At 47.2% G+C, this 144,179-nt stretch overlaps 1 protein-coding gene across 4 annotated transcripts; it reads left to right on the top strand.

Moving 5' to 3' along the window:
* The first annotated feature begins 40,635 nt into the window (after positions 1 to 40,635).
* Positions 40,636 to 101,282, top strand: LOC141175855 (uncharacterized). 4 transcript variants are annotated; one of them, XM_073659809.1, is made up of 24 exons: positions 40,640 to 40,931; positions 42,784 to 42,887; positions 56,598 to 56,699; positions 56,783 to 56,960; positions 57,873 to 57,960; positions 58,983 to 59,066; positions 63,580 to 63,657; positions 64,513 to 64,551; positions 65,064 to 65,111; positions 67,406 to 67,438; positions 77,028 to 77,081; positions 77,364 to 77,405; positions 84,380 to 84,433; positions 84,716 to 84,757; positions 88,516 to 88,578; positions 88,728 to 88,781; positions 89,333 to 89,386; positions 91,250 to 91,324; positions 91,743 to 91,814; positions 92,975 to 93,070; positions 93,178 to 93,228; positions 93,365 to 93,445; positions 93,806 to 93,833; positions 100,377 to 101,282. In XM_073659809.1, exons 2-24 carry the CDS (start codon positions 42,878 to 42,880, stop codon positions 100,529 to 100,531), a joined length of 1,581 nt encoding a protein of 526 aa, XP_073515910.1. In that variant the 5' UTR covers positions 40,640 to 40,931; positions 42,784 to 42,877; the 3' UTR covers positions 100,532 to 101,282. The 4 variants fall into 4 exon arrangements, with proteins under 4 accessions (XP_073515912.1, XP_073515909.1, XP_073515910.1 ...); XM_073659810.1 differs by lacking the exon at positions 40,640 to 40,931 and adding an exon at positions 41,933 to 42,080; XM_073659808.1 differs by lacking the exon at positions 42,784 to 42,887 and having other exon boundaries at positions 40,637 to 40,931.
* The last annotated feature ends 42,897 nt before the right edge of the window (positions 101,283 to 144,179 follow it).

Here is a 144,179-nt window from a genome sequence, read left to right as displayed (position 1 = left end):
CTCCACGTCTCTTCCAAGGGGCATTAAGACCGTCTTGTTAAGCTACTGCGACCTCCAACTCTTTTCCCAGGGGCATTGATATTGTCCTTTTATTCCACTGCAACCTCCACGCCTCTTCCAAGGGGCATTAAAACCGTCTTGTTAAGCTACTGCGACCTCCGCGTCTCTTCTTAGGGTTATTAAAACCATCTTGTTAAGCTACTGCGACCTCTACGTCTCTTCCAAGATTCATTAAAACCGTCTTGTTAAGCTACTGCGACCTCCACCACTTTTCCCAGGGGCATTGATATTGTCTTTTTATTCCAATGCGACCTCCACGTCTCCTCCAAGGGGAAGTAAAAGCGTTGTGTTAATCTACTGCGACCTCCACGTCTCTTCCAAGGGGCATTAAAACCGTCTTCTAAGCTACTGCGACCTCCATGTCTCTTCCAAGTGCATTAATACTTTCTTGTTAAGCTACTGCGACCTCCCAGTCTCTTCCAAGGGGCATTAAAACCACCTTGTTAAGCTACTGCGACCTCCACGTCTCTTCCAAGGGGCATTAAAACCATATTGTTATGCTACTGCGACCTCTACGTCTCTTCCAAGGGGCATTAAAACCGTCTTGTTAAGCTACTGCGACCTCCACCACTTTTCCTAGGGGCATTGATATTGTCTTTTTATTCCAATGCGACCTCCACATCTCTTCCAAGGGGGATTAAAACTGTCTTGTTTAGCTACTGCGACCTCCACGTCTCTTTCAAGGGGAATTAAAACCACCTTGTTAAGCTACTGCGACCTCCAAGTCTCTTCCAAGGAGCATTAAAACCGTCTTGTTAAGGTACTGCGACCTCCACGTCTCTTCCAAGGTGCATTAAAACCGTCTTGCTAAGCTACTGCTACCTCCACCAATTTTCCAAGGGGCATTGATATTTCCTTTTTATTCCACTGCAAACTCCACCATTCTTACAAGGGGCATTAAAACCGTCTTGTTAAGCTACTGCGACCTCCGCCACGATTCCAAGAGGCATAGATATTATCTTTTTATTCCACTGCGACCTCCACGTCTCTTCCAAGGGGCATTAAAACCGTCTTGGTAAGCTAATGCGATCTCCACCACTTTTCCAAAGGGCATTAAAACCGTCTTGTTAAGCTACTGCGACCTCCACCACTTTTCCAAGGGGAATTGATATTGTCTTTTTATTCCACTGCGACCTCCACCATTCTTCCAATGGTCATTAAAACTGTCTTATTAAGATACTGCGGCCTCCATCACTTTTCCAAGTGGCATTAAAACAGTCTTGTTAAGCTACTGCGACCTCCACCACTTTTCCAAGGGGCATTAAAACCATCTTGTTAAGCTACTGCGACCTCCACGTCTCTACCAAGGGGCATTAAAACCGTTTTGTTAAGCTACTGCGACCTCCACGTCTCTACTCCGACCTCCACGTCTCTTCCTATTGGCATTAAAACCATCTTGTTAAGTTACTTCGACCTCCACGTCTCTACTGCGACCTCCACGTCTCTTCCTAGTGGCATTAAAACCGTCTTGCTAAGCTACTGCGACCTCCACGTCTCTACCAAGGGGCATTAAAACCATCTTGTTAAGCTACTGCGACGTCCACATCTCTTCCAAGGGGCATTAAAACCGTCTTGTTAAGCTACTGCGACCTCCAAGTCTCTTCCAAGGGGCATTAAAACTGTCTTGTTAAGCTACTGCGACCTCCACGTCTCTTCCAAAATGCATTAAAACCGTCTTTTTAAGCTAATGCGACCTCAACCACTTTTCCAAGGGGCATTGATATTGTCTTTTTATTCCACTGCGACCTCAACCATTCTTCCAAAGGGCATTAAAACCGTCTTGTTAAGCTACTGCGACCTCCACCACTTTTCCAAGGGGCATTAAAACCATCTTGTTAAGTTAATTCGACCTCCACGTCTCTACTGCGACCTCCACGTCTCTTCCTAGTGGCATTAAAACCGTCTTGTAAAGCTACTGCGACCTCCACGTCTCTACCAAGGGGCATTAAAACCGTCTTGTTAAGCTACTGCGACCTCCACATCTCTTCCAAGGTGCATTAAAACCGTCTTGTTAAGCTACTGCGACCTCCAAGTCTCTTCCGAGGGGCATTAAAACTGTCTTGTTAAGCTACTGCGACCTCCACGTCTCTTCCAAAATGCATTAAAACCGTCTTGTTAAGCTACTGCGACCTCAACCACTTTTCCAAGGGGCATTGATATTGTCTTTTTACTCCACTGCGACCTTCACCATTCTTCCAAGGGGCATTAAAACTGTCTTGTTAAGCCACTGCGACCTCCACCACTTTTCCAAGGGGTATTGATATTGTCTTTTCATTCCACTGCGACCTCAATCATTCTTCCACAGGGCATTAAAACCGTCTTGTTAAGCTACTGTGACCTCCACGTCTCTACCAAGGGGCATTAAAACCGTCTTGTTAAGCTACTGCGACCTCCACATCTCTTCCAAGGGGCATTAAAACCGTCTTGTTAAGCTACTGCGACCTCCAAGTCTCTTCCAAGGGGCATTAAAACTGTCTTGTTAAGCTCCTGCGACCTCCACGTTTCTTCCAAAATGCATTAAAACCGTCTTGTTAAGCTACTGCGACCTAAACCACTTTTCCAAGGGGCATTGATATTGTTTTTTGTTAAGCTACTGCGACCTAAACCACTTTTCCAAGGGGCATTGATATTGTCTTTTTACTCCACTGCGACCTTCACCATTCTTCCAAGGGGCATTAAAACTGTCTTGTTAAGCTACTGCGACCTCCACCACTTTTCCAAGGGGTATTGATATTGTCTTTTTATTCCACTGCGACCTCCACCATTCTTCCAAAGGGCATTAAAACCGTCTTGTTAAGCTACTGCGACCTCCACCACTTTTCCAAGGGGCATTGATATTGTCTTTTTATTCCACTGCGACCTCCACGTCTCTTCCAAGGGGCATTAAAACCATCTTGTTAAGATACTGCGACCTCCACCTCTTTCCAAGGGGCATTAAAAGCGTCTTATTAAGCTAGTGTGACCTCCACCACTTTTCCAAGGGGCATTGATATTGTCTTTTTATTCCACTGCGACCTCCACCATTCTTCCAAGGGGCATTAAAACCATCTTGTTAAGCTACTGCAACCTCCCCCACTTTTCCAAGGGGCATTAAAAAAGTCTTGTTAAGCTACTGCGACCTCCAACACTTTTCCAAGGGGCATTGATATTGCCTTTTTAATCCACTGCGACCTCCTCCATTCTTCCGAGGGGCATTAAAACTGTCTTATTAAGTTACTGCGGCCTCCACCACTTTTCCAAGTGGCATTAAAACCATCTTGTTAAGCTACTGCAACCTCCATGTCTCTTCCAAGGGGCATTAAAACTGTCTTGTTAAGCTCCTGCGACCTCCACGTTTCTTCCAAAATGCATTAAAACCGTCTTGTTAAGCTTCTGCGACCTCAACCACTTTTCCAAGGGGCATTGATATTGTCTTTTTACTCCAATGCGACCTTCACCATTCTTCCAAGGGGCATTAAAACTGTCTTGTTAAGCTACTGCGACCTCCACCACTTTTCCAAGGGGTATTGATATTGTCTTTTTATTCCACTGCGACCTCCACCATTCTTCCAAAGGGCATTAAAACCGTCTTGTTAAGCTACTGCGACCTCCACCACTTTTCCAAGGGGCATTGATATTGTCTTTTTATTCCACTGCGACCTCCACGTCTCTTCCAAGGGGCATTAAAACCATCTTGTTAAGCTACTGCGACCTCCACCTCTTTCCAAGGGGCATTAAAAGCGTATTATTAAGCTAGTGTGACCTCCACCACTTTTCCAAGGGGCATTGATATTGTCTTTTTATTCCACTGCGACCTCCACCATTCTTCCAAGGGGCATTAAAACCGTCTTGTTAAGCTACTGCAACCTCCCCCACTTTTCCAAGGGGCATTAAAACCATCTAGTTAAGCTACTGCTACCTCCACCACTTTTCCAAGGGGCATTAAAAACGTCTTGTTAAGCTACTGCGACCACAACGTCTCTTGCAAGGCGCATTAAAACGGTCTTGTTAAGCTAATGCGACCTCCAACACTTTTCCAAGGGGCATTGATATTGCCTTTTTAATCCACTGCGACCTCCTCCATTCTTCCAAGGGGCATTAAAACTGTCTTATTAAGTTACTGCGGCCTCCACCACTTTTCCAAGTGGCATTAAAACCATCTTGTTAAGCTACTGTGACCTCCATGTCTCTTCCAAGGGGCATTAAAACTGTCTTGTTAAGCTACTGCGACCTCCACATCTCTTCCAAGGGGCATTAAAACCGTCTTGTTAAGATACTGCGACCTCCAACTCTTTTCCCAGGGGCATTGATATTGTCCTTTTATTCCACTGCAACCTCCACGTCTCTTCCAAGGGGCATTAAAACCGTCTTGTTAAGCTACTGCGAACTCCACGTCTCTTCCAAGGGACATTAAAACCATTTTGTTAAGCTAATGCGACCTCCACGTCTCTTCCAAGGGACATTAAAACCGTCTTGTTAAGCTACTGCGACCTCCACGTCTCTTCCAAGGGGCACTAAAACTGTCTTTCTAAACTACTGCGACCTCCACCACTTTTTGCCAAGGGGCATTAAAACCGTCTTGTTAAGCTACTGCGACCTCCACCACTACTCCAAGGAGCATTGATATTGTCTTTTTGTTCCACTGGGACCTCCACCATTCTTCCAAGGGGCATTAAGAACGTCTTGATAAGCTACTACGACCTCCACCACTTTTCCAAACGGCATTAAAACTGTCTTGTTAAGCTACTGCGACCTCCACCACTTTTAAAAGGGCCATTAAAACCGTCTTGTTAAGCTACTGCGACCTCCACGTATCTTCCATGGGGCATTAAAACCGTCTTGTTAAGCTACTGAGACCTCGATGTCTCTTCCAAGGGGCATTAAAACCATCTTGTTAAGCTACTGCGACCTCCATGTCTCTTTCAAGGGGCATTAAACGGTCTTGTTAAGCTACTGCGACCTCCATGTCTCTTCCAAGGGGCATTAAGACCGTCTTGTTAAGCTACTGCGACCTCCAACTCTTTTCCCAGGGGCATTGATATTGTCCTTTTATTCCACTGCAACCTCCACGCCTCTTCCAAGGGGCATTAAAACCGTCTTGTTAAGCTACTGCGACCTCCACGTCTCTTCTTAGGGGCATTAAAACCATCTTGTTAAGCTACTGCGACCTCTACATCTCTTCCAGGATTCATTAAAACCGTCTTGTTAATCTACTGCGACCTCCACCACTTTTCCCAGGGGCATTGATATTGTCTTTTTATTCCAATGCGACCTCCACGTCTCCTCCAAGGGGAATTAAAACTGTCTTATTTAGCTACTGCGACCTCCACGTCTCTTCCAAGGGGCATTAAAACCGTCTTCTAAGCTACTGCGACCTCCACGTCTCTTCCAAGTGCATTAGTACCTTCTTGTTAAGCTACTGCGATCTCCACGTCTCTTCCAAGGGGCATTAAAAACACCTTGTTAAGCTACTGCGACCTCCACGTCTCTTCCAAGGGGCATTAAAACCATATTGTTATGCTACTGCGACCTCTACGTCTCTTCCAAGGGGCATTAAAACCGTCTTGTTAAGCTACTGGAACCTCCACCACTTTTCCCAGGGGCATTGATATTGTCTTTTTATTCCAATGCGACCTCCACATCTCCTCCAAGGGGAATTAAAACTGTCTTATTTAGCTACTGCGACCTCCACGTCTCTTTCAAGGGGAATTAAAACCACCTTGTTAAGCTACTGCGACCTCCAAGTCTATTCCAAGGTGCATTAAAACCGTCTTGTTAAGGTACTGCGACCTCCACGTCTCTTCCAAGGTGCATTAAAACCGTCTTGCTAAGCTACTGCTACCTCCACCAATTTTCCAAGGGGCATTGATATTTCCTTTTTATTCCACTGCGAACTCCACCATTCTTCCAAGGGGCATTAAAACCGTCTTGTTAAGCTACTGCGACCTCCGTCACGATTCCAAGAGGCATAGATATTGTCTTTTTATTCCACTGCGACCTCCACGTCTCTTCCAAGGGGCATTAAAACTGTCTTATTAAGATACTGCGGCCTCCACCACTTTTCCAAGTGGCATTAAAACAGTCTTGTTAAGCTACTGCGACCTCCACCACTTTTCCAAGGGGCATTAAAACCATCTTCTTAAGCTACTGCGTCCTCCACGTCTCTACCAAGGGGCATTAAAACCGTCTTGTTAAGCTACTGCGACCTCCACGTCTCTACTGCGAGCTCCACGTCTCTTCCTAGTGGCATTAAAACCATCTTGTTAAGTTACTTCGACCTCCACGTCTCTACTGCGACCTCCACGTCTCTTCCTAGTGGCATTAAAACCGTCTTGTTAAGCTACTGTGACCTCCACGTCTCTACCAAGGGGCATTAAAACCATCTTGTTAAGCTACTGCGACCTCCACATCTCTTCCAAGGGGCATTAAAACCGTCTTGTTAAGCTACTGCGACCTCCAAGTCTCTTCCAAGGGGCATTAAAACTGTCTTGTTAAGATACTGCGACCTCCACGTCTCTTCCAAAACGCATTAAAACCGTCTTTTTAAGCTACTGCGACCTCAACCACTTTTCCAAGGGGCATTGATATTGTCTTTTTATTCCACTGCGACCTCAACCATTCTTCCAAAGGGCATTAAAACCGTCTTGTTAAGCTACTGCGACCTCCACCACTTTTCCAAGGGGCATTAAAACCATCTTGTTAAGTTAATTCGACCTCCACGTCTCTACTGCGACCTCCACGTCTCTTCCTAGTGGCATTAAAAGCTTCTTGTTAAGTTACTGCGACCTCCACGTCTCTACCAAGGGGCATTAAAACCGTCTTGTTAAGCTACTGCGACCTCCACATCTCTTCCAAGGGGCATTAAAACCATCTTCTTAAACTACTGCGACCTCCAAGTCTCTTCCAATGGGCATTAAAACTGTCTTGTTAAGCTACTGCGACCTCCACGTCTCTTCCAAAATGCATTAAAACCGTCTTGTTAAGCTACTGCGACCTCAACCACTTTTCCAAGGGGCATTGATATTGTTTTTTTACTCCACTGCGACCTTCACCATTCTTCCAAGGGGCATTAAAACTGTCTTGTTAAGCTACTGCGACCTCCACCACTTTTCCAACGGGTATTGATATTGTCTTTTTATTTCACTGCGACCACAACAATTCTTCCAAAGGGCATTAAAACCGCCTTGTTAAGCTACTGCGACCTCCACCACTTTTCCAAGGGGCATTGATATTGTCTTTTTATTCCACTGCGACCTCCACGTCTCTTCCAAGGGGCATTAAAACCATCTTGTTAAGCTACTGCGACCTCCACCTCTTTTCCAAGGGGCATTAAAACCGTCTTATTAAGCTAGTGCGACCTCCACCACTTTTCCAAGGGGCATTGATATTGTCTTTTTATTCCACTGCGACCTCCACCATTCTTCCAATGGGGATTAAAACTGTCTTATTAAGTTACTGCGGCCTCCACCACTTTTCCAAGTGGCATTAAAACAGTCTTGTTAAGCTACTGCAACCTCCACCACTTTTCCAAGGGGCATTAAAACCATCTTGTTAAGTTACTTCGACCTCCACGTCTCTACTGCGACCTCCACGTCTCTTCCTAGTGGCATTAAAACCGTCTTGTTAAGCTACTGCGACCTCCACGTCTGTACCAAGGGGCATTAAAACCGTCTTGTTAAGATACTGCGACCTCCACATCTCTTCCAAGGGGCATTAAAACCGTCTTGTTAAGCTACTGCGACCTCTAAGTCTCTTCCAAGGGGCATTAAAACTGTCTTGTTAAGCTCCTGCGACCTCCACGTTTCTTCCAAAATGCATTAAAACCGTCTTGTTAAGCTACTGCGACCTCAACCACTTTTCCAAGGGGCATTGATATTGTCTTTTTACTCCACTGCGACCTCCACCATTCTTCCAAGGGCATTAAAACCGTCTTGTTAAGCTACTGCAACCTCCCCCACTTTTCCAAGGGGCATTAAAACCATCTAGTTAAGCTACTGCGACCTCCACCACTTTTCCAAGGGGCATTAAAAACGTCTTGTTAAGTTACTGCGACCACAACGTCTCTTGCAAGGCGCATTAAAACCGTCTTGTTAAGCTAATGCGACCTCCACCACTTTTCCAAGGGGCATTAAAAAAGTCTTGTTAAGCTACTGCGACCTCCAACACTTTTCCAAGGGGCATTGATATTGCCTTTTTAATCCACTGCGACCTCCACCATTCTCCCAAGAGGCATTAAACCTGTCTTATTAAGTTACTACGGCCTCCACCACTTTTCCAAGTGGCATTAAAACAGTGTTGTTAAGCTACTGCGACCTCCACCACTTTTCCAAAGGGCATTAAAACCATCTTGTTAAGCTACTTTGACCTCCCCGTCTCTACGGAGACCTCCACGTCTCTTCCACGTGGCATTAAAACCATCTTGTTAAGCTACTGCGACCTCCATGTCTCTTCCAAGGGGCATTAAAACCGTCTTGTTAAGCTACTGCGACCTCCACATCTCTTCCAAGGGGCATTAAAACCGTCTTGTTAAGCTACTGCGACCTCCAAGTCTCTTCCAAGGGGCATTAAAACCGTCTTGTTAAGCTACTGCGACCTCCAAGTCTCTTCCAAGGGGCATTAAAACTGTCTTGTTAAGCTACTGCGACATCCACGTCTCTTCCAAAATGCATTAAAACCGTCTTGTTAAGCTACTGCGACCTCAACCACTTTTCCAAGGGGCATTGATATTCTCTTTTTACTCCACTGCGACCTTCACCATTCTTCCAAGGGGCATTAAAACTGTCTTGTTAAGCTACTGCGACCTCCACCACTTTTCCAAGGGGTATTGATATTGTCTTTTAATTCAACTGCGACCTCAGCCATTCTTCCAAAGGGCATAAAAACCGTCTTGTTAAGCTACTGCGACCTCCACCACTTTTCCAAGGGCATTAAAACCGTCTTTTTAAGCTACTGCGACCTCCACCACTTTTCCAAGGGGCATTGATATTGTCTTTTTATTCCACTGCGACCTCCACGTCTCTTCCAAGGGGCATTAAAACCATATTGTTAAGCTACTGCGACCTCCACCTCTTTTCCAAGGGGCATTAAAACCATCTTATTAAGCTAGTGCGACCTCCACCACTTTTCCAAGGGGCATTGATATTGTCTTTTTATTCCACTGCGACCTCCACCATTCTTCCAGTGGGCATTAAAACTGTCTTATTAAGTTACTGCGACCTCCACCACTTTTCCAAGTGGCATTAAAACAGTCTTGTTAAGCTACTGCGACCTCCAACACTTTTCCAAAGGGCATTAAAACCATCTTTCTAAGTTACTTTGACCTCCACGTCTCTACTGCGACCACCACTTCTCTTCCTAGTGGCATTAGAACCATCTTGTTAAGCTACTGCCACCTCCACGTCTCTACCAAGGGGCATTAAAACCGTCTTGTTAAGCTACTGCGACCTCCACATCTCTTCCAAGGGGCATTAAAACCATCTTGTTAAGCTACTGCGACCTCCAAGTCTCTTCCAAGGGGCATTAAAACTGTCTTGTTAAGCTCCTGCGACCTCCACGTTTCTTCCAAAATGCATTAAAACCATCTTGTTAAGCTACTGCGACCTCAACCACTTTTCCAAGGGGCATTGATATTGTCTTTTTACTCCACTGCGACCTCCACCATTCTTCCAAGGGGCATTAAAACCGTCTTGTTAAGATACTGCAACCTCCCCCACTTTTCCAAGGGGCATTAAAACCATCTAGTTAAGCTACTGCGACCTCCACCACTTTTCCAAGGGGCATTAAAAACGTCTTTTTAAGTTACTGCGACCACAACGTCTATTGCAAGGTGCATTAAAACCGTCTTGTTAAGCTAATGCGACCTCCACCACTTTTCCAAGGGGCATTAAAAAAGTCTTGTTAAGCTACTGCGACCTCCAACACTTTTCCAAGGGGCATTGATATTGCCTTTTTAATCCACTGCGACCTCCTCCATTCTCCCAAGAGGCATTAAAACTGTCTTATTAAGTTACTACGGCCTCCACCACTTTTCCAAGTGGCATTAAAACAGTGTTGTTAAGCTACTGCGACCTCCACCACTTTTCCAAAGGGCATTAAAACCATCTTGTTAAGCTACTTTGACCTCCCCGTCTCTACGGAGACCTCCACGTCTCTTCCACGTGGCATTAAAACCATCTTGTTAAGCTACTGCGACCTCCATGTCTCTTCCAAGGGGCATTAAAACCATCTTGTTAAGCTACTGCGACCTCCACATCTCTTCCAAGGGGCATTAAAACCGTCTTGTTAAGCTACTGCGACCTCCAAGTCTCTTCCAAGGGGCATTAAAACTGTCTTGTTAAGCTACTGCGACATCCACGTCTCTTCCAAAATGCATTAAAACCGTCTTGTTAAGCTACTGCGACCTCAACCACTTTTCCAAGGGGCATTGATATTCTCTTTTTACTCCACTGCGACCTTCACCATTCTTCCAAGGGGCATTAAAACTGTCTTGTTAAGCTACTGCGACCTCCACCACTTTTCCAAGGGGTATTGATATTGTCTTTTAATTCAACTGCGACCTCAGCCATTCTTCCAAAGGGCATAAAAACCGTCTTGTTAAGCTACTGCGACCTCCACCACTTTTCCAAGGGGCATTAAAACCGTCTTTTTAAGCTACTGCGACCTCCACCACTTTTCCAAGGGGCATTGATATTGTCTTTTTATTCCACTGCGACCTCCACGTCTCTTCCAAGGGGCATTAAAACCATATTGTTAAGCTACTGCGACCTCCACCTCTTTTCCAAGGGGCATTAAAACCATCTTATTAAGCTAGTGCGACCTCCACCACTTTTCCAAGGGGCATTGATATTGTCTTTTTATTCCACTGCGACCTCCACCATTCTTCCAATGGGCATTAAAACTGTCTTATTAAGTTACTGCGACCTCCACCACTTTTCCAAGTGGTATTAAAACAGTCTTGTTAAGCTACTGCGACCTCCAACACTTTTCCAAAGGGCATTAAAACCATCTTTCTAAGTTACTTCGACCTCCACGTCTCTACTGCGACCTCCACTTCTCTTCCTAGTGGCATTAAAACCATCTTGTTAAGCTACTGCCACCTCCACGTCTCTACCAAGGGGCATTAAAACCGTCTTGTTAAGCTACTGCGACCTCCACATCTCTTCCAAGGGGCATTAAAACCATCTTGTTAAGCTACTGCGACCTCCAAGTCTCTTCCAAGGGGCATTAAAACTGTCTTGTTAAGCTACTGCGACCTCAACGTCTCTTCCAAAATGCATTAAAATTGTCTTGTTAAGCTACTGCGACCTCAACCACTTTTCCAAGGGGCATTGATATTGTCTTTTTACTCCACTGCGACCTTCACCATTCTTCCAAGGGGCATTAAAACTGTCTTGTTAAGCTACTGCGACCTCCACCACTTTTCCAAGGGGTATTGATATTGTCTTTTTATTCCACTGCGACCTCCACCATTCTTCCAAAGGGCATTAAAACCGTCTTGTTAAGCTACTGCGACCTCCACCACTTTTCCAAGGGGCATTGATATTGTCTTTTTATACCACTGCGACCTCCACGTCTCTTCCAAGGGGCATTAAAACCATCTTGTTAAGCTACTGCGACCTCCACCTCTTTTCCAAGGGGCATTAAAACCGTCTTATTAAGCTAGTGCGACCTCCACCACTTTTCCAAGGGGCATTGATATTGTCTTTTTATTCCACTGCGACCTCCACCATTCTTCCAAGGGGCATTAAAACCATCTTGTTAAGCTACTGCAACCTACCTCACTTTTCCAAGGGGCATTAAAACCATCTAGTTAAGCTACTGCGACCTCCACCACTTTTCCAAGGGGCATTAAAAACATCTTGATAAGCTACTGCGACCACAACTTCTCTTGCAAGGGGCATTAAAACCGTCTTGTTAAGCTAATTCGACCTCCAACACTTTTCCAAGGGGCATTGATATTGCATTTTTATTCCACTGCGACCTCCACCATTCTTCCAAGGGGCATTAAAAACGTCTTGTTAAGCTACTGCGACCACAACATCTCTTGCAAGGGGCATTAAAACCGTCTTGTTAAGCTAATGCGACCTCCACCACTTTTCCAAAGGGCATTAAAAACGTCTTGTTAAGCTACTGCGACCTCCACCACTTTTCCAAGGGGCATTGATATTGCCTTTTTATTCCACTGCGACCTCCACCATTCTTCCAAGGGGCATTAAAACTGTCTTGTTAAGCTACTGCGACCTCCACCACTTTTCCAAAGGGCATTAAAACCATCTTGTTAAGCTACTTCGACCTCCCCGTCTCTACTGAGACCTCCACATCTCTTCCAAGTGGCATTAAAACCGTCTTGTTAAGCTACTTCGACCTCCATGTCTCTTCCAAGGGGCATTAAAACCGTCTTGTTAAGCTACTGCGACCTCCACATCTCTTCCAAGGGGAATTAAAATCGTCTTGTTAAACGACTGCGACCTCCAAGTCTCTTCCAAGGGGCATTAAAACTGTCTTGTTAAGCTACTGCGACCTCCACGTTTCTTCCAACGTGCATTAAAACGGTCTTGTTAAGCTACTGCGACCTCAACCACTTGTACAAGGGGCATTGATATTGTCTTGTTATTCCACAGCGACCTCCACCATTCTTCCAAGGGGCATTAAAACCATCTTATTAAGCTACTGCGACCTCCACCACTATTCCAAGGGGCATTAATATTGTCTTTTTATTTCACTGCGACCTCCACGTCTCTTCCAAAGGGCATTAAATCCGTCTTGTTAAGCTACTGCGACCTCCACCACTTTTCCAAGGGGCATTAAAACCGTCTTGTTAAGCTACTGAAACCTCCACATCTCTTCCAAGGGGCATTAAAACCGTCTTCTTAAGCTACTGCGACCTCCACCACTTTTCCAAGGGGCATTAAAACCATCTTATTAAGCTTCTGCGACCTCCACGTCTCTTTCAAGGGGCATTAAAACGGTCTTGTTAAGCTACTGCGACCTCCACGTCTCTTCCAAGGGGCATTAAAACCATCTTGTTAAGCTACTGCGACCTCCACGTCTTTTCCAAGGGGCATTAAAACCGTCTTGTTAAGCTACTGCGACCTCCACCATTATTTCAAGGGGCATTAACATTGTCTTTTTATTGCACTGCGACCTCCACGTCTCTTCCAAGGGGCATTAAAACCAGCTTCTTAAGCTACTGCAAACTCTCCGTCTCTTCCAAGGTTCATTAAAACCGTCTTGTTAAGCTACTGCGACCTCCACCACTTTTCCCAGGAGCATTGATATTGTCTTTTTATTCCAATGCGACCTCCACGTCTCCTCCAAGAGGAAGTAAAAGCGTCTTGTTAATCTACTGCGACCTCCACGTCTCTTCCAAGGGGAACTAATACCGTCTTCTAAGCTACTGCGACCTCCACGTCTCTTCTAAGGGGCATTAAAACCATCTTGTTAAGCTACTGCGACAGCCACGTCTCTGCCAAGGGGAATTAAAACCATCTTCTAAGCTACTGCGACCTCCACGTCTCTTCCAAGGGGCATTAAAACCATCTTGGTAAGCTACTGCGACCTCCACGTCTCTTCCAAGGGGCAATAAAACCATCTTGTTAAGCTACTGCGACCTTTACGTCTCTTCGAAGGGCATTAAAACCGTCTTGTTAAGCTACTGCGACCTCCACCACTTTTCCCAGGGGCATTGATGTTGTCTTTTTATTCCAATGCGACCTTCACATCTCCTCCAAGGGGAATTAAAACCATCTTGTTAAGCTACTGCGACCTCCACTTCTCTTTCAAGGGGCATTAAAACCATCTTGTTAAGCTACTGCGACCTCCACGTCTCTTCTAAGGGGCATTAAAACCGTCTTGTTAAGCTACAGCGACCTCCACGTCTCTTCCAAGGGGCATTAAAACCGTCTTGTTAAGCTTCTGCGACCTCCAACTCTCTTCCAAGGGGCAATAAAAACGTCTTGTTAAGCTACTGCGACCCCCACATCTCTTCCAAGGTGCATTAAAACCATCTTGTTAAGCTACTGCTCCCTCCACCACTTTTCCAAGGGGCATTGATATTGTCTTTTTATTCCACTGCAATCTCCACCATTCTTCCAAGGGGCATTAAAACCTCTTGTTAAGCTACTGCGACGTCCACCACTTTTCCAAGGGGCATTAAAACCGTCTTGTTAAGCTACTGCGACCTCCACCACTTTTCAAAGGGGCATTGATATTGTCTTTTTATTCCACTGCGACCTCCACCATTCATCCAAGGGGCTGTAAAACCGTCTTGTTCAGCTACTGCAACCTCCACCACTTTTCCAAGGGGCATTAAAACCATCTAGTTAAGTTACTGCGACCTCCACCACTTTTCCAAAGGGCATTAAAACTGTCTTGCTAAGCAACTGCGACCACAACATCTCTTCCAAGGGGCATTTAAACCGTCTTGTTAAGCTACTGCGAAATCCACCACTTTTCCAAGGGGCATTAAAACCATCTTGAAAAGATAATGCGACCTCCACCACTTTTCCAAGGTGCATTAAAACAGTCTTGTTGAGCTACTGCAACCTCGACGTCTCTTCCAAGGGGCATTAAAACCGTCTTGTTAAGCTACTGTGACCTCCACCAATTTTCCAAGGTGCATTGATATTGTCTTTTTATTCCACTGCAACCTCCACATCTCTTCCAAGGGGCATTAAAACAGTCTTGTTAAGCCACTGCGACCTCCATCAATTTTCCTAGGGGCATTAAAACCGTCTTGTTAAGCAGCTGCGGCCTCCACCACTTTTCCAAGGGGCATTAAAACCGTCTTGTTAAGCTACTGCGACCTCCATGTCTCTTCGAAGGGGCATTAAAACCGTCTTGTTAAGCTACTGTGACCGCCTCCCCTTATCCACGGGGCTTTAAAACCATCTTGTTAAGCTACTGCGTCCTCCATGTCTCTTCCAAGGGGCATTAAAACCATCTTGTTAAGCTCCTGCGACGTCCACCACTTCTCCAAGGGACATTAAAACCATCTTCTAAGCTACTGCGACCTCCACTTCTCTTCCAAGAGGCATTAAAACCATCTTGTTAAGCTACTGCGACCTCCATGTCTCTTCCAAGGGGCATTAAAACCATCTTGTTAAGCTACTGCGACCTCTATGTCTCTTCCAAAGGGCATTAAAATCGTCTTGTTAAGCTACTGCGACCTCCACCACTTTTCCCAGGGGCATTGATATTGTCTTTTTATTCCAATGCGACCTCAACATCTCCTCCAAGGGGAATTAAAACCATCTTCTTAAGCTACTGCGACCTCCATGTCTCTTTCAAGGGGCATTAAAACCATCTTGTTAAGCTACTGCGACCTGCACGTCTCTTCCAAGGGGCATTAAAACCGTCTTGTTAAGCTACAGCGACCTCAACGTCTCTTCCAAGGGGCATTAAAACCGTCTTGTTAAGCTTTTGCGACCTCCAAGTCTCTTCCAAGGGGCAATAAAACCGTCTTGTTAAGCTACTGCGACCTCCACCACTTTTCGAAAGAGCATTGATATTGCCTTTTTATTCCACTGCGAACTCCACCATTCTTCCAAGGGGCATTAAAACCATCTTGTTAAGCTACTGCGACCTCCACCACGATTCCAAGAGGCATTGATATTGTCTTTTTATTCCACTGCGTCCTCCATGTCTCTTGCAAGGGCCATTAAATCCGTCTTGTTAAGCTCCTGCGACGTCCACCATTGATATTGTCTTTTTATTCCACTGCGACCTCCGCTATTCTTCCAAGGGGCAATAAAACCGTCTTGTTAAGCTAATGCAACCTCCACCATTTTTCCAAGGGGCATTGATATTGTCTTTTTATTCCACTGCGACCTCCATGTTTCCTCCAAAAGGCATTGAAACCGTCTTGTTAAGCTACTGCGACCGCCAAGTCTCTTCCATGGGGCATTAAAACCGTCTTGTTAAGCTACTGCGACCTCCACATCTCTTCCAAGGTGCATTAAAACGGTCTTGTTAAGCTACTGCGACCTCCACCACTTTTCGAAAGAGCATTGATATTGCCTTTTTATTCCACTGCGAACTCTACCATTCTTCCAAGGGGCATTAAAACCATCTTGTTAAGCTACTGCGACCTCCACCACGATTCCAAGAGGCATTGATATTGTCTTTTTATTCCACTGCGATCTCCACGTCTCTTCCAAGGGGCATTAAAACCGTCATGTTAAGCTAATGCGATCTCCACCACTTTTCTAAAGGGCATTGAAACTGTCTTATTAAGTTACTGCGACCTTCACCACTTTTCCAAGTGGCATTAAAACAGTCTTGTTAAGCTACTGCGACCTGCTCCACTTTTCCAAGGGGCATTAAAACCATCTTGTTAAGCTACTTCGACCTCTATGTCTCTACTGCAACCTCCACGTCTCTTCCAAGTGGCATTAAAACCGTCTTGTTAAGCTACTGTGACCTTTACCTCTCTTCCAAGGGGCATAAAAACCATATTGTTAAGCTACTGCGACCTCCACATCTCTTCCAAGGGGCATTAAAACCATCTTGTTAAGCTACTGCGACCTCCAAGTCTCTTCCAAGGGGCATTAAAACTGTCTTGTTAAGCTACTGCGGCCTCCACGTCTCTTCCAAAGTGCACTAAAACCGTCTTGTTTAGCTACTGCGACCTCAACCACTTTTCCAAGGGGCATTGATATTGTCTTTTTATTCCACTGCGACCTCCACCATTCTTCCAAGGGGCATTAAAACCATCTTGTTAAGCTACTGTGACCTCCACCACTATTCCAAGGAGCATTAATATTGTCTTTTTATTCCACTGCGACCTCCACGTCTCTTACAAAGGGCATTAAATCCGTCTTGTTAAGCTAATGCGACCTCCACCACTTTTCCAAGGGGCATTAAAACCATCTTGTTAAGCTGCTGAGACCTCCACATCTCTTCCAACTGGCATTAAAACCGTCTTGTTTAGCTACTGGGACCTCCATGTCTATTCCAAGGGACATTAAAAACGTCTTGTTAAGCTACTGCAACCTTCACGTCTCTTCCAAGGAGTATTTAAACCGTCTTGTTAAGGTACTGGGACCTCTACGTCTCTTCCAAGGGGCATTAAAACCATCTTGCTAAGCTACTGCCACTTCCAAGTCTCTTCCAAGGGGCATTAAAACCGTCTTCTTAAGCTACTGCGACCTCCACGTCTCTTCCAAGGTGTATTAAAAGCATCTTGTTAAGCTACTTCGTCATCCACCTCTTTTCCAAGGGGCATTGATATTGTCTTTTTATTCCACTGCGACCTCCACCATTCTTCCTAGGGGCATTAAAACCGTCTTGTTAAGCTCCTGCGACGTCCACCACTTTTCCAAGGGGCATTGATATTGTCCTTTTATTCCACTGCGACCTCCGCTATTCTTCCAAGGGGCAATAAAACCGTCTTGTTAAGCTACTGCAACCTCCACCACTTTTCCAAGGGGCATTGATATGGTCTTTTTATTCCACTGCGACCTCCATGTTTCTTCCAAGAGGCATTGAAACCGTCTTGTTACGCTACTGCGACCTCCAAGTCTCTTCCAAGGGGCATTAAAACCGTCTTGTTAAACTACTGCGACCTCCACGTCTCTTCCAAGGTGCATTAAAACCGTCTTGTTAAGCTACTGCGACCTCCACCATTTTTCCAAAGGGCATTGATATTGCCTTTTTATTCCACTGCCAACTCCACCATTCTTCCAAAGGGGCATTAAAACCATCTTGTTAAGCTACTGCGACCTCCACCACGATTCCAAGAGGCATTGATATTGTCTTTTTATTCCACTACAATCTCCACGTCTCTTCCAAGGGGCATTAAAACCGTCTTGTTAAGCTAATGCGACCTCAACCACTTTTCCAAAGGGCATTGAAACTGTCATTTTAAGCTACTGCGAACTCCACCACTTTTCCAAGGGGCATTGATATTGTTTTTTACTCCACTGCGACCTCCACCATTCTTCCAAGGGCATTAAAACTGTCTTATTAAGTTACTGCGACCTTCACCACTTTTCCAAGTGGCATTAAAACAGTCTTGTTAAGCTACTGCGACCTGCACCACTTTTCCAAGGGGCATTAAAACCATCTTGTTAAGCTACTTCGACCTCCACGTCTCTACTGCGAACTCCACGTCCCATCCTAGTGGTATTAAAACCATCTTGTTAAGCTACTGCGACCTCCACGTCTCTTCCAAGGGGCATTAAAACTGTCTTGTTAAGCTGCTGCGACCTCCACGTCTCTTCCAAAGTGCATTAAAACAGTCTTATTGAGCTACTGCGACCTCAACCACTTTTCCAAGGGGCATTGATATTGTCTTTTTATTCCACTGCGACCTCAACCATTCTTCCAAGGGGCATTAAAACCGTCTTGTTAAGCTACTGCAACCTCCACCACTTATCCAAGGGGCATTGATATTGTCTTTTTATTCCACTGCGACCTCCACCATTCTTCCAAGGGGCATTAAAACAGTCTTGTTAAGCTACTGCAACCTCCAAGTCTCTACTGCGACCTCCACGTCCCATCCTAGTGGCATTAAAACCGTCTTGTTAAGCTACTGCGACCTCCACGTCTCTTCCAAGGGGCATTAAAACCGTCTTGTTAAGCTACTGCGACCTCCACATCTCTTCCAAGGGGCATTAAAACTGCCTTGTTAAGCTACAGCGACCTCCACCACTTTTCCAAGGGGCATTGATATTATCTTTTTATTCCACTGCGAACTCCACCATTCTTCCAAGGGGCATTAAAACCGTCTTGTTAAGCTACTTCGACCTCCACCACTTTTCCAAGGGGCATTGATATTGTCTTTTTATGCCACTGCAACCTCCACGTCTCTTCCAAGGGGCATTAAAACCATCTTGTTAAGCTACTGCGACTTCCACCACTTTTCCAAGGGGCATTAAAACTGTCTTGATAAGCTACTGCGACCTCCACCACTTTTCCAAGGGGCATTTACAGTGTCTTTTATTCCACTGCGACCTCCACCATTGTTCCAAGGGGCATTAAAACCGTCTTGTTAAGCTACTGCAACCTCCACCACTTTTCCAAGGGGCATTAAAACCATCTAGTTAAGCTACTGCGACCTCCACCACTTTTCCAAGGGGCATTAAAACCGTCTTGTTAAGCTACTACAACCTCCATCACTTTTCCAAGGGGCATTAAAACCGTCTTGTTAAGTTACTGCGACCTCCACCACTTTTCCAAGGGGCATTGACATTGTCTTTTTATTCCACTGCGACCTCCACCATTCTTCCAAGGGGCATTAAATCCGTCTTTTAAGCTACTGCAACCTCCAACACTTTTCCAAGCGGCATTAAAACCGTCTTGTTAAGCTACTGCGACCTCCACCACTTTTCCAAGGGGCATTGATATTGTCTTTTTGTTCCACTGCGACATCCACCATTCTTCCAAGGGGCATTAAAACTGTCTTACTAAGTTACTGCGACCTCCAGCAATTTTCCAAGTGGCATTAAAACAGTCTTGTTAAGCTACTGCGACCTCCACCACTTTTCCAAGTGGCATTAAAACAGTCTTGTTAAGCTACTGCGACCTCCACCACTTTTCCAAGGGGCATTAAAACCATCTTGTTAAGCTACTTCGACCTCTACTTCTCTACTGCGACCTCCACGTCTCTTCCAATTGGCATTAAAAACATCTTCTTAAGCTACTGCGACCTTTACGTCTCTTCCAAGGGGCATAAAAACCATATTGTTAAGATACTGCGACCTCCACATCTCTTCAAAGGGGCATTAAAACCATTTTGTTAAGCTATTGCGACCTCCAAGTCTCTTCCAAGGGGCATTAAAACTGTCTTGTTAAGCTACTGCGACCTCCACGTCTCTTCCAAAGTGCACTAAAACCATCTTGTTTAGCTACTGCGACCTCAACCACTTTTCCAAGGGGCATTGATATTGTCTGTTTATTCCACTGCGACCTCCACCATTCTTCCAAGGGGCATTAAAATCATCTTGTTAAGCTACTGTGACCTCCACCACTTTTCCAAGGGGCATTAAAACCATCTTGTTAAGCTACTGAGACCTCCACATCTCTTCCAAGGGGCATTCAAACCGTATTGTTTAGCTACTGAGACCTCCATGTCTCTTCCAAGGGACATTAAAACCGTCTTCTTAAGCTACTGCAACCTTCACGTCTCTTCCAAGGAGTATTTAAACCGTCTTGTTAAGGTACTGGGACCTCTACGTCTCTTCCAAGGGGCATTAAAACCATCTTGCTAAGCTACTGCCACTTCCAAGTCTCTTCCAAGGGGCATTAAAACCGTCTTCTTAAGCTACTGCGACCTCCACGTCTCTTCCAAGGTGTATTAAAAGCATCTTGTTAAGCTACTTCGTCATCCACCTCTTTTCCAAGGGGCATTGATATTGTCTTTTTATTCCACTGCGACCTCCACCATTCTTCCTAGGGGCATTAAAACCGTCTTGTTAAGCTCCTGCGACGTCCACCACTTTTCCAAGGGGCATTGATATTGTCTTTTTATTCCACTGCGACCTCCGCTATTCTTCCAAGGGGCAATAAAACCGTCTTGTTAAGCTACTGCAACCTCCACCACTTTTCCAAGGGGCATTGATATGGTCTTTTTATTCCACTGCGACCTCCATGTTTCTTCCAAGAGGCATTGAAACCGTCTTGTTAAGCTACTGCGACCTCCAAGTCTCTTCCAAGGGGCATTAAAACCGTCTTGTTAAGCTACTGCGACCTCCACGTCTCTTCCAAGGTGCGTTCAAACCGTCTTGTTAAGCTACTGTGACCTCCACCATTTTTCCAAAGGGCATTGATATTGCCTTTTTATTCCACTGCGAACTCCACCATTCTTCCAAGGGGCATTAAAACCATCTTGTTAAGCTACTGCGACCTCCACCACGATTCCAAGAGGCATTGATATTGTCTTTTTATTCCACTGCGATCTCCACGTCTTTTCCAAGGGGCATTAAAACCGTCTTGTTAAGCTAATGCGACCTCCACCACTTTTCCAAAGGGCATTGAAACTGTCATTTTAAGCTACTGCGACCTCCACCACTTTTCCAAGGTGCATTGATATTGTTTTTTATTCCACTGCGACCTCCACCATTCTTCCAAGGGGCATTAAAACTGTCTTATTAAGTTACTGCGACCTTCACCACTTTTCCAAGTGGCATTAAAACAGTCTTGTTAAGCTACTGCGACCTGCACCACTTTTCCAAGGGGGATTAAAACCATCTTGTTAAGCTACTTCGACCTCCACGTCTCTACTGCCACCTCCACGTCCCATCCTAGTGGTATTAAAACCGTCTTGTTAAGCTACTGCGACCTCCACGTCTCTTCCAAGGGGCATTAAAACCATCTTGTTAAGCTACTGCGACCTCCACATCTCTTCCAAGGGGCATTAAAACCGGCTTGTTAAGCTACTGCGACCTCCAAGTCTCTTCCAAGGGGCATTAAAACTGTCTTGTTAAGCCACTGCGACCTCCACGTCTCTTCCAAGGGGCCTTAAAACCGTCTTGTCAAGCTACTGCAACCTCAACCACTTTTCCAAGGGGCATTGATATTGTCTTTTTATTCCACTGCGACCTCCACCTTTCTTCCAAAGGGCATTAAAACTGTCTTGTTAAGCTACAGCGACCTCCACCACTTTTCCAAGGGGCATTGATATTATCTTTTTATTCCACTGCGAACTCCACCATTCTTCTAAGGGGCATTAAAACCGTCTTGTTAAGCTACTTCGACCTCCACCACTTTTCCAAGGGGCATTGATATTGTCTTTTTATGCCACTGCAACCTCCACATCTCTTCCAAGGGGCATTAAAACCATCTAGTTAAGCTACTGCGACCTCCATAACTTTTCCAAGAGCCATTAAAACCGTCTTGTTAAGCTGCTGCGGCCTCCACCACTTTTCCAAGGGGCATTAAAACCATCTTGTTAAGCTACTGCAACCTCCACCACTTTTCCAAGGGGCATTAAAACCATCTTGTTAAGCTACTGCGACCTCCACCACTTTTCCAAGGGGCATTAAAACAGTCTTGTTAAGCTACTGCGACCACAACGTCTCTTCCAAAGGGCATTAAAACCGTCTTGTTAAGCTAATGCGACCTCCACCACTTTTACAAAGGGCATTAAAACCGTCTTGTTAAGCTACTGCGACCTCCACCACTTTTCCAAGGGGCATTGATATTGTCTTTCTATTCCACTGCGACATCCAACATTCTTCTAAGGGGCATTAAAACTGTCTTATTAAGTTACTGCGACCTCCACCACTTTTCCAACTGGCATTAAAACAGTCTTGTTAAGCTACTGCGACCTCCACCACTTTTCCAAGGGGCATTAAAACCATCTTGTTAAGCTACTTCGACCTCTACGTCTCTACTGCGACCTCCACGTCTCTTCCAAGTGGCATTAAAACCATCTTCTTAAGCTACTGCGACCTTTACGTCTCTTCCAAGGGGCATAAAAACCGTCTTGTTAAGCTACTGCGACCTCCAAGTCTCTTCCAAGGGGCATTAAAACTGTCTTGTTAAGCTACTGCGACCTCCACGTCTCTTCCAAAGTGCACTAAAACCGTCTTGTTTAGCTACTGCGACCTCCACCACTTTTCCAAGGGGCATTGATATTATCCTTTTATTCCACTGCGAATTCCACCATTCTTCTAAGGGGCATTAAAACTATCTTGTTAAGCTACTTCGACCTCCACTACTTTTCCAAGGGGCATTGATATTGTCTTTTTATGCCACTGCAACCTCCACGTCTCTTCCAAGGGGCATTAAAACCATCTTGTTAAGCTAATGCGACCTCCACCACTTTTCCAAGGGGCATTAAAACTGTCTTGATAAGCTTCTGCGACCTCCACCACTTTTCCAAGGGGCATTGACATTGTCTTTTTATTCCACTGCGACCTCCACCATTCTTCCAAGGGGCATTAAAACCGTTTTGTTAAGCTACTGCAAACTCCACCACTTTTCCAAGGGGCATTAAAACCATGTAGTTAAGCTACTGCGACCTCCACCACTTTTCCAAGGGGCATTAAAACCGTCTTGTTAAGCTGCTGCGACCTCCACCACTTTTCCAAGGGGCATTAAAACCGTCTTGTTAAGTTACTGCGACCTCCACCACTTTTCCAAGGGGCATTGACATTGTATTTTTATTCCACTGCGACCTCCACGATTCTTCAAAGGGGCATTAAAACCGTCTTCTTAAGCTACTGCAACCTCCACCACTTTTCCAAGGGGCATTAAAACCATCTTGTTAAGCTACTGCGACCTCCACCACTTTTCCAAGGGGCATTAAAATAGTCTTGTTAAACTACTGCGACCACAACGTCTCTTCCAAAGGGCATTAAAACCGTCTTGTTAAGCTAATGCGACCTCCACCACTTTTACAAAGTGCATTAAAACCGTGTTGTTAAGCTACTGCGACCTCCACCACTTTTCCAAGGGGCATTGATATTGTCTTTTTATTCCACTGCGACATCCACCATTCTTCTAAGAGGCATTAAAACTGTCTTATTAAGTTACTGCGACCTCCACCACTTTTCCAAGTGGCATTAAAACAGTCTTGTTAAGCTACTGCGACCTCCACCACTTTTCCAAGGGGCATTAAAACCATCTTGTTAAGCTACTTCGACCTCTACGTCTCTACTGCGACCTCCACGTCTCTTCCAAGTGGCATTAAAACCATCTTGTTAAGCTACTGCGACCTTTACGTCTCTTCCAAGGGGCATAAAAACCGTCTTGTTAAGCTACTGTGACCTCCAAGTCTCTTCCAAGGGGCATTAAAACTGTCTTGTTAAGCTACTGCGACCTCCACGTCTCTTCCAAAGTGCACTAAAACCGTCATGTTTAGCTACTGCGACCTCAACCACTTTTCCAAGGGGCATAGATATTGTCTTTTTATTCCACTTCGACCTCCACCATTCTTCCAAGGGGCATGAAAACCATCTTGTTAAGCTACTGCGACCTCCACCACTATTCCAAGGGGCATTAATATTGTCTTTTTATTCCACTGCGACCTCCACGTCTCTTCCAAAGGGCATTAAATCCGTCTTGTTAAGCTACTGCGACCTCCACCACTTTTCCAAGGGGCATTAAAACCATTTTGTTAAGCTACTGAGGCCTCCACATCTCTTCCAAGGGGCATTAAAACCGTCTTGATTAGCTACTGAGACCTCCATGTCTCTTCCAAGGGACATTAAAAACGTCTTGTTAAGCTACTGCAACCTTCACGTCTCTTCCAAGGTGTATTTAAACCGTCTTGTTAAGGTACTGCGACCTCTACGTCTCTTCCAAGGGGCATTAAAACCATCTTGCTAAGCTACTGCCACTTCCAAGTCTCTTCCAAGGGGCATTAAAACCGTCTTGTTAAGCTACTGCGACCTCCACGTCTCTTCCAAGGTGTATTAAAACCATCTTGTTAAGCTACTTCGTCATCCACCACTTTTCCAAGGGGCATTGATATTGTCTTTTTATTCCACTGTGACCTCCACCATTCTTCCTAGGGGCATTAAAACCGTCTTGTTAAGCTACTGCGACCTCCACCACTACTCCAAAGGGCATTGATATTGTCTTTTTACTCCACTGCGACCTCCACCATTCTTCCAAGGGGCATTAAAAACCATCTTGTTAAGCTACTGCGAAGTCCACGTCTCTTCCAAGGGGGATTAAAACCATCTTGTTAAGCTACTGCGACCTCCACCACTTTTCCAAAGGGCATTAAAACCGTCTTGTTAAGCTACTGCGACCTCCACTACTTTTCCAAGGGGCATTAAAACCGTCTTTTTAAGCTACTGCGACCTCCACGTATGTTCCAAGGAGCATTAAAACCGTCTTGTTAAGCTACTGCGACCTCGACGTCTCTTCCAAGGGGCATTAAAACCATCTTGTTAATCTACTGCGACCTCCATGTCTCTTCCAAGGGGCATTAAAATCGTCTTGTTAAGCTGCTGCGACCTCCACGTCTCTTCCAGGGGGCATTAAAACCGTCTTGTTAAGCTACTGCGACCTCCACCTCTTTTCCCAGGGGCATTGATATTGTCTTTTTATTCCACTGCAACCACCACCATTCTACCAAGGGGCATTACAACCGTCTTGTTAAGCTACTGCGACCTCCACCACTTTTCCAAGGGGTATTGATATTGTCTTTTTATTCCACTGCGACCTCCACGTCTCTTCCAAGGGGCATTAAAATCATCTTGTTAAGCTACTGTGACCTCCACCACTTTCCCCAGGAACATTAAAACCGTTTTCTTAAGCTAATGCGACCTCCACGTCTCTTCCAAGGGGCATTAAAACCGTCCTGTTAAGCTACTGCGACCTCCACCACTTTTCCAAGGGGCATTGAAATTGTCTTTTTATTCCACTGCGACCTCCACCATTCTTCCAAGGGGCATTACAACCGTCTTGATAAGCTACTGCGACCTCCACCACTTTTCCAAGGGGCATTAAAACCGCCTTGTTAAGCTACTGCGAACTCCAGGTCTCTTCCAAGGGGCATTAAAACCGTCTTGTTAAGTTACTGCGACCTCCACCACTTTTCCAAGGGGCATTAAAACCATCTTATTAAGGTACTGCGACCTCCATGTCTCTTCCAAGGGGCATTAAAACCGTCTTGTTAAGCTACTGCGACCTCCACCACTTTTCCAAGGGGCATTAAAACCATCTTATTAAGGTACTGCGACCTCCATGTCTCTTCCAAGGGGCATTAAAACCGTTTTGTTAAGCTACTGCGACCTCCACGTCTCTTCCAAGGGGCATTAATCCATCTTGTTAAGCTACTGCGACCTCCACGTCTCTTCCAAAGAGCATTAAAACTATCTTGTTAAGCTACTGCGACCTCCACGTCACTTCCAAGGGGCATTAAAACTGCCTTCTAAGCTGCTGCGACCTCCACGTCTCTTCCAAGGGACATTAAAACCATCTTGCTAAGCTACTGCGACCTCCAAGTCTCTTCCAAGGGGCATTAAAACCATCTTGTTAGGCTACTGCGACCTCTACTTCTCTTCCAAGGGGCATTAAAACTGTCTTGTTAAGCTACTGCGACCTCCACCACTTTTCCCAGGGGCGTTGATATTGTATTTTTATTCCAATGCGACCTCCACGTCTCCTCCAAGGGGAATTAAAACCATCTTGTTAAGCTACTGCGACCTCCACGTCTCTTCCAAGGGCCATTAAAACCGTCTTCTAAACTTCTGCGACCTCCACGTCTCTTCCAAGGGGCATTAAAACCATCTTGTTAAGCTACTGCGACCTCCACCACTTTTCCCAGGGGCATTGTTATTGTTTTTTATTCCAATGCGACCTCCTCGTCTCCTCCAAGGGGAATTAAAACCGTCTTGTTAAGCTACTGCGACCTCCACGTCTCTTCCAAGGGGCTTTAGAACCATCTTGTTAAGCTACTGCGACCTCCAAGTCTCTTCCAAGGGGCATTAAAACCAACTTGTTAGGCTACTGCGACCTCTACTTCTCTTCCAAGGGGCATTAAAACCGTCTTGTTAAGCTACTGCGACCTCCACCACTTTTCCCAGGGGAGTTGATATTGTCTTTCTATTCCAATGCGACCTCCACGTCTCCTCCAAGGGGAATTAAAAACGTCTTGTTAAGCTACTGCGACCTCCACGTCTCTTCCAAGGGGCTTTAAAACCATCTTGTTAAGCTACTGCGACCTTCACGTCTCTTCCAAGGGGCATTAAAACCGTCTTGTCTAGCTACCGCGACCTCCACGTCTCTTCCAAGGGGCATTAAAACCGTCTTGTTAAGCTACTGCGACCTCCAAGTCTCTTCCAAGGGGCATTAAAACCATCTTGTTAAGCTACTGCAACCCCCACGTCTTTTCCAAGGTGCATTAAAACCGTCTTATTAAGCTACTGCGCCCTCCACCACTTTTCCAAGGGGCATTGATATTGCATTTTTATTCCACTGCTTCCTCCACCATTCTTCCAAGGGGCATTAAAACCGTCTTGTTCAGCTACTGCGACCTCCACCAGTATTCCAAGGGCCATTGATATTGTCTTTTTATTCCACTGAGACCTCCAGCATTCTTCCAAGGGGCATTAAAACCGTCTTTTTAAGCTACTGCAACCTCCACCACTTTTGCAAGGGGCATTAAAACCATCTAGTTAAGCTACTGCGACCTCCACCACTTTTCTAAGGGGCATTAAAACCGTCTTGTTAAGCTACTGCGACCACAATGTATCTTCCAAGGGGCATTAAAACCGTCTTATTAAGCTACTGCGACCTCTACCAAATTTCCAAGGGGTATTAAAACCTCCTTGTTAAGCTACTGCGACCTCCACGTCTCTTCCAAGGGGCATTAAAACCATCTTGTTAAGCTACTGCGACCTCCAAGTCTCTTCCAAGGGGCATTAAAACCGTCTTTTTAAGCTACTGCAACCTCCACGTCTCTTCCAAGGTGCATTAAAACCATCTTGTTAAGCTACTGCGACATCCACGACTTTTCCAAGGGGCATTGATATTGTCTTTTTATTCCACTGCGACCTCCACCATTCTTCCAATGGACATTAAAACTGTCTTGTTAAGCTACTGCGACCTCCACCACTTTTCCCTGGGGCATTGATATTGTCTTTTTATTCCACTGCGACCGCCACGTCTCCTCCAAGGGGCATTAAAACCGTCTTGCTAAGCTACTGCGAACTCCACGTCTCTTCCAATGGGCATTAAAACCGTCTTTTTAAGCTACTGCGACCTCCACCACTATTCCAAGGGGCATTAATATTGTCTTTTTATTGCACTGTGACCTCCATGTCTCTTCCAAGGGGCATTAAAACCATCTTATTAAGCTACTGCGACCTCCACATCTCTTCCAAGGAGCATTAAAACCATCTTCTAAGCTACTGCGAACTCCACGTCTCTTCCAAGGGGCATTAAAACCATCTTGCTAAGCTACTACGATCTCCACGTCTCTTCCAAGGGGCATTAAAACCATCTTGTTAAGCTACTGCGACTTCTACGTTTCTTCCAAGGGGCATTAAAACCGTCTTGTTAAGTTACTGTTACCTCCACCACTTTTCCCAGGGTCATTGATATTGTCTTTTTATTCCAATGCGACCTCGACATTTCCTCCAAGGGGAATTAAAACCATCTTGTTAAGCTACTGTGACCTCCACGTCTCTTCCAAGGGGCATTAAAACCATCTTTTTAAGCTACTGCGACCTCCACGTCTCTTCCAAGGGGCATTTAAACCGTCTTGTTAAGCTACAGCGACCTCCACATCTCTTCCAAGGGGCATTAAAGCCGTCTTGTTAAGCTACTGCGACCTGCAAGTCTTTTCCAAGGGGCAATAAAACCGTCTTGTTAAGCTACTGTGACCCCCACGTCTCTTCCAAGGTGCATTAAGACCGTCTTGTTAAGATACTGCGCCTTCCACCACTTTTCCAAGGGGCATTGATATTGTCTTTTAATTTCACTGCGACCTCCACCATTCTTCCAAGGGGCATTAAATCCGTCTTGTTAAGCTACTGCGACCTCCACCACTTTTCCAAGGGGCATTGATATTGTCTTTTTATTCCACTGCGACCTCCACGTCTCTTCCAAGGGGCATTAAAACCATCTTGTTAAGCTACTGCAACCTCCACCACTTTTCCAAGGGGCATTATAACCGTCTTGTTAAGCTACTGCGACCTCCACCACTTTTCCAAGGGGCATTGATATTGTCTTTTTATTCCACTGCGACCTCTGCCATTCTTCCAAGGGGCATTAAAACAATCTTGTTAAGCTACTGCAACCTCCACCACTTTTCCAAGGGGCATTAAAACCATCCAGTTAAGCTACTGCGACCTCCACGTCTCTTCCAAGGGGCATTAAAGCCGTCTTGTTAAGCTACTGCGACCTCCACCACTTTTCGAATTGGCATTAAAACTGTCTTGTTGAGCTACTGCAACCTCCACATCTCTTCCAAGGGACATTAAAACCGTCTTGTTAAGGTACTGTGACCTCCACCACTTTTCCAAGGGGCATTGATATTGTGTTTTTATTCCACTGCGACCTCCTCCATTTTTCCAAGGAGCATTGCATTTCCTGCTAATTTTAATCACCTTTCGCATTTCAATGCATAGGCGAACACTAAGGGAGACCCACTCCCCAATAATGGGTAGAAGGTTTTTAGTACGCTGTAATCCACGTCTGTTTCAAGGGGCATTGCAGTTCCTCATAATTTTTCTAAAGCCTTCCATTCACTGCTTAGGCCAACAGTGTACAGGAGACCCAGTTGCTATAAATGGAAAAAATGGTTTAGTTAAGGCCCTCTAACCTCCATGTCACTTCCAAGGGGCATTGGAGTGCCTCGAAATTTTTGATAGGCATTGCACTCACTGTATGCCCTATAACTGTGTAGCCGAACCACTCCTTTTGGTACAGAAACATATCCAACAAGACATGTGTGGTTGACTGGCCTGATATTGATGTGAATGGTCCCTGTTCCTCCTGCTCTTTCTCCTTTGCCACCACCTCATCCATCATTCATCACCTGAAGCTTTGTTTTAACGGGAGTCATAGAACTGGGATAGTAGCAGGAAAACATCCAGCAATCCTCGGAGGAGGTAGGATATGCGCCAAAACGCTGATCACCTCATGCCTAGCCTCTACCACATACATGCCCTTGCATTCCAAGAAAACAAAGCAGACGCTAACTTCTATCGTCATCATCATGCTCCTCACCTTGGCACTCTCCGCTCCCCTGTTGGAGAAGCCAGGGCCCACTGGAGGAGTCTGGTTCTCTGGTGGGCTCGTCCAATGCTGCCCTAAAGCAGGCCAGGCTAAGAAAAGTGTGGGGGAAGTTCCAAGGAGAAATAGGGGCGGCTGGGGACTGTTTATGGACACCCGGCCAGGGGACCGAGCGTGGATACCCGGGGATTGAGTATGGATACCTCGCTGCCGAGGCAGCCATGAGTTAGTGGCCAGCTTCGGCCTCCTCCAAACTAAAAGGCACCATTTCAAGTGCAAGCTAGCAGTATGGTATTGCAGCCTGAGGGTGGGTGGGTGGCAGTTTGCACACTTACGCTTGCATTCCAAGAAAACAAAGCATACGCTAACTTCCATCATCATCATCATGCTCCTCACCTTGGCACTCTCAGCTCCCCTGATGGAGAAGCCAGGGCCCACGGAGGAGTCTGGTTCTCTGGTGGGCTCGTCCAATGCTGCCCTAAAGCAGGCCAGGCTAATAAAAGTGTGGGGGAAGTTCCAAGGAGAAATAGGAGCGCCTGGGGACCGTTTATGGACACCCGGCCGCCCCCAGGCGGCTGGGGACCGTGTGTGGACACCCGGCCGCGGGGCGGCTGGGGACCGAGTATGGACACCCGGCCAGGGGACCGAGCGTGGATACCCGGCCGCCGGGCGGCTGGGGACTGAGTATGGATACCTCGCTGCCGAGGCAGCCATGAGGTAGTGGCCAGCTTCGGCCTTCTCCAAACTAAAAGGCCCCATTTCAAGTGCAAGCTAGCAGTATGGTTTTGCAGCCTGAGGGTGGGTGGCAGTTTGCACACTTACGCTTGCATTCCAAGAAAACAAAGCAGATGCTAACTTCTATCATCATCATCATGCTCCTCACCTTGGCACTCTCAGCTCCCCTGATGGAGAAGCCAGGGCCCACGGAGGAGTCTGGTTCTCTGGTGGGCTCGTCCAATGCTGCCCTAAAGCAGGCCAGGCTAAGAAAAGTGTGGGGGAAGTTCCAAGGAGAAATAGGAGCGCCTGGGGACCGTTTATGGACACCCGGCCGCCCCCAGGCGGCTGGGGACCGTGTGTGGACACCCGGCCGTGGGGCGGCTGGGGACCAAGCGTAGACACCTGGCCGCCGGGCGGCTGAGGACTGAGTATGGATACCAGGTCGCCGACGCAGCCATGACATGGTGGCCGGTATCTGCGTCCACATGCCTAAAAGGCCAAATTTCAAGTGCAGGCAAGCTAGCAGTATGGTATTGCAGCCTGGGGGTGGGTGGGTGGCAGGTTGCACACTTACGCTTGCATTGCAAGGAATGGGGGAGGTACAATTGAACACTGCCCTGGGACAAGGACTTGCACTGGGATAGTTGCAAGTCTGCATCTTCTGATGCGGCAAGGATCACTTCTGATGGGCACACTTTTAGGCAGTGACCTGGGAGTCAGAGATGCTTCCAGGGGTCTTCCCCATGCTGTTCCCATGTCTTTTCAGCACTGTATGCATGTGTCACACAGCACATGGCCAGATAAAGTTGTAAAATGTTAAAATGACATTTCCCGGTGAATGCATTTGTCACGGTTGAAAGCAATACAAAAGTGCAAAAACGCATAAAAAATGCTACTTGTGAACATAGCCCAAGGTGTGGAGGAGTATTTTTGTTTTTGGTTATTTATTTTACCTTATACACAAGTCTTTACCCTGGAAAGGAAGTTCCTTAACATATTTCACAGGAAAACCGTTTCAATTTCGTTTTTGAACGTTTTATTGTGAGCGCGTAAAAGTGGCTTAATACCTCTGAACACGTTGTTGACAGCAGTGACCTGGGGGTCAGAAATGCTTCCTGGGGCGATCCCCATGCTGTCCCCATGTCTTTTGAGCACTGTCAGTATCGTTTTGGGCACTTTTTAGGCTTTCTACAGACTGCTGGGTGTGCCGCCGCAAAAATGCTCGGGTCTCCCATAGACTAACATTGGGCTCGTTGCTCGGGTCGAGCACCCGAGTATCACGGTGAGCTCGGCCCGAGCTTCGAGCACCCGAGCATTTTAGTGCTCGCTCAACACTATTAAGCACGTGACATTTAATGGAGTATTTCTGGTATTCCTGATTATGTCATCTGTCATGTAATTTTCTTGTATAAATACTGTAGATAAAAAGGCATTTAGCAGATTGGCCTTTCCTTCATCCTCTTCCACCATTTCACCCAGAATATTTTTGAGGGGGCCAACACTATCATTTTTGAGTTTCTTACTGTTTATGTAGTTAAAGAATAGTTTTGAATTATTTTTACTTTCTTTGGCAATGAGTCTCTCTGTCTCAATCTTTGCTGCCTTGATTTGCTTCTTACACAATTTATTTTTCTTGAATTATTTAATGCCTCGTCACTTCCCTCTTATATTGTTTCCTCATCACCCTCTTGTCTTATTTTCTCATCACCTCCCTCTTGTATTACTTTCTTGTCACCTCCCTCTTGTATTATTTTCTCATCACCTCCCTCTTGTATTATTTTCTCATCACCTCCCTCTTGTATTATTTTCTCATCACCGCCCTCTTGTATTATTTTCTCATCACCTCGCTCTTGTATTATTTTCTCATCACCTCCCTCTTGTATTATTTTCTCATCACCGCCCTCTTGTATTATTTTCTCATCACCTCGCTCTTGTATTATTTTCTCATCACCTCCCTCTTGTATTACTTTCTTGTCTCCTCCCTCTTGTATTATTTTCTCATCACCTCCCTCTTGTATTATTTTCTCATCACCTCCCTCTTGTATTATTTTCTCATCACCTCCCTCTTGTATTACTTTCTTGTCACCTCCCTCTTGTATTATTTTCTCATCACCTCCCTCTTGTATTATTTTCTCATCACCGCCCTCTTGTATTATTTTCTCATCACCTCGCTCTTGTATTATTTTCTCATCACCTCCCTCTTGTATTACTTTCTTGTCTCCTCCCTCTTGTATTATTTTCTCATCACCTCCCTCTTGTATTATTTTCTCATCACCTCCCTCTTGTATTACTTTCTTGTCACCTCCCTCTTGTATTATTTTCTCATCACCTCCCTCTTGTATTACTTTCTTGTCACCTCCCTCTTGTATTATTTTCTCATCACCTCCCTCTTGTATTACTTTCTTGTCACCTCCCTCTTGTATTATTTTCTTATCACCTCCGTCTTGTATTACTTTCTTGTCACCTCCCTCTTGTATTATTTTCTCATCACCTCCCTCTTGTATTATTTTCTCATCACCTCCCTCTTGTATTACTTACTTGTCACCTCCCTCTTGTATTATTTTCTCATCACCTCCTTCTTGTATTATTTTCTTGTCACTCCCTTTTGCTTTAATTCTCTAAACTCTTTCTTTTCACCATTTATTACGTCTCTTATAGCTCTATTTATCTATATTGGTTTCCTCCTATTTCTCACTTGTTTATTCCCCATAGGGTATATATTGAGCTCAGGTAGTATTCAGGATGCTTATAAAAGTGCTTTATGCATTTTTATTTCTCAGGATGTTGTCCCAGTTTATGGCACTAAGATCATCTCTTAGTCGTTGGAAATTTGCCTTCTCGAAGTTTAGTGTCCTTGTGGCGCTCCTATATATAACTTGCTGAATGATACATGAAATCTTATTATTTTGTGATCACTATTACCCAAGTGACCCCCAACCTGTATAGTTGATATTCTATCAAGCCTATTGGTTAATATTAGGTCTAGGAGTGCCCCCCTCTTGTTGGGTCCTGAACCAGGTGTGAAAGGTAATTATCTTTTATTATGGTCACATCCTGTTTCTGCTGCTGGACCTGGGTATCAGGGTAGTTTAAGTCCCACGTAAGAATGACTTCTCCCTGATTCGCTGCCTCATCTATTTGTTTTATGAGGATATCTTCTGCCTCTTCCATTATATTTGGAGACTTATAACAAATCCCTATCAGTTGTTACGCTCGCGCTCGGACTGATAAGCGTGAGCATAGGTCGTGGTGCCACTAACCAAGGAGAGCCTGGAGGGGTGTGACTAAGTGCCTCCCCAAGACTGACACTGATGGTGCCGCGATCAGAGGAGAGCCCGTGGAGGCATGGCCAGGTGCTACACTAGGACTGACCTTGGTCACACGGCTGCTGAACCTCAAAGGAGTATGCAGGCACTGGCAGGTCTGGCTGGTATACAGACTAGCACTGGCAGGTGCGGGCAGGTCCGGCTGGTATACAGATTAGCACAGGCAGACTGGCATGACTGATAGACAGGCAGGCTGGCACAGCTGATAGTCAGGAAGGTAGGGCCCAGTTCATACTGGATGGACAGGCACAATTCAGGAAGCACTGGGTCACTGGCAGGTATCACAGAAATACAGGAACAGGTAAGGCCCAGTTCAGACTGGACATACATGAACGGCTTCAGGAAGATCTAGGTATTGGTGTGAGAGGTTCTAGTCCACAGGTGCGGCAAAATAAGGAACAGCAGGAGTGGCCAGATAAGAAACCGCAGGAGCGGCCAGACAGGGAACCGCAGGTGCAAACAAGCAAAGAACCGCATGTGCGGACAAGCAGAGAACCGCAGGTGTGGACAAGCAGAGAACCGCAGGTGCGAACAAGTAGGGAACCGCAGGTGCGGACAAGTAGGGAACCGCAGGTGCGGACAAGCAGAGAACTGCAGGTGCGAACAAGCAGGGAACCGCAGGAGCAGCCAGACAGGGAACCGCAGGTGTCGACAAGCAGAGAACTGCAGGTGCGGCCAGAGAGGGAACCGCAGGAGCGGCCAGACAGGGAACAGCAGGTGCGGCCAAGCAGGTAATTGCAGGTGCGAACAAGCATACAACCGCTGGTGCGGACAAGTAGGGAACCGCAGGTACGGACAAGTAGGGAACCGCAGGTGCGGACAAGCAGAGAACTGCAGGTGCGAACAAACAGAGAACCACAGGTGCGGACAAGCAGGGAACCGCAGGTGAGGACAAGCAGGGAACTGCAGGTGTGGACAAATAGAGAGCCGCAGGTGTGGACAAGCAGGGAACCGCAGGTGCTGACAAGCAGAGAACCGCAGGTGCAGGCAAGCAGAGAACCGCAGATGCAGACTAGAAGGGAACCGCAGTTGCGGAAAAGCAGGGAACCACAGGTGCGGCCAGAGAGGGAACCGCAGGTGTGGACAAGCAGGGAACCGCAGGTGCAGAAAAGCAGGGAACCACAGGTGTGGCCAGACAGGGAACTGCAGGTGTGTCCAAGCAGGGAACCGCAGGTGCGGACAAGCAGGGAACCGCATGCGCGGACAAGCAGGGAACCGCAGGTGCGGACAAGCAGGGAACCGAAGGTGCGGACAAGTAGGGAAACGCAGGTGCGGCCAGACAGAGAACCGCAGGTGTGGACAAGCAGGGAACTGCAGGTGCGGACAAGCAGGGAATCGCAGGTGTGGACAAGCAGAGAGCTGCAGGTGTGGACAAGCTGGGAACCACAGGTGCTGAAAAGCAGAAAACCGCATGTGCTGACAAACAGAGAACCGCAGGTGCAGACTAGTAGGGAACCGCAGGTGCGGAAAAGCAGGGAACCGTAGGTGCGGCCAGAGAGGGAACCGCAGGTGCGGACAAGCAAGGAGCCGCAGGTGCGGAAAAGCAGGGAACCGCAGGTGGGGCCAGACAAGGAACTGCAGGTGTGGACAAGCAGGGAACCGCAGGTGCGGACAAATAGGGAACCGCATGTGCGGACAAGCAGGGAACCGCAGGTGCGGACAAGCAGGGAACCGCAGGTGCGGCCAGACAGAGAACCGCAGGTGTGGACAAGCAGGGAACCGCAGGTGCGGACAAGCAGAGAACCACAGGTGTGGACAAGCAGAGAACCGCAGGTGTGGACAAGCAGAGAACCGCAGGTGAGCACAAGTAGGGAACTGCAGGTGCGGACAAGTAGGGAACCGCAGGTGCGGACAAGCAGAGAACCGCAGGTGCGAACAAGCAGGGAACTGCAGGAGCAGCCAGACAGGGAACCGCAGGTGTCGACAAGCAGAGAACTGCAGGTGCGGCCAGAGAGGGAACCGCAGGAGCAGCCAGACAGGGAACAGCAGGTGCGGCCAAGCAGGGAATTGCAGGTGCGAAAAAGCATACAACCGCAGGTGCGGACAACTAGGGAACCGCAGGTACGGAGAAGTAGGGAACCGCAGGTGCGGACAAGCAGAGAACAGCAGGTGCGAACAAGCAGAGAACCACAGGTGCGGACAAGCAGGGAACCGCAGGTGCGGACAAGCAGGTAACTGCAGGTGTGGACAAATAGAGAGCCGCAGGTGTGGACAAGCAGGGAACCGCAGGTGCTGACAAGCAGAGAACCGCAGGTGCAGACAAGCAGAGAACCGCAGATGCAGACTAGTAGGGAACCGCAGTTGCGGAAAAGCAGGGAACCACAGGTGCGGCCAGAGAGGGAACCGCAGGTGTGGACAAGCAGGGAACCGCAGGTGTAGAAAAGCAGGGAACCACAGGTGTGGCCAGACAGGGAACTGCAGGTGTGTACAAGCAGGGAACTGCAGGTGTGTACAAGCAGGGAACCGCAGGTGCGGACAAGCAGGGAACCGCAGGTGCGGACAAGCAGGGAACCGCAGGTGCGGCCAAACAGAGAACCGCAGGTGTGGACAAGCAGGGAACCGCAGGTGCGGACAAGCAGAGAACCGCAGGTGTGGACAAGCAGAGAACCGCAGGTGCGACCAGACAGGGAACCACAGGAGCACCCAGACAGGGAACTGCAGGTGTCGACAAGCAGAGAACCGCAGGTGCGGCCAGACAGGGAACCGCAGGAGCGGCCAGACAGGGAACCGCAGGTGCGGCCAAGCAGGGAATTGCAGGTGCGAAAAAGCATACAACCGCTGATGCGGACAAGTAGGGAACCGCAGGTGCGAACAAGCAGAGAACCGCAGGTGCGGACTAGTAGGGAACCGCAGGTGCAGAAAAGCAGGGAACCACAGGTGCTGCCAGAGAGGGAACCGCAGGTGCGGACAAGCAAGGAACCGCAGGTGCGGAAAAGCAGGGAACCGCAGGTGCGGCCAGGCATTGAACTGCAGGTGTGGACAAGCAGGGAACAGCAGGTGTGGACAAGCAGGGAACCGCAGGTGCGGACAAACAGAGAACCACAGGTGCGACAAGCAGAGAACCGCAGGTGTGGACAAGCAGAGAACCGCAGGTGTGGACAAGCAGAGAACCGCAGGTGCGACTAGACAGAGAAACGCAGGAGCAGCCAGACAGGGAACCGCAGGTGTCGACAACCAGAGAACCACAGGTGCGGCCAGACAGGGAACCGCAGGAGCGGCCACACAGGGAATCGCAGGTGCGGCCAAGCAGGGAATCGCAGGTGCGGCCAAGCAGGGAATTGCAGGTGCGAAAAAGCATACAACTGCTGGTGCGGACAAGTAGTGAACAGCAGGTGCGGACAAGCAGGGAACTGCAGGTGCGAACAAGCAGGGAACTGCAAGTGCGGACAAGCAGGGAACCGCAGGTGCGGACAAGCAGGGAACCGCAGGTGTGGACAAGCAGAGAGCCGCAGGTGCGGACAAGCAGGTAACCGCAGGTGCGGACAAGCAGAGAACCGCAGGTGTGGACAAGCAGAGAACTGCAGGTGCAGACTAGTAGGGAACCGCAGGTGCGTAAAAGCAGGGAACCACAGGTGCGGGCAGAGAGGGAACTGCAGGTGCAGACAAGCAGGGAACCGCAGGTGCGGAAAAGCAGGAAACCACAGGTGCGGCCAGACAGGGAACTGCAGGTGTGGACAAGCAGGGAACCGCAGGTGCGGACAAGCAGGAAATGCTTGTGCAGACAAGCAGGGAACCGCAGGTGCGGCCAGACAGAGAACCGCAGGTGTGGACAAGCAGGGAACCGCATGTGCGGACAAGCAGAGAACGCAGTTGTGGACAAGCAGATAACCGCAGGTGCGGACAAGCAGGGAACAGCAGGTGCAGACAAGCAGGGAACCGCAGGCATGGACAAGCAGAGAACCGCAGGTGCGGACAAGCAGAGAATCGCATGTGCAGACAAATAGGAAACCGCAGGTGCGGACAAGCAGGTAACCACAGCTGCGGCCAGACAGGGAACTGCAGGTGCGGACAAGCAGGGAACCGCAGGTGCGGCTAGACAGGGAACTGCAGGTGTGTACAAGCAGGGAACCGCAGGTGCGGACAAGCAGGGAACCGCATGTGCGGACAAGCAGGGAACCACAGGTGTGGACAAGCAGGGAACCGCAGGTGCGGCCAGACAGAGAACCACAGGTGTGGACAAGCAGGGAACCGCATGTGTGGACAAGCAGAGAACGCAGGTGTGGACAAGCAGATAATCACAGGTGCGGACAAGCAGGGAACCGCAGGTGCAGACAAGCAGGGAACCGCAGGCGTGGACAAGCAGAGAGCCACAGGTGCGGAAAAGCAGGGAACCGCAGGTGCGGACAAGCAGAGAACCGCAGGTGCGGACAAGCAGAGAATCGCATGTGCAGACAAATAGGAAACCGCAGGTGCGGACAAGCAGGTAACCGCAGGTGCGGCCAGACAGGGAACCGCAAGTGCGGACAAGCAGGTAACCGCAGGTGCGGCCAGACAGGGAACTGCAGGTGTGCACAAGCAGGGAACCGCAGGTGCGGACAAGCAAGGAACCGCATGTGCGGACAAGCAGGGAACCGCAGGTGCGGACAAGCAGGGAACCGCAGGTGCGGCCAGACAGAGAACCGCAGGTGTGGACAAGCAGAGAACCGCAGGTGCGGACAAGCAGGGAACCGCAGGTGCAGAAAAGCAGAGAACAGCATGTGCGGCCAGACAGGGAACCACAGGTGCGGACAAGCCGGGAACCTCAGGTGCGGACAAGCAGAGAACCACATGTGCGGCCAGACAGGGAGCTGCAGGTGTGGACAAGCAAGGAACCGCAGGTGCGGCCAAGCAGAGAACCGCAGGTGCGGACAAGCAGAGAACCCCAGGTGCAGATAAGTAGGGAACCGCAGGTGCGGACAAGCAGGGAACCGCAGGTGCGGTCAAACAGGGAACCGAAGGTGCGGACAAGCAGGGGACCGCAGGTGCGGACAAGCAGGGAACCGCAGGTGCGGCTAGACAGGGAACCGCAGGTGCGGCCAGACAGGGAACCACAGGTTCAGCCAGACAGGGAACCGCAGGTGCAGACAAGCAGGGAACCGCAGGTGCAGACAAGCAGTGAACCGCATATGGGGACAAGCAGGGAACCGCAGGTGCGGCCAGACAGTGAACCGCAGGTACGGCCAGACAGGGAACCACAGGTTCGGCCAGACAGGGAACTGCAGGTGTGAACAAGCAGGGAACCGCAGGTGTGGACAAGCAGAGAACCGCTGGTGCGGACAAGCAGAGAACCGCAGGTGTGGACAAGCAGAGAACCGCTGGTGCGACCAGATAGAGATCCGCAGGTGTGGACAAGCAGGGAACCGCAGGTGCGGACAAGCAGAGAACCGCAGGTGTGGACAAGAAGAGAACCGCTGGTGCGACCAGACAGGGAACCGCAGGAGCGGCCAGACAAGGAACCGCAGGTGTGAACAAGCAGGGAACCGCAGGTGCGGACAAGCAGAGAACTGCAGGTGCGGACAAGTAGGGAACCACAGGTGCGGACAAGTAGGGAACCGCAGGTGCGGACAAGTAGAGAACTACTGGTGCGGACAAGCAGAGAACCGCAGGTGCGGACAAGCAGGGAACCGCAGGTGCGGACAAGCAGGGAACCTCAGGTGTGGACAAGCAGGGAACCACAGGTGCGGACAAATAGAGAACCGCTGGTGCGGACAAGCAGAGAACCGCAGGTGTGAACAAGCAGGGAACTGCAGGTACCAACATGACAGACAGGGTCAGGTTCACACGGGGTACTTACTAAGAAGTAGCAAGTGTTCACACAAATCACTAATGTTGCACAGAAACAACAGATTAGGGATAGGGACTGGTTCAGATGTAATACCCTAGAGTGTATTACTAAGTAAAAGAACTGTTAGGCTGTGTGTCCACTGCATTTTTAAGCATTTCCGCAGCGGGAATTCCGCTTGGTAGAAGGTCTGCAATGTTCCCCAATGATAATCCGCATGTGCTGTGCACATGCTGCGGAAATTTCCGCTGCGGATTATCATTGCGTAAAAATCTGCAGCATTACCAATTATTTTGCGGAATCGTGGTGTTTTAGCCGCCATTGACTTGCATTGGAACGCATGGAATCCGCATGACTACACGTGCACATGCGGATATCATGCTTATGGTACCCGGGTCTGGAGAAGAGGAGACTCTCCTCCAGACGTGGGTACCATAGTACCTGTAATTAAAACAGAATTAAAATAATTAAAATTAAAAAAAACCTTATACTCACCTTTCCGGCGCCCCCCGGTCTCTTCTGAGTGGTGCTGCTGTCTCCTTGCCTTCTGGAGGTGGTCTGCAAGGACCTTCCGTGACGTCATTTAGTCATGTGACGGTCACGCGACCGCCGACATCAGCGGTCAGGTGATGGTCGCCTGACCATCACTTGACTAAATTACGTCATGGAAGGTCCTTTTTAGAGCACCGGGAGCCGCCGAAGATACCGGACGCATCGCTGAGGAACGCCGGGGGCCATCTGAAGGTGAGTATAATGTTTTTTTTTTTGTTGTTTTTTACTATTGATGCTGCATTTGAAGCATCGTAACTTGGTCACACTATATAAATCCATGCCGTTTACATGTATTTATATAGTGTGACCAAGTTGTCAAGCACTTTTCCAAGAGATGCTAAAATCGCTTGGAAAAGCGCTTGTTAACCCCCATGCAGAAATGCATGCAAAAACGCTTGACAAACGCTTCTACCTGGCAGGAAAAACACATGTAAAATCCGCATGTGTTTTTTCTGCCAGGGAGAAGCAGAAACGCTCAGGAAAAATCCGGAGCATTTCTGCATCGTGGGCACATAGCCTTAATATACTGTATTGACGTTATTGTGAGTCAGCACTTATTATGCTTGTTGTAAGGAAACAGTTAACATCTTCACCAAGGCAGGTTGCCAAGAGAATAGTTGTTGGGTGGGGTAATAGTGTACAAAAGTAAGACACAATATAGTTTAGTGTGAGTGTATAGTTAGAGAAGTTCTACAGGTGGGACAGAAGGAGTAGCAGCCATGAGGAACATGTGAGGGGATTAATATCCTTTCCCCTAACAGCAGGTCGCTTAGAGATGGACTAAGTGGAGAAAAGCCGTAGGATTTCCTGAGGAGTAGAGCCATCCAGGTCGAGGGAATTCCCTGGTCTTCACAGCACCTTGGCCTACACGTTGTGAATGCAGGAGGAGTACGGACCTGGTGAGTACTGGAGAGAACAGGAATCTTACAACAACATGAAGGTCAGAGGGAGCAGGGATGGAGGGGTCTGCTGGGGCATGCCAACTCAGTGGGATAGAAAGGAACTTCTATCATTTCAGTTTGGAGAACAGGATGGGCTTTGTTCACACTTGCTTAATACCGCGCCTCTCATCTGCCGTTTTCCCTTTATCTGTCGCTAAATGCCTGCCTACAGCACCGTGTCATCTGCACATGATTGCTCTGCACCATCTGTGGCTGTGTAAATCCCTTGTTGGCTGTGTGCAACAAGTAAAGTGATCTTCTGCTTGAAAAGCGCACCTGCCTCGGACTCCTCTATGATCCGCCCTCTCCCCTGTCACCATGGGGAACGTCAACCACACTGCACACCATCAAAGGGGACAGGAACAGCGACGTTTAACCCCTGTGCGTCCCTTTAAATAATGTGACTCTACAGCGCCAGGCATTGAGTACGGGCACCACCGACCTCGTGACCAGGGACCACAGAGAAGTTCCGACCCATGCCCAACATACTGGAGGGTTATTCCATCCATACAAAGCCCTTAGCTCCGGGGATAACACACAGATACTGCAGGTTTTGAGATTGGTACTGGTTAAGATACTTCAGGTTTAAAGATAGACACTAGTTTAGATACGGCAGGTTTTAGAGATAGGTACTGGTGCGGACAAAGGAGTTATAGGGAGAGATTAGACTTAAATACAAACAGGTACAGGGATAGGAGTTAATACAAACAAGAACGGACACAGATACAAACAGGTTCAGGGATAGGTTCTAATAGAGACAAGAACAGGCACAAATACAAACAGAGTCAGCGTTCAGGCCTGGGTATTCAGCCCCCATGGTGGCAGGAACAGGACAGGACCTGGCAACTCAGAAGTTGCACAAACACACTGAAAGAGAATGTTGTTCAGGAATCTCCCAAGAGGTGGAGGTGCTTTAAGTACCCAATGCCTCTTAGCAATAGACTGGGCATACATTAGGAATGAGCGCACTGCTTCTTTAAGAATCAGGAAATACAGGCGCGGCCACCCTAAGAACGCAGCCAGGAAAAATGTACAACAAGCAGAGGACTGGGTGCTCACTGCACACAGCAAGCAGAGGACAGGGAACATACTGCACAGCCTAGAGTGGTAAGTCGGTGTCCCTGCATGGTGGGGGGTGGGAAGCCATGCAGGGATGCTGGCAGTGATGTTACAGCAGTATTTTATTATTCTTTCTCCCTCCTCCTGCTTAGTGTATTGACTGTGTCAACACCTCCACCCTTGCAACCCCCGTTAGTCTCTGTTATAGTAATTTTTGTAACAACCATGTCATTTATGTATATATTCAGCATGCTCATTAATAAGAGATTGAATCCTTATAGAAAATATAGGTTTACTGAAAGGTCATAGCATGACTGAAAAGTAGAAAGATGTTATCTTTGTGGTCAGAAACAGCTGACATTCTGAGATATATAGAGACAGTAATCATATATTTTGAAAACCAGGATCTGAGAATATTATCTATAGTCTTCAGCAAGAATTAATTGTAACTGACTCTATTATCTGATTGTCTATATTTCGCACTGCCTATATAGGCTTGATCAAAATATATTAGCGTCAGACAGCCTGCTGAGAATCTCACCTGGTGTAACAAGTAAAGAGACTGAGATTTACTTCTGGAATTCAGGTGTTGACTTGACTCACTTGGTAAAAGGTGAAATTCTCCTGTTAGTTTCCTCCTTACTGATGTTTATCTTTAGTCATAGTTCTTCACATCTAGTATATAACATGACAAATTCAGTGACTGGCGATATATAAACCTTCACAACTGTGCACTCACATTCCCTTTCAGTACTTTGGATCTAATCTGCAGACTATAAGAGAAGGAGCCGGCTGACATATAGGTGTCTGGAAGAGATTTATACCATTTATGTGACATCACAGCCATGGACTCTGGTAAGCTACTACACTATTCATAGGATATACTGATTATATAGGTGGCCACTGTATGGAATATATCGGGGCTGTAATTGCCATAAATGCAGGGCACAAAGTTACTGTTGTTTTTTGGAAAACTTGTCATAATATCACTAAAAAATCTTTATGAGGTTTAATTTGAAGATCCTGAGCCCCAATGACAAATTTATAACAACCCCCCACCTTACATGAATTATATTATTGGTCCCCTTATATGGGTTAGAAAGACCTTTAATAGTACAGCTCACACCTGACTCCAAAAGAGTTCTCATTTTAAGCAACTGATATGTACCCTTTCTTCAACTTTTAGGGTGCTCATAGCCCTTAGATAGAGGTCAGTCGACTTCTTTCTCTATCAACCACCCACATAGGTGCACACTCGGTTGAGCTGAGCATATGTTTTCAATATGGTTTCATTTTGTTTCTTTGTTAGGTTTTGTCTGTTAAATGACCACAGTGTGAACATGCTCTTATATGTTGCATGTATACCAACTTATGCTGTGGCTAATTTTTTGGGTTTTGCTGTAGTTTCTTGTACTTTGTACAAACACAGGTGTGGCTCCCTTGTTTGAGCTAGGCATTTCATTTATATAGATTCCCATGGCCAGTCGGACCCCTGTCATGTTCCTCCCCTATATACTTTGAGGTTGTCTGATACAAGGTGAGGTTTTAATAGTACAGGATAGGACTGTCCCGATTGGGTACACCTTGTCGCGGTGGGATGTTTTTAATTTTTTTTTATAAAAAAAAAGTCCTAAATACCCTAATTTATTTACAGTATATGTACTATTACTATTTACTTAGTAACGTATTCAAGACATCCTGAGGGATCTTGCTCCATTCCATTTGCAAATCTGCAAACAATCCATCTTTATTGCTCTGGATACAGGCCCCAGCTCGTCGCCCTTACTCATCCCAAAGGTGCTCTATAGGGTTTACATCAGGTGATTGGCTTGGCCATTGCAACAAGCGAACATTTTTCTTTACTAACCAATTTTTGACTAAATTGGATGTGTGCTTTGGATCATTGTCTTGCTGGAATTTCCACCCCCTACCTATTTAGATTTACCGTGTGACAGCATTACATTCTCCAGTATATCCTTGTACATGGTAGCATTTAATATTTCCATCAATTCTATGCAGAGGGCCAATGGCAGATGCAGAAAAACAGCTGTGACGATACAGTTTAATAATCTTAATAAGCCAGACGATTAGATTAGTTAAGCCAAGAGTAATACACTATTGTGTTCATGTTGACTTGTAAATGTATGTGTTTTTCTGTGGCTGATCAAGAAGGACATACGATTATTTGTATAACCCTGATTGTTGTCTCCTCTTGGGTCTGTGAACAATGAATGTTTACTAAATATGTTGATTAAGCTTTGTGTGGACCCTGTGGCTTGTGGCTTGTTGACTCACAAGACAGGAGGACAAACTATGCAAATTTATCAAATGCTCAAACAATGAGATCTGAGCCCTGCCCTTTCCCCTCAACCTATGACTGATGACCTTACACAGTTGTAAATATAAACAGGGGTGTCTGTACTGTGAAAGCTGAATCAAGGAGAGACACTGCTCCACTGACCATCAGAGAGACCATGGATACATTTGGGGAGACCAGGTTGGGACAATGAAGTCACCTGTCCCCATGGATATGTTGTTTGGGGTTGCCAGGTGGGACCCACCGGTCGCCTGCAACCCATGGAGACATTTGGAGAAGCCAGATTGGGACCAGCTGGTCATCTGGCCCCATGAAAACTCTCAGGGAGGCCAGGGTGGGACACTCCTGGGGTCTCCTGGCCTTGTACCTCGATGGACTGCTAGCTTCCTAAGGTTGCCGCTACCGTCTCTCTGTGGTGGCACGCCAGAAGCGGGGGGCCACTGGTTGAGGTAGTTGGCCATGAAAGTCCCAAAGTCACAGCTGTTCTATCCCAGGCAGGTGGAGCGGAAGGGTGAGACTGTGTAATGTTGTACCTTGGGTATATGCTGGGACTGTTCTATGTGTTTATTGTCCACTTTGTGATTCAAAAAAGTATTGCCACGCTATTTTACCCTCACCCTGTGTTGTCTAGTAGTGGTTATAGTAGTAGTTGTCGAGTAGTGTTATGCCTACGGAAGACCAACTGCATGGGCTCCTCAGAGGACTCAGACCAGGATTCCCTTGGTCTTAAACCTCACACAAATTGGGGTGTCAATGAGCGCTTTCCAGAGTCCAGTATATATAGGAGAGGGGAGTGGCTAACAGTGAACAGCTGAGAGCATCACTTTGTGAAGCTTCCAAAAGCTCTCAGTAGTAGATTAACCCCTGCACTGCTAAAAGAAATCATTTCATATGCAAGTGACAGGCTTCTAATGAGTGCAAAACTGGGAGGAATCAGACGCAGTAGTCTTCTGGCGCCTTTCTGTCACGGTAAACCTGTAACAGCTATGCCACGTCTCCTCACCAGCGTGTGGCCCACCCACCACCTCACCCTTCGTGATCTGGCGACGTCCTCTATTGTTCCTCCTGGCAGGCACCCCGACAGGTGCATCGCCAGGTGTGCCCACTGCTTTTATCTCTGCGACTGCAGATCCAGGAGAAGCAGGCTGCGCCACCGGAACAGGCCGTGGCCTGCTCGCTCCCGCCGCAGCAGGGCGGCTGGGAGGATTCCTGCTGAGCCTTCAGGGTCCCTGGTGGGGCTCCTAAGTCTGCGTCTGCGGCAAGGGGTCACGTTGGGAATTAAAAGGGTTGTCCAGTACTTTTAAAAATATGTCAATGTGTTTTAATGATAAATAGAAGCTTCTATCTAATTACCTCCTGGTGCTGTTGACTCGCCCCCTGGGCCATGGGGCGCTCAGGACCGGGCTTCAGGGCAATGCTGGGAGTAGTAGTGGCAACCTGGTCCCGTGGTTCAGGGTGGTCAGACCAGTGGCAGTCTTTTATATGTTTTAGGTAATGTCCGACTACGCCACCCGTGGATTGCGGTCAGGGAGGACCGCCGCTGCAAGGCAGACCGCTGAGGCTGGTGTTGGGGATGCAGCAGGGAATAGTACAACTCCCCACGGGAGGAGTGTAGCCTCAGGGCTTGTAATAGGATGCTGGGGGTGATGGTGCAGGCGCAGCAGTAACCATACAGAGTCCAATAATGCAGTCCAGGGTCTTTTACTGCAGATCTTATCACAGACCCACCAGGAGTAAAGGGTAGGAATGGACCTGGGTGTCTGAGGGCATTCGGGCGAGCTCCGCTGGTCAGGGTGAGTGGGTAGGCCTACCGTTCTCTCTCTGCCCTTGCTGACAATCTCCCCCTTTAGTGGTATGATAGCCCACGTCCCTGAGCTTGCCGTGTACTATGCCTGTATGGCTTGCGACTCGGGCCTTAGGTACCTGTAGCTTCTCCGTGCTGTATCGGTCCCTCTGTGTGGCGGAGCCTCCAAGCTTCTTAGGCCAAGGGACCTGAAATCCCTTGCGGGTTGGTTATCTGCTGCAGGACCTGCAACCCTGACAGCCTCGGACCCCAGTGTCCGGTTGTGTAGTCTCTCTCTGCCAGGACCGGCTCTCGTCGCCTCTGTCCCTGGCTTTCTGTTCCTCCTTTGCCTCCTGGACTCCTCAGCTGCGGCTGACCTGTCCCTCTCTTCTGGGAACCCTTCTGGATGCTTCAGAAGTGGGTCCTGGTCTCCCTAACCCTGCCCTCAGTTCCAGCTTTTATAGGGGCAGCCTGCTTCCCCTACTGGCCTGGGACAGGAGGTGCTGCATGCAAATGGTCCATGACCAGTGAACCTCCCTCCTGCTCTCAAACACAGCCTTACAAGTTTGTGGCATCCAGGCCTGGGGTGACACATTCCCCCCTAGGAAAGCTTAGTACTCCGGGACTAAACAAGAAACACGATACAGGGTAAAAATTATAACATAAACACAACAGAGAAAGAAATAACAAACAACACCACATATTGAGTTCTTTAGGTCACAGTATGGCCTGTGACCGGGTGTCCATTTCACCCAATAAGGCGAAGCCTCAACCGGTGCGGGGACCTGTCCAAAGCAAACCCCAAACGTTGGCCCTGGGCGTGGCTGCAAGGCGAAGCAAACTACTTTGGACCACTCGGGACCACGCCAGACTGGTTTTTCTTCCATGGCCGTCTTCGCAAGAGGCACCAAGTGCAACTATTTACAAGGCAGTTCCGGTTATCCAAAGTTCATAACCTGTCAGTCCATATATCTAGACAAACTATATCCTCCAGCGAGCTGGTGTATGACCCCTAGTGCTCCTGGTTGACCTCCTTAAACCATTGTCTGGTGGTGGACCAACCTGGCTTTCCCCACTATCATTGAGGGTACAGCTACTAGCTGGGTGTACAGGCAGGGCAGGCAGCTGTCTGCGGGTCCTTTGGCTTACCGCAGGCATGGCAGGCTCACTGTCAGCAGAGGGTTGACTCTCCTGGGCTGCTGGCGTGGGTTCTTCCGCCTCTGGGGCCGCTTGCTCTTCTTGTTCTTCCTGTCCTCCTGTAGGCTCCTGCTGGGTAGGCTGAAGGAAGTGTAGGACGGGTACCACTATTGCGCCATTTATCTGAGTCCAGGTCCGGGGGAACTCTCCGAGAACTGTGCTGATCATCTCTTCCTTGTCCTCTGCGGGTTCAAGGTCATCTTGATCTTCACTTGGACTCTGTAGTTGCTCGGGGCACCGTTTTAGGTGGTCTCTGGAGACGGTGCTAGTGGTTTCTCCTCCATCCTTGGTAATCACACATACTTTCGGGTTGTCGTGGTCGGACTGCAGTACTGTGTACGGGTCTCTCTCCCACTGGTCATCCAGCTTGTGTAACCTTCTCTTCCGCTTCAGGACCTGCTCACCAGGTTCCAGGGGACCAGCAGGGGTGTGTTGGTTGAAGAGCCTTTCTTGCTTTTCTCTCGCTTGAGCCAGACTCCTCTCCACACTCTCCTGTACCTTCTTGTACTGTAGCCGCCGTTCCGTATCCGAGTCCGCGTCTGGGGAGGTGTCCTCAGGTGTCAGGACTCCCATTTCCAGGTCGATCGGCAGCTTACCTGGTCTTGCTCGCATCAGGTAAGCCGGGGTGCAATTTGTAGCATTCACCGGGATATGGTTGTACAAGTCAATCAGGTCTGGCAGCTTCTCTGGCCACAGGCTGCGTTCTTCCAGGGGTAACGTCTTGAGGAGATCAATGACGATATTGTTCATCTTCTCACACAGCCCGTTGGTTTGCGGGTGGTAAGGCGTTGTCCGAATCTTCCTACAGCCGTAGAGGTTGCAGAACTCCTGGAATACTTCAGCCTCAAACACTGGACCTTGATCTGTCAAGACCTGTTCCGGATACCCATGTGGACGGCAGAAGTGTTGCTGGAAGGCTCTGGCCACTGTTTGGGCTGTCAGGTCTTTAACAGGAACCACTACCAGGAACCGGGAGTAATGGTCCAAAATTGTCAGGGCATAGACGTAGCCCGACCGGCTTGGAGCCAATTTCACATGGTCCAGAGCTACCAGCTCAAGAGGCTGCCTGGTGACGATGGGCCTCAAGGGTGTCTGCTGGCTGGTACGGTCCTTCCTTCTGAGGTGACATGGGCCGCAGTCCCTGCTCCACTTCTCGATGGCCCTTCTCCTGCCGACCCAGTAGAACTGCTCTCTCAGTAGGAACTCCAGTTTCTTCCACCCGAAGTGTCCCGCTCTGTCATGGTAGGCCTCCAGGACCATGGCTGCATCTCGCCTTGGGACCACTATCTGCCAGGTCAGCTCGTGCGTCCAGTGGTTGACAAGCCTTCTGCACAGCTTACCCTCGTAGAGGAATAGCCTGCTTTTCTCCTTCCATATCTGCTTGGCTTCCTCTGGAGCGTCCGGGCCAGGGCTAGCGTCTTCCTGGGTTAACATGTCTTGCACCAGGCGTATTGCAGGGTCGCTATCTTGCGTTTCAGCCCAGCCGTGGTGGGATAAGGGATTGAACATGACGGTGGTTAAGTCTTTGTCTCTTACCCGGTGAGAATGCTGAGTGGCCCCATACCGGTGGAACGCAGGGAGCTCTATTTCCTCCAGCTCTTCCGAGTCGTCTTCTCCTTCAGGTAGGTGGGGTATTCTTGATAGGGCGTCTGCGTTGGTGTTGGTTCTGCCCATCCGGTATTTGATTGTGAAGTCATAATTGGATAGCCGGGCCATCCACCGCTGTTCTAGGGCACCTAGTCTTGCATTGTCCAGATGTGTCAACGGGTTGTTGTCCGTGTACACGGTGAACTTTGCGGAGGCCAGGTAATGCTTAAACCGTTCTGTGACGGCCCATACCACTGCCAAGAATTCTAGCTTGAAGGAGCTGTAGTTCTCCGGGTTTCTTTCAGTGGGCCTCAGCTTCCGGCTGGCATACGCGATCACCCTTTCTCTGCCCTGTTGGTTCTGTGACAGTACGGCTCCCAGCCCCACATTACTGGCATCTGTGTGGAGGATAAAAGGCTGGCCATAATCGGGGTAGGCCAGGATCTCATCCCCCGTGAGGACCATCTTCAACTGGCGGAAGGACTCCTCTTCCGGCTTGTCCCACTTGAAGGGTGGCTTGTGACTTCTGGAAGTAGATTGCCCTATCAGGAGGTCCTGCATAGGGGCTGCCATCTTAGTGAACCCGGGGATGAACCTTCGGTAGTAGCCTACCAACCCGAGGAATTGCCTCACTTCCTTGATGTTAGAGGGGCTTGGCCAGCTCTTGATGGCTGTAACTTTGTCGGGGTCGGGGGCTACTCCCTCTGCACTCACCACATGTCCTAGGTATTGGACCTTCGGTTTTAACAGGTGGCACTTTGAAGGCTTCACTTTCAGGCTGTAGCCTGCCAGGGCTTCGAACACCTCGGCCAGGTGCTTTAGATGGTCCTCGTAAGTCTTCGAATAGACGATCACGTCGTCCAGGTAAAGGAGGACCGTCTCGAAGTTTCGGTGCCCTAGACAGCATTCCATCAGCCTCTGGAAGGTCCCTGGTGTGTTGCAGAGCCCGAAGGGCATACAGTTGAACTCGCTCAGTCCCATCGGGGTGGTGAAGGCGGTCTTCTCCTTGTCAGCCTCTGCCACAGGAACCTGCCAGTACCCGCTAGTAAGGTCCAAAGTAGAGAAGAAATTAGCTGATTTTAGAGCTGCTAAAGACTCCTCTATCCTAAGTAACGGGTACGCATCTTTATGGGTGATACGATTGATTTGTCTATAGTCCACGCACATTCTCATGGTACCGTCTTTCTTTTTTACCAGAACTAAGGGGGCTGCCCAGGAGCTACCGCTATCTCTAATGACCCCAGCTTCTTTCATTTCTCTTAGCATGCCCTTTGCGTTCTGATAATGTGCAGGGGGTACAGGTCTGTGTCTCTCTTTTATTGGTGGGTGGCTCCCCGTGGGGATGTGGTGTTCTACCCCTTTCACTCTGCCGAAGTCTAGCGGGTGCTTACTAAAAATTCTCTTGTACTCCTGAACCACCCGGTAGACTCCTTGTTTTTGGTGCAGGGGAGTGGAGTCAGCACCCACATGGAGTTTCTGGCACCAGTCCTCCTTTTGTTTCTGGGAGCCATTACCCTCCGCCTGTGGAGATGGAGGCAACGGTTCCACGGCCCTGATAGCTTTGTGCTCAACAGCAAACAGTTTGGCAAGTGTAGCGTACCTGGGTAGGTGTACCTCCCTCTTCCCAATGTTGAGAATGCGAACGGGCACCCTCCCATGACGGACATCAACCACCCCCCGGGCTGTCAAAATGGTGGGCCTGCTGTCTGAGTACATGGGTTCTACCATGGCTTAGTAGTCTCTGCCTCTCAACCCGATTGCAGTCTGACACCAGATCATCATTTCACTTTTGGCAGGCATGGAAATGGGGAATGGGTCACTCATTCTTATGCTACCGATCTCACCACCAGACAGTTCTACCTGCTGCCGTCTCATCAGGGCTCTTATCTCTTTCTGGAGGACCCTCTGTTGGCTGGAGCTCGCATTCATCGCCACCTGCTGTAAAATCACAATTACTTCTGAAAGACAGTTTTCAATTACATTAGTACCTACAGTTATTTTAGGGTGACTTTCACGATGGTCAATGTCCACAATGATCACCCCCTGTGCCGGCAGTTCCACCTTACCAATCTTGATGGTCATCTCTCTGAACCCCACCTGCGGCATGGGTTGGCCATTGCTGGCAATGATGCTTAAGTCATCGTCTGGGTAGCGGGTTATGTCAGCGTCACTCCAGTACCGCTTGAAAAGTACGTAGGGGATGGTAGTCACTTGAGACCCGGTGTCCAGCAGTGCACTCATGGGGATACCGTCCAGCACTACGGGTAAGACCGGGCGTCCCCCCACGTACTTATCACGCCAATTAGACGGGCCTGATGACCTTATGCCTGGGGGTTGGCCCTCTGCCCCAGGTCGGACCCATTTAAAGTACAGTACCTTGCTATGTGTCCTGGCTGACTGCAACGGCGGCAAATCGGCTGTCCATCCTCAGTGTAGCGGTCGGCGGGCCTCCCTCTGAACGGCGGGATCCTCCTCTGTCAACGCCACGGGACATCCTCTGGACTGGAGGCCAGCTCGATTGGTCTTGACGGTTCCACCTGCAACCACTGTACGGTCCTGCTTAATGCAGCCACACTCTTTGTTAGCTCCTGGACCTGATGGTGCAGGTCTGCAGGCTGGGATGGATTTAGGGCCTGTGCATCAGCCCCCACAAGGTCTGCGGGGTAGGGCACTGCCCCCTGGTGGTAAGTGATGGCAGGGCGCCGGGAAGCTACCGTGCCACCTGCTCCGGGTTCTCTGAGCACCCGGATGACCCGATCCTTGAACTGCGCAAAAGTCAAATTGGGGTTCTGTAGGGCCATGAGGCGCAGCTGGGTTCTGTGGGCGCTGGACAGCAGACCTTCTATGAACTGGTCAGTCAACAGTTTATCAGAGTCCTGCACGCTACCAGGGTCAGCTTGTTTGATAGCTCTCAGGGCTTCTTGCAGGTTCAAGGCATAGTCTCTGATACTATCCTGGGCCCGCTGCTTACAGCCATAGAACCGCATTTTGATTTCTGCTGAGGTACGGGTATAAAAGGTACTCCGCAGCCGGGTCAGAATGTCCTTTTCTGTCCTTTTCTCCTCATCTGACCATGATTTCACTTCCCGCTGGGCTGCACCGGTGAGCTGCCCCGTCAGAATGCTCACTTTCTGTTCTTCTGTCAGGGGATAAACTTTGAATAAACTGTGCAGTCTTTCAATAAAGTCAGTTAAGGTATGGGGGTCCCCTGAGTATTGGGGTAGCCAGGCTGCTCCGGGGATGTAGGGCATAGAGAACGGTATCACCGCTGCTGCAGCCCCGCCGGTTGTAGAGGGCCCCTCCGCGTCCGTCATCTTCCTCCCCCCTAGTTAAGCGTGGCCTACCTTCCGACGATCCTCTTCTGTAGGCCGCGGCTCCGCTGGTGCTGCTCTGTGTTAGGACCTTGCGTCGCGTCCTGGTGACGTCAGCGTCGCTCTCTCTCCCTTCCAGGACCTTGCGCAGCGTCGGTGCATAGGGCGGGGCTTCAAGTCTCGCGCGCTTTGGACGTCCACGCCCCTCTTCTTCCCGCGCGGCGTCCTGAAGATGGTGTCCGATGGCGGGAAAACGGCTGAAGATGGCAGGAAAACGGCTGAAGATGGCGAGAAACTGCTGAAGATGGCGGGAGACGGCTGAAAACGGCAGGAAACTGCTCCCGATGGTGGGAAACTTCTTTTTAAGGTACGTGTACAGTCTTTTTCAGGCACGCAATACCCGTTTATGGCGGGTTGGTCACAATCCTGCCAACTACGCCAAAGCTGCCTCGCCCCCTGGGCCGTGGGGCACTCAGGACCGGGCTTCAAGGCAATGCTGGGAGTAGTAGTGGCGACCCGGTCCCGTGGTTCAGGGTGGTCAGACCAGTGGCAGTCTTTTATATGTTTTAGGTAATGTCCGACTACGCCACCCGTAGATTGCGGTCAGGGAGTACCGCCGCTGCAAGGCAGACCGCTGAAGCTGGTGTTGGGGATGCAGCAGGGAATAGTACAACTCCCCATGGGAGAAGTGTAGCCTCAGGGCTTGTAATAGGATGCTGGGGGTGATGGTGCAGGCGCAGCAGTAACCACACAGAGTCCAATAATGCAGTCCAGGGTCTTTTACTGCAGATCTTATCACAGACCCACCAGGAGTACAGGGTAGGAATGCACCTGGGTGTCTGAGGGCATTCGGGCGAGCTCCGCTGGTCAGGGTGAGTGGGTAGGCCTACCGTTCTCTCTCTGCCCTTGCTGACTATCTCCCCCTTTAGTGGTATGATAGCCCACGTCCCTGAGCTTGCCGTCTACTACGCCTGTATGGCTTGCGACTCGGGCCTTAGGTACCTGTAGCTTCTCCGTGCTGTACCGGTCCCTCTGTGTGGCGGAGCCTCCAGGCTTCTTAGGACAAGGGACCTGAAATCCCTTGCGGGTTGGTTATCTGCTGCAGGACCTGCAACCCTGACAGCCTCGGTCCCCAGTGTCCGGTTGTGTAGTCTCTCTCTGCCAGGACCGGCTCTCGTCGCCTCTGTCCCTGGCTTTCTGTTCCTCCTTTGCCTCCTGGACTCCTCAGCTGCGGCTGACCTGTCCCTCTCTTCTGGGAACCCTTCTGGATGCTTCAGAAGTGGGTCCTGGTCTCCCTAACCCTGCCCTCAATTCCAGCTTTTATAGGTGCAGCCTGCTCTCCCTACTGGCCTGGGACAGGAGGTGCGGCATGCAAATGGTCCATGACCAGAGAACCTCCCTCCTGCTCTCAGACACAGCCTTACAAGTTTGTGGCATCCAGACCTGGGGTGACACACTGTTTCTGCCTGCGAGCGGCGTTATCGGTGGCCACTCACAGGCAGCACGTGACCCTCCACTGACGTCACATCAAGTGAGGCGTGACTCAGCGCTGGGGTCCCCGCGGTGGCTGCTGGGTTGTGGGCGGCGTTATTCCCCGCGTCACACTTAGCATCCGCCGCACGCTTTCCCAATGAATGGGGACAGGGAGAGCGCGCGGTGGATGCCGGGTGTAACATGGGGGGTAACCCCGCCCACAACCCAGCAGCCACCGGTGGAACGCGGAAGAGGGACCCTCGGCTGCACCCTGGACTTGTCGTGACGTCAGCGGATGTCAGAGCCGGCTGCATCCAGGGGTCACGTGCTGCCTGTGAGCGGCCAGCGATGGAGTCGGAGTCGGTATAAAATGGACTGACTCCGACTCCTAAAATATATAATAAATTGGGTACAGTAGTTCAATGCAGTTTGTGGGGAATATTTTTTCATAAGAATTTGGGAAAGTTATGAAATGTCCTATAAATGTCTGTCCTATTCCTGATCTAAGGGTCTAGACTTTTAGCTGAGATGAATCTGTGCTACAGTAAATTTATCACTTAAACCTGAGCTATGTATGAGGGAGTCGTAGTCATGGAGTCGGTGTCATGGAAATTAAGGAATCGGAGTTGGAGGTTTGGCTTACCGACTCCACAGTCCTGGTTATACTCACCTGTCCGCCGTAATTCCATAATAAGGAGGTCCCACGACGATCCACAACTCTGTTATATCTGAATGCTGCTCTGAGATGTGATATGAGAAATGGGACCGCTCAGTTCGGCAGCCAGGACACACTGACATTAGCATGGGAATGCTGCTGCAGTGATGAGCGGTGACGTAATTAAGGTTACTGTTGGTCACAGGCAGCGGTTCTTACGGTAACCTCTGTGTGAGCCTGCCTATGAACTGCGGTAACCTTACTGATATCACCGCTCGCAGCGTAAGACATTTCACATGGATGTCACATACATTCACACGGATAGCACACGGACACAGACCACGGATCTCACCAGTACTGGATTTTCCAGGAGCGGCATCACCAAGATGTGTGAAGGGGGCCTAACCCTGGTTATGCCATATTGAAAGTATTTATGTCATAAACATTACATAGGCACAAGTCTGACCACTCAAGTGTTATAGTGGGATAGTACCAACTAATCCTCAGCCAAAACATGCGAGTCCACCAATTCAAGGATGATCCCCAATCATCAGCAAAGTTCAATTCAAAAGGCAAAGATGACGACAGCATCCAAATAAGATTAATTCCATTTATTCAGTCTTCGTAGATGCAGAAATAGGAAGCAACTTTTTGACCCTAGCATACAAATGGGTCTTTCTCAAGCGGTAGTCCACTCAATCTTAACCAGAGGTGCCAAATCGTAATAAAAAAATAAATCAGATCTCTTGTACCTTTCGTCATAGGGAAGCACATTGTGTCTTCTTCCTTGTGGCTTTTATACATGGTGGTAGGTACCAAAAATGTAATTAGTGGGTTCAGATAGCTACAATCAGCCAGTCGTATAGCCCAGCACATGTATGAATTAAGACTCGTAAAGAGTCACAGCTTTTTTTTTCCTAGCACCCACATACAGGTGCTTCTCACTAAATTAGAATATCATTAAAACGTTAATTTATTTCAGTTCTTCGATACAAAAAGTGAAACTCCTATATTATATAGAGTCATTACACACAGAGTGATCTATTTCAAGTGTTTATTTCTGTTAATGTTGATGATTATGGCTTACAGCCAATGAAAACACAAAAGTCATTATCTCAGTAAATTAGAATACTTTATAACAACAGCTTGAAAAATGATTTTAAAATCCGAAATGTCCTACTGAAATGTATGTTCAGTAAATGCCCTCAATACTTGGTCGGGGCTCCTTGTGCCGCAATTACTGCATCAATGCGGCAATGTGGCATGGAGGCGATCAGCCTGTGGCCCTGCTGAGGTGTTATGGAAGCCCAGGTGGCTTTGATAGCAGCCTTCAGCTCGTCTGCATTGTTGGGTCTGGGGTCTCTCATCTTCCTCTTGACAATACCCCATAGATTCTCTATAATAGATTCTCTATGGGGTTAAGGTCAGACGAGTTTGCTGGTCAATCAAGCACAGTGATACTGTTGTGTGTAAACCAGGTATTGGTACTTTTGGCAGTGTGGACAGGGGCCAAGTCCTGCTGGAGAATGACATTTCCATCTCCCAAAAGCTTGTCGGCAGAGGGAAGCATGAAGGGCTCTACAATGTCCTGGTAGACGGCTGATCTGACTTTGGTCTTGATAAAACACAGTGGACCTGCACCAGCAGATGACATGGCCCCCAAACCATCACTGATTGTGGAGACTTCACACTAGACCTCCAGCAGCTGGGATTGTGGCCTCTCCACTCTTCCTCCAGACTCTGGGACCTTGATTTCCAAATGAAATGCAAAATTTACTTTCATCTCAAAACACCTTGGACCACTGAGTAACAGTCCAGGTCTTCTTCTCCTTGGCCCAGGTAAGACGCTTCTGGTGTTGTCTATTGGTCATGTGTGGCTTGACACAAGGAATGCGACACTTGTAGCCCATGTCCTGGATATGTCTGTGAGTGGTGACTCTTGAAGCAATTAATTTTTTGTTAATTATTCTAATTTACTGAGATAATGACTTTTGTGTTTTCATTGGCTGTAAGCCATAATCATCAACATTTACAGAAATAAACACTTGAAATAGATCACTCTGTAATGACCCTATATAATATATGAGTTTTCCTTTTTATAATGAAGAACGGAAATAAATTAACTTTTTGATGATATTCTAATTTAGTGAAAAGCACTTGTATAAGATCTATTTTGAGCAAGTATCTACAGTGAGTTTAATAAATGCACGCCTTTGTTTTTTGTTGTTTGTTTTTTTTCCAGGGAAAGTTAACACTTTTTTAGGAAAAGGGTATAAATCTGAAAAATTGGTGACTTCCCTTACAAATGTGAAAACTAAACTCGTTCAGGTGCAAACTAATAAGGGTGAGTACTGTCTGTCCATTAAGACATTCATGGAGACGCCTCCGCTTCAGTGTGTCACTTGTATGCTACCTTTGTCCCCACAGGTATGACTGTAAATATGATGAGGAAGGAAATTGCACAATACTTAGCTGATGGAATGGAAGAACGAGCGAGGACAAAGGTGCTGAGTGTAATTCGAGAAGAAAAACTCATCCATGCGATGGATAGCCTGCAATATCATTGTGATGTGGTCATCCAGCATACTGCTCTCCTAGCAAAGAAGTATGTCCAAATTCTTCAAAAGATATAAGACAAAGTTTTCTTGGAAAAGTATTTGTGAGGTCAGACACGGAGGTTGGAGAAAGGGCAAGCTCACAATCTCCATTCTAGTTCACGCCAAAGGTGTTGGATGGTGTTCAGGTCTCAGCTCTGTGCAGCCGGTCATGTTCTTCCACACCAAACTCTCCCAAGCTTGTCTGCATGGACTTTGTGCACTAAGCACAGTCATGGGGAACAGTTTGATTGTCAATGCCAATAGGTCCATTGGATAGAGATCAAGAAAGAAATGTGTGATCCGTCACTCCCCTAAACACATTTCCATTACACCAGAGTCGCAGTGGTTATCAGAGGATTGTTCTGCCACGCTGAATGCACTTAAATAATCAAGATCCACAGTGTCAGCTCCTGCCGATCAATGTCGTCCCAGATGTGCTCGATGGAAGACAAGTCTGGAGATGCTGCAGGCCGTGGCAGCGCACTTTGGAGAAACGTGCTACCATGGCCTGCAGAGTCGCCAGACTTGTCTTCCATGGAGCACATCTTGGATGTCATTGGTTGGCATTTGCAAAATGAGCTGTCAGCAGTGGATCTTGATGATTTGCCCAAGTGCATTCAATGAAGCAGAACATTCCTCAAACAACCATTAATAACCTCATTGATATCAGCCAATGTTGTAAGTGCGGGGATTTCTGCATGTGGCACTCATACTCCATAATAAAGAATCGAGAGGTTTTTAAAATATAGTTTCCATTTTCTCATCAGTTACATATCATTAACATATCTATCCATCCTGTGATTTCCATAATCCCACAGCTTTTCCTTCTTGGTGTTGTAATTTTAATGTTGAGGAGTGTATTTTAGCACCCTTTTTTATTACTTTTCAGTAGTTTTATATAGTTTTTCACTCCTTTGCAGACATCTGGACCCAAACCTGGTTGAGAATGTGTCCACTCTCATTTATGCTGCACCTCGTTTGGAAACTGAAGTAACAGAGTTTAAGATGGTAGGTTTACATGAATGATAGGTTTACACGAATAGTAGTAAAGCCAATGCATTCCACTAGGGAAAGTGTGCGTGTCACAAGCACTGTTCTTCCTTAAGGCCGCTCCTTTTAAATCAGATTTGTAACTAGATTTTACAATGCAAACTGAATTAATTATTGAACAGATCTCATAAACCTGATGAAGCTGGTGTACTTACTATTAGAATTATATCAGAATGGCTGAATATTCGTGACATAAAAATAAGCATTTTATGAGTCCAGGTCCAAAGTGAAGAAGCCTAGGAGCACAGGTGTGTTCAATCTCTACCTAACTAGTCTTTCAATCAGTCCAGGAAGGACGCCAAGGAGCTGCCACTCACGATAGGTGGGTGGAGATTGAATGGATACTTTTAAAAAGGATTATACAGCCATTCTGACCTGGACGATCAAAGTAAGTACACCTGCCTCATCACCTCTAAAATTTATAGTTAATAATATAAGCCGTTTGTGCTGCAAAACTTGATGACATATCTGCTTTAACATTGTAACCAACCTCACAATATGTTAAATCAGAAATCAGCTCTACACCAGGGTTAGTTGCCATTGAACATACAAATGTAGCAAATAAATGATCAGACAATTAATACATGGATGGGCAGAGGGACTCTATTCTGGGAAGTTGATATGCATGGAACCCTCCTCTGATATCCATATGTCTTAACAATACATAAGGAAATGAGTTGTCCTGGTGAGACAACCTCTCTAACACCCTTGGAAATTGTCTGGCAAGTCATTTTGTGATGACAGTACATGCGGTGCTTAAAACGCAGCACCAAATTTATTTTTTCCCACAATGTTTCAGGCCATACCCCCTCCAGATCTCTTTCGTGACGCCTTCATACAAGAAGTGCTACCCAGGAGATCGGCCAACTCTTCCAAGAGTACTGGAGGTCTCCTGTTTCCCCCAAGAGTTCACCTCATGGACGTTCCATAAGAGTTAGCAAGTATACCAAAATGCCAAATTACTTTTTTTTCCCCAATAGGTGTCTGATCAGCTTTATTATAAGTACGGGAAGGAATTTTGCAAAATGTGCATATTAAACCAGACTGGAAATGTCAATCAACTGGTAAGTGCTCAGCGAAGTCTGATCCTGCATTTATATTGCAATACATCCCTCTACTTTTTGCTAAGCTAACAAATGTGTGTTAGTAAAGGACCCCAAATACATTAAACTAAAGTTGGCTGGACCTGCCGATAACGGAACGATCAGCCAACAGTCCAATGTTTAGGATGGGGGGCTCCAAACTATCCCCCGCCAGAGAGAAGAATCAGCACGTAAAAGCATTGTGTTTTTTTCCTTATGAAAGAGTTTGTTCAACTTTGAAACAGGTTTGATCAATAAAACTGCTCTTTGTTCAACCTCATCATCTCCATTGGATCTTCTTGACCAGCAGTGCAGCCCTTAAAAAGTAATTTTCCTCCTATATAGTCCTCCATACAGTATTATGGGGGAACCACATAGTCCTCCATACAGTATTATAGAGCACCATATAGTTCTCCATACAATATTATGGGCACCACACAGTCCTTCATACAGTATTATGGGGGCACCACACAGTCCTTCATACAGTATTATGGGCACTACATAGTCCTCCATTCAGTATTATAGGTACCAGATAGTCCTCCATTCAGTATTATGGGCAAAACATAGTCCTCCATACAGTATTATGGGGGAACCACATAGTCCTCCATACAGTATTATAGAGCACCATATAGTTCTCCATACAGTATTATGGGCACCACACAGTCCTTCATACAGTATTATGGGGGCACCACACAGTCCTTCATACAGTATTATGGGCACTACATAGTCCTCCATTCAGTATTATAGGTACCAGATAGTCCTCCATTCAGTATTATGGGCAAAACATAGTCCTCCATACAGTATTATGGGGGAACCACTTAGTCCTCCATACAGTATTATAGAGCACCATATAGTTCTCCATACAGTATTATGGGCACCACACAGTCCTTCACACAGTATTATGGGGGCACCACACAGTCCTTCATACAGTATTATGGGCACTACATAGTCCTCCATTCAGTATTATAGGTACCAGATAGTCCTCCATTCAGTATTATGGGCAAAACACAGTCCTCCATACAGTATTATGGGGACACCACTTAGTCCTTCATACAGTATTATGGGCACCACACAGTCCTTCACACAGTATTATGGGGGCACCACACAGTCCTTCATACAGTATTATGGGCACTACATAGTCCTCCATTCAGTATTATAGGTACCAGATAGTCCTCCATTCAGTATTATGGGCAAAACATAGTCCTCCATACAGTATTATGGGGGAACCACATAGTCCTCCATACAGTATTATAGAGCACCATATAGTTCTCCATACAGTATTATGGGCACCACACAGTCCTTCACACAGTATTATGGGGGCACCACACAGTCCTTCATACAATATTATGGGCACTACATAGTCCTCCATTCAGTATTATAGGTACCAGATAGTCCTCCATTCAGTATTATGGGCAAAACATAGTCCTCCATACAGTATTATGGGGACACCACTTAGTCCTTCATACAGTATTATAGGGCACCACATAGTCCTCCGTACAGTATTATGGGCACCACATAGTCCTTCATACAGTACTATGGGCACCACATAGTCCTCCTTACAGTATTATGGGCACCACATAGTCCTTCATACAGTATTATAGGGCGCCACATAGTTCTCCATATAGTATTATGAGCCCCACACAGTCCTCCATACAGTATTATGGAGGCACCACCCACATAGTCCTTCATACAGTATTATGGGCACCTCATAGTCCTCCATACAGTATAATGGGCCCCACATAGTCCTCCATACATTATTATGGGCCCCACACAGTCCTCCATACAGAATAATGGGCCCACATAGTCCTCCATTCAGTATTATGGGCACCACATAGTCCTCCATACAGTATTATGGGGGCACCACATAGTCCTTCATACAGTATTATGGGCACCAGATAGTCCTCCATACATTATTATGGGTCCCACATAGTCCTCCATACAGAATAATGGGCCCACATAGTCCTCCATTCAGTATTATGGGCACCACATAGTCCTCCATACAGTATTATGGGGGCACCACATAGTCCTTCATACAGTATTATGGGCACCAGATAGTCCTCCATACAGTATTATGGGCACCACATAGTCCTCCATATAGTATTATGAGCACAGCACAGTCCTCCATACAGTATTATGGGGGCACCACAAAGTCCTTCATACAGTATTATGGGCACCACATAGTCCTCCATACAATATTATGGGCCCCACATACTCCTCCATACAGAATAATGGACCCCACATAGTCCTCCATACAGTATTATGGGTACCACATAGTCCTCCATACAGTATTATAGGCACCACATAGTGCTCCATACAATATTACAGGCACCACAAAGTCCTCCATACAGAATAATGGGCCCCACATAGTCCTCCATACAGTATTATGGGTACCACATAGTCCTCCATACAGTATTATAGGCACCACATAGTCCTCCATACAGTATTATAGGCACCACATAGTCCTCCATACATCATTATGGGGACACCACATAGTCCTCCATACAGTATTATGGGCACCACAGAGTTCTCCATACAGTATTATGGGGACCACATAGTCCTCCATACAGCATTATGGGGACACCACATAGTCCTCCATACAGTATTATGGACACCACAGAGTTCTCCATACAGTATTATGGGGACCACATAGTGCTCCATTCAGTATTATGGCCACCACATAGTCTTTCCATACAGTATTATAGGCACCACATAGTCCTCCATACAGTATTATGGGGACACCACATAGTGCTCCATGCAGTATTATGGGCACCACAGAGTTCTCCATACAGTATTATGGGCACCACAGAGTGCTCCATGCAGTTTTATGGGCTCCATAAATTGCTCAATACAGTATAATGGGCCCCACATAGTGCTGCATTCAGTATAATGGGCCCCACATAGTGCTCCATACACTACAGGGTGGGCCATCAAACAGGTGATATCTACTTCCTGTTTGTGGCACATTAGTATATGGGAGGGGGAAAACTTTTCCAGATGGGTGGTGACCATGGCGGCCATTTTGAAGTCGGCCATTTTGGATCCCACTTTATTTTTTTCAATGGGAAGAGGGTCATTTGACACATCAAACTTATTGAGAAATTCATAAGAAAAACAATGGTGTGCTTGGTTTTAAAGTAACTTTATTCTTTCATGAGTTTTTTTACAAGTTTATGACCACTTATAAAATGTGTTCAAAGTGCTGCCCATTGTGTTGGATTGTCAATGCAACCCTGTTCTCCCACTCTTGACACACTGATAGCAACACAGCAGAAGAAATGCCAGCACAGGCTTCCAGTATCCGTTGTTTCAGATGCTGCACATCTCGTATCTTGATGGTATGGTGTGGTATATGGGGTATAAAGATAGTGGGGCCATTCTTCATCAATGGAAACCTCAATGCCACTGGATACCTGAAATTGCTACATGATGATGTGTTGCCCTCTTTATGCACTGAATATGGCACGTTCCCTGAGTTTTTCCAACAAGATGGTCACCACCACATTATGGGTGTCAGGTGCGAGCATTGCTACATGAACAGTTACCTGGAAAGTGGATTGGTCATCGTGGGCCAGTTGAATGGCCACTAAGGTCTCCTGATCTGACCCCCTTAGACTTTTATCTTTGAGGTCATCTGAAGGCAATTGTCTATGCTGTGAAGATATGAGATGAACAGCATCTGAAACAACGGATACTGGAAGCCTGTGCTAGCATTTCTTCTGCTGTGTTGCTATCAGTGTGTCAAGAGTGGGAGAACAGGGTTGCATTGACAATCCAACACAATGGGCAGCACTTTGAACACATTTTATAAGTGGTCATAAACTTGTAAAAACCTCATGAAAGAATAAAGTTACGTTAAAACCAAGCACACCATTGTTTTTCTTATGAAATTCTCAATAAGTTTGATGTGTCACATCACCCTCTTCCCATTGAAAAAAATAAAGTTGGATCCAAAATGGCCAACTTCAAAATGGCCGCCATGGTCGCCACCCATCTGGAAAAGTTTCCCCCCCTCCCATATACTAATGTGCCATAAACAGGAAGTATATATCACCAACCATTCCCATTTAATTTAGGTGTATCCATATAAATGGCCCACCCTGTATAATGGGCCCCATATATTGCTCCATACATAAAAAAATAAATAATCAAATACTCACCTCTCCTGGTTCTCCCACTGCTCTGATCTCCTCAGCGTCTTCTGACCCTCTGCACTGCTCGGCGGAGAGGGAGCACTGTAGTAACGTCATCGTGCCCTCTGCAGAGGGGGAATGATGGGAGAAGATGCCAAAAGAGAGTACAATGTGGGGGGGCCTGGTGGCGGCCCCTCCGACTCACTGGCCTCATAGCCGCCATGTGATCTGCTGCCATTGGCAATACGCACTGTCCATACTATCTACAATGTTTATTGCCCGGGTGATGCCGTATTGTGCACTTCTTGTCATTTTTTCACTATACAACATGTTTGATATGTAGTTAATATGACTTTTTTCTACAGATTGTTGAAAAACTGAGCACAGATCATCCCGCCAAGGAACAAGTAGACAAATACCTCTCTGACATAGCCAAGAAAATGGTGAGTAAAGCAGGGGAAAAAAAAAACTAGTTTTAGGCAGGTGTGGAAAAAGTGCTGGAAAGTAAAGAATGCTTTCAAACATAGACGTTTTAATAGTTAATTTTCATCAATGAACAAAATGCAAAGTAAATAAACAGAAGAGAAATGTAAATCACATAACTATTTTGTGACCGCCCGTTGCCTTCATGAATTCTTTTTGGTACACTTGTACAGTTTTGAGGGAACTCTGCAGGAGGTTGCTCCAAACATCTTGGAGAACTGACCCCAGATCCTCTGTATGAGGCTTGTGCAAATACTTCTGGCTCCTCAAGTAATCCTAGAGAGACTGGATGATGTGAGATCAGGGCTCTGTGGTGGCCGGATCATCATTTTCAGGACTTCTCGTTCTTCTTTACTCTGAAGATCATTCTTGATGACATTGGCTGGATGTTTGGGGTCGTTCTCCTGCTTCAGAATAAATATGGAACCAATCAGACGCCTCCCTGGTGGGATTACATGATGGATAAGTATCTGCCTGTATTTCTCATCATTGAGGACACCAAGATATGGTCAAATGGACATAAGTCCCGGTGACTGTCTTCCCTGAGTGTGCATACAAAGATAGTTGTCAATGACTAATAGGACCACCCACTGGACCCATACATAGTACTCTCAGCTAAGAATTCAGCCTCACTTATCTTATGATAACCCTCTAATAGGAAATTAATTTCTCTTGATTTATTCTTGCAATGCAGATTCTCACGGATTCAGTAATTTCTAGAAAAAAGTGGAGAAAATGCTTAACATCCATTCACATTGCAAACCCAACAATTTATCACCTTTATATCTAACCAATGGTTTGGTTATTTCTTACAGACAGATGCTGATATTTATTCACCAAATGACCATTATGACGTAAGTAAAAGCAAAAACATTACCTGCATATCAGTCACTATACACACATTAAAGGGACTTTTTGGGCCCCCTAGGCTCCAGGGCCCGGGTGCGATTGCAACTCCTGCACCTATTTTAGCTACACTCCCGTGTGCTCCAGATGTAGCAAGGTGTGCGAAACCGGGAGAAAAACTACAGACACAAAAAAGGATGGTGAGGGGGAGAAAAAGGAAAGACAGAAGAAGGGAGAAGGTGGAGGACGGAGGAAATCTAAATCCAGAGGACATCAGTAGGTGCTGTGAAAATGAGACATTAGCGGAGGGCTTTAAAGCCCTTTAGTTTCTAGAGGTTTTTGGACATTTTGCACTTGTGGTAGCCAGCCCAGTTTTCACACTTTTGACATATGCCAATTAAATATAAAGTACATTATATAAAAAAAATCATTACATCTTTTACATATCTTCTTGCTATAGAAATACAAATCATTGCCAGACATATGTGTATGCTCTTACTAATCAGTTTTGCTTTTATAGATTCCTAAGCCGTACATTTGCATACGACCAAGACCACTAGGACCGTCTGTAAGTCATAAATTGGGGCATTTGACTGCCAGAATTCTTAACAAGTCTGTTTTAATTAATAAAAGTCTCTCAACGGCCAATGGAGCGTTTTTAGACTCTAACTTCCTGTTTTTCAGGAAATTCACACGTACATTAGCCCCAATAAACAGACTCCGACCCTATCATTTGCATTGAAGCATCTAATGAGTGCGTGCAAAGGTCATTGTGAAAGGATAGGTAGCAGGGGGAGCGGTGACATCAACTATTTTTGGTTGGTGGATCTTGTTTTATCAGCTGTGTTCAGACGTATTGCTTCTCATTGTAATACTGCCTCTAATGATAATGAGACTGCTGAAAATTCTTCCTGAAAGGACAGGAAGTATGAGTCTAAAATACTCCCGGTGACCAGTGTGAAAATTGCAAGATTATTAATTTTGTTTTTTTTTTAAATAAAGATCATGATATGAGAAAAATAAATTCCCACTTTTTTTTTTTATAAAACACATGTAACACAAAAACACTTGATTTAGACAATAGGTTATATACTGATGACACCTTTAAATGTGATTTTCCAGTGGGAAAGGTAATAAATGTATGATTGCTGAGGGAGCCAACAGTTGGGATAGAGAGCAAATAATGCCAGCCCTGATCTGACAGCATCCAGGAGCAGTGTGCTGTCATTTTAATGTAAGGAGCAGCAGCACAACCATCTTTGTGAAGGAGTCGCACAGACTCTACAGTAGTAAAATGGTAGGAATTTCTTTCATACATTCTAGTTGTTTATTTTTGCATTCAGAAAGAAAATGATCGATATAACCAACAGTGTAAAGATGTCTATTGCCTTTAAATTTAAGGAGGCACAGCAAGCCATTAGGCATCAAAGCCTGAATTGCACCTTTCCCAGCAATCTGGCCATCCTTCAGGATTTATCAGACTTGATATGCTTAAATAATATATATTTTATAAATAAAAAAAACTAGAAAGCCCTACCTTTTGCATTTTGCTGAAAAAGTCAATGGAAAAGTTAATAAAACCGCATTTAAATCTTCACTGACTGCAATTTTACTCTTGTTTTTGAGAAGGTTGTCCGCTAGACCTTGTGAGCTCTGAAGTGGCTAGGCTCTTGTGAAGACCCGGGGTCTTCTGTGGGCGTAATACTACTCAGACAACACAGGGTGAGGATAAAATAGCATGCCAATACTTTATTGAACCACAAAGCGGACAATAAACACATAGAACAGTCCCAGCAAATACCCAAGATGGTACAACATTACACAGTCCTCACCCTTCCTCAGGAACGCCTGGGATGGAACAGCTGCGACTTTGGGACTGGCTTCTGGCGGGCCCCCACAGAGAGAAGGTAGCGGCAAGCTTAGGAAGCTAGCAGTCCACCAAGGTACAAGGCCAGGAGACACGAGGGTCCCACCCTGGCCTCTCCTAGAGTTTCCATGGGGCCAGATGACTGGCTTGTCCCAATCTGGCTTCTAAAAATGTCTGCAAGGGTTCCAGGCGATCGGAGGGTCCCACCTGGCAATCCCAAACAACATATCCATGGGGCCAGGTGACTTCATCGTCCCAACCTGATCTCCCCAAATGTATCCATGAGCTCTCTGATGGTCAATTGAGCAGATCCGTCTCTTTCCAGTCAGGGCCATATATCCTTAGGCTGGAATCATGTAGAATCCAAATCTGTGTCTCTTTGGGTAAAGCCATCCTACCAAGCTAGCTGATGGTCTGAGAGAGTCTGATCGTTGATTCTCCTTGTAAAGTCTCTTTTCAATCTCTGTGTCAAGTCTGACTGCTAGAGAAGCACATGTCCTTTTTAAGTACACATCCACAGGTCAAGGGTTTAGGGAGGGCGTTACTCACAGGGCACAGGTATCATTGTTTGAGCTAATATATTTACATAGTTGGTATAGTAGGGGGCTCTTTAAATCAACATCATTGTTTCAGACTCAAAGAGGAGACAACAATCAGGGTTATACAAATACTGGTCTGACCTTCCCCAGCCACAGAAACCTTCCCCAGCCACAGAAATACACATACATTTACAAGTCAACACAAAGATAATAGTGTATTTCTCTTTAATTAACAAATCTAAACGTCTGGTTGATTAATATTATAAGTTGTATTGTCACAGCTGTATTATAATAAAATATTAGGTAAGAGCCAGGGACCATTGGGGAATCCTATGGTTCCTTGATAGGTCAGTCCAATACCAGGAGAGAGGGGTATACTGAACTGGTAAAATATGACCTGTAGGACCTTATCCATAACTTTGACCTACTTTGCATTGGTATGGTTGTTTCTTACAGGTATCTGCTGATGATATTTATACCCAGTATGAGGTAAGTAAATGTGATAACATAATCTGCACTATAGGTAACCATACACACACTATGGACCAAGCAAAACAGAGCGGTGAGGGATCCTCCAGATGCAGCAATGTGTGAAAAGTGGGGGAGAAAAAACACAGGCACAAATAAAGATTGTGAAGTGAGTAAGAAGGGGGGAAAAAAACAGAAGGAAGAACGTCAGGACAGAAGAGGGCTGTTTTTTTGCAGAGGGCATCTAAAGGTGCTATGAAAATGAGTAGTTAGCCCTACCCCTTTTTTGCACCTGTGGTAGCTGGGACAGTTTTCACACTTTTGACATATACACAAAATCTAAATTGCAAAATAAAAAAAATCACCCCCATATATTTTCCAAAAATAGACACCTGGCACAAAGTGCTACTCAGCACGTTTTTATATGCAAGCGGAATACAAATTTTTCCATCTAAAAATGCATAAAACTTGATTGACCTTACCCCTGATGAAGCTGCACTTGGGAACAGCATAATGCATGGTGTCTCTTTCCTTGTATTTCCAGACACTCCAATCCATTATTTTTGGTATCTGGATACATCCATTGATGGTTTTTGATCTCTATTGTGCCACATTTAATATTTATATATTAAGGGTTTTTTTTAGTGATGAGGGAGCGTGCTCCAACATCGTGCTATCCTGGTATCTTAGGCGTGCTCGATTAATATGTTTGAGTCCCTGCGGCTGCAAGTTTTGCAGCGAACAAACAGGCAATCCTTGCATGTGTTGCGGCCGACGAACAGCTGCGAAACATGCAGCCGCCAACACTCGAACATATTAATCGAGCACACCCAAGATACTCGGATAACACCCGAGCATGCTCGCGCATCACTATTTTTTTTTTTATTTTACTTTTTGTCACTGCTTAATTATTTTACCATTTTGTACCATTATTAACTTGGAATCTGAGGACTTATAGTTGAGTGTTTTATTCTGTATTTTACTTCTAGGTTGTACTCCCTTTAAACACATAGGAGTTTTTGTTTTGCGTATGTTTTTAAGTGTTTTCATTTGTGGGTCTTTTTATTGAATAAATTTGCTATATGCAGTATATTTTTATTATATTTGCGGGTGTGCACAGGAATATTTTTCTTTTGTATAATAATTGGATTGTATTTAATTATTGCAACACCCCTGATCGATTTTTAATATTGGCGCCCCTCAACTTTTTGGTTCTCTTGAAACTTGATTTGTAACTAAATGTGTGATCCATGCAAAAAAAAAATTAGGCACCTCCAAAAATAAACATTTTCAAAGTGCAGGAATCATAAATGGGGATTTTGAGAGACCGTAGATACATAGCTTGTTCCACCAGTTCCTATTCTCTGGAAAGCTCCAAGGGATCACGAAGGGGAGATCCTAGCTAGAGTATAGGGTGCTGACATGGAGGAGAGGAATGCAGTAGGGCGGTGCATAAGGAAACTTCTAGGGCAGGGAGATCATGTGCACACAGTTTGGGAGCAGTGTGGCACTTGGCTTTCTCCGACAGTTTCATGGACATTGAATGGTGTGGAGGATGAATGTGTGGACCTTGCCCAATTCACGGCATGGCTGCAGAGCCCTGTTCTTGCATGCTACGACTGAGGGTGCATATGGAAAAAAAGTTAGTCTGAACGATTCCTTTTACTTACATTGGTCCATGTGCTGTTGAGCAATCAATTTTGCATATGGAGACCACACCAGCTGAAAATGAGTTTATCAGAGAGAATCATTATGGGGTAGAATGAGGATTTTGCCACCCGCTATCTAGGGTGTATGGAGACCTAAGATGCCATATAATTTGTGCCAAGAGGCTCCTATTGAATATGGTGTCTGATTTGTGGTCAGTATGTTATAGAGCAAGAGGAGCTGAGCATATCGATATTATTTCATAATCACTCTGGACTGTGGGCGGTGTCACTTAATGAATGACAATCCATAGGCTCAGTAATTTTCAAGTCTTGCCACAGATTCTCAATGGGATTTAAGTCTGGAGTTTGACTGGGCCATTCACACACATGAATATGCTTTGATCTAAACCCTTTCATTGTAGCTTTGGCAGTGTGTTTAGGGTGAACAAATGCCACAGTCTCAAGTGTTTTGCAGTCAACAGGTTTTCCTCCAGAATTGCCCTGTATTTAGCTTCATCTATCTTTCTTCCGTCAACTTTGACAGCCTTCACTTCCCCTGCTGAAGAAAAGTCTCCCAAAGCATGATGCTGCCACCACCATGTGTGACAGTGGGGATGGTGTTTTCAGGATGATGTGCAGTGTTATTTTTCCGCCACACATAGCGTTTTGCATATAGCCTCAAAAGTTCTACTGTGGTCTCAAGCACCATCTTGCAAATGCCATGTAGAGGATAACGCTAACATGTGGAAGAAGGTGCTCTGGTCAGATGAGACCAAACTAGAACTTTTGGGCCTAAATGCAAAACATTATGTGCAGTCTGAAAACTATCACTGCACACTTGACACTGGGGTGTAGGTTCACCTTCCAGCAGGACAACAGCACTAAACATCCTGCCAGAGCTACAACCCCTGGCAAAAATTATGGAATCACCGTGCTCGGAGGATGTTCATTCAGTTGTTTAATGTTGTTGAAAAAAAGCAGATCACAGACATGGCACAAAACTAAAGTCATTTCAAATGGCAACTTTAAAAGAAATCAAGATAAAAAATGTGGTACTCAGTAAGGGTAATTTTTTTTCAGACCAAGCAGAGGGAAATCACTCAATTCTGAGGAAAAAATTATGGAATCATGAAAAACAAACACACAAAAGAACACTCCAATACATCACTAGTATTTTGTTGCACCACCTGTGGCTTTAATAACAGCTTGCAGTCTCTGAGGCATGGAATTAATGAGTGACAGAAAGTACTCTTCATCAATCTGGCTCCAACTTTCTCTGATTGGTGTTGCCAGATCAGCTTTGTAGTTGGAGCCTTGTCATGGACCATTTTCTTCAACTTCCACCAAAGATTTTCAATTGGATTGAGATCCGGACTATTTGCAGGCCATGACATTGACCTTATGTGTCTTCTTTCAAGTCTTCTTTCACAGTTTTTTCTCTATGGCAGGATGCACTATCATCTTGAAAAATGATGTCATCATCCCCAAACATCCTTTCAATTGATGGGATAAGAAAACTATCCAAAAATATCAATGTAAACTTGGGCATTTATTGAAGACTAGATGGTGGCCCGATTCTAATGCATCGGGTATTCTAGAATAGGTATGCGGCCGACCGGACGCAATCAGCAGAGCTGTGTTTAAATTTTGTGCCAAAATCGCTGATTTGTCGAGGCTGGCAACCGTGACCAATCAGCAAAGCGGTGTTAAAATTTGGCGCCTATATCGCAGATTGGTCGCGGCCAGCGGTCGCGACTAATCAGCAGAGCGGGGTTTAAATTTGGCGCCAATAATGCTGATTGGTCACGTTCACTGGCCGCGACCAATCAGCAGAGCGGTATTTAAATTTGGCGCCAATAATGGTGATTGGTCACGGCCGCGACCAATCAGCAGAGCGGTGTTTAAATTTGGCACTAATAATGCTGATTATTCGAGACCGGTAACCGCGACCAATCAGCAGAGCGGTGTTTAAATTTGGCGCCAATTTCGCTGCTTGGTCGCGGCCGGCCACCGCGACCAATCAGCGAAGCGGTGTTTAAATTTGGCACCAATATGGCTGATTGGTCGCAACCACCGGCCGTGACCAATCAGCAGAGCGTTGTTTGAATTTTGCGCCAAAATCGCTGATTGGTCGCGGGCGGCGGCCGCGGCCAATCAGCAAGCCGTGTTAGTGAGGACTGGAGAGCGTGTTTAAATTTGGCACCAAAATCGTTGATTAGTCGCGACCGGGACCAATCAGCAAAGAGGTGTTTAAATTTGGCGACAATCAGCTGAGCGTTGTTTGAATTTTGCGCCAAAATTTGGCACCAAAATCGTTGATTAGTCGCGACCGGGACCAATCAGCAAAGAGGTGTTTAAATTTGGCGACAATCAGCAGAGCGTTGTTTGAATTTTGCGCCAAAATCGCTGATTGGTCGCGGGCGGCGGCTGCGACCAATCAGCAAACCGTGTTAGTGAGGACTGGAGAGCGTGTTTAAATTTGGCACCAAAATCGTTGATTAGTCGCGACCGGGACCAATCAGCAAAGAGGTGTTTAAATTTGGCGATAATACTGCTGATTGGTCGCGGCCTGCGACCGCGACCAATCAGCAGAAAGATGCAGAGCGGAGTTTAAATTTGGCACCAAAATCGCTGATTAGTCGCGGCTGATGGCTGCGACCAATCAGCAAAGCGTTGTTTAAATTGGGCGCCAAAATCGATGATTGGTCGCGGCCGGCGGCCTCAACCAATCAGCAGAGTGAGGTTTAAATTTGGCACAAAAAACGCAGATTGGTCGCGGCCGGTGGTTGCGACCAATCAGCAGAGTGAGGTTTAAATTTGGCGCCAATACTGCTGATTGGTCACGGCCGACAACCGCAACCAATCAGCAGAGCGTTGTTTAAATTTGGCGCCAATCTCGCTGATTGTTCGCGGCTGGCGGCCGCGACCAATCAGCAGAGCGAGGTTTAAATTTGGCACAAAAAACACAGATTGGTCGCGGCCGGTGGTTGCGACCAATCAGCAGAGTGAGGTTTAAATTTGGCGCCAATACTGCTGATTGGTCACGGCCGACAACCGCAACCAATCAGCAGAGCGGTGTTTAAATTTTGCACCAATACTGCTGATTGATCTCGGCCAGCGACCGCGATCAATCAGCAGAGCGGTGTTTAAATTTGGCGCCAAAATCACTGATTGGTCGCGGACTCCAGCTGCGACCAATCAGCAGAGCGTTGTTTAAATTTGGCGCCAATCTCGCTGATTGGTCGCGGACGCCAGACGCGTCCAATCAGCAGAGCGTTGTTTAAATTTGGCGCCAAGCTCGCTGATTGGTCGCGGCTGGCGTCCGCGACCAATTAGCACAGCAGTGTTTAAATGTGGCGGTAAGATCGGTGATTGGTCGCGGCCGCTATTTAAATATGGCGCCCAAATCGGTGATTGGTCGCGGACAGCGGCCGCGACCAATCAGCAGAGTGGTGTTTAACTTTAGCGCCAAGATCACTGATTGGTCGGGTGTGGAGAGCGCGACCAATCAGCGAATCGTATTGGTGAGGAGCGGGGAGCGGAATCGTATTAGTGAGGATCGGGGAGCGCCGCTGTCTGTGCGGGTACTTCCGCTGCGAGAACCCGGGACATGAGCGAGCGGTCGCAGCAGAAGTATACCGACCCGCAGCGCCGCTCCCCGGTCTTCCCTTGACTCACTAAGCGCTGATGTCCCCACAGTATCCCCATGGTGTTACAAAGGTCCGGACATTTGTGTTAAAAATCGCTGATTGGTCGCTGACGCTGCCAGCGACCAATCACCGATTTGGGCGCCAAATTTAAATATCAGCCGCGACCAATCACCGATCTTGGTTCCACCTTTAAACACCGCTGTGCTGATTGGTCGCCGACGCTGTGCGCGACCAATCACCGATTTTGGCGGCACATTTAAATAGCGTCCGCGACCAATCAGTACAGCGGTGTTTAAATGTGGAGCCAAGATCGGTGATTGGTCGCGGCCGATATTAAAATTTGGCGCCCAAATCAGTGATTGATCGCGGGCAGCGCCCGCGACCAATCAGCGATTTTTAACACAAATGTCCGGACCTTTGTAACACCATGCGGATACTGTGGGGACATCAGCGGCTAGGGTGTGAAGGGAGGACCGGGGAGCGGCGCTGCGGGTCGGGATACTTCTGCTGCGAGCGCCCGCTCATGTCCCGGGTTCTCGGAGCGGAAGTATCCGCACAGGCAGCGGCTCTGACATCCATGCGGCTAGGGCGTGAAGGGAGGACCGGGGAGCGGCGCTGACATCCAATTGGTCGCGGGCGGGCCAAGTCCGCGACCAATCACCGATTTGGGCGCCAAATTTAAATATCGGCCGCGACCAATCACCGATCTTGGCTCCACATTTAAACACCGCTGTGCTGATTGGTCGCGGCCGATATTTAAATGTGGCGCCCAAATCGGTGATTGGTCGCGGGCAGCGTCGGCGACCAATCAGCACATCGGTGTTTAACTTTTGCGCTAAGATCAGTGATTGGTTGGGTCCGAAGACCGCGACCAATTATCAAATCGTCTTGGTGAGGACCGGGGAGCGGCGCTGCCTGTGCGGGTACTTACGCTGCGAGAACCCGGGACATAGCGGGCGATAGCGTCAGCGGCGCCGGCGGTCCTTCCGCTGCTACCGGCCGGGAGATGAGCGCCTCGCGCCGCTCATCTCCCGGCTGCATCTCCGTCCCGCAGATGAGTCCGGCGGTCGGGTTCCTTCTGCTGTTGCCGGCCGGGAGATGAGCGCCTCACGGCGCTCATCTCCCGGCTGCATCGCCGCTCAGCTCCGTCCCGCAGATGAGCCGCTAACGGCCGCCATCTTTTTTCAGAAATCTCGCGGCGCTGATTGGCCGCTGCCGGACCAATGAGCGACGCGGGATTTCCTGGACAGACAGACAGACAGACAGACGGGATAAGACGATTATATATATAGATGTAATGGCAGCCATCTCCCCAGTGCCTTTACCTGACATGCAGCCCCATATCATCAATGACTGTGGAAATGTGCATGTTCTCTTCATGCAGTCATCTTTATAAATCTCATTGGAACGGCACCAAACAAAAGTTCCAGCATCATCACCTTGCCCAATGCAGATTCGCGATTCATCACTGAATATGACTTTCATCCAGTCATCCACAGTCCACGATTGCTTTTCCTTAGCCCATTGTAACCTTGTTTTTTTCTGTTTAGGTGTTAATGATGGCTTACGTTTAGCTTTTCTGCATGTAAATCCCATTTCCTTTAGGTGGTTTCTTACAGTTCGGTCACAGACATTGACTCCAGTTTCCTCCCATTCGTTCCTCATTTGTTTTGTTGTGCATTTCCTGTTTTGGAGACATATTGTGTTACGGATCCGGGTGGTGGAACCTCTGTGCTGCGGTGCAAGGAGGGGCCAGAGGGGTGTGACTAAGTATCAACTCGGCCCAACCAAGGTGGCATGGCAGCTCAGTCTACTCCGAGAACCAGGGAGGAACCGAGTAGAGGGACAAGGTGCTACTCTGGGACCGACCTTGTATGAGAGCAGGTGACTCCCACGGGTCAGAAGGCAGGAACTGACCGGTACAGCAGATGAGCTTTGGCAGGCAGGCTGACGGGTGGTCCGGGTAAACAAGCAGGCTGATTAGGCACATAGTCATGCGAGTGTTCCGGGTAGGCAAGCTGACGGGAACAACAGGTAGCAGGCAAGTGTTTCCAGGTAAGCAGGCAGGCGGGCACAACAGATAGCTGGCAGGTGCCTCCAGGTAAGCAGGCAGGCGGGTACAACAGATAGCTGGCAGTTGCCTCCAGGTAAGCAGGCAGGCGGGTACGGCAGATAACAGGCAGGTGCTTCCAGATAATGCAGGCTGGCGGGCATGGCAGGTAACAGGCGGGTGCTTCCAGGTAAGCAGACTGGCAGACAGACTGTCGGGCTGGAGAGTAGTCAGGCTGGCGGACTGGACTGAAGATCAGACTGACGGACAGGACTGACTTGCAAAGGACCTGAAGGCTGAAGCAAAGTAAGAATCACAAAGCAACAACCTTGCACGGGCACCTCTATATTGGAGGAGGTGCCCTTTATAGAGAAAGTCCTCCGGCCATTGGCTGGGAACTTTTTAGGATGGCGCACGGGGCCCCTTTAAGAGGGAGGGAGCATGCACGCCCTAAGCACAGAGCCAGGCAAGCTGCGTGCACCAGCAGCAGCTGCAGGGAAGCCGGAAGACGCCGGAGCAGGACCTCGGCGGTAAGAGGGACGGCGTCTCTGCCTGGCAGGGGGCAGAGATGCCGATGCTACATATTGCTTTAAGTTTCCGTTCTTGACACTTTGATGTCTTCCTTGGTCTACCAGTATGTTTGCCTTTAACAGCCTTCCCATGTTGTTTGTATTTGGTCCAGATTTTAGACACAGCTGACTGTGAACAACCAACATCTTTTGCAACATTGCGTGATGATTTACCTTCTTTTAAGAGTTTGATAATCCTCTCCTTTGTTTCAATTTACATCTCTCGTGTTGGAGCAATGATTCATGTCAGTCCACTTGGTGCAACAGGTCTCCAAGGTGTGATTACTCCTTTTTAGATGCAGGCTAACGAGCAGATCTAATTTGATACAGGTGTTAGTATTGGAAATGAAAATTTACAGGGTGATTCCATAATTTTTTCCTCAGAATTGAGTGATTCCATAATTTTTTCCCTCTGCTTGGTCTGAAAAAAATTACCCTTACTGAGTACCACATTTTTGATCATGATTTCTTTTAGTGTTTCTTAAAGCCCTAAAGTTGCCATTTGAAATGACTTTAGTTTTGTGCCATGTCTGTGATCTGCTTTTTTTCAACAACATTAAACAACTGAATGAACATCCTCCTAGCCCGGTGATTCCATAATTTTTGCCAGGGGTTGTACAGTGGAGGGTTTAGATCAAAGCATATTCATGTGTGTGAATGGTCCAGTCACAGTCGAAACCAAAATCTCATTGAAAATCTGTGACAAGACTTGAAAACAGCTTTTCACAGACGCCTCCATCCAATCTCATTGAGCGAGAGCGAGTATGCAAAGAAAAATGTTCCCTCTAGATGTGCAAAGCTGTCACATATAGTGGTGGCAACATCATGCTGTGGGGAGACTTTTCTTCAGCAGGGGCAGGGAAGCTGGTCAAAGTTGATGGAAAAATAGGTGGAGCTAAATACAGGGAAATCCTGGAGGAAAACCAGTTAGAGGCTGCAAAAAACTTGAGATTGACTGGGACATTTGTTCACCCTAAACATACTGCCAGAACTATAATGGATGTTTTAGGTCAAAGCATATTCATGTGTGTGAACGGCCCAGTCACAGTCAGTACCAAAATCCCATTGAGGATCTGTGGCAAGATTTGAAAATTACTGTTCACAGACTCTCTCCATCCAATCTCACTGAGCGAGAGCGAGCGTGCAAAGAAAAATGTGCAAAAATGTCACCTCTAGATGTGCAAAGCTGATAGAGACAGATCCCAAAAAGACTTGCAGTATTAATTGCAGCAAAATGTGGTATTACAAAGTAATGAGTCAGGGGGCTGAATACTAATGCATCTAACAATTTCCAGATTTATATATTTTTTTACACTTCACAAATACTTGCTGTTTTGTCTTGGTACCGCATAAAATCCCGATGAAACATATTTAAGTTTGTGGATGTAACGTAAAAAAATTGGGAAAAGTTCAATGGGTATGAATACTTTTTCAAGGCACTGTAAGTATATAAATATATGTGTATATATTTATATATGTATAAATAAATATATACACACACACAAATGTACATATATAGGTTTTTCATTGAACCTCTTATGCCCCAAGCACATGCATTTTATTTTAAAAATATACCGGTGTTATTATATTTTTTTGTCCCGTTTATGCATTGATAACATTGACTGGAGAATCTCAGGGATCGTTGTGTCGGTTACTATCCCTATCCCGTGCTAACTATTATAATTTCCATAGGGGACGTATGAAGTGAATGCACGGAGAAGCATGGCTGGTCCACCAACTCCAAATGTAAGGCGATAGATTGTAGTGTGAGTAGCCGCACAGTATGTAACAGTTTCGATCTCTTTACACTTGTGTACTTCTGGAGACTATCTAAAAGTATTTCAGCCTAATTTACAGTATCTTCTAATAATCTGTAATAGGAAATGTATCTCTGTTGGTGAAGCATTAGCTAAGCAAATTATCACACATTCAATCATTTCTTGCAAAAAGGGGAAAAATGTTTAACATCCATTCACATTGCAAACCCAACATTTTATACCTGACCAATAATTTGATTGTTTCTTACAGACAGCTGATGATGATATTTATTCAACATATTCCCAGGATGAGGTTAGTAAAATTAATAACATAATGTGTTCTATATGTAACAATACACACACTATGGACAAAGCAAGGAGCAAAACAGACTAGCGAGGAGTGCCACAGATGAAGCAAGAAGTGCGAAACCGGGAGAAAAAACACAGGCAGAAATAGGCTTGGTGAAGGAGAGAAGGGAAGACAGAGAAGAGGAGAAAATGGAGGATGGATATTGCTGTTGCCACTAAATCCAGAGAACATCAATAGGGGCTGAGAAAATTAGAAATTAGAGATGGGGAGTCCATTTCTGGATCCCTATCACTTTTTCTGACAAGAGTTTTGGACATTTTGCACCTGTAGTAGCCAGGACAGTTTTCAAACTTTTGAGAAATACAAATAAAGTTTAAATTTCAAAATAATGAAAAAAAAAATACAAAATCAATATGCCAATATATTTTTGAAAAGTAGACACCTGATACGTTGTAATGATCACCACTTTCTTCAGGGTGAACTATAATTGGTCATCAAAACATGTGAAACTTGATTTGTGGCTCAAACTGTGACTTAAGCAGAAATTTGCCAAAACACCTCCTAACAATAAATGTTTGAGGTGTGCAGACCTCATACTTGGGGATTCTGCAAGATCATGGGTACATAGTTTGTTCCACCTGTTTGTATTCCCTGATAAGAAAACAATTGGGCTTTATGATGTTGTGCAATGGTCCACGGAGTGGTGGCTGCAGTGTGGTGATCTTGACCACGAGTGTCCACTCTTCTGGAGACTTTATCATTCATCCCAAATAAAGGGGCAGGTTGATGGGCTGCAATGTCTGTATTCATTGCCAAGCAGCTGCATGCAGCCTTACATCACCAAGCACAATGCTAAGTGTTTGATGGAGTGGTGTAAAACCTCTACCCCTGGACTCTGGAGGAAACCTATTCTGTGCCTTCTTTATCTGACACCTGATGGACGAGTCTGGGTTTGGTGAATTTCAAGAGAACGTGATCTGCCTGACTGCATTGTGCCGGCTGTAGAGTTTGGTGGAGGAGGGATAATACGATGGGCTTGTTATCAGGGGTCGGCATTGGCCCCTTAGTACCAGTGAATGGAAATCTTAATGCTTCAGCACAAGACATTGTGGACAACTGTAGCTTCCAGCTTTGTGTGAACAGTTTGGGGAAGGCTCTTTTATTTTCCCCATGACTGTGCCCAGTGTACAAGGTCCATGAAGACATGGCTGGGTGAGTTTTGTGTGTAGCAACATGATCGGTCGCACCTTGCCCGGACCTCAGCCCCATCTAACAACTTTGGGATTAATTAGAAAGGAGATTGTGAGCCCACTCCTCTCGTTCAACATTGTTGTCTGATCTCACAAATGTTTCTGGATGAAGGGGCAAAAATTCCTACAGACTACTTCTGTATGGTGGTGTTTAACTCCATATATTTGCCTATGGATGTAGAATGGGAGGTCAGAAAAGCTCCTGTAGGTGAAGTGCGTGAATTCCCATCGCAGTTGGAGGCGGATGAGTTCCCTCTGTGTGTCCTTGCTGGTGACCAAGACAAGATGTTGACCCATGAGGCTGAGATTCCTGAGTTGGGAGTTTCTGGGAGAAATTTTGGGACTGCTCAAATGCAGGATCTTACATTGAAAGGTGCATTCGATAATGTGTGTGTAACAAGGTTCACATATTTCACCTTAAATGAGGAGCTGCTTTATTGGGTCATTAAACCAAGAGCAGTGCTGAGAAATGCTTCAGCAAGAACCGAGACCTGTTTTTGGAGTTGCCAGACTGTACACAGGTTGTGGAACATGAAATCCTGACAGAACCGCATGTGCGGGTGAACCTCAAGCTGTGTCGGATTCCCAAAGCCCGCCGTGAGGTGATCTCAAAGGAGGTGAGGAGAATGTTGAACCTGGGCGTCATCGTGGAATTAAAGAGCAGCTGGTCCAGCCCCATTGTCCTGGTGCCGAAGCCTGATGGAGAATGGCGCTTTTGCAATGATTACAGGAAGCTAAATGAGATTTCCAAGTTCGACACATATCCGATGCCCCACGTTGTTGAACTCATTGTCCCTAAGTGCCAAGGAGAAGATGGCCTTCTCTACTCCTGACGGGTGCTTTCAGTACACCAGGATGGCGTTAAGACTGCAGGGAGCCCCACCTACCTTTCAGAGGGCCATGGACCGGATCCTAGTCTCTCACAAAAAGTGCGCCGCCGCTTATCTGGACAATATTGTGATCTTCACCCCAGATTGGGGAAGTCACCTGCAGAAGGTCCAGGCAGTAGTGGATGCTCTGAGGAAGGCAGAGTTTTCCATAAACCCAAGGAAGTGCGCCATAGGAAAAGAAGAGGTGAAATACTTGGGCTATTTAGTCAGAAGGGACGAAATCGGGCCACAAGTAAATAAAGTAGAGGCAATCCAGAATTGGCCACAACCGGTCTCCAAGAAACAGGTGCGGGTGTTTCTGGGAATTGTGAGGTACTATTGGCGATTTATCCTGAACTTTGCCAGGATAGCCGCACCCCTGACTGATCTTCTTAAGGGCTCAAAGACATCGATTGCCAAATGCTCTTCTGAAGCAGAAATGGCATTCCAAGAATTGAAGCACGTCCTTTGTAAGCAGCCAGTCTTGATCGCACCTGACTTCAGTAAGGAATTTGTGGTCCAGACGGACGCCTCAGAGGTTGGGTTGGGAGCCGTGATGTCCCAAGAAGTAAACGGGGAGGAACATCCCATTCTGTACTTAAGCAGAAAACTCTCTGCCTCTGAATAAAACTACGTCATCGTGGAAAAAGAGTGCTTAGCCATCAAATGTGCAATTGACACCCTGAGGTACTACCTATTAGGCCAGAAATTCAGGTTAGTGTCAGATCATGCACCACTGAGATGGATGAGGGAAAGAAAAGGGAAGAATGCCCAGGTGACTAGGTGGTTTCTAGCCCTCCAGGACTGTAGTTTTCATGTGGAGCAAAGGCCCAGGAAGCTACACGGTAATGCAAATGCCCTGTCTGGAGGTCCCTGTTTGGTGACTAAAGGTATCAAAACCCCTGGCTTTGGGTAGAGGGGGGGATAAGTGACAAAGTGACTGGCAGAGTACTGGAGGGGACATACTGTATGTTTCACTGGGGCTATTAGCTTCAGTGGTTTGAAACCTAGAAGTTTTCTGCAGCACACTATATGTTGAGAGGGGTTAATTTGCCATTTTAAAAGGGCTAGGTTTTTGTGAACGACCATAGTGCGGGTGGGAGGTCATTCATCATATCTCCACCCAAGGGTGTGGTCTGGAATATAAATAGCCAACCTGTTGAATCATTAGGTGTTCAGTGTATCTGGAGAGGCAACTCCAGAGAGGAGCTTGTGTTTGTGCTAATCTGGACCGTGTGTTTATTTTGCTAACCCGGAACACATAAGGACTGCGCTGTACATTTTCTTTTTGCTTTGCCATTATGCCAGAAGGGCCATGTTTATTTTTATGAACTCTACCTTGATTTATGCCGTACTTTAATAAACCAATAAAAAATTTAAAGAGACAGCATTCCTGGGTCTACCTCCAAGTGCAACTGAGTCAGCATGCTTTTCACACTTAAATGTTTCAGATCACCAAGGAAATTTAAATATTAGACAAAGATAACACAACTAAACAGAAAATGCAGTTTTTAAATGAAAGTCTTTATGATTAAGGGTAAAAGAAATTTAAGCATACAGGGACCTGTGCGAAAAAATGATTGCCCCCCTTAAAACATAAATTAACAGTGGTTTATCACATCTTTAGAAAGCTGATTTCAATTTCCCTAGCCACACCCAGGCCTGATTACTGCCACACCTGTTCTCAATCTAGAAATCATTTTATTAGGACCTGTCTGACAAAGTGAAGTGGACCTAAAGATCCTCAAAAGCCAGACATCATACCGTGATCCAAAGAAATTCTGGAACAAATGGAAAACAAAGTAATTGAGATCTATCAGTCTGGAAAAGGTTATAAAGCCATTTCTAAAGCTTTGGAACTCCAGCGAACCACAGTGAGAGCCATTATCCACAAAAGGCGAAAACATGGAACAGTGGTGAACCTTCCCAAGAGTGGCCGGCAAACCAAAATTACCCCAAGAGTGCAGCGACGACTCATCCAAGAGGTCACAAAAGACCCGACAACAACATCCAAAAAACTGAAAACTTCACTTGTTTATGACTCCACCATAAGAAGGGGACTGGGCAAAAATAGCCTGCATGGCAGAGTTCCAAGACAAAAGCCACTGCTGAGCAATAAGAACATAAATGCTCATCTCAGTTTTGCCAAAAAACATCTTGATGATCCCCAAGACTTTTGGGAGAACACTCTGTGTACTGACGAGACAAAAGTTTAACCTTTTGGAAGGTACGATGTCCCATTATATCTGACGTAGAAGTAACACAGCATTTCAGAAAAGGAACATCATACCAACAGTAAAATATGGTGGTGGTAGTGTGAAGATCTGGGGCTGTTTTGCTGCTTCAGGACATGACAGACTTGCTATGGTGAATGGAACCATGAATTCTGCTGTCTGCCAAAAAATCCTGAAGGAAAATGTCCAGCCATCTGTACGCGACCACAAGCTAAAGCGCAATTGGGTTTTGCAGCAGGACAATGATCCAAAGCACACCAGAAAATCCACCTCTGAATGGCTTAAGAAAAACAAAATTAAGACTTTGGTGTGGCCTAGTCAAAGTCCTGACCTTAATCCTATTGAAATGCTGTGGCATGACCTTAAAGTCGGTTCATGCTCTTAAACCCTCCGATGTGGCTGAATTCCAATAATTCTGCAAACATGAGTGGCCAAAATTTCTCCAGAGCGTTGTAAAAGACTCATTGCAAGTTATCGCAAATGCTTGATTGCAGTTGTTGCTGCTAATGGCGGCCCAACCAGTTATTAGGTTTAGGGGACAATCACTTTTTCACACAGGACCCTGTAGGTTTAGATTTCATTTTCCCTTAATAATAAAGACCTTCAATTAAAAACAGCATTTTGTGTTTACTTGTGTTATCTTTGTGTAATGTTTAAATTTGTTTTGTCACCTGAAACATTTGAGTGTGACAAACATGTAAAAGAATAAAAAATCAGGAAGGGGGCAAACACTTTTTCACACCACTGTATGTATATGTATATATATATGCAGTACCGACCAAAAGTTTGGACACACCTTCTCATTTAAAGATTTTTCTGTATTTTCATGACTATGAAAATTGTACATTCACACTGAAGGCATCAAAACTATGAATTAACACATGTGGAATTATATACTTAACAAAAAAGTGTGAAACAACTGAAAATATGTCTTATATTCTAGGTTCTTAAGAGTTGCCACCTTTTGCTTTGATGACTGCTTTGCACACTCTTGGCATTCTCTTGATGAGCTTCAAGAGGTAGTCACCGGAAATGGTCTTCCAACAATCTTGAAGGAGTTCCCAGAGATGCTTAGCACTTGTTGGCCCTTTTGCCTTCACTCTGCGATCCAGCTCACTCCAAACCATCTCGATTGTGTTCAGGTCGGGTGACTGTGGAGGCCAGGTCATCTGGCGTAGCACCCCATCACTCTCCTTCTTGGTCAAATAGCCCTTACACATCCTGGAGGTGTTTTGGGGTCATTGTCCTGTTGAAAAATAAATGATGGTCCAACTAAACACAAACCAGATGGAATAGCATGCCGCTGCAAGATGCTGTGGTAGCCATGCTGGTTCAGTATGCCTTCAATTTTGAATAAATCCCCAACAGTGTCACCAGCAGAGCACCCCCACACCATCACACCTCCTCCTCCATGCTTCACGGTGGGAACCAGGCATGTAGAGTCCATCCATTCACCTTTTCTGCGTCCCACAAAGACACGGTGGTTGGAACCAAAGATCTCAAATTTGTACTCATCAGACCAAAGCACAGATTTCCACTGGTCTACTGTCCATTAATTGTGTTCTTTAGCCCAAACAAGTCTCTTCTGCATGTTGCCTGTCCTCAGCAGTGGTTTCCTAGCAGCTATTTTACCATGAAGGCCTGCTGCACAAAGTCTCCTCTTAACAGTTGTTGTAGAGATGTGTCTGCTGCTAGAACTCTGTGTGGCATTGACCTGGTCTCTAATCTGAGCTGCTGTTAACCTGCGATTTCTGAGGCTGGTGACTCGGATAAACTTATCCTCAGAAGCAGAGGTGACTCTTGGTCTTCCTTTCCTGGAGCGGTCCTCATGTGAGCCAGTTTCTTTGTAGCGCTTGATGGTTTTTGCAACTGCACTTGGGGACTCATTCAAAGTTTGCCCAATTTTTCGGATTGACTGACCTTCATTTCTTAAAGTAATGATGGCCACTCGTTTTTATTTACTTAGCTGCATTTTTCTTGCCATAATACAAATTCTAACAGTCTATTCAGTAGGACTATCAGCTGTGTATCCACCTGACTTCTGCACAACACAACTGATGGTTCCAACCCCATTTATAAGGCAAGAAATCCTACTTATTAAACCTGACAGGGCACACCTGTGAAGTGAAAACCATTTCCGGTGACTACCTCTTGAAGCTCATCAATAGAATGCCAAGAGTGTGCAAAGCAGTCATCAAAGCAAAAGGTGGCTACTTTGAAGAACCTAGAATATAAGACACATTTTCAGTTGTTTCACACTTTTTTGTTAAGTATATAATTCCACATGTGTTAATTCATAGTTTTGATGCCTTCAGTGTGAATGTACAATTTTCAAAGTCATGAAAATACAGAAAAATCTTTAAATGAGAAGGTGTGTCCAAACTTTTGGTCTGTACTGTATGTATATATATATATATGTATATATTTATATATATACAGAACCTTGAAAAAGTATTCATACCCAGTGAACTTTTCCACCACATTTTTTAACTTTACACCCACAAACTTAATTGTGTTATATATACTGTATATATATATGCATTGGTAACATTGACTGGAGAATCTCAGGTATCGTTGTGTCTTTTACTATCCCTATCCCGTGCTAACTATTATTATTTCCATAGGGGACGTATGAAGTGAATGCACGGAGAAGCATGGCTGGTCCACCAACTCCAAATGTAAGGCGATAGATTGTAGTGTGAGTTGCCGCACAGTATGTAACAGTTTCGATCTCTTTACACTTGTGTACTCCTGGAGGCTATCTAAAAGTATTTCAGCCTAATTTACAGTATCTTCTAATAATCTGTAATAGCAAATGTATCTCTGTTGGTGAAGCATTAGCTAAGCAAATTATCACACATTCAATCATTTCTTGCAAAAAGGAGAAAAATGTTTAACATCCATTCACATTGCAAACCCAACATTTTATACCTGACCAATAATTTGATTGTTTCTTACAGACAGCTGATGATGATGTTTATTCACCATATTCCCAGGATGAGGTAAGTAAAAGTAATAACATTATGTGCTCTATATGTAACAATACACACACTATGGACAAAGCAAGGGGCAAAACAGACTAGCGAGGGGTGCTACAGATGAAGCAAGATGAGCGAAACCGGGAGAAAAAACACAGGCAGAAATAGGCTTGGTGAAGGAGAGAAGGAAAGACAGAGAAGAGGAGAAAATGGAGGATGGATATTGCTGTTGCCACTAAATCTAGAGAACATCAATAGGGGCTGTGAAAATGAGAAATTAGTGGTGGGGGGCTCCATTTGGGGATCCATCAGTTTTGCTGCCAGGGGTTTTGGACATTTTGCACCTGTGGTAGCCAGGACAGTTTTCAAACTTTTGAGAAATACAAATAAAATCTAAATTTCAAAATATAAAAAAAAATACAAAATCAATATGCCAATATATTTTTCAAACGTAGACACCTGATACATTGTAATGGTCACCACTTTCTTCAGGGAGAACTATAATTGGTCATCAAAACATGCGTGAAACTTGATTTGTGGCTCAAACTACACCAAGACCCAAGCAGAAAATTTGCCAAAACACCTCCTAACAATAAATGTTTGAGTTGCACAGACTTCATACTTGGGGATTCTGCAAGATCATAGGTACATTGCTTGTTCCACCTGTTTCTATTCCCTGAAAAGAAAACAATTGGCCTTTACGTTCTTGTGCAATGGTCCACGGAGTGGTGGCTGTAATATGGTGAGCTTGACCACGAGTGTCCACTCTTCTGGAGACTTTAGCATTCATCCCAAATAAAGGGGCAGGTTGATGGGCTGCAAGGTCTGTATTCATTGCCAAGCAGCTGCATGCAGCCTTACATCACCAAGCACAATGCTAACAGTTTGATAGAGTGGTGTAAAACCTCAACCCCTGGACTCTGGAGGTACCTTCTCTGTCTAACACCTGATGGGCGAGTATGGGTTTAGTGAATTTCAGTAGAACGTTACCCACTTGACTGCATTGTGCCCACTATACAGTTTGGTAGAGGAGGGATAATACTGTGGGTTTGTTATCAGGGGTCGCATTGGCCCCTTGGTTCCAGTGAAGGGAAATCTTAATGCTTCAGCACAAGACATTGTGGACAATTGTAGCTTCAGCTTTGTGGGAACAGTTTGGGGAAGGCCCTTTTCTGTTCCCCATGACTGTGTCTTGTGTACAATGACCTTGTCTGAGTTGTCGTGATTGAGTGGTTAAGGTGATCGACAAGAAATTCATTGGGGTCTCGCCGCGCAGGTTCAAATCCTGTCGACTACGTCTATGTTCCCATAACTTTTGAAGGGACATGGAAACCATCTGCAGTGACTTTGGAGACTTGGCAAAAAAGTGAAAGAACTGGGAGCGCAGGTGGTCTTCTCATCCATCCTCCCAGTGGATGGCCATGGAACAAGGAGGTGGAACAAGATTCTACAGGTGAACAACTGGCTACATCGATGGTGCCGTCAGCAAGGATTTGGATTTCTGGATCACAGAGTGAATTACCTATATGATGGATTACTTGCTGGAAATGGGATGCACCTTAGCAAGACTGGAAAACATATGTTTGGAAGTCGCCTTGCTACACTCATCAGTAGAACTTTAAACTAGAACATTGTTGGAAGGGAAGCAAAAGGCCAGGGAACAAATACTATTGAGAGCTCTGCAGTGGAAAGGAAGAGCAAAGACAAAAAAATCAGAATAATACTATTATTGGAGGAAGAGAAACCGATCACAAACTAAGATGTTTCTATGCAAATTCACAGAACATGGGCAACAAACAAGGAGAATTGGAGCTACTAACGCAGGAAAAGAAATATGATGTCATTGGCATTACTGAAACTTGGTGGGATGATACACTTGATTGGAATACAAGGTATAAGGCAACTAACGGACACATAGTTGATGGGAGGTATGTATCACAGAGATGGTTGTCATCTGCGATGTAATCCTGGAGTGTTGCTCTAGTGCACATAGCGCTAAGAGGATTTTTGGTGCATCTGGGACAGGTTTTACGGGCAGCCTGAGAGATGGGCGGGTCTGGCTGCCCACATACCCCACCTCTGGGTGTGGTTAAGAGGGTAAAATGGAGTCCGTTGTTTGACACATGGTATGTGTGTGTGGAAGGAGAAGGCCTCCTGTGGGATGTCCAGACTGAGCCACTTGACAAAGCCTTTTATACTATCCTTATTGAAAAAATTACCAACTATGGAATGGACAAGGCAACTGCTAGGTGGATTCATAACTGGCTTAGTGATCGGACTCAAAGAGTGGTCGTAAATGGTTGCACATCTAGTTGGATGAATGTCTCAAGTGGGGTACCACAAGGCTCTGTCCTGGGCCCTGTGCTGTTCAACATCTTTATCAATGATTTAGATAAAGGAATTGAGGGTAAACTGATAAAATTTGCTGCTGACACAAAGCTAGGAGGGATAGCTAATACAAGAGAAGAGAGAGAGAGGTTTCAAAAAGACCTAAACAAACTGGAGCAGTGGGCAGCAACTAACAGAATAGTTTAACAGTGAGAAATGCAAAGTTCTACATCTGGGTAAGACAAATGAAAAAAAACATATACAGAATGGGAGGAATGGGGCTAAGCAATAGCACATGCGAAAAAGACTTGTGTATACTAATAGATCATAGACTGAACATGAGTCAACAGTGTGATGCAGCAGCAAAAAAGGCAAACACAATTCTGGGATGTATTAACAGAAGCATACAGTCTAGATCACGTGAAGTCATTATCGGTCTTTACTCCTCTTTGGTCAGACCTCATCTGGAATACTGTGTCCAGTTCTGGGCACCACATTTTAAAAAAGAAATGAAGAAACTGGATCAAGTTCAGTGAAGAGCGACCATAATGGTGACCAGTCTGCAAACAGTGTCCTATGAGGAACGGTTAGAGGATTTGGGAATGTTTATTTTTCAAAAGAGAAGACTGAGAGGAGACTTAATAGCTGTCTACAAATATCTCAAGGGCTGTCACACTGTAGCGGTATCAGCTTTATTCTCATTTGCACAAAGAAAGACTAGAAGGAATGGGATGAAACTGAATGGGAGAAGATACAGATTAGATATTAGAAAAAATCTTTTTGACAGTGAGAGTGATCAATGAGTGGAACAGGCGGCCACGAGAGGTGGTGAGTTCTCCTTCAATGGAAGTCTTCACCCAAAGGCCGGACAGACATCTGTCTGAGATGGTTTGGTGACTCCTGCATTGAGCCGGGGGCTGGACATGATGACCCTGGAGGTCCCTTCCAACTCTAACATTCTATGATTCTATGGTTGGGGGAGTTTTGTGTGTAGCAACATGATTGGTCGGACCTCAGCCCCATCCAACACCTTTGGGACTAATTAGAAAGGAGATTGTGAGCCCACTCCTCTCGTCCAGCATTAATGTCTGACCTCACAAATGCTTCAGGATGAAGGGGCAAAAATTCCTACAGACTCCTCCTGTAAAGTGGTGATTAACTCTAGATTTTTGCCTATGAATGTAGAATGGGAGGTCAGAAAAGCTCCTATAGGTGAAGTGCGTAAGGGGCACAATACTTTTGTCCATATACAGTAGTGTAGGCTATAAGCTATAGTCTGGTGTAAAGGATAGATGAGGACATCAGAAATCGTGGATCCCCCCTCTCCACATTACCTACTGGAGAAACGTTATATATTAAGGGAATTTATCAACTGTTGGTAGAGGTTTATACCTGGTTACTATCTTTTTTTCCATAAATCATTTCAGATGTGCTAACCAGTAATAATTTTACAGGAAACAAATGTATTGCCTGCAAGAGAAAATCGGAGAAGCATGGCTGTTCCACCAACACCAAATGTAAGATGGTAGATTGTAGGCAAATGATAGTGAGTTTATCTTTTATGAGCTTTGAGGATGCTCTTATGAAATAAATATATCTTTTACATATCATCTTGAAATAGAAATAGTTGTTTGTGTGCTCCTATTAATCAGTATTGCTTTTACAGATTCCTGAGCCGAATGTGCACCCACAACCTGCTCCACCAAGACCACCTAAAACTGTAAGTCATATATTGGAGCATTTAACTGTGTCAGCTTACCTAACATCCAATAGGAAAAAAATGGAAGACAATTGCCCAAAATAGGGTCTTACCCGGATAGAGGATAAGATAACGATAGGTGCAGGAATGTGCTCATAGGGTAGGGTAGGCAGGGTTGTGGGACCACAACACCAAGGACATATACAATGAGAAGAAAAACATGGAGGATGGAACATTTTCTGCACTGTCGAAGACACCACATAATGAAAAAGGAAATTTCAAAGTTCACAGACTTCTTCATCAGGACAAAACCAGGGATTTTGGAATCATTAAATGATATTGGTCCCAAATTCCAACTAGTTATCTGGTTTGCAATAATTGGAAGGTCCTCAATCCTCAGCAACCCTAGAAAAAAATATGATCTTCCCCCTGCTCACAATGCTTCCTGTCCTGTTTCTTCATTTGTAATATTGACTTGATAATCTCAGGGACCATTGTGTGTGTAATTTATATAATGTTTCCAGGTTACTATCGCTTTTTGTCTGCTGCGGTAACAATTATTATTTCTACAGGAAACATATGAAGTGAATTCACGGAGAAGCATGGCCAGTCCACCAACTCCAAATGTAAGACAGTAGATTGTAGTCTGAGATAGCTGCACAGAGTGTAACAGTTTCGATCTTCGCATTGCACATCTTATAAAGCATGTTGGGTCTTTGCCCAAAGTTTAAAGGTTTTAGACTACATGCCAATGGTTATTTTCAATTATAAAAGTTTCAGTCTGCAGAGAGAAGGGAGAGCAGACGATAACAGTCTAGTTCTTACTGCGATCAGGAGCAGTGTGCTGTCAGTTTTATGTGATCAGCTGCACAGCCAGCTATGTAAAGGAGTTGCACAGACTCTACTGTAGTAAAATAGGATTTTTTTTTCATGAAGACTAGCTGCCTATTTATACATTCTGGAAGCCAATGATTGTTAAAAAAATATTAATAGAAAGGTGTCCATAGTCTTTAAATTAAGAGACACACAGTAAGCCATAGGGCATCAAAGTTTCAACTGCAACTGACCTAGTAACCTTGCCGTTCTCCCAGATCTAATGTACTATATAAGTGAAGCTTGCTCTAATTATACATGTGTAATGCCATTATTCATAAACTTGGGACTTCTTCACACATATAAAATACCATGAACAACAAAAGACAGGAATGGAGCTTTACAAAATGCAAATAGAAAAGGAATTTTATTATTAGTATAAATACATTAAAAAGATACATGTAGGATCCATAAGAGGGAATATGAATAATGATGTGTGCAAAAAGAGCAGAAACCCCCCAACAACAGGCCTCAGGTAGGCATCATTAAAGTGCAAAACATGATGTACAGCAAGTAATATACACTAAGCACGCCCAACCACTCAAGACATGAACAGGGGAGCAAAAACTATTGCTACAGTACCCCATAATCTATACAAAATCTGAAAGCAATAATGGGCAAAAGGCAATGCAAGTGGATACACACAAAGCTGAATAGTAAAACATCAAAAAAAGTAGTCAAGGCACTAACCCAAGGGCTGAAAACTCCCCGAATGGGGAAGGGAAGAGTCGCATTGTCCACGCGAAACGCGCGTTGGGTAGGTGTTTTTTGCATCTTTTGTACTCTTCCCTTCCCCATTCGGGGAGTTTTCAGCCCTTGGGTTAGTGCCTTGACTACTTTTTTTGATGTTTTACTATTCAGCTTTGTGTGTATCCACTTGCATTGCCTTTTGCCCATTATTGCTTTCAGATTTTGTATAGATTATGGGGTACTGTAGCAATAGTTTTTGCTCCCCTGTTCATGTCTTGAGTGGTTGGGCGTGCTTAGTGTATATTACTTGCTGTGCATCATGTTTTGCACTTTAATGATGCCTACCTGAGGCCTGTTGTTGGGGGGTTTCTGCTCTTTTTGCACACATCATTATTCATATTCCCTCTTATGGATCCTACATGTATCTTTTTAATGTATTTATACTAATAATAAAATTCCTTTTCTATTTGCATTTTGTAAAGCTCCATTCCTGTCTTTTGTTGTTCATGTGTTCTGGAGCTATGTTGCTGGTTTGACACGTGTGTGCTTGTGGATTTCCATGGGCACTGACTTGTCTCCAGCAATAATGTTTTTGGGTTTGATTTTGCATATAAAATACCATTCCTGCATTATTTTTTTAGCATAGAAAGCTCCATCTGTTGTGTTTTTGTTAAAATCAATGGAAATGTTAATAAAACCACATTTAAAACTGTAACGTTTTGATGAGGCTGTCCACTGGATCTGATGTAATAAGCCTGGGCCTATTTGTTCTCTTTTGGCTCAGTCCAACCCTGTGACATAGGAGCATGTCAAAAAGGTGACATAAGACCTATATGACCTATATGACCTTATTCATAACGTTCACCTTACTTCACAGTTTATATCACACTTATACTGTATATACTTATCAACTATTCTTCTTATAGACAACTTTTCCAGGAAGAACTTATGTCAATATTCCTCCGACAACCTCAGATCCTGGCACAAACCCTGCAAATACCGTAAGTGTTTATATGTTTTACAGCTCTTTCACAAAAATGTCGATACTGTTAACAGAGTTGCAGTTTATAAGGCCCATGGCTGTACGGGCCCCTCTGGCATTTGCCAGAATTGCCAGATGGCCAGTCCAGCCCTGATTGGAAACACCCCCACAAGACCCAATGGGGAGGTTCTGACCCAGCAAATGGGGCATCAAAATCTGGCTCCTTACACTTGCCCGTTTTTCCTGCTTCCAACATATCAACTTCAAGAACTGAGTGTTCACTTGCTGCCTGATAACCCTGACAGATGTCCTTCTCACGAGATAATCAGTTGTTCACTTTATTTGCCACTTGATTTACCGTTACACTTGAATGTTTTATATATAATATGTATATGTGTATATCGTTAACCATTAATATTTTAATAATATTTTTGCAGAATCCTAACGCTTCTGAGCCAATGGAAAACTATTATGACCGTTTTATAAGTAGTCATTTGCTTGCAAACAACGTAAGTGCTAAATAGTAGACTGGTTCAGTTCTGGGTTGGGATGATGTGGGTGCAGAGCACACTATCCTTCACAAGAAGTATCTCAGGATCAATAATGTAATGTATGTATACATTGGCCCTACAAGCAGAATAGTGAGTGCAGCTCTGGAGTATAATGCAGGATGTAACTCAGGATCAGTAATGTATGTACACTGTGACTGCACCAGTAGAATAGTGAGTGCAGCTCTGGAGTATAATACAGGATGTAACTCAGGATCAGTAATGTAATGTAATGTACACAGTGACTGCACCAGCAGAATAGTGAGTGCAGCTCTGGAGTATAATGCAGGCGGTAACTCAGGATCAGTACAGGATCAGTAAAGTAATGTATGTACACAGTGACTGCACCAGCAGAATAGTGAGTGCAGCTCTGGAGTATAATACAGGAGGTAACTCAGGATCAGCACAGGATCAGTAATGTAATGTATGTACACAGTGACTGCACCAGCAGAATAGTGAGTGCAGCTCTGGAGTATAATACAGGATGTAACTCAGGATCAGTAATGTAATGTATGTACACAGTGACTGCACCAGCAGAATAGTGAGTGCAGCTCTGGAGTATAATACAGGATGTAACTCAGGATCAGTAATGTAATGTATGTACACAGTGACTGCACCAGCAGAATAGTGAGTGCAGCTCTGGAGTATAATACAGGATGTGACTCAGGATCAGTAATGTAATGTATGTACACAGTGACTGCACCAGCAGAATAGTGAGTGCCGCTCTGGAGTATAATGCAGGAGGTAACTCAGGATCAGTACATGGTAAGTAATGTAATGTATGTACACAGTGACTGCACCGGCAGAATAGTGAGTGCAGCTCTGCAGTATAATGCAGGATGTAACTCAGGATCAGTAATGTAATGTATGTACACAGTGACTGCACCAGTAGAACAGTGAGTGCAGCTCTGGAGTATAATACAGGATATAACTCGAAATCAGTACAATATTTCAGATTTATTGTCGCAGAAGTAAAAATGTGACCCAGAATATTATGTTTAAAAGTGAAGGTACGTTTTAAAGGGGTTATTACATTTGCAGAGGGGGAAGAATTTTGAAATATAATAAAGAAAGAACTATTGCTTACTTGTTGAAATCACCAAAATTAATATTTTTTGCAGATGCCTGGTAATGTACAAGCAGAACCAACAAATGAAAATGCTCCTGTCCAACCACCCGAGCTGCGGACAATCCCTATTCTAATCGGTGAAGATTCGGTAAGTAGCAACTGAATACAAAATAAATAAAAAATAAGAGATTAGAGTGCGGTCACCATAGTCTGACTATTACGGATTTCTTTCTGCTAACAATTAATATTTTACAGATCCCCTCTAATACGAAGGAATTGTATCTGCTTGCCGTGGTCCGGTCCCCTGTAAGTATTATATGACAGGGTGTCTGGGCTGCATTACGGGGTTGGAACGTGGCGGAGAAAATTAATATCATTGGGAAATAAGGGTAACTACACTTTGCTATGTTTTTCTTCTCATCACACCATTGTTATATTACAGGAGGAGATATATAATATGTACAGTGACCAAAATCCCCCGCCTATACCACCAAGAATTCCTAATTCCTCCTCTACAGATGATGTAAGTCCTCACATATTGTGGCAACAACAAAAAAATAGTCTACAGCCCCCTGCAGCATTTTTCCTGCCATAAAAATGGCTGAAAAATGTTAGAAAAACACTAGGCCTCATTTATCAAAACTGTCTGAAAAACAAATGTCTGTGTTTCCCATGGCAACCAATCAGAACTCAGCTTTCATTGTTTAAACAGCTCTGCTGAGATGAAAGCTGTGCTGTGATTGGTTGTTATGGAGAAGAAAACAAAATGACAGTCTTGTGTTTTAAATCAATGTAAGGGAATGATCGCACGGATTGTATACATTGCAGACATGGCAGATTTTTTATCTAGATTTTCTGGTCTAACTATGGAATTTTTTTTTAGGTTAAATCATCAACCTATGGTTCATCTGGTGAGTTTTACTATAACCCAATTGAGACCATTTAACGTAAATATATGTCACATGGACTGAGGGGATGTATGTGGCTAGATAGCAAGTGTGGCCGCCATCGCTACCCCCCCCCACCACAATGTGTATGCAGGATGCTAATGGGTCGCCATGGCAGCTGGGACCCTCTTGAAGACCCCTGTCTTTGCAAGTTTGGTCCTCTGATGAAACAAGTCCACAAAACAGTACAATCTCCTTTGCAGCACAGTAGTACACAGTCTATCCAGTAGCACAGAACGGCACACTTTTAATGCATACACAACCACAGGTTTTTCCTTCACAAGGACTCAATAGTACACAGCATTCTATATCCTGCATGGAGATGGAGGGGGGAGGGTTTGATGAGGGAGATAATTCCTATGACAGGATTCCTTCCAGTCCTTATCTTTCTGCCCGATAATACTCAGCACTGTTAGCTCAGGGAGTCTATCTGACCTGTGTTTAGCTTCCCTCCTGACCTGAATTCTGTTCCCTTGCCTTCTGTGAGATGCAGATCATACACCACCTTTCTCTTTGGCTCTAGCCAGACAGTAAACAACTTCCCCACAATCCCCATGGGGCTCTGCTAAAACACTCCCTGTCTCCTGTGACTGTTTAACCCATCTAATTGCTGGATGCTTCTGAAGCACAACACTTCCTGTCTCCTGTGCTTGTGTTACTTCTAATAGTTGCTGGATGCTTCTGGAGCACAGCACTACTTCTGCATGTCATACTCTTCCCTCCTTTTTGAATGTCATCCTCGACATTCGTATTAATTGGTCAATCTGACCAATTCTGAGACAGTGGTGAAAGTTGATTAACTTCATATACAGATTGGCATTGTCAAATTGGTATAACGTTCATAAACATTGATAACAACCTATTCTTACGACCTTTTACTTGTAGGACGCCTGTAAGAAATAAACAATTAACACAATTAAAACAATCAGCATCTCTTCAGCTGGAGCTTTTCGTATGTCTTCAACCAGCTCTCTCTCACTAGGCTTTAACAGTTCTTTGTTTCTACAAAGTGTTTTAAGGAAAATCAAAGCATTAAAACAAGTCTTTCCAGTAGGCAACATCTTCCATACTGCCTCTCAGTGGTGAATAGCACTCCAGTGGGATTACCTGGTCCATTGGCAGAGATGCCTGTTTCCAGTCGACAGTCCTTGGCACTTGACTCGGTTCACCAAGTGTCTCATACGTCAGCATCACGGGCCTCCTCACTTCTCGAGTTGACATCCTCCTGGTGAGTTATTCCTCAGATACCATGGGTTCTTCGGTCACAGGAGTTTCTTCCGCCGCACTCATTTCCGTGCTTCTTGAGATTCTGCTTTGAGCTGCCTCTGTAAGTTCCTGAATCGCCTGTTTCTTCACGGTCTAGTAATTCCGCTCCTCCTGAGTGTCGTTCGGTCTCTTCAGGGACCGGTGTTCGATTGTCAGATCTGAATTGGACTTCATCTGTACTTCTTGGTACAAACTCTGGAGCCTCAGGACTTAGTTCACTCTCCTGAGGAAGGTACATCCATCTCCTTGCCGGTCTGAGAAATACAACGGTGGGTTCTTCTTCATCGGAACTTTCGAGGTCACTATCCACCTCCGGAGCTTCAGTCTTGTTCTGGTCCCTTAGTCGATCTCGGACAATGTCGGTCTACTTCTGGGAAGTCTTGTTGTCGTGGGAGATAATCACAGGGTAGTAGTAAATTCCAATGGACTATTCTGGTTTTCTTGTCTCCCGTTTCCAATTGGATTTCATACACTGGGCTGTCATCAGCTTTCCTCCTTACGACCACATACACTTTGTCTACCCAGTATGAATGAAGTTTTCCTGGACCGCCTTTCTCATGTACGTTCTTGACTAGCACCCAGCTTTCCAGTGCCAATACTGCTCTATAACATTTTTGATCATAGTACTCCTTACTCTTGCTCTGTCCTTGCGTAACCACTTTGGACGCTATGTTGTATGCTCTGACATCCATTCCTTCCATTTCCGAACATACTCCGGATAAGTTCTGTAAGTCTCTGACACCGGAATATCGAACATGATGTCGACTGGCAGTGTTGGCGATCATCCATACAATAGGAAGAAGGGTGAGTAACCCGTTGCATCGCTATGTACAGTTATAGGCATGTACCACTTTTGACAGAGAATTCTTCCAGTCTTTCTTCTCATCAGCTGTTAAAGTGCGCAACATCGACAATAATGTCTGGTTAAAACGTTCCACTTGTCTATTACCCTCTGGGTGAAAGGGCGTTGTGTGGGACCTCTGAATTCTACAGTACTTTCCTAGCTTGGCAAAGAGCTGGTCTCAAATTCTCTTCCTTGGTCGTGGTGTAACCTCGTAGGGAACCCAAACCTCAAAGCAAAATCACTGAAGATCTTCTCTGCCGCTGTTCTACCCAATTTATTGGTGGTGGCATATGCTTGAGCAAATCAAGTAAAATCACCACCAAGATGTATTCATAGCCACCCTTGCACTTCTCGAGATGTAGAAAGTCTATTGAGACCATCTCGAACGGATACGTAATTTGGATATTGCCCATAGGTGCCTGGGTTGATGTGTTGGGACGTTTATCTTTCAGATACCCACACTCCCTGGTCACGTACCTCTCAATATCTCTCTGCATGTACGACCAGAAGAACCGTTCACAGATCAAGTTTGTTGTCCTTTCCACTCCCAGGTGTCCCATGTTTTCATGAAGTTCTTTGAAGACCAACCTACGGAATACTGTACTGCTGGTTTTGTCCTCCTATACGATACAGGATACCGTCTTCACTGAGGTAGAGCTTCGTCCATTCTTTAACTGAAACAGATACTGCTGGTGACTCATTATCTCTCCCCCGTTTAATTGGGAACCGAATTTGGTCCACATAAAGTAGTATTCTACCAATTATCTGATCTTCCCATTATGCTCTATGGATTTTTCCTTTTAGTAGTTGTTGAATAGACAGGGGATGATCTTGTTCTCTCACTTTTATGGTGGTTTCCACCGTCAACCGACACCACAATGGTGTGTCTTCCTCTAGATAAGCTTGTACTGCTTGGGTAGTGCTCTCCATTGCTTCCAGACTGATTTCCTCCGAGCATTCTTGCATGAACTCCTCAGGCTCTAGTGGCATTCTCGACAATCCATGAGCATCTGCATTGCATTTTCCTGGCCTGTACTTGATGCTGAAATTGAAGTCAGCTAGTTCAGCGACCCATCTCTGACCCGTTGCATTCAGTTTGGCTGTAGTGAGGAAATAGGTCAAAGGGTTGTTGTCAGTGAATACCTCAAATTCTTTGCTGTAATAGAGATAATCTATAAACTGTTCACAGATAGCCCATTTCAATGCCAGGAACTCCAATTTGGGACAAAACGGCATTGTTTCTTTAAAAGCCCGGTCCTACCCGCGTTCTTCTTTTTCTCCGTGGGTGTTGTTGACTCTATCTTTCCCCCCTAAGAGGAGGTATAGTGGGGCGGCAATCCTGGAGAAGTTCTGAACATAAGTACGGTAGTAGGAGAGGAATCCTAATATCTGCCTCAACTCCCCGACGGTAGAGGGCCGCTTGTCTTTTAAGGCCAGTACCGGAGCGATTTCTGCTGGGTCCATAGTATATCCTTCTCTGGACACAATTTTCCCTAGAAATCGGACTTGCCTTTTGAACAGTTCACACTTCTTTGGGGTCAACTTAACTCCGTGTTGTTGATACCGCTGTAATACGGTCCTCACGTGTTCAACATGCTTCCGGAAGGTTTTGCTGTACACCACATTGTCATCCAAGTACGGCTGGCAGATATCGTCCCTCAATCCTTCTAAACATGTCTCCATGCTTCTCTAGAATTCTGCTGGAGCTGAACTGAGCCCAAACAGTATGCAGATCCACTCATATAACCCCCACGATGTGATAAATGCTGTCAAAGGTCTACTGGACTCTTCAACAAACCCTTGATGGTATGATTTACGCATTGGGTATGGCAAGCGATGTGGCAATTGCATCCACCACCAGTGTTCCTGACTTGTGTTTTGTGATGACCTCACTGATTACATTATAACCCAGGATAGGATCCTCTGCCATGTTCTGATCACTGGTAACGAGAAAAAGTACCAAAAGCTCAATGGTGTTGCTGTTCTTCGTGGCCCTCAGTTGGAAAATCACTTCCACCCAGCCAATGAAAGGGATTTCGGTCTGGTTGACAGCTTTGCCGTGGAGTTCCACTGGTCCTAAGAGTTCTTTTAGCGACTGAAGGCAGGTATGTGGCAGGTAGCGCTTTCTCCATTCTTCATTTAAAAGGCTCGCTTGGGCTCCTGTGTCCCACAGTGCTTTTACCAGGAGAACATCTAGCTGGCACTGTATAAAGCACCTTTCACCGATTAGGCTGATGAGGCTGTAAAAAAATACTTCTTTCTGTATAATTTTCCTATCGATGTTATCAATTAATGACTATCACGATATTCTTATAAAAAAATCTATTGATTTATTCTTGGATTGTCCATTAAAAAGAATGATTGCAGAAGATAAATAAAATAGTTAATAGTTACAGAGTGATTGTCCATTTGTCCATAATTAGCTTAATAATTGAGATTCACCCATCTTTCCCTGGGATCCTGGATGGTAGATTGCGTCTATCTGTGTCCAGCACGTGTCCGGGTAAAGAACATGTTTCCTTGGCCTACATCAGCAGCTGTTTTACACACAGATCCTCGTCCTGTGTCCTGTGGAATGGCAAGCGCCCCCCCTGTCTCTAACATGGGCTTTTATAGGCCCCCCCACAGCACCTGTTCTTCTGTATATGGTAGTGAACTAAAAATACACACACAAATAGCGCATGTCATCTAGAAACCCTAGCACGATGGCTGATGCAATCTTATGCAATGTATAGTACAGAATTCAGAATTAAGAATAAAATGAATATCCGTAATTAATATTTAACAGAGGCTATCTTTACTGACCGAGGAATCCGCCTCCCAGGAGTACATTGTTTGACCTCCGCACTGGGCATTAAGTAACTTATGCCCATGTCTCCCTTGCAGCTGTTGTAGATTGGAACACACTTGGGGATAGTACTAACGCAGCCGTTTTACCTCATGCGCCTTTCTGAGGTTTGGTGAGGTTTGGATTTGCTTCTGGGGCCTTCTCCGTGTCGCGATTACCAGTCGCCCCGCACTGGCAAACTCCTGTCTTTTAACCCACACGACTGTGACCATTGGCATTCCTTGGCATAATGTCCTTACTCACCACATCTTAGACAGTGGACACACACTGTATTCTGATTTGATGAACCACACCACCTTTCTCTTCAGCTCTAGCCAGACAGTAAACAACATCCCCACAATCCCAGTGGGGATCTGTTAAAACACTCCCTGTCTCCTGTGACTATGTTAACCCCTCTAGTTGCTGGATGCTTCTGGAGCACAACACTACTTCTGCATATCACATATTTCTAGGCATATTACTATCACATATCAAAAGGTAATTTTGACAGGAGCACTTTAAAAATGAAGCATGGTACGCTGAGGCCTCACATTAGATTTAAAGAGTTGTACTGAGTTTGGAAGTTTCTGACTATGCATAGGATAAGGGATAACTTTCCGATCACTGGAGGTCCGACCAATGGAACCCCCTCCGAATCAGAGAACTGGGCTTTTGAAGAGCCCCATCTGATTGTAGCGGAGGTCGAGCTTGCACACCTCTGCTGGATTAATTCTTTGACACTGTGGGAGAGTGTTGAGGGGTCGTCCATTGAAATCAAGTTATACCCCAATTCATAGGATAGGTTATATCTTATTTACCAGCAAGTGTCTGGCTGTTGGGATTCACACCAATCTGCAGAACTAGGAATTTTTTATCTCCTATAGGGCACTTTTATCCAAAATGGAGCAGCAGGTTGAATGCCCGGCCACCGCTCCATTCAGTCTCTATGAGACTGATGGAAAAAGAATATAGCACTTGACCGCCCCATAGGGAATGAATGGAGCAGCAATCAATCACGTGTGCGCTGTGGGTTTCATTCCTACATGGATGAAAGTTAATAGTTCTGTTGATCGGTGCTGTTCCCAGTGGTCGGACCCCCACCGATCAACAAGTTATAACTTATCACCTATCCTATGGAGTGATAACTTATTTTCACCAGACAACCCATTAAATGGAGTGGAGGAGTGCATGCTTGGCCTACACTCAGATGGGATTCTTCAGAGCCCCGTCTGAGTGTAGAGGAGGTAATGCATGCAATCCTCCACTCCATTAATTCTCTACTCGGCTTTCTCCTGCAGTCTCATAGGGAATGAATGTAGTGGAGATGCTTAAGGTTGACCTCCACTACATTCAGACAGGCCTGTTCTGGGGATAGGCAGGGGGTCCTAGTGGTCGAACCCAGAGTGATCTGGAATGTGTCCCCTATCCTATGGATTGAAGATAACTTCTTAACTTGATACAACCTTGAAGTCTCTTGAAGGCTTGTTCTTTGGTCTTCGTCCTTGGAGGATCTGAACTTACCCTTCATTATATAATGTATAAAATGACTACTTGTCCTGGTCTTTTTCAGGTTCTGATTATCAACGTTGGATACAGCACTTAGTTAAAGTCGTGCCAATAACAAAACCTTTATTTGAAGACAAAATAACCAACAAAAGTGAAGGAGATGCCAGCAACACTGAAGCAGGGCCTATACTTAGACATGCACATTTTTTTAATCTGTAACAGGACAATAATGCTATATAGTTTCATATTTTACTATACTGCTCTATTTTGGTATGACTGTCAATATAATTAATGTATTAATATATAATATGGTCTACAAGTTGGTATCTTGATGATACCAACTTGAATTGAAGTTGGATTGTTGACACCAAAAATTGAGCTTGCATGAAAGTTGCGTAACGTGAAGCTCGTAGGTCACATTGCAAAATCTCTACCGGGAACCCAACTATCACAGGTCTTTAATAATATTGTTTTTCTCATATGGGTTAAAGGCACTTATTTGGCCCCCTTACACTTCAGCGTCCGATTGCCTTTCAACTTCTGCACACACTATAATTGCTCCCTTTCATGACCTGACTATATTTTTCCTTCCCGTGTTCCAAGAACCATAACTTTTGTTTTGTGTGTAATTTGCTTTGAGTCTGTACCTTTTTTTATTTTATTCGTTGATGGAGCTGTGTTTTTTTGCATGCCGAGCTGAAATACTCATTGATAACGTTATGGACTAAATGCGACACTTTGATTTATTTTTATTACAATTTTTGGGGGTACGGGAGAGATTGGTGGAATGATCTAAAAACTGCAATTTTGACGTTTTACTTTTATTTCAGTGTTTTGGGTTAAAGATTTTTTTATTTTGATAAATTGGAATTTTATGGACATGACAATAACAAATATTTTTATATATTTTTTTTTTAATTTATTTTTAATTGGGATAAAAAAATATTTATAATAAATATTTTTAAAGCATTTTTTCAATTAACTTTTTACTGTTATTCTTTAATCTACCTTGAATATTTGAATCTCTTTTAAAGAGATTTGTTAGGCCCCCGGGTACAGTGTCTCATCCACTCCCCATCATCTCATGCAATCATTCCGTTAAATGCTGCTTTCATTGAAATTAAATGGTTAATCTAGCTCCGGTCGCTGCTGTTAACAACAAGTGCCGGCTGCATAACACATCTGGCACCCACCGAAAATGAAGCAAGCTCAGCTCCTGAGTCTGTTCCATACACCTACAACCGACATATCATAAGTATGTGTTAGTGTTTTCCATTATTGCGGTATGTAAAAATCGCTTTTGCTAGGAGTGTAATTAATTTTATATTAAAATATATTACAACGGAAGGGTTCATAGGGGCCCACCGGGGGATTCATCTGTTCACCGATGGGCCAGTCCAACCCTGCTTGGAAGTAATTTTGAGTAATCACAGTTGCTGTTGATGAGCAGTAGATGCATAAGTCAGTCACCCATCTGGAAGCAGAGAAAGCTGCAAAATTATGTATTTGGAACAAAAAATATGAGGATATTAATTTCCTCGAAATCTTTCATGTTTAGCTAGCAGATAACCAATAATAGTAGGGGTTTAACTTTGGGAGGAGGCTTCTTCTTCAGACAGTTGTCTTATAGCCAGAGGTAAGACTGAGAAGAGGGAAGGTGGAAGATTGCTGAGAGGAGGCTTCTTCAGCCAGTTGTCTTTTAGCCAAAGGCAAGAGTGAGAAGAGGGAAGGTGGAAGATTGCTGAGAGGAGGCTTCTTCTTCAGCCAGTTGTATTATAGCCAGAGGCAAGACTGAGAAGAGGGAAGGTGGAAGATTGCTGAGAGGAGGCTTCTTCTTCAGCCAGTGTCTTATAGCCAGAGGCAAGACTGAGAAGAGGAAGGTGGAAGATTTCTGAGAGGAGGCTTGGCTTCTTCTTCAGCAAGTTGTCTTATAGCCAGAGGCAAGACTGAGAAGAGGGAAGGTGGAAGATTGCTGAGAGGAGGCTTCTTCTTCAGCCAGTTGTCTTATAGCCAGAGGCAAGACTGAGAAGAGGGAAGGTGGAAGATTGCTGATAGGAGGCTTCTTCTTCTGACAGTTGTCTTATAGCCAGAGGTAAGACTGAGAAGAGGGAAGGTGGACGATTGCTGAGAGGAGGCTTCTTCTTCAGCCAGTTGTCTTATAGCCAGAGGCAAGACTGAGAAGAGGGAAGGTGGAAGATTGCTGATAGGAGGCTTCTTCTTCTGACAGTTGTCTTATAGCCAGAGGTAAGACTGAGAAGAGGGAAGGTGGACGATTGCTGAGAGGAGGCTTCTTCTTCAGCCAGTTGTCTTATAGCCAGAGGCAAGACTGAGAAGAGGGAAGGTGGAAGATTGCTGAGAGGAGGCTTCTTCTTCTGCCAGTTGTCTTATAGCCAGAGGCAAGACTGAGAAGAGGGAAGGTGGAAGATTGCTGAGAGGAGGCTTCTTCTTCTGCCAGTTGTCTTATAGCCAGAGGCAAGACTGAGAAGAGGGAAGGTGGAAGATTGCTGAGGGTAGGCTTCTTCTTCAGCCTGTTGTCTTATAGCCAGAGGCAAGACTGAGAAGAGGGAAGGTGGAAAATTGCTGAGAGGAGGCTTCTTCTTCAGCCAGTTGTCTTATAGCCAGAGGCAAGACTGAGAAGAGGGAAGATTGCTGATCTCATATATCTCAGTTTTAAATGTTACATAAAAAAGAATAAAATCCAAGGGAAACAAAAGATTAATGGAAGAATTGGAGGAAATAGTTCATTTAATTGTTCATTTATAATGTTAAAAAAATAGTAAAAATAGTTTGTTTTTATTTGATTCATTTATAAGTAAAGAGCGGCGGGTCACAGATGGGGATGGTGTAGCCCAGATCCTTACATACTATACAAAAACATAGGGAGTACAATCATATTTTGTAGTGAGAAATGTGCCAATTATTTGTATACAGGAAGTCTCTTCTCTGGAATTTTCAAAAGTTTCCATAGGAGTAGAATAAAGGCTCCTGCTGTCATGATCGGATCCCAATGTATTAGGAGGTAGTAGATCTCACAGTGATGTAGGCATAGCAGTGCCAGAGTCTATCCGCAGAACTGCTGCTTTCTGAATCACTTTTTGAACCTTCTTCCAGTAAGATGTTTTCTGCAGGACCATCGCTCTTCCCTCTTTTCAACATCCATATCCATAATTCCAGGCATGAGAGCATGGAGGAGGACAGGGACTCTGTACCATCGGGAAAAGAGGTTAAAGCTAGTTTCTTGTAAGTAAGAGGTGATGGAGGATTTATGCCTGCCTTACCATGTAAATAAGATTCCTTTTACTTGATATTAGTGTAGGCCGTTTCCTCTTGCAACATACATTTAGAATGTGGTTGGTCCCAGGAAACTGTCCATCCCAGGGCAGAGTATCTCAAATACAGTTCTAAGAACCTGGCAGTGTGATGTTCTGGGCAATGTTATGTTGGGAAATCTTGGGTCCTGGATGTGATGTGAATCGCCTACCTAAACATTGTATAGACCTTATATGTTGGTGGTTGACTAACTCATTCCAATAGCTAAGATAGCCCCTTTCTCCATCACCCGTGACAGAGAAAGGGGCTGGTGTACCAGATAGTCCCATTCATACACACATCATGCTTAGCCGTGGGATTCCATAATGACGATGCCCTCTTTCAGCAGGACAATTCCCCTGCCATACCGCAAATGTGTTGAAGATACATGACAAAGAATTCAAGGTGATAATTTGTCTCCAAATTCCCCAGATCTCAATCCAATCGATCATCTATAGGATATTCTGAAAAAACAATTCTTGGAAAGTCTTATTGCCAGATTCCACTGGAAGCCTTCAGAGGTCTTGTGGCCTCCATGCCTCATCTAGTCAAAGCTATTTTAGTGGCACAAGGAGGATCTAGACAAGATGATGCAGGTGGTTTGAATGTTATGGCATATCTTTTGCAAACTATAAGGGTATGTGCACACGATGCAGAAATGAAGCAGAAAATTTCTGCATCATTTCTGCATCTCCCTGGCAGAAAAAACGCATGCAGGTTGTGCATGCGTTTTTCCTGCGGAATAGATGCGGATTCACATGCGTTTCCACATGCGTTTCCGCATGTGGATTGACAAGCGCATTCCAGGCGATTTTAGCATCACTTGGAAAGTGCTTAACAACTAGGTCACACTATATAAATCCATGCAGCCGACATGGATTTATATAGTGTGACCCGAGAGAGTGTATATACTTACCTCCGATGGCCCGCGCTGTCCTGCTCAATCCATTCTCCCTCGCCGGCAACTTTGAATTGAAATGTAGCACCCCGAGGACTCGGCTGCTACAGGGGTATTGCACCTCGAACCAGAGGTGTGGTATTCCACTCCCGGGTAAGGATGGAGTGTGGAACAGAGCTCAGACAACTGCATGCACTACACTCACCCCATTTCCGGGGGACAGAACAACGGTACTCTCACTAGGAAGATGTGCAGGTACGACAGCGTCTGTCCCCGGCTGGAGTGGGGAGGGGGGAGGAATATCCCTGTAGTGTAGGAGCAGATAGGGGAGGTACTCTGGGTATAGCTAGGAGCCCATTGGGTGCTAGTCACCTGGGCTCACACATAGAGGGAGTATATAAGGTGGGCACCATCTGGAGACAGGCTCTGTTCTGTGGAGAGAGGAGTTCAGCCAGGGAGGGCTGACAGGGAGCTGTGGCTCCGGCTGGGCCCAGCTCCAGGGCCAGGCCTGAAGCAGAGAGAAGGAGGCAGAAAGGCCCAGAGACGCAAGGAGAGAGGGAACCCTGAGATCCCACAGGAGAACGAAAAGGGTGAAGGGTTGGCAGAGAAGGGTACCGGATCCCAAACTGGTAGAGGCTAATCATCCTCAGCCAGGAACCGGAGGTCGTGGTCAAGCTTTGGCACGACCCTCACCACATCCACCAGGAAGGCATACCACGCATAGGGCCAGGGAAGCCAGGAAAGGTTTCACCACCAAGAGGCCCGAGGGAGCCGGACATAGGTGGGTCCCTGGTGAGAACGGCCAGTAGGAAGGAAGAGAGGGGAGCTCTGGACCACGCTCTGGAACTACTTGGGAGTTGGCCGAGTCCCTGACCTGGTGGACGCAGCATGACTCGGGTGGTCCTTACTGTGCACAAGCGACCGGATAAAGAACAGTGAGTAAAGCTTTTGAAACTGCACTTCAAGCCTCCGTGTTTCGTGGTCACACCTGCACCTTCAGTACTGGGACACCCGCACCATCACTCCCCTCATCCAACTCACAATAGCTGCCCTGAGGCCATACCCCTCCCGTTGGGGGTTATACCATCCACGCTGCACAATCCTACCACCGGCCTCAGCGGTCTGCCCTGCAGCGGCAGCTCCATAGCTGCATTCAACGGGTGGCGTAGTCGAACAATACAGTATCATCTGCCAAACACTGCCTCCTAGTTTGACACCCTGGGCACGGACCGGGTCACCGCCACGAGGACTACTACTCCTATTCAGATCCGGCTCCGGGTATCCCCTGAACATGGCCCAGGGGGCGCGTCAGAAAGACCTGCCGACGTCAGCGTCACGTGACCCGTCACATGACTCTGACGTCAGCGCAGGTCCTACAACTCACTGCAAGTGCCGGGAACCAAGCAGGAGCGGAGCGCGGGCCGACAGAAGGTAAGAATACATTTATTTTTTATTTTATTCTTTTTTTACAGCTTTTTTAATGGTACCTGAGTGTGGATGAGACTCTCCTCTCCTCTACACCCGGATACCATCCGCACATTAGAACGCGCCAATTACGCAAGTACAGATGCAGTCTTGCGGAATTGGCGCGTTCTTATGCAAGTCAATGGCGGCGAAAACGCCGCGTTTCCGCAAAATTAATTGACATGCTGCGGATTTTTGAGCGCGGCGTTTACGCTGCGGAAAAATCCGCATCATGGGCACAGCACATGCGGATTTCAATTGGGGAACATTGCTGCCCTTCTACCATGCGTTTTTCATGCGTTTCCGCGGCGTTTACGCAACTGTAAAAACGCTGCGGAAACGCATTAAATACGCATCGTGTGAACTCAGCCTAACACTCTACAAGTGAGAAGATCATAAAATAATTGCCACTTATAAACTAAAAGAAATAAGCCACAAATTAGGAGCTATCCTGAAGACCTGCTTGGTCATTTGGACCCATGCCATAAGAACATGTATGTTTTTTTTGCGTCCAGTCTTCCTCTGTGGCGTCTCACCAATGGGACTCCATCCTGTACTCCCATATACTTTAATTTCTCCTCACTTCCAGATTATATATAAACCTATATAATGTTGTTCTATTTATGATTAAGTTATACAAGTAAATGAATGTATTTATATTCGTGGCCACATCAGTGTAGTCATGTATTGTACAACTGCAGCCACATAAATTATTAACCATTACAACTGTAATAAAGTGCATTAAATGCTCTAATAATGAACTATGCCTTTAAAAAAGTTAATGATATTTCATAATATACAGTACTGTGCAAAGTTTTAAGCAGGTGCGGAAAGTAAAAATGCTGCAGAGTAAGAATATCTTCATAACATGGAAGTATTAATAGTTTACTTTTATCAATTAACAAAATGCAAAGTGAATGTACAAAAGAGAAATCCAAATCAAATCAATATTTGGTGTGACTGCTCTTTGCCTTCAAAACAGCATGAATTATTCTAGCTACACTTACACAAAGTCAAGCTTTTTGTAGGATTATAGTCAAATCTATGAGTAACCAATTATACCAAACAGGTGGTAATGACTATCATTTTCATATGTGAGTTGACACAAAGTCATGAATTGAAACAGGAACTCTGCTACAAAGGTGAGGTTGTGGAAGACAGTTTCATGTCTCAGTTTATACACCATGGCAAGACTGAGCACAGCAATGTAACACAAGGTAGTTATACTGCATCAACAAGGTCTCTCTCAGGCAAAGATTTGAAAACAGGCAAGATGAGTTGCTCAAGCTCGTTTGAAAAAGCACCAAGAAATAGGTGACGTTGAGAACTGTAAATGCAGTGGTCAACCAAGAAAACTTAGTGCAGCAGATGAAAGACACATTGTGCTTACATCCCTTCAAAAGATATCCAGCAGTGTCAGCAGTGCAGATCTGGCAGCAACCTGTGGACCCAGCTACACCATCTGCTGTTCAGAGAAGTCTGGCCAGAAGTGGTCTTCATGGAAGAATTGAAGCCAAAAAGCCAGACCTTCCACATGGAAACAAGGCTCAGGTACTAAACTATGTATGAAAACATAGGAACTAGGGTGCAGAAATTGGCAGCAGGTGCTCTGGACTGATGAGTCAATATGTAAAATATCTGGCCGTAACAGAAGGCAGTTTCTTCATCGAAGGTCTGGAAAGCGGCACAATAATGAGTGTTTGTGGGCAGCAGTGAAGCATGGTGGAGGTTGGGCTGCATTTCAGAAAATGGAGTTTGGGATTTGCGCAAGTGTCCTCAATGCTGAGAAATACAGGCAGATACTTATCCATCATGTAACACCATCAGGGAGGCATTTAATTGGCTCCACATTTATTTTGGAGAAGAGCAATGACGCCAAACATACAGTAAATGTCACTAAGAACTATTTTTAGTATAAAGAAGAACAAGGAGTCATGGAGATATAAGTTGTGTACCGGGGTGTGTTCCTCAGGATATAGCAAAGTCATGGGCGAGAAAACGGATTCCTACACAGACGTAATTATTTTGCTAACTTATGTGGATAACTCAACCAGAAAATAGAAAACATTCTAAACATTATACAGACATTCAATCAGGAGGCTGAGACCCTTGTGTTGTACAGCGTGGCGCCAAAACAATCTGTACCTACTATACTTTCTATACCTACTATGCTTTCTATAAATCTACCTACTGGTGAGCCTGTCAAAACCAGCCACCTGTTACTTGTTTACACCCTGAGAACTGGGGCAATTGTATGAGTGTAACGTACGGGCTCGCCTGCGGTACAGCACAACAGTTTACAATCTTACAATCAATTACCTCTATCCCCCAACCAAATATCCCTCTCCCGTTCATATATGACTTCAATGAACTCAGAGGAATAGTCCGTCCTCAACTATACCGAAAAGACCCTAACAGTTAACCAACTGCTATGGCTATTTAGCCGGAAACGTAATATATCGAAGTTGAACAATTATCCTGTACTATAATGCTCTTCGGAAACTCTCTCCTGAAACAAAAAGAAGTTCAAGTTCTGTCTGCAGTCCGTTGCGTGCAGTGTTGGCTCCTACGCGTGGATTAGGATTCTTAATTATGAAACAAACAGGAAATGTGGCAGCAAATCCGAAAGTTCCGGATGCTGATTTTGGCAATGAACTTGGCCTGAAACAGTTAATATGGCTATCTATCTGACTACAAGCCTGATCTCAGTCTTGAGTATTTTGGCGCCAGAATGTAGTGAGGTGTGTGCACAGTTACCCACTGTGGCGGTACAGTGGGCCTTAATTTTCTTACTGACCTGGGTCTGCTCTGGACAAATAATCGGTGTATGTGGATGGATGCGGGGTCCCTCCAGCAGGTGAACGGTACCGTTAATGACTGACTTAATTCCTCAGTGTCGTCCAACACCTCTCACTCTAGGTCCTAGTCTTTTCCGTTCCTGGCAGAAATCTTCTCCCATCTGGACATGTTCTAGTCACGGACATGATCTGCTCCACTCTACTGGTCTCGGTGGGATGCTTCCACTAGAGAATGTTGTTAGATTCCCCTCCGGCACGTCCTCTCCCTGTTCTAAATTACTGTCCCTAAGATGGCCGCACTTGCTCTTCCTGTGTTTCACATCATCCTCCACCTCTAACATTCTATATGTATCTTACAGTCATTCAGTAATGCTTATGTGACGCCCAGCTGCGCTTGGTATCACAGATCCTGGAAGGGTGTATTGAAGGATTCCTCCACAAGAGGCCCCCATAACCATTCACACATCTCCACCTTCCACCTCAGACCACCAGAGGGAGCCCATTAGGGATATATAAGGGAAGGTGGGGCCAGGCAGCAGTTAGTCTAGACTGGAGTCGACAGAGAGCAGAAGTCTGTTGAGAGAGTTCCTGCAGAGCGAGACACAGAAACAGGTCAGTCTGCAGTGGAGCACAGTCCAGACTCCATGTAGCTCAGGGAGGTGAGCTTTAGGTGTGCCGGCGGCATAAAATCGGTGAAGCGCGGCAAGCTGCCGTTAGTGTGAGTAGCCTAGTGAGGGCCCGAGTAGGCCGAAGGCGAGTGGAGAGTTAGTACATAGGGGGCAGAGGAGCTTAACTGGCTCACCCCGAAGCAGTTGCCGGACACCAGGTCCGAAGCTTACCGGGATCTCCACGACCCAGTAAGATATAACCGGAATCCCTGGATAACTACAAGTCCCAGGATCGCTAAAGTGCTGATACTTACCAGAGCCAGGAGACACATAGGCCCCGTAAGTCGGGAGCGTGCACTCCAAGAGAAGGCCCTACCACAAGGTTAGCCAGCGCAGGACAGAGACAAAGTTAGGCCTAGCTCCAGGCAGGTCAGAAACTTACTACACAGAAGCAAGAAAGAGGAGGCCCAAAACCCGCTCATTGGGGAGGATCCTGACATGCACCCTTCACCCTACAGTGCTCCGGGACGTGCCTGAATTTCCATCAGTAAAAGGTACTGAAGTGACTATCGTGTCTGTCCCTGTTCTTGCTAGGACCCGGCTGGGTCGAGTCTGTCCTGCATACCCCTTCATACACTGCCCTGAGGCCTAGCTCCACCTGTGGGGAGCTATACCATCAAGCTGCCTTATCACCGGCCTCCGTGGACTGCGCAGCGCTGGTGATCCTCACCAGAAGCCACAGGTGGCGTCACGAACTTTCATAAACTTAAAAAACCAAATATCTACCCTTCTAAAGGAGCGACCCCAGGGTACGGGCCCGGGAGCCGACCACCGCGACATCCCTAAAGGCCAGGCTAAAGGCCCGGGTACCGAGTTATCCCCATCCCGCTGGGCTAGTCTCCAGCTCCAGTCCCTAGCTCCTCTCTCTTCAGTGTCCTAAACTCGACTCCTGCACTAAACTAAACTAACCCCGCCTCCAGATCCAGTTGCCAAGGGGAGGGTCCTCCCCTTGCTGATCTGAAGCCAGGAAGTGTTGATTGTATTGTGTTCCTGACCAGGAAACCCCTGTTTGCCTCCAGACATGGCATTACCTCTTTTGAGGGAAACAATACCATTGTGGCAACCAGACCCTTGGGGTGCCACATTCCCCCCTAGTTAATTTCAGTACTCCGGGACTGAATATATTTTTGCAAAATAACAGGTAACAATATCAATAACAATGTACATTAGAATATTTACAAGCTTTACAGTCTTTTACAGGTTACAGTATGATCTGCAACCAGGTGTCCATTCCACTGTGCAAGATGAAAATTTGAGGGACCCGTCCAAAACCCTCCACGGAGGCCCTGGGGTGGCTGCAGGGCATTGATGATCCAGGTGTTGGACCACGTCTTCGGCCACCTCCAACGGGTTTTTGTTCAGTGGTCTGTCACAAGGGGGCACTTTTACAAGTGCAACTATGTACAATGGAGAGTTCTTGGTTATTCACTGTCCATAACCTAAAAGTCTTTGTACCCTTTTCGGGTAACTGGATAAACAGGTTAAATGCACACATATAAAACATTTAAATACGTTTATACTTTAAATTTCTGCATTTTAAATTCTCCAACGGGCAGGGGGCTGACCTTTTGTAGCTCTGGTAGATCTACGGAGTACACTATCTGTCAGTGTTCTACCCTGGTCCCTTGTGTCTACCCCTGGTGTGGTGGGTTCAGTGTGAACTGCATCACTAGTATTTTGAGGTGACACTGGTAGGTTGGGCAACTTCCTACGAATTCTTTGGCTTACCGTGGGTACGACAGGTTCACTATTAGCAGAGGGTTGATTCTCCTGGTCTGCTGTTGATGAAACTTCTGCCTCCGGGGCCAATTGTTCTTCCAACTCTTCTGGGACTTCTGCAGCTTCCTGAGGGGCTGGTTGGAGAAAGGTGAGGACTGGCACAACAATTGCATTATTCACTTGTGTCCACGATCGGGGAAATTCTCCAAGTACTGTTCTGACCATTTCTTCCTTTTCCTCTGTGGGTTGAGGGCTATATTGGTCTTCTTTAGGGCGTTGCAGTTGCTTGGGACATCTCTTCAAGTGGTCTCTTGAAACTGTTGCTGATGTTTCTCCTCCATCCTTACTAATGAGGCACACTTTGGTGTTATCATGACTTGAGGGTAGGATGGTGTACGGCTCTACCTCCCACTGGTCATCCAATTTGAGGAGTCGCCTCTTCCTCTTAAGGACTTGCTCTCCAGGTGACAGGGGAACAGCATGTGCATGTTGATTGTAAGTATTCTCTTGGCTTTGTCTTGCTTGGGACAGACAACTTTCAACACTCTCTTGCACTTTGCAGTATTGTTGTTGCCACTCAGTGTCCCAATCTGCATCTGGTGAGGCTGTCTCTGGTGTTAGGACTCCCATGTCCAGGTCGATGGGCAACTTACCAGGTCTTGCTCTTATCAGGTAAGCAGGTGTGCAGTTGGTAGAGTTCACTGGGATGTGTTTGTAGAGGTCCACCAGATCTGGCAACTTTTCTGGCCACAGGCTGCGTTCTTCCAGGGGCAACGTCTTCAACAGGTCTATCACCACCTGATTCATCTTCTCGCACAACCCGTTGGTTTGGGGGTGAAACGGCGTTGTCCTGATTTTCTTGCAGCCGTACAGGTTGCAGAATTCCTGGAACACCTCCACTTCGAAGGCTGGAGCTTGGTCAGTAAGCACACGGTCAGGGTAACCATGCGGACAACAGAAGTGCTGTTGGAATGCTTTGGCTGCTGTCTGAGCCGTCTGGTCCTTTACTGGCACTGCTACCAGGAACCGGGAGTAGTGGTCTACGATGGTGAGAGCGTAGACATAGCCTGACCTGCTTGGGGATAGCTTCACGTGGTCCAAGGCTACCAGTTCAAGTGGCTGTTTGGTGATGATGGTGTGGCACCCCAGGGGTCTGGTTACCACAGTAATAGAAATATTATGTCTGAGAGCAAATGGGAGGTTTCTCTGGTCAGGAGCCCTTAAGCATGCAACACCTCCTGCCCAGACCTGGGAGGGGAGGAATCTGCCCTTATAAACTGGGTCTGGGGCGGGATTAGTCAGTCAGAGACTGGAGTGAGTCCAGACACAGGGAGAGAAACAACAGGAGCTCTGTAGGAGCAGGAGCTGAAGACCAGGGGCTGGAGCTGAGCAGAGCTCGCCCTGGTAGAAGAATCCAAGTACCGGACACCGGAGTCCGAGGCTGCGGGGACGTATATTCACCCAGCAGCAGAAACCAGCCGGCAGGGGATTCCAGGTCCTCTGGCCATAGAAGCCCGGAGGCTCAGTCACAAGGAAGGGACCAGCACCGCCATCGAGGAGCGGAGGCTATCAGAAGGCCCCAAGTCACCAGCCATACGGGTGAGCACCACACGGTATACTCAGGGACGTGGGCTACTTCCACTCGCTTACAGCAAGGTAGCCAGGAAGAGTGCAGATAGACGGGGAGGCCTACAACTCCACCTGGCCAGGGGAACTCCTGTTTGCTCGCAGACTGACCAGGCCCCTTATGCTAGCCAGTACTCCCGGGAGGGTCTACCTTATTGTCATCAGTAAAGACTCTGAACTGCACTGCAAAGACTCTGAGTCGTTTCTGCTTTCTCACCGCATACAGCACTACTAGTACTGGGATGCCCGTGCACTATCACTCCCATCATCCACATTCTCTGCCCTGAGGCTATACTCTTCCCGTGGGGAGTTATCCTATCCTTTGCTGCGCACACCACACCAGCCTCAGCGGTCTGCCTCGCAGCGGCGGTACACCCTGACCGCAATCCACGGGTGGCGTAGTCGGACAATTAACCTAAAACCTATAAAAGACTGCCACTTGTTTGACCACCCTGAGCCACGGGACCGGGTCGCTGCCACGGAGACTACAACCCCCAGAGACCCGGCTCCGGGTATCCCACACCCCTGCACACTCGGCCCAGGGGGCGCGTCAGCTTTGGCGTAGTCGGCAGGATTTCGTGCCCGCAACCACCGGGTACTGCGCGCCTTCAAAAGACTGTCATACCTGCCGTGGTGAAGGTCCCCGCCATCCGGAGCCGTTTCTCGTCATCTTCAGTCGGTTCCCGCCATCTGCAGCCGTTTCCCGCCATCCGGAGCCGTTTCCCGCCATCTTCAGTCGTTTTCTCACCATTGGACGCCATCTTCAGGACGCCGCGCGGGAAGAAGAGGGGTGTGGACGCCGAAAGCGCGCGAGACCCGAAGCTCCGCCCTACACACCGACGCTGCGCAAGGTCCTGGAAGGGAGAGAGAGCGACGCTGACGTCACCAGAGCGCGACGCAAGGTCCTCCACCCTGACGATCGTAGGCCACACTTACCTAGGGGGGAGGAAGATGACGGATACGGAGGGACCCTCTACCACCAGCGCGGCCGCTGCCGCAGTAATGCCGTTCACTATGCCTTACATCCCCGGAGCGGCCTGGCTGCCCCAATACTCAGGGGAGTCGCATACCCTAAGCGACTTTAAAGAGAGACTGTACAGCCTGTTTAATGTATACCCCCTGACGGAGGGACAAAAAGTGAGCATATTGGTAGGCCAGCTAACCGGCGCAGCCCAACGTGAAGTAAAGTCCTGGTCAGTCAGGGACAAGGAAACCGTGAAGGAGATCTTAGCCCGTCTGAAGGACACCTTTGATACCCGCACTTCAGCAGAGATCAAAATGAAATTTTATGGGTGCAAGCAGCGGGCCCAAGACAGTATAAGAGACTATGCTTTGAATTTGCAAGAGGCCCTGGGAACCATTAAACAGGCAGACCCTGACAGTGTGCGGAATGCAGATGAACTATTAACTGAGCAATTCATTGAGGGTCTGCTGTCCAACGCCCACCGAACCCAGTTACGTGCAATGGCCTTGCAGAACCCTGGTTTAGACTTTGCAAGGTTCAAAGACAGGGCCATCCGGGTGCTCCGAGAACCGGCACCGGGTAGCGCTGTAACCCACCGGCGCCCTGCTATTACCTATCATCAGGAGGCGGTGCCCTTGTCCACAGAGTCTGTAGGAGCTGGTGCGCAGGCTTTGGATAACAACCCGGCTACAGACCTGCACCATCAGGTCCAAGAGCTAACCAAAAGCGTAGCCGCGCTAACCAGAACTGTGCAGTCTTTACAGGTCTCTCCTCCAGGAAAGATCCAGCTGGCATCCGGACCGGAGGACGTCCCATGGCGCCGACAGAGGAGGATCCCAACGTCCAGAGGAAGACCCAGCGACAGATACAACGAGGACGGACAACCCATCTGCCGCCCCTGCAATCAAACCGGACATATGGCAAGGTACTGTCATTTAAACGGGCACAACCTAGGGTAGAGGGCCAACCCCCAGGCATAAGATCATCAGGCCCATCGAACTGGCGTGATAAATACGTAGGGGGACGTCCGGTCTTGCCTGTGATACTGGATGGCATTCCTATGAGTGCCCTACTAGACACTGGGTCACAGGTGACTACCATCGCGTACGTGCTCTTTAAGCGGTACTGGAATGACTCGGACATAACCCGCTACCCAGATGATGACCTGAGTATCATCGCTAGCAATGGTCAGCCCGTGCCGCAGGTGGGGTTCAAAGAGGTGACCATTAAGGTCGGTAAAGACGAACTGGCGGCACAAGGACTGATTATTGTGGACATTGACCGTCATGAGAGTCACCCTAAAATAACCTTGGGAACTAACGTGATTGAAAATTGTCTTGCAGAGGTAATTCTCATTTTGCAGCAGGTTGCCAAGAACGTCAGTTCCAGCCAGCAGCGTGTTCTCCAAAAAGAGATCCGGGCGCTGATGAAACGGCAACAAGTGGAACTATCTGGTGGTGAGATAGGTAGCGTGAGAATGTGTGACCCGTTCCCTATTGCCATGCCCCCAAAAAGTGAGATGATGATCTGGTGCCGGGCAGCTATTGGTCTAAGAGGTAGAGACTACCAAGCAATGGTAGAACCCATCTACTCAGACAGTAGGCCCACCATTTTGACAGCACGGGGGGTGGTCGATGTATGCCATGGGAGGGTGCCCGTCCGCATCATAAATATCGGGGAGAGAGAAGTATACCTGCCCCGGTATGCCACGCTAGCCAAATTGTTCACCATAAACCAAAATTCTGTAAGGGCCGTGGAACCCTTGCCTCCATCTCAACCAGAGGAAGGTAACGGCTCTAAGAAACAAATGGAGGACTGGTGTCAGCAACTGCATTTGGGTACTGACTCCACCCCCTCACACCAAAAACAGGGAGTCAACCGGGTCGTTCAGGAGTACGAAAGAGTCTTTAGTAAACACCCGCTAGACTTCGGGCGAGTAAAGGGGGTAGAACATCACATCCCCACAGGAGACCATCCACCCATAAAGGAAAGATACCGACCTGTACCCCCTGCACACTATCAGCATGCAAAGGGGATGTTGCGGGACATGAAGGAGGCTGGGGTAATCAGGGACAGCTGTAGCCCCTGGGCAGCTCCACTAGTTCTAGTGAAAAAGAAGGACAACACAATGAGAATGTGTGTAGACTACAGAAAGGTCAACCGTATTACACACAAAGATGCGTACCCATTACCTAGAATAGAAGAATCTTTAGCTGCATTAAAATCTGCTAACTTCTTCTCCACTTTGGATCTTACTAGCGGGTACTGGCAGGTTCCTGTAGCAGAGGCAGACAAGGAGAAGACCGCATTCACCACCCCGATGGGTCTCAGCGAATTCAACTGTATGCTGTTCGGGCTCTGCAATGCACCAGGAACCTTCCAGCAGTTGATGGAATGCTGTCTGGGACACCGGAATTTCGAGACGGTCCTGTTATACCTGGACGATGTCATCGTCTATTCCAAAACCTACGAGAACCATCTGAAACACCTGGCAGAAGTGTTTGATGCCCTGGCAAGCTACGGCCTAAAGGTGAAACCCTCCAAGTGTCACCTCCTGAAACCAAAGGTGCAGTACCTGGGACACGTGGTGAGTGCTGACGGAGTGGCTCCCGACCCCGATAAGATCACCGTGATTAAAGACTGGCCAAGACCCTCCAGCATAAAGGAAGTGCGGCAGTTCCTCGGGTTGGTAGGCTACTACTGAAGATTCATCCCCGGTTTCACCAAAATGGCAGCCCCTATGCAGGACCTCCCGATAGGTCAATCCAGGAAGGTCAAAAACCAGAAGCAGCCCTTCAGGTGGGAAAAGCTGGAAAAGGAGTCCTTCCGCCAGCTGAAGATGGCCCTCACGGGGGATGAAATCCTGGCGTACCCTGACTACGGCCAGCCCTTTATCCTCCACACGAATGCGAGCAACATCGGGCTAGGAGCCGTACTGTCCCAGATCCAGCAGGGGAAAGAACGGGTAATCGCTTACGCCAGCCGAAAACTATGGCCCACAGAGAGAAACCCTGAGAATTATAGCTCATTCAAGCTAGAGTTCCTGGCAGTGGTGTGGGCAGTGACCGAATGTTTCAAGCATTACCTTGCGTCTTCCAAGTTCACCGTTGACACACCTGGACACTGCAAAACTTGGTGCCCTGGAGCAGAGATGGATGGCCCGCCTGTCCAACTATGAATTCACCATCAAATACAGGGCGGGACGCTCAAATGCCAACGCGGATGCACTGTCCAGAATGCCAAACTTACCGGACGTAGGGGAAGATCCAGAAGAACTGGAGGAAGTCGAACTCCCTGTGTTCCACCGTCATGGGATTACCCTGTATTCCCACCGTGTGAGGGACAGGCGCTCTGCTACGTTCAATCCCTTACCCCACTACAGCTGGGCGGAGACACAAGACAGTGATCCCGCAGTCCGTATGGTGAAGGAAATGCTGACACAGGCTGATGCCCGTCTTGACCCAGACGCTCCGGAGGAGACCAAGCAACTGTGGAAGGAGAAAAGCAAGCTGTTTCTTTACAAGGAGAAGCTGTGCCGGAGAATGGTCAACTCTAGAACACATGAGGTGACCTGGCAGGTAGTGGTCCCAAGACGAGAAGCGGCTATGGTTCTGGAGGCGTACCACGACGGAGCAGGACACTTCGGATGGAAAAAGCTGGAGTTCTTGTTGCGTGAACGGTTCTACTGGGTAGGCATGAGAGGAGCCATCGAGAGGTGGTGCAGAGACTGTTGTTATGATCTGCTACAGGGACTAAGGAAAGACAGGAGAACTGTCCCTACAATAGAACTAAACTAGATCTCTACGATGTAACGGGGAACCTGATCCTGCGATCAGACCCGCTAAAGTCCTCGGCTAGTCTGTACGAAGACCTATAGATGTGATGGAGGGATCCCTACAAGAACTAGGGACTGGGATAAGTTGGACACCTCCTAGCAGAAATAGTAGCAGTCAAAGACAAACACACAACAAAAAGCATAGAGGTCAGAAGACCTAGCACAACTAACAGAGAACGGCAACAGAGCACCAAGCTAGCTCAAGAGTAGTAAATACAATGAAGTCCAGCAAGACCAGGAGGGCGGAGCCGGATTAAATAGGCAAAAATGGTCATGTGACCAGCAAACTAAAAAAAAACTAACAGGAGAGTTCTAACAGTACCCCCTCTTCTAAGAGGATCCTCCGGATCCCCTAGGCCCAGGCTTACCAGGAAACCTCCTGTGAAACGCTCTGACAAGTCTGGAAGCAGAAACATCATCCGCCCTCACCCATGAGTTATCCTCAGGTCCGAAACCCTTCCAAGCGACAAGATACTGCAAACTCCCTCTATACCGTCTAGAATTTAGGATGCGGGAAATTTCATATTCCCCGTCCTCCACCACCGGAGGAACAGTGGCAGAGGCGTCACCATCCGACACATCAGCTTTTTCAACAGAGAAACATGAAACACCGGGTTAATCTTCCAGGACGTAGGAACCTCCAACCTAACAGCAGATTGGTTAACTATCTGAAGCACCATAAAGGGCCCTACGAACTTGGGACCCAATTTTTTAGAAGGAATCCTCAATCGCAGATTCTTAGAGGACAACCAAACCATGTCACCAACAGCAAACAAAACCTCTTGCCGTTTCCTATCAAAGTACCTCTTAGATTTTTTGTTAGCCTCCTGAAGATTACCACGCACATCCGTCCAAACTCTCTCCAAATCACCGGAAAAACTCTCCTCCTCAGGCACAGCCGAAACCAATTTGGAGAATGACCCAAAAGACAGATGTCTCCCAGAACAACAAAAAAAAGGCGAACACCCAGCAGAAGAGGATGTATGGTTGTTAAGAGCAAATTCAGCAAGTGGCAGAAACTCAGACCACCCCTCTTGATTGTCTGCCACAAAACAACGCAAGAACTGCTCAACATCCTGGTTCTTCCTTTCTGTCTGGCCATTAGACTCAGGATGATATCCAGATGAAAACGACAAATGAACTCCCAACCTGTCACAAAAGGCACGCCAAAAACGAGCCACGAACTGAGGTCCCCTATCAGAATCAATGTCAGTAAGAACACCATGTAGTCTGACAATTTCCTTGACAAAGGCCTTAGCGAGTGTCTTAGCGCAAGGCAGTTTGATGAAGGGAACCAAGTGACACATCTTGCTAAAACGGTCCACGACCACCCAGATAACCGTGAAACCTTCAGAGGGGGGAAGGTCAGTAATAAAGTCCATAGCCAGATGTGTCCAAGGTGCACTAGGAACCTCCAGAGGGCAAAGCAACCCCGCAGCAGGAGCATGCGAAGACTTGGATCTAGCACACACAGTACATTGGCGCACCCACTTAATGACTTCCTTCTGCCATCCAGGCCACCAAAAACTGCGACCCACAAGTCTCTTGGTCTCAGAAATTCCTGGATGACCTGCCAACCGAGACTCATGACACTCAATAAACAAATCTCTCCTAAAGGTCCTAGGCACAAACAACCTCCCATGGGGAGTGTTAGATGGGGCATTCTCCTGAGCTTTAAGAATCTCATGCTCCAAAACGGAGTCCAAAGCAGCAATCACAACACCTTCTTGTAAAATGCTCTCCTCTTCCTCCACAACACCGACCATGGGAGAAAAGCTGCGAGACAAAGCATCCGCTTTAACACTCTTGGTACCCGGGATGTAAGTAACGGAAAAATTAAACCGCGAGAAAAAAAGTGCCCACCTAGCCTGACGGGCATTCAAGCGCTTGGCAGCATCAAGATAGATCAGATTTTTATGATCAGTGAAAACCTGAATGGGAAATTCAGCACCTTCCAAGAGGTGACGCCAGTGTTCAAATGCGAGTTTAATCGCCAGCAATTCCCGATTACCAATATCGTAATTAAGTTCAGTCTCAGAAAATTTTTTTGAAAACAAGGCACAGGGATGTACTCCATCCTTGTTTTCCTGAGACAACACCTCACCGACCCCCACCGAAGAAGCATCAACCTCAACCAAAAACGGCTTAGTCACATCAGGCTGCATAAGGATGGGAGAAGAGGTGAACCTCTCCTTTAGAAACACAAAAGCTTCAATGGCCTCAGAAGTCCACTGAACCGCATTAGCACCTTTCCTGGTGAGATCGGTCAGCGGTTTGACAATAATAGAAAAATTTTTTATGAATTTTCTATAATAATTGGCGAAACCCAAAAACCTCTGTATCGATTTCAAACCAATAGGCCTAGGCCATTCCTGCACAGCTTGAACTTTAACCGGGTCCATCTCAAAACCTTCACTGGAGATAATGTAGCCCAAAAAACTAATTCTCTGTACAGCGAACTCACATTTCTCCAGCTTAGCTGACGCGCCCCTGGGCCTGTGTCGCGCTGCGTTGCGCACGCGGGAGCTTACCCGGAGCCGGATCTGTTGAGGGTTGTAGTCTCGTGGCGGTGACCTGGTCCGTGCCCAGGGAGTCAAACTGAGCGGCGATGTATCAGCGGTAGATGTTGGACGACTACGCCACCCGTTGAGTACAGCTAAGGAGCTGCTGCTGCAGGGCAGACCGCTGAGGCCGGTGGTAGGATTGTGCAGCGTGATAGTATAACCCCCAACGGGAGGGGTATGGCCTCAGGGCAGCCGACGTGGATGATGGGGGTAGCAGGAACCACTCGGAGATGGTACGGTGTAGTTCAGGGTCTTTACTGGTGACAAAGATAGACCCTCCCGGAGTACTGGCTAGCAATTGGGGCCTGGTCAGTCCTTGAGCAGATGGGATCTCCCCTGGCCAGGCGGAGTTGTAGGCCTCCCAAACTAACTGTACTCTTCTGGCTACCTTGCTAGAGGCGGGTATAAGTAGCCCACGTCCCTCAGTGTACCGTGTGGTGCTCACCCGTATGGCCGGTGACTCGGGGCCTTCGGGTTTCTTGGCCAGAGAACCTGGAATCCCCTGCCTGATGGATTCTGCTGCTGGGTAGGAGTTAGTCCCCACAGCCTCGGACTCCGGGTCCGGTAAGAAATCTTCTCAGTCAGGGCGAGCTCTGCAGCTGCCAGCCCCTGACTCCTTGTAACACTGCTCCCACAGAGCTCCTGATGTTCTGTTCCTATATTGGCTTCTTTTCTCTGTCTCTACTTCTTCTCTACTCACTAACCCTGCCTCAGCCCTAGGTTTATATAGGGGAAGTTCTTCCCCTCCCAGGACTGGGCAGGAGGTGTGGCATGCATAGGATCCCTGACCAAGAGACCTCCCACCTGCTCTCAGACGTAATATCTCTATCACTGTGGCAACCAGACCCCTGGGGTGTCACATTCCCCCCTAGTGAACTTTAGTACTCCGGGACTAAACATATTTTTAGAAAAAACATAACAAGGTATAAACAATAATAATACAATAAGAAAAACACATAAAGATGGTTACGGCGTGTCCGCAACCGGGTGCAGTTTTGAAGAAAACAAAGGTGTCCATTTCACCAAAACAGGGAGACGTAACCAGGTAGGGGTCTGTCCTGCCCCGAGTCCTTATCAGTCTTTTAGTCCATCCTGGGTTACGCTCCAACTAATTGTACAAGGATTCCCGGTAAATCCACCAATGACTCCTAAAAATAACTAGAAACACATAATTATTTACAAGCAACAAGAAAAACAGGTAACCATAAATAAAACAACTTATACACTTCAAATCCTCCATCGTGCGGGTAACTGGCCTCTAGTGGCCCTAGTGGACCTACGGAGCTGACTGTCTAGCCCCGAACTACAGGGTGTAGGAACTGTCAAGGGTAAACTGGGCAGCTGTCCACGGGCCCTTTGGCTCACTAGAGGCATGGCAGGTTCACTATAAGCAGAGGGTTGATCCTCCTGGTCTGCTGGTGTGGGGTCTTCTGCCTCCTGGACCGGCTGTTCTTCCAGCTCTAGCTGTTGCTCCGCAGGTGCTTGGGATGCTGGTTGGAGGAAGGTGAGTACGGGTACCACAACTGCGCCATTGACTTGAGTCCAAGACCGAGGGAAGTCTCCGAGCACAGTACTAACCATATCTTCCCTTTCCTCTACGGGTCGAGGGTCTTCTTGTTCCTCTTCAGGGTTCCGTAGCTGTTCGGGACACTTCTTCAGGTGATCCCGGGATACAATGGTTGTGGTTTCCCCTCCGTCTTTACTGATGGTACAGACCTTTGGGTTGTCGTGGCTTGAGGGCAGTACGATGTACGGGTCCTTCTCCCACTGGTCGTCCAACTTGTGGAGCCGCCTTTTCCTCTTCAAGACCTGCTCTCCGGGTACCAGGGGAACAGCGGGAGCACACTGGTTGTAAGTTTTCTCTTGTCTTTCCCTAGCTTGACAGAGACTTCGCTCCACGCTCTCCTGTACTTTCCGGTACTGCTGCTGCCTCTCTGTGTCCCAGTCTGCTTCTGGTGAAGTGTCCTCGGGTGTCAGGACTCCCATCTCCAGGTCAACAGGTAGCTTCCCAGGTCTTGCCCTCATCAGGTAAGCCGGGGTACAGTTGGTGGAACCTACCGGGATGTGGTTGTATAGGTCCACTAGGTCGGGCAGCCTCTCAGGCCACAGACTGCGTTCTTCCAGGGGCAATGTTTTCAGAAGATCTATCACCACCTGGTTCATTTTCTCACAAAGTCCATTAGTTTGCGGATGATAGGGTGTCGTCCTTATCTTCCGGCAGCCATACAGAGTGCAGAATTCTTGGAAGACCTCCGCTTCAAAGGCAGGTCCCTGGTCTGTCAACACTTGGTCCGGGTACCCGTGTGGACGGCAGAAATGCTGCTGGAAGGCTCTAGCTGCTGTTCGAGCTGTTAAGTCCTTGACGTGGACGACAACCAAGAACCGGGAGTAGTGATCTACGATGGTTAGTGCGTAGACGTAGCCACTTCTGCTTGGGGTCAGTTTTACATGATCCAAGGCTACCAGTTCCAACGGCTGCCGGGTGACGATGGACTGCAGGGGAGTCTTCTGGCTGGCACGGTCCTTCCTCCTCAGGTTGCACGGGCCACAGTCTCTGCACCACCTCTCGATGGTTCCCCTCATGCCTACCCAATGGAACCGCCCGCGCAGCAGGAACTCCAGCTTCTTCCATCCGAAATGCCCAGCTCCATCGTGGTATGCCTCCATCACCATGGCTGCGTCTCGTCGTGGCACCACTACTTGCCAGATTAGTTCATGCGTCCGGGACTTAACCATCCTGCGGCACAACTTCCCCTTGTAAAGGAACAGTCTACTCTTTTCTGCCCACAGTTGCTTGGCTTCCTCCGGAGCGTCTGGGTCAAGGCGAGCCTCTGGCCGAGTCAGCATCTCCTTCACCAGCCGGACGGCAGGGTCACTGTCTTGCGTTTCCGCCCAGTTGTAGTGAGGTAAGGGGTTAAGCGTAGCGCCTTGCTTACTCCTTACCCGATGGGAATACTGGATAGTCCCATGACGGTGAAACGCGGGGAGTTCGACTTCTTCCAGTCCCTCTGGATCTTCTCCTACGTCCGGTAGGTTTGGCATCCTGGACAGGGCGTCCGCGTTGGTATTGGAGCGTCCTGCCCGGTATTTGATGGTGAACTCGTAGTTGGACAGGCGGGCCATCCATCTCTGCTCTAGGGCACCGAGTCTTGCCGTGTCCAGGTGTGTCAACGGGTTGTTATCCGTGTACACGACGAACCGGGAAGAAGCGAGGTAGTGCTTAAAGCGTTCGGTGACTGCCCACACCACTGCCAGGAACTCTAGCTTAAATGAGCTGTAATTCTCAGGGTTTCTTTCGGTGGGTCGCAGTTTTCGGCTGGCGTAAGCGATTACTCGCTCTTTCCCCTGCTGGATCTGGGACAGCACGGCTCCTAGCCCGATGTTACTTGCGTCGGTGTAGAGGATAAAGGGCTGGCTGTAATCCGGGTACGCCAGGATTTCATCCCCCGTGAGGGCCATCTTCAGCTGGCGGAAGGACTCTTCTTCCAACTTCTCCCATCTGAAGGGCGGCTTCTCGTTCTTGGCCTTCCGGGACTGGCCTATCAGGAGGTCCTGCATAGGAGCTGCCTTTTTGGTGAAACCGGGGATGAACCTGCGGTAGTAGCCTACCAACCCGAGGAACTGCCGCACTTCCTTTACACTGGAGGGACTTGGCCATTCCTTAATTGCGGTGATCTTATCAGGGTCGGGAGCCACTCCGTCAGCGCTCACCACGTGTCCCAGGTACTGCACCTTTGGTTTCAGGAGGTGACACTTGGAGGGTTTCACCTTTAGGCCGTAGCTTGCCAGAGCTTCGAACACTTCCGCCAGGTGTTTCAGGTGGTCCTCATAAGTCTTAGAATATACGATGACATCGTCCAGGTACAACAGGACCGTCTCGAAGTTTCTGTGGCCCAGACAGCACTCCATTAATCGTTGGAAGGTTCCTGGTGCGTTGCAGAGTCCGAACGGCATGCAGGTAAACTCGCTAAGTCCCATCGGGGTGGTGAATGCGGTCTTCTCCCGGTCCGCCTCTGCTACAGGAACCTGCCAGTACCCACTAGTGAGATCCAAGGTAGAGAAGAAGTTAGCAGATCTTAAAGCAGCCAAAGACTCCTCTATCCTTGGTAAGGGGTACGCATCCTTGTGTGTGATACGGTTGATTTTCCGGTAATCTACACACATCCTCATGGTGTTGTCTTTTTTTCTGACTAAGACTAGTGGAGCTGCCCAGGGGCTACAGCTATCCCTGATCACCCCAGCCTCCTTCATGTCTCTAAGCATCCCCTTGGCGTGTTGGTAGTGTGCAGGGGGTACGGCTCGATACCTCTCTTTTATGGGAGGATGGTCTCCCGTGGGGATGTGGTGTTCTACCCCCTTGACTCGCCCGAAGTCTAACGGGTGTTTACTAAACACTCTCTCGTACTCTTGAACCACCCGATAGACTCCCTGTTTCTGGTGTGAGGGAGTGGAGTCAGTACCCAAATGTAGTTGCTGACACCAGTCCTCCATTGTTTTCTTAGAGCCGTTACCTTCCTCCGGGTGAGATGGAGGCAAGGGTTCCACAGATTGTATAGCATTTTGGTTAATGGTATATAATTTGGCTAGCGTGGCATACCGGGGCAGGTACACTTCCCTCTTCCCGATATTGATTATGCGAACGGGCACCCTCCCATGGCGTACATTAACCACCCCCCGTGCTGTCAAGATGGTGGGCCTACTGTCTGAGTAAACTGGTTCTACCATTGCCTGGTAATCTCTACCTCTCAGACCAATAGCTGCCCGGCACCAAATCATCATTTCACTTTTTGGGGGCATGGCAATAGGGAAAGGGTCACACATTCTCACGCTACCAATCTCACCGCCGGAGAGTTCCACCTGTTGCCGTCGCATCAGTGCCCGGATCTCTTTTTGGAGCACTCGCTGCTCGCTGGAGCTGGCGTTCTTGGCAACCTGCTGTAAAAGGAAAATCACCTCTGCAAGACAATTTTCAATTACATTAGTTCCCAGAGTTATCTTTGGGTGACTCTCGTGTTTGTCAATGTCTACAATGATCAGTCCCTGTGCTGCCAGTTCGACTCTACCGATTTTAATGGTCACCTCTTTAAATCCAATCTGTGGCACGGGCTGACCATTGCTGGCGATGATACTCAAGTCGTCGTCAGGGTAGCGGGTGATATCCGAGTCATTCCAGTACTGCTTGAAGAGCACGTACGGGATGGTGGTGACCTGTGACCCGGTGTCCAGTAGGGCACTCATAGGAATGCCATCCAGTACCACGGGTAAGACTGGACGTCCTCCCACATATTTGTCGCGCCAGTTCGATGGGCCTGGTGATCTTTTTCCTGGGGGTTGGCCCTCTACCCCAGGTTGTGCCAGTTTAAAGGACAGTACCTTGCCATATGTCCGGGTTGATTGCAGCGGCGGCAGATGGGTCGTCCGTCCTCGTTGTATCGGTCGCTGGGTCTCCCTCTGGCCGGTGGGGTCCTCCTTGGTCGACGCCACGGGATGTCCTCCAGTCCGGATGCCAGCTGGATCTTCCCTGGAGTGGAAACCTGTAAAGACTGCACAGTTCGGGTTAGCGCAGCAACGCTTTTAGCTAGCTCTTGGACCTGATGGTGCAGGTCTGGAGCCGGGTCATTGTTCAAAGCCTGCGCATCAGCTCCCACAGGCCCTGCCGACAAGGGTGCCGCCTCCTGGTGGTAAGTGGTAGTGGGGCGTCTGTGGGTCACAACGCCACCTGGTGCCGGTTCTCGGAGCACCCGGATGGCTCTGTCCTTGAACTGTGCAAATCCCAGATGAGGGTCCTGTAAGGCCATTGCCCGCAACTGGGTTCGGTGGGCATTGCAATATAAACCCTCTATAAATTGTTCAGTCAACAGCCTGTCCTCGTCTCCCACGCCGTCAGGGTCGGTCTGCTTAATGGCTCTCAGGGCCTCTTGTAGGTTCAGGGCATAGTCCCTTATACTCTCGTGTGCTCGCTGCTTGCACCCGTAGAATCTAAGCTTGATCTCGGCTGAGGTGCGGGTATCAAAGGTGTCCCTCAGCCGGGTTAGTATCCCTGCGACAGTCCTCCCCCCAGGTGGCCAGGACTTTACCTCCCTTCGGGCTGCCCCAGTTAATTGGGCCACCAGGATGCTCACTTTTTGCTCTTCTGTGAGGGGGTACACCTGGAAGAGGCTATCCAGCTTTTCTCTAAAGTCATGCAGGGTATGTGACTCCCCTGAGTACTGGGGTAGCCAGGCCGCTCCCGGGATATAGGGCATGGTGAAAGGCATGACTGCAGCAGCGGTGGCGCTGGCGGGGGTTGAGGCAGTGAAGCTCTCCTCCGTATCCGACATCCTCCTCCCCCCTAGTGGACCGTGGCCTACCTTGCGATGATCCTCTTCCGTAGGCCGCGGCTCCGCAGTAGATCGTCAGGGTTGAGGACCTTCCGTCTCCTGTGACGTCGGCGTCTGCTGGGCTCCTTCCAGGACCTTACGCGACGTCCGGACATGAGGCGGGGCTTCAGTTCTCGCGCGCTTTCGGAGTCCACGCCCCTCTTCTTCCCGCGCGACGTCTTCAAGATGGCGTCCAACGGCGGGAAAACTCCACGGAAGGCGGGAAGAAGGCTGAAAATGGCGCCGGATGGCGGGAATCTTCACCGATGGCGGGAAGAAGGCTGAAGATGGCGACGGATGGCGGGAATCTTCACCACAGGTAAGTTTGAACAGTCTTTTTCAGGCACGCAGTACCCGGTGGTTGCGGGCACGAAATCCTGCCGACTACGCCAAAAGTTGACGCGCCCCTGGGCCTGTGTCGCGCTGCGTTGCGCACGCGGGAGCTTACCCGGAGCCGGATCTGTTGAGGGTTGTAGTCTCGTGGCGGTGACCCGGTCCGTGCCCAGGGAGTCAAACTGAGCGGCGATGTATCAGCGGTAGATGTTGGACGACTACGCCAACCGTTGAGTACAGCTAAGGAGCAGCTGCTGCAGGGCAGACCGCTGAGGCCGGTGGTAGGATTGTGCAGCGTGATAGTATAACCCCCAACGGGAGGGGTATGGCCTCAGGGCAGCCGACGTGGATGATGGGGGTAGCAGGAACCACTCGGAGACGGTACGGTGTAGTTCAGGGTCTTTACTGGTGACAAAGATAGACCCTCCCGGAGTACTGGCTAGCAATTGGGGCCTGGTCAGTCCTTGAGCAGATGGGATCTCCCCTGGCCAGGCGGAGTTGTAGGCCTCCCAAACTAACTGTACTCTTCTGGCTACCTTGCTAGAGGCGGGTATAAGTAGCCCACGTCCCTCAGTGTACCGTGTGGTGCTCACCCGTATGGCCGGTGACTCGGGGCCTTCGTGTTTCTTGGCCAGAGGACCTGGAATCCCCTGCCTGACGGATTCTGCTGCTGGGTAGGAGTTAGTCCCCACAGCCTCGGACTCCGGGTCCGGTAAGAAATCTTCTCAGTCAGGGCGAGCTCTGCAGCTGCCAGCCCCTGACTCCTTGTAACACTGCTCCCACAGAGCTCCTGATGTTCTGTTCCTATATTGGCTTCTTTTCTCTGTCTCTACTTCTTCTCTACTCACTAACCCTGCCTCAGCCCTAGGTTTATATAGGGGAAGTTCTTCCCCTCCCAGGACTGGGCAGGAGGTGTGGCATGCATAGGATCCCTGACCAAGAGACCTCCCACCTGCTCTCAGACGTAATATCTCTATCACTGTGGCAACCAGACCCCTGGGGTGTCACATAGCAAAAAGCGAATTGTCCATTAATAACTGTAATACCTCACGTACGCTCCGCCAATGAGACTCCAGATCAGGCGATTAAATCAGAATGTCATCCAAATACACAACCACATTTTTGCCGATTAAAGGTCTAAGGATGTCATTAATAAGATTCTGAAAAAATGCTGGAGCATTGGTAAGACCAAAAGGCATAACCAGATTCTCAAAATGACCCACAGGAGTGTTAAAAGCAGTCTTGCATTCATCACCCTCCTTCATGCGCAACAAATTGTATGCCCCCCGGAGATCAATTTTAGAGAACCACTTGGCCCCCACTAACTGGTTAAATAAATCAGGAATCAATGGCAGTGGGTAAGGATTGCGTACAGTAATTTTATTAATCTCACGAAAGTCCAGACAAGGACGTAAACCGCCATCTTTTTTTTCACAAAAAAAAATCCAACAGCCACAGGAGACTTGGAAGGCCTAATGTGACCGGCGGCCAAGCTTGTCTGTATGTATTCCTCCAAAGCCTTTCTCTCAGGAATAGTAAGATTAAATAAACGACTTTTAGGAAGAGTCGCTCCAGGGACAAATTCAATGGTACAATCATAGTCTCTATGGGGAGGCAAAATTTGTGACTCCTCCTCAGAAAAAACTCTCCAAAAATCCTGAATAGGTACAGGCAATTCCCCTTTATCCACAGCAGCAATACGTCCGTTACAACACTTGTCATAACACTTAGGGCTCCAGGACTTAATTTCATTGGTAGACCAATCCAGTACAGGATTATGCAATTTTAACCAGGGCAACCCCAATATTACTGGAGAAGGCAAATTATCCAATACCACCAAATCCAAATTTTCTTGGTGAATACCATTAATAGTGAGGGGAAATTCACAGACCTTATGAGTAACACTCTTCAAGGGAGAGCCATCAACAGAAACCACAGCAATAGGGGATGACAAAGTTTTAGGTTCTAATCTAAGTTTTTCCAAGAATCCCCCATCAATCACATTCAGAGTAGAACCACAATCCACAAATACCTGAAATTCAATTAATTCATCCTGAGCAGCAGTAGTGGCAGATAGGAATACTCCCTTAGAATTTAAACAGGCAATACGGGCATAACTGACCATTTTTTTTTCTTTCTTCATACGAAGCACACAGTTCTTAATAAAATGACCAAAATTTCCGCAATAGAAGCACAAGCCTTCAGAAAGCCTGCGGTCTTTTTCCTGAGAGCGGGGTGTCATCGCCCCAATCTCCATCGGCTCTCCATTGTCAGCACAGACCCTCTCAGGACTCGGAGCTGACATAGCAGAGGATTTGCTCTCATTAACCCTTGCACGCAGTCTCCTGTCCACCCGTATAGCTAATTGCATTGCCTCCTGCAAGTTTCCAGGTGTGGGATAAGCAATCAGTAAATCCTTAACCCTTTCACCTAGCCCTGCAAGAAACAAGCTTTTCAAAGCTGAATCGTTCCACCCCACCTGGGCAGACCACCGACGGAAGTGAGAACAATATTTTTCCACATTACCTGATCCCTGCCTCAAACGTCTCAATTCAGACTCAGCAGATGAGACACGATCAGGATCATCATACAACAAACCCAAAGCAGAAAAAAAACTATCCACTGATCTAAAGCACGGATCACTAGGTTGGAGAGAGAAGGCCCATTCCTGAGGATCTTTGCGCAAAAGTGACATTATGAACCCTATGCGCTGTGATTTATCACCAGAGGATCCGGGTCTCAAACGAAAATACAATAAACAAGCATTTTTAAAAGAAAAAAAATCTTGTTGTTCGCCAAAAAATAGATCAGGCAGACGTACCTTGGTTCCACAAAATGTGCTCCAGAACAGCTACTCACGTGTTGTTGGAGCTCGGCCACCTCCAGAGAGAGTCCCTGCAAGCGTTGAGCCAAATCTTGAACCGAGACCATGATGGAAAACTGGAGGTCTTTCCTTAGAGAAAATTTTTTTTTTCTTTTAGGGCTGGACTTACTGTTATGATCTGCTACAGGGACTAAGGAAAGACAGGAGAACTGTCCCTACAATAGAACTAAACTAGATCCCTACGATGTAACGGGGAACCTGATCCTGCGATCAGACCCGCTAAAGTCCTCGGCTAGTCTGTACGAAGACCTATAGATGTGAGGGAGGGATCCCTACAAGAACTAGGGACTGGGATAAGTTGGACACCTCCTAGCAGAAATAGTAGCAGTCAAAGACAAACACACAACAAAAAGCATAGAGGTCAGAAGACCTAGCACAACTAACAAAGAACGGCAACAGAGCACCAAGCTAGCTCAAGAGTAGTAAATACAATGAAGTCCAGCAAGACCAGGAGGGCGGAGCCGGATTAAATAGGCAAAAATGGTCATGTGACCAGCAAACTAAAAAAAACCTAACAGGAGAGTTCTAACAACTGTGGCCCGTGCAACCTAAGAAGAAAGGACCGTGCCAGCCAGAAGAGTCCCCTGCAGCCCATCATCACCAGGCAGCCACTGGAACTGGTAGCCCTGGACCATGTGAAACTGGCTCCAAGCAAATCTGGGTACGTCTACGCCCTTACCATCGTAGATCACTACTCCCGGTTCCTGATGGTGGTCCCTGTCAAGGACTTAACGGCCCAAACAGCAGCCAGGACCTTCCAGCTGCACTTCTGCCATCCACACGGTTATCCGGAGCAAGTGCTGACGGACCAAGGACCAGCCTTCGAAGCGGAGGTCTTCCAAGAGTTCTGCAATCTGTATGGCTGCAGGAAGATAAGAACAACGCCCTACCACCCTCAGACCAATGGACTATGTGAGAAAATGAACCAGGTGGTGATAGACTTGCTAAAAACGTTGCCCCTGGAAGAATCCAGTCTGTGGCCTGAAAAACTGCCTGATTTGGTGGACTTGTACAATCACATCCCCGTAGGCTCCACCAACAGTACCCCGGCTTACCTAATGAGAGCAAGACCTGGTAAGCTGCCTATTGACCTGGATATGGGAGTCCTGACACCTGAGGACACCTCGCCAGAGGCAGACTGGGATACAGAACGGCAGCAGCAGTATCGGAAAGTATAGGAGAGCTTCGAGCGAAGTCTGTCTCAAGCAAGAGAAAGGCAAGAGAAGGCTTATAACCAGTATGCTCCCGCTGTTCCCTTGGTACCTGGAGAGCAGGTCTTGAAGAGAAAGAGGCGGCTCCACAAGTTGGACGACCAGTGAGAGAAGTACCCATACACCGTACTGCCCTCAAGCCATGAGAACCCAAAAGTATGTGTCATCAGTAAGGATGGAGGAGAGACCACAGCCATTGTCTCCAGAGACCACCTGAAGAAGTGTCCCGAGCAGCTGCAAAGCCCTGACGAAGATCAAGAGAACCCTCAACCCGCAGAGGAAAGGGAAGAAATGATCAGTACCATACTCGGAGACTTTCCCCGGTCCTGGACTCAAATCAACAACGCAGTCGTGGTACCCGTCCTCACCTTTCTGCAGCCAGCCCCTCAAGGACCTATAGAGGAACAGGGAGTGTCAGAAGAGCAGCCGGCCCAGGAGGCAGAAGAATCCATACCAGCAGCCCAGGAGAATCAACCCTCTGCTAGTTGTGAGTCTGCCGTGCCCCTAGTAAGCCAAAGAGTACGCAGAAAGCTGCCAGACCTACCCGCAACACCTTCTACACCCTGTAGTGCAGAGCTAGATAGTGGGTTACGTAGGTCCACCAGGAGTACTAGAGGACAAATGCCCGCTTGCTGGAGAATCTAAAATGTAATCTGTAAATTGCAAATGTTGAAAATGGTTTATGTTTGTTGCCTGGTTATTAATTATGTTTCTCTAGTTACCCTGCAGGTTTATTTGGACTGACAGGTTATGGATGCTGAGTAACCGGAACTATATTGTAAATAGTTGCACCTTGTGCCTCTTGCGGAGACGACCACGGAAGAAAAACCTGTCTGGCGTGGCCCCGTGTGGTCCAAAGTAGTCCGCTTCGCCTTGCAGCCACGCCCAGGGCCAACGTTTGGGGTTTGCTTTGGACAGGTCCCCTACTCTGTTCTAAAACTTCACCTTGTTGGGTGACATGGACACCCGGTCACTGACCCACCGTAACCTCTAAAGACTAAAGCTTCTTGTATATATGTTGTTGAATTATTGTTTATACCCTGTATTTGTGTTTTCTTGAAAATGTGTTTAGTCCCGGAGTACTAAAATTTACTAGGGGGGAATGTGGCACCCCAGGGGTCTGGTTACCACAGTAATAGAAATATTACGTCTGAGAGCAAGTGGGAGGTTTCTCTGGTCAGGAGCCCTTAAGCATGCAACACCTCCTGCCCAGACCTGGGAGGGGAGGAATCTGCCCTTATAAACTGGGTCTGGGGCAGGATTAGTCAGTCAGAGCCTGGAGTGAGTTACAGACACAGGGAGAGAAACAGCAGGAGCTCTGTAGGAGCAGGAGCTGAAGACCAGGGGCTGGAGCTGAGCAGAGCTCGCCCTGGCAGAAGAATCCAAGTACCGGACACCGGAGTCCGAGGCTGCGGGGACGTATATTCACCCAGCAGCAGAAACCAGCCGGCAGGGGATTCCAGGTCCTCTGGCCATAGAAGCCCGGAGGCTGAGTCACAAGGAAGGGACCAGCACCGCCATCGAGGAGCAGAGGCTATCAGAAGGCCCCAAGTCACCAGCCATACAGGTGAGCACCACACGGTATACTCAGGGACTTGGGCTACTTCCACTCGCTTACAGCAAGGTAGCCAGGAAGAGTGCAGATAGACGGGGAGGCCTATAACTCCACCTGGCCAGGGGAACTCCTGTTTGCTCGCAGACTGACCAGGCCCCTTATGCTAGCCAGTACTCCCGGGAGGGTCTACCTTATTGTCATCAGTAAAGACCCTGAACTGCACTGCAAAGACTCTGAGTCGTTTCTGCTTTCTCACTGCATACAGCACTACTAGTACTGGGACGCCCGTGCACCATCACTCCCATCATCCACATTCTCTGCCCTGAGGCTATACTCTTCCCGTGGGGAGTTATCCCATCCTTTGCTGCGCACACCACACCAGCCTCAGCGGTCTGTCTCGCAGCGGCGGTACACCCTGACCGCAATCCACGGGTGGCGTAGTCGGACAATTAACCTAAAACCTATAAAAGACTGCCACTGGTTTGACCACCCTGAGCCACGGGACCGGGTCGCCGCCACGGAGACTACAACCCCCAGAGACCCGGCTCCGGGTATCCCACACACGTGCACACTCGGCCCAGGGGGCACGTCAATGGGCTGCAGGGGAGCTCTCTGGCTGTCACAGTCTTTTCTTCTCAGGTTGCATGGTCCGCATTCTCAAGACCACCTCCCGATTGCTTTCCTCATGCCAGCCCAGTAGAACCGTTCACGCAGCAGGACTTCTTCCAGCCAAAGTGTCCTGCTCCATCGTGGTATGCTTCCAAGACCATTGACGCATCCCGCTTTGGGACTACCACCTGTCAGACCAATTCATGAGTCCAGGAGTTGATGGCTCTTCGACACAGTTTCCCTTCAGAGATGAATAGCTTCCCCTTTTCCTTCCACAGCTGTTTGGTCTCCTCTATAGCATCTGGATCAGGGTATGAGTCAGCTCGTGTCAGCAACTCCTTGACTAGGCGGACAGCCGGGTCACTATCTTATGTCTCTGCCCATCCATGGTGGGGCAATGGATTAAACGTGGCCTTTCTGTTGGCGTAGCACCTGTTCTTCACACAATGGGAGCACTGGGTTACTCCATGATGGTGGAAAGCGGGGATCTCTATCTCCTCCAGCTCTTCCGGGTCTTCTCCCCCATATGGCAAGTTAGGCATCCTGGACAGCGCATCGGCGTTTGCATTCTTTCGCCCAGCCCGGTACTTGATGGTGAACTCATAATTAGAAAGTCGGGCTATCCATCTTTGTTCCAGGGCATCAAGTTTTGCAGTGTCCAGGTGCATCAGCGGGTTATTATCCGCGAAGACGGTGAATTTGGAGGAGGCAAGATAATGCTTGAAGCGTTCTGTCACAGCCCAGACTACGGCGAGGAACTCCAACTTGAAGGAACTGTAGTTTTCGGGGTTCCTTTCTGTGGGCTGGAGCTTCCTGCTGGCATAGGCAATCACTCTTTCTCTGCCTTGCTGTATCTGGGACAGCACCGCTCCTAGCCCCATGTTGCTTGCGTCTGTATGGAGTATGATGGGTTGGCCATAGTCAGGGTAGGCCAGGATCTCGTTTCCTGTAAGAGCCATCTTCAGCCTACTGAAGAATTCGTCTTCCGGCTTATCCCATTTGAATGGAGGCTTCGGGTTTTTGGCCTTCATGGACTGGCCTACTAGGAGGTCCTGCATGGGTGCCGCAATCTTGGTGAAGCCTTGGATAAATCTTCGGTAGTAGCCCACCAACCCGAGGAACTGCCGCACTTCCTTGATAGTGGAGGGTCTTGGCCAGTCCTTGATTACTGTGACCTTGTCAGGGGCTGGTGCTACACCTTCGGCGCTTACCACATGACCTAGGTACTGTACCTTGGGCTTCAACAGGTGGCATTTTAACTGCTTCACCTTCAGGCCAAAACCAGCTAGGGCTTCAAACACCTCTGCCAGGTGCTTCAGGTGATCTTCATAGGACTTGGAGTATACTATGACATCATCCAGGTACAACAGGACTGTCTCGAAGTTCTTATGTCCTAGACAGCACTCCATCAACCGCTGTAAGGTTCCTGGGGCGTCGCAGAGCCCGAATGGCATGCAGTTGAACTCACTGAGGCCCATCGGGGTTGTGAATGCGGTCTTTTCTTTATCCGCCTCCGCTACAGGAACCTGCCAATCCCCACTAGTAAGATCCAAAGTAGAGAAATAATTAGCAGATCTTAATGCAGCTGGGAGTCCTTCATGTGTTTTTGAGCAAACTCTATGCGGGCTTTCATATGTCTAGCACCGAGGAGAGTTTTCCGTGGGGCCATTCTGCCGTAAAGGCCCGACTGCAAACTCTATGCGGGCTTTCATATGTCTAGCACTGAGGAGTTTTCCGTGGGGCCATTCTGCCGTAAAGGCCCGACTGGTGGAGGGCTGTAGTGATAGTTGACTTTGTGGAACTTTCTCCCATCTCCCTACTGCATCTATGGAGCTCAGCCACAGTGATCTTGGGGTTCTTCTTTATCTCTCTCACCAAGGCTCTTCTCCCAAGATTACTCAGTTTGGCTGGACTGCCAGGTCTAGGAAGACTTCTGGTGGTCCCAAACTTCTTCCATTTAAGGATTATGGAGGCCACTGTGCTCTTAGGAACCTTGAGTACTGCAGAAATTCTTTTATAACCTCGGCCAGATCTGTGCCTTGCCACAATTCTGTCTCTGAGCTCCTTGGGCAGTTGCTTTGAGCTCATGATTCTCATTTGGTCTGACATGCACTGTGAGCTGTGAGGTCTTATATAGACAGGTAAGTGCCTTTCCAAATCTAGTCCTATCAGTTTAATTAAACACAGCTGGACTCCAATGAAGGAGTAGAACCATCTCAAGAGGATCACAAGGAAATGGACAGCATGTGGCTTAAATATGAGTGCCTGAGCAAAGGGTCTGAATACTTATGACCATGTGATATTTCAGTTTTTCTTTTTTAATAACTTTGCAACAACGTCTACATTTCTGTTTTTTTCAGTCAAGATGGGGTGCAGAGTGTACTTTAAAGAGAAAAAAATGAACTTTTTAGAATTTACCAATAGCTGCAATGAAACAAAGAGTGAAAAATTTAAAGGGGTCTGAATACTTTCTGTACCCACTGTATATGGCAAGTTCTCAAATCAGATCTCATACTTTGTACTGACGAGGGGCAATACCCCGAAACACCATGTCTGCATATTGGGATTCTGATTTGTCTTTTATCCTAAGTCATATTGCAAGACTTGTTAAAGGGTCAGTAGTGACTTTATAGAATCGCTGCTTCCAACAGGTGGCACTATAGAGTTGCAGTCCTCTTTCTCTCTGAAGAGGCAATCTGCATGTATATGCTAAGTGATAAGTGTTCTTTAACTTTCTTTCTACTGGTGATCAAATTGCTCACTGCTCAAAGCCATCCATAGCTGTGATTGACAGATATTTGGTCAACATTGCCAAAGAATTCAGTGTAGACAAGGTTGGTGTTAATAAGGATGGAGCAGATAAAAGGTTTAATAGTCATGGTGGGGTCTTAGCTGTCGGACTTCCATCATTTATATATTTATTACTTATCCATTGGATTCATAGTTGTTGTGGCATGGTCTGTTTAAGACAGGCCTGCTCAACATACGGCCCGCGGGCCACATGCGGTCTGCCAAAGAATGCTGTGCGAATTGCAGAGAACCAGAAGACTCCGGTTCTGACGTCCCTATCTTCAACAGTATTCGCGTATTTCAGACGTAAATACAGTTAAACACTACAGACCAGGGATTGGGACAGAGCAGAGGAGCGCTAGTCAGCCCCTGCCCCGATGTGCAGCAGTGTGTTAAGGTTATTACTCCACGCTGTGACCTCATAACACTGCTGCTGTGGCCGCAACGCAGAGGAGGCAAGGATATGACCGGAAACAGTAAGCGCTCCAGGGCAAGCCGAAGATTAATTATCCTTTTACAGGAGGGATGATGGGGGTTGGTGGTACTATTAGGGCACCTTATGGGGCAACGAGGGGGGGGATTGTGAAGAAGGCACAGTATGCAGAGGGGCAGGGTGTGTGGAAGACATTACAGAGAAGGGCAGTGTGGGGGAAATTACAGAGAGGACAAATATGGGGGGACATTATGGAGAGGAGCTATGTGGGGGGAACATTATGGAGACGGGCAGTGTGGCGGGACATTACGGAGAGGGGCAATATGGGGGGACATTATGGAGAGGAGCTATGTGGGGGAAATATTATGGAGAGGGGGAGAGTGTGGGGAGGACTTTATGGAGAAGAGATGTGTGGGGCAATATTATGGAGAGGAGCTGTGTGGGGGGAATATTATAGAGTGGAGTTGTGTTGGGGGATATTATGGAGAGGGGCAGTGTAGTGGGGACATTATGGAGAGGAGTAGTGTGGGTGAAACATTAGGGAAAGGGGCAGTGTGGGGGAATATTATGGAGAAGAGCTGTGGTGGGGACATTATGGAAAAGGGCTGTGTGAAGGAAAAATTATGGGGGTAGGCAGTGTTGGGGGGGACATTACGGAGAAGGGCATTGTGGGGGAATATTAGGGAGAAAGTCAGTTTGGGGGAATATTATGGAGAGGGGGAGTGTGGGGGAATATTATGGAGAGAGACAGTGTGAGGGGGAAATTTTGTGCAGGAAGCATAGTGAGGGGCAAATATTTCTTCAGGGGCATAGTATTGGAGAGTTTTTTCTTTATGGGGCACTATAATGATGCATGTATTTTTAAGGGCACAGTGTTGGGAAGTGCTGCTAAAGAAAGAAAAGATGTAAGTCTGCAGAGAGGAGCTGTGGGCATGAAATCTCATCATGGCATCTGTACTATGTGGAGACAAAAGGGATTGGAACGACTTCAATCAGAGAAGATGTCACCTATAAGGTACCTGTATGTAAAAGTTTATTTGTGATCCTGAAAGCCTCTCATCAGTACTGTAGTTCTTATATGGTCCGCAGTGTGATGACGGCTGGTAACAACAACTTCCAGTATCTCCTTAACCTTGTTAAGGACATACTGGGAGCTGCAGGTTTACATGATACAAGTGTAAATGGGTCTGGCCTGAAACTGCAATTGATCACTGTACTAAGCTTGGTCATCTATTCCTGTACTGACCGTGGTTTTGGCGCTGCTTTCATGTACTGACGGTGGTTCTGATCATGTGGCAATCCATAACATTTTTATTTTAAGTGAAGTGCTTGGCACTGTTATGGGATACTGCTTGGCAGTGTTATGGGACAAGGCTTGGCACTGTTGTGGGACACTGCTTGGCACTGATATGGAATACTGCTTGGCACTAATATGGGACAATGGCTGGCACTGTTATGGGACACTGGCTGGCACTGTTATGGGACACTGCTTGGCACTGTTATGGGACACTGCTAATCACTGTTATGGGACACTGACTGGCACTGTTATGGGATACTTCATGGCACTGTTATGGGACACTGGCTGGTGCTGTTATGGGACACTGACTGCCACGGTTATGGTACACTGTGACTGGCACAGTTATGGGTCATTTCTTGGCACTGTTATGGGACACTGGCTGGCACTGTTATGGGACACTGACTGGCACTGTTATGGGACACTGTGACTGGCACTGTTATGGGACACTGACTGGAACTGTTATGGGACATTGCTTGGCACTGTTATGGGACACTAGCTGGCACTGTTATGGGACATTTCTTGGCACTGTTATGGGACACTGGCTGGCACTGCTATGGGACACTGCTTGGCACTGTTATGGGACACTGTGACTGGCACTGTTATGGGACACTGCTTGGCACTGTTATCGGACACTGACTGGCACTGTTATGGGACACTGCTTTGCACTGTTATGGGGCACTGTATTGCACTGTTATGGGACATTGCTTTGCACTGTTATGGGACACTGTCTTCACTGTTATGGGACATTGCTTTGAACTGTTATGGTACACTGCTTGGTACTATTATGGGATACTGTCTGACACTGTTATGGGACACTGACTGGCACTGCTATGGGATTTTTCTTGGCACTGTTATGGGACATTGGCTGGCACTGTTATAGGACACTGCTTTGCACTGTTATGGGACACTGCTTATCACTGTTATGGGACACTGCTTATCACTGTTATGGGACACTGACTGGCACTGTTATGGGATATTTCTTGGCACTGTTATGGGACACTGGCTGGCACTGTTATAGGACACTGCTTTGCACAGTTATGGGACACTGCTTATCACTGTTATGGGACACTGACTGGCACTGTTATGGTACACTGTGAATGGCACGGTTATGGGACACTGCTTGGCACTGTTATGGGACAATTCTTGGCACTGTTATGGGACACTGGCTGGCACTGTTAAGGGACACTGCTTGGCACTGTTATGGGACACTGACTGGCACTGTTATGGGACACTGTGACTGGCACTGTTATGGGACACTGTCTGACACTGTTATGGGTCACTGCTTGGCACTGTTATGGGACACTAGCTGGCACTGTTATGGGACATTTCTTGGCACTGTTATGGGACACTGGCTGGCACTGTTATGGGACACTGCTTGGCACTGTTATAGGACACTGACTGGCACTGTTATGGGCCACTGGCTGGCACTGTTATGGGACTCTGTGACTAGCACTGTTATGGGACACAGGCTGGCACTTTTATGGGATACTGCTTGGCACTGTTATGGGACACTAGCTGGCACTGTTATGGGACATTTCTTGACACTGTTATGGGACACTGCTTGGCACTGTTATGGGACACTGACTGGCACTGTTATGGGACATTTCTTGGCACTGTTATGGGACACTGGCTTGCACTGTTATGGAACACTGGCTGGCACTGTTATGGGACACTGTGACTAGCACTGTTATGGGACACTGTCTGACACTGTTATGGGACACTCCTTGGCACTGTTATGGGACACTGACTGGTGCTGTTATGGGATACTTTTTGGCTCTGTTATGGGACACTGGCTGGCACTGATATGGGACACTGTTTGGCCCAGTTATGGGACACTGCTTATCACTGTTATCGGACACTGACTGCCACTTTTATGGTACACTGTGACTGGCACTGTTATGGGACATTTCTTGGCACTGTTATGGCACACTGGCTGGCACCGTTATGGGACACTGACTGGCACTGTTATGGGACACTGACTGGTACTGTTATGGGACACTGTGACTGGCACTGTTATGGGACACTGGCTGGCACTGTTCTGGGACATTGCTTGGCACTGTTATGGGACACTGGCTGGCACTGTTATGGGACACTGGCTGGCACTGTTATGGGACACTGACCGGCACTGTTATGGGACATTGACTGGCACTGTCATGGGACACTGTGACTGGCACTGTTATGGGACACTGTCTGACACTGTTATGGGACACTGCTTGGCACTGTTATGGGACACTAGCTGGCACTGTTATGGGACATTTATTGACACTGTTATGGGACACCGGCTGGCACTATTATGGGACACTGTGACTGGCTCTGTTATGGGACACTGGTTGTCACTGTTAGGGGACACTGCTTGGCACTGTTATGGGACACTGGCTGGCACTGTTATGGGACACTGCTTTGCACCGTTATGGGACACTGTCTTGCACTGTTATGGGACACTGCTTTGAACTGTTGTGGGACACTGACTTGCACTGATATGGGACACTGGCTGGCACTGTTCTGGGACATTGCTTGGCACTGTTATGGGACACTGGCTGGCACTGTTATGGAACACTGGCTGGCACTGTTATGGGACACTGACCGGCACTGTTATGGGACATTGACTGGCACTGTCATGGGACACTGTGACTGGCACTGTTATGGGACACTGTCTGACACTGTTATGGGACACTAGCTGGCACTGTTATGGGACATTTATTGGCACTGTTATGGGACACCGGCTGGCACTGTTATGGGACACTGACTGGCACTATTATGGGACACTGTGACTGGCTCTGTTATGGGACACTGGTTGTCACTGTTAGGGGACACTGCTTGGCACTGTTATGGGACACTGCTTGGCACTGTTATGGGACATTTCTTGACCCTGTTATGGGACACTGGCTGGCACTGTTATGGGACACTGCTTGGTACTGTTGTGGGACACTGACTTGCACTGATATGGGACACTGGCTGGCACTGTTATGGGACTCTGTTACTGGGACTGTTATGGGACACTGGCTGGCACTTTTATGGGACATTTCTTGGCACTGTTATTGGACACTGACTGGCACTGTTATGGAACACTGGCTGGCACTGTTATGGGACACTTCTTGGCACTGTTATGGGACACTGACTGGCACTGTTATGGGACACTGTGACTGGCACTGTTATGGGACACTGATACTGTTATGGGACACTCCTTGGCTCTGTTATGGGACACTGACTGGCACTGTTATGGGATACTTTTTGGCACTGTTATGGGTCACTGGCTGACACTGTTATGGGACACTGCTTGGCCCAGTTATGGGACACTGCTTATCACTGTTATGGGACACTGACTGCCACTGTTATGGTACACTGTGACTGGCACTGTTATGGGACATTTCTTGGCACTGTTATGGGATACTGGCTGGCACCGTTATGGGACACTGACTGGCACTGTTATGGGACACTGACTGGCACTGTTATGGGACACTGGCTGGCACTGTTCTGGGACATTGCTTGGCACTGTTATGGGACACTGTCTTGCACTGTTATGGGACACTGCTTTGAACTGTTATGGTACACTGCTTGGCACTGTTATGGGACACTGTCTGACACTGTTATGGGACACTGACTGACACTGTTATGGGATAGCTCTTGGCACTGTTATGGAACATTGGCTGGCACTGTGATGGGACACTGGCACTGTATGGGACACTGCTTATCACTGTTATTGGACACTGACTGGCACTGTTATGGGACACTGCTTGGCACTGTTATGGGACACTGACTGGCACTGTTATGGGATACTTCTTGGCACTGTTATGGGACACTGACTGGCACTGTTATGGGACACTGCTTGGCACTGTTATGGGACACTGACTGGCACTGTTATGGGATACTTCTTGGCACTGTTATGGGACACTGGCTGGCACTGTTATGGGACACTGCTTGGCCCTGTTATGGGACACTGCTTATCACTCTTATGGGACACTGGCTGCCACAGTTATGGTACACTGTGACTGGCACTGTTATGGGCCATTTCTTGGCACTGTTATGGGACACTGGCTGGCACTGTTATGGGATACTATGACTGACACTGTTATGGGACACTGCTTGGTACTGTTATGGGACACTGACTGGCACTGTTATGGGATACTTTTTGGCACGGTTATGGGACACTGGCTGGCACTGTTATGGGACACTGCTTGGCCCTGTTATGGGACCCTGCTTATCATTGTCATGGGACACTGACTGCCACTGTTATGGTACACTGTGACTGGCACTGTTATGGGACATTTCTTGGCACTGTTATGGGACACTGGCTGGCACCGTTATGGGACACTGACTGGCACTGTTATGGGACACTGACTGGCACTGTTATGGGACACTGACTGGCACTGTTATGGGACACTGTGACTGGCACTGTTATGGGACACTGGCTGGCACTGTTATGGGACATTGCTTGGCACTGTTATGGGACACTGACTGGTGCTGTTATGGGACATTTCTTGGCACTGCTATGGGACACTGGCTGGCACTGTTATGGGACACTGACTGGCACTGTTATGGGACACTGTGACTGGCACTGTTATGGGACACTACTTGGCACTGTTATGGGACACCGGTTGTCGCTGTTTTGGAACACTGCTTTGCACTGTTATGGGACACTGACTGCCACTGTTATGGGACATTGGCTGGCACTGTTATGGGACACTGCTTGGCACTGTTATGGTACACTGTGAATAGCACTTTTATGGGACATTTCTTGGCACTGTTATGGGACACTGGCTGGCACCGTTATGGGACACTGACTGGCACTGTTATGGTACGCTACTTTGCACTGTTATGGGACACTGCTTTGAACTGTTACGGGACACTGCTTGGCACTGTTATGGTGCATTTCTTGACACTGTTATGGGACACTCTCTGGCACTGTTATGGGACTCTGTGAGTGCCACTCTTATGGGACACTGGCTGGTACTATTATGGGACATTGTGACTAGTACTGTTATGGGACACTGTCTGACACTGTTATGGGATACTGCTTGGCACTGTTATGGGACACTGACTGGCAAAGTTATGGGATACTTCTTGGCACGGTTATGGGACACTGGCTGGCACTGTTATGGGACACTGCTTGGCCCTGTTATGGGACACTGCTTATCACTGTTATGGGACACGGACTGCCACTGTTATGGTAAACTGTGACTGGCACTGTTATGGGACATTTCTTGGCACTGTTAAGGGACACTGGCTGGCACCGTTATGGGACACTGACTGGCACTGTTATGGGACACTGTAACTGGCACTGTTATGGGACAGTGGCTTGCACAGTTATGGGACATTGCTTGGCACTGTTATGGGACACTGTCTTGCACTGTTATGGTACACTGCTTGGCACAGTTATGGGACACTGTCTGACACTGTTATGGGACACTGACTGGCACTGTTATGGGATATTTCTTGGCACTGTTATGGGACATTGGCTGGCACTGTTATGGGACGCTGCTTGGCACTGTTATGGGACACTGCTTATCACTGTTATTGGACCCTGACTGGCACTGTTATGGGATATTTCTTGGCACTGTTATGGGACTCTGGCTGGCTCTTTTATGGGACACTGCTTTGCACTTTTATGGGACACTGACTGGCACTGTTATGGTACACTGTGACTGACACTGTTATGGGACACTGCTTGGCACTGTTATGGGACATTTTTTGGCACTGTTATGGGACACTGACTGGCACTGTTATGGGACACTGCTTGGCAATGTTATGGGACACTGACTGGCACTGTTATGGGACACTGCGACTGGCACTGTTATGGGTCAGTGTCTGACACTGTTATGGGGCACTGCTTGGCACTCTTATAGGACACTAGCTGGCACTGTTATGGGATATTTATTGCCACTGTTATGGGACACTGGCTGGCACTGTTATGGGACACTGACTGGCACTGTTATGGGACACTGACTGGCACTGTTATGGGACACTGGTTGTCACTGTTAGGGGACACTGCTTGGCACTGTTATGGGACACTGGCTGGCACTGTTATGGGACATTTCTTGGCACTGTTATGGGACACTGGCTGGCACTGTTATGGGACACTGCTTGGCACTGTTATGGGACACTAACTGGCACTGTTATGGGACACTGACTGGCACTGTTATGGGACACTGTGACTGGCAAAGTTATGGGACACTGTCTGACACTGTTATTGGACACTAACTGGCACTGTTATGGTACATTTCTTGGCACTGTTATGGGACACTGGCTGGTATTGTTATGGGACACTGCTTGGCACTGTTATGGGACACTGACTGGCACTGTTATGGGACACTGTGACTGGCACTGTTATGGGACACTGTTTGTCACTGTTAGGGGACACTGCTTGGCACTGTTATGGGACACTGGCTGGCACTGTTATGGGACACTGTCTTGCACTGTTATGGGACACTGTGACTGGCACTGTTATGGGACACTGCTTGGCACTGTTATGGGACATTGGCTGGCACTGTTATGGGACACTGCTTTGAACTGTTACGGGACACTGCTTGGCACTGGTCTGGGACATTTCTTGA

Source organism: Phyllobates terribilis, unplaced genomic scaffold (genome assembly GCF_046119375.1).
Source record: "Phyllobates terribilis strain yellow unplaced genomic scaffold, ASM4611937v1 Scaffold_14__1_contigs__length_39327217, whole genome shotgun sequence".
Lineage (NCBI taxonomy): Eukaryota > Metazoa > Chordata > Amphibia > Anura > Dendrobatidae > Phyllobates > Phyllobates terribilis.
This window is presented reverse-complemented; position numbering and strand designations above follow the sequence as displayed.

Bases quoted from the DNA above. Each gene is read 5' to 3' on its own strand.
- LOC141175855 (XM_073659808.1), top strand. From the start codon at position 40,910: ATGCAGGAGGAGTACGGACCTG. The intron at 65,112-67,405 runs GTAAGTCATAAA...TGTTTCTTACAG, and splicing joins CAAGACCACTAGGACCGTCT to GTATCTGCTGATGATATTTA. The intron at 91,325-91,742 runs GTAAGTGTTTAT...ATATTTTTGCAG, and splicing joins GCACAAACCCTGCAAATACC to AATCCTAACGCTTCTGAGCC.